Source organism: Homarus americanus, unplaced genomic scaffold (assembly GCF_018991925.1).
Source record: "Homarus americanus isolate GMGI-L3 unplaced genomic scaffold, GMGI_Hamer_2.0 scaffold22250, whole genome shotgun sequence".
NCBI lineage: Eukaryota > Metazoa > Arthropoda > Malacostraca > Decapoda > Nephropidae > Homarus > Homarus americanus.
In genome coordinates this window covers 1,982,479-2,126,657 of record NW_024741189.1, presented here as the reverse complement: position 1 = coordinate 2,126,657, position 144,179 = coordinate 1,982,479, and the positions used below count along the sequence as shown (strand labels likewise).

The following is a 144,179-nucleotide window of genomic DNA, read 5'->3' as shown; positions in this document are numbered from 1 at the left end:
GTATTGGCGGGCTAGCCGATCAGCTGATGCGCACAACAAAGCACTGTCTTGTAAGGCTGTCGTTAATAGAAGTTTAGTTCTTAATGGAACTGAAAATCCAGCAACATTCTACATACTGTACACGCCCCAAAATTGTAAAATATTATTTTCATTTATTATACAGTATACTGTACAGTACCATGGACTGCTAGAAACTTAAATTAAACAAATATTAAATGTAAACTGAATGTGAAAAAGCCATAATTTTGAGCAATATTACTGTATGGTACACAAAACGTACTCAATTGTACTACACTAGACTAAACTTTTTATCTCGTGCAATCTATAAGATGTTTATACTCAAATTAATCATTATCTTACAAGGATTCTAGCAATGTATTTTACATTCTGCTAAGTCTAGTCAGCTATATTTCATAAGATAAAAACTTAAAGCCTAAGACTACCTTCACCCTGGCTGGGAGGGAAGTTAAGTGCCCTCTCATAATTTTGTCCAGACTAAAGAAGGTGCTGGACCATCAGTTCTCGGAAAATCGGTGGTGTACCTGTACTTAATATTCCTAATAAAATACCGAAAAAGCCAAATTATCACAAACTTATGGCAAATTTGCCGAAGACATAAATAATGCCTCCTTCTCCAGCACACACAACCCACACCAGATACATGTCTTACATTACTGAATGACCTCTATTACCTTTAAGAAACATTTTTTTTATCTAAATGAAAAATGTCCCTAAAAAGATTACATTTTTTTTACAAAGTTCAGCCACCAGTCAGCCATTAGCAATGAGTCGATGATGCCAAAACAATAGCAATGGGGCTACACCCTGGTGGCATAATGCAGCAACACAAACCATCACAGCCAAAGAGAAGTTTCACATCCTGTCGGTAATTCTCTCGACCAAAATATAAACAAGCCACACAGCTGCTCTGATCAGAGGTAGAGTTGGGTTAGTATAATGTTACTATGTATGATTTCCTACTTGATTCCAGTATATATTATATGTACATGCACAAAATTTTGTTTTCCCCAACAAAACCAATTTAAAATCACTTTTAATAATTGTATGTTGAAACGTACTAAAAAAAAATTTCCCACAAAATATCCTTGTAAAATAAGGGCGTGTCTTATATGCCAGCATTTACTGTAAGTACCGGCGCCCGTAACAGGACTTCATAACCTTAATTGTCAGACTAAGTAGTACATTAATACTACTGTATAGTCCTATACTGTCGTAAATAGGCCTAACTATATACACAAGTCAATCCAAGTGCAGTTTTTCAGTTTTTTGAACATTAAGACGGGTTTCAGATTTATTTTACTGTGGCTAAGTAATGGACGTAATGTAACATGCAAGTACCGTACTGTACAACTTGTGTAACTTGGGATAACTGGTAACGGTAAATAAAACTCATTTTATGTTTCTTCTTGACCTTTTACGTGTATGCTTTTACACTTACACCTACCTGATGGCAGCCGTCAGCTCACTCACTTACCATACAACCTCATTCACCAGCCTTCACCTCATCCTCCACTCAAAACAATTACAGTAGTAGTGTATATACAAATTGGCTGCATTGAATAAAAAAACAGTTATTTCTGTGAATGATTACTATACTGTACATCCAGCATGATAAATGAATGGTAGTTGTTCAGCTATTAATTACAGTACAGTACAACCATGAGCCTGCCTCTAGCTGGTGCTCAGTACAGTACTGGCAATAAACAAACCATAATGTACTGAAATGCTTGTTGAATGAAAAGATGAAATAAAAGCCACTAACTTCAGACATACTATGCAAGTTGTGTTACTTTCCCTCCCAGTTACAACATAACACCAGAGATCACAAATACTGTACCACTTTACTTATGCCTACATTCATGTGTGGACTCAAGAAACAATTTCAATGCTCTCTCACTGGTGGTGTTTAAAAGCATTACATCACCTGTTTTGTTTCATGTAATATAATGAAGTCTTGTACAGTAATTCAAAATGTATAACTACATTATTTTCACTCTTACAGACAATACACTGGACATGTTAAAACAAAAAGTATGCAAATCCTTGTAATATAATACTGCCAGTTCTAAACCAGGATGAATAATAAATTAACACAATTCTCATCATTAATGATTTAAATGACAATAGTTCCTTGACATAATGGTGAAGAGCTAAACTCAACTCATCAGAATAATTATGATATTATACATTAATCATACAACAATTTGCAAGACCTTCATCACAAGTAACTCCTGAATCTCAACTTGATGTGTTTTTTCTAATCCTTTCATAAAAGCACAAACTAGTCTGTACACTCAGTAACCGCACGAGTCTTACAACTATCACACTAATATATCATTAACACTTCAAATTACAAGATTTTAAATATAATTTTTTGGGGGCTTAAACTTGTTTTTCTTCATTTATCTTCAAATGAATGAAATAACTATATTATAATGTACCTGTATTTGTTTTGAACAAAGGAAATTTCCATTTCAAGTTTTATTGGTCCAAATTTGCAGTCATTTTTATATAATCTAATAAAAGATTATGAGCTTATATAAAGTACTTTACAAATGGAAAGCTGAAATTTACCTGAATAAATCAAATTAATTTAAGTTATTTCAGTATGGTTCACACCAGGTCCCTGTGTGTCGTTCTGGCCTTCAAGTGTATGTTTCTCTCATTCAATCTTTTTCAAGTATTGTATTGTACACTGAGTACAGTCACTCACTAAGTACAGGAGTACAGTCACTCACTGAGTACAGGAGTACAATCACTCACTGAGTACAGGTGCACAGTCACTCACTGAGTACAGGAGCATGGTCACTCACCGAGTACAGGAGCATGGTCACTCATGTAGTACAGGAGCATGGTCACTCATGTGGTACAGGAGCATGGTCACTCATGTCGTACAGGAGCATGGTCACTCATGTAGTACAGGAGCATTGTCATTCATGTAGTACAGGAGCATGGTCACCCACACAGTACAGGAGCATGGTCACTCACTTATAAAGATGCAACATCAATACAATCAACACCATAACTAAGGTATAAAAAAAAACCTCATAAGAAGTCACAATTACCGAGAGCAGCGACAAAGGTAAACATAACTAAGTACAGTACACTTCCTGAAACATATGTAAGAAACCTATGATAAAAAAATGTGTGATGGAGGATGTATTCACTGGGTACATAAAAACTCAGAATACAAAAATATATCTAATTTAAGGGTCACTTTCAACGGTGACTTTACCCAAAGACAAAAGGAGATAAATTATCATTCAGCATTGCTTCTCTCCTTGAACGAATCAGATCTTGTCTGTTATTAAACACTTTTTTTATAAAAGGCTGGCAATAGAATCGGTTAACCTCCTCCAGTAAAGAACACGGCCAACAGTCGGACTACACGACACTGTGCCATGAAACGTACACTATGAAAATCTCGTCGATAACAAAACACAGTACATACAGTAATGCTGCATTATTCTTTTAACAAAATTGTCTGCAATGCTTAACTTCTATACACAAAGATGGGAAATTTCTGTATACAGGGCAGAAATCTACTTATAAAAATGAAGAAAAAAAATATGATTACTTCACTAGGCAGAAACCTACTTATAAAAAAATAAACATTTGGCAGCAAAACCTACAAATGGTCTCTCATGCCAGGTATAATAATCCTCGTCCCTGTCACCGATGGACAGTGGCGAGGGCACATACGGGTCGGGGAGGAACGCACTCACTCGCACTCACACAGACGCACCGTTGGTTGCCTTGGTTTCCGTCCCCATATTCTCACTTGTCCTTCTTTGCTGACTTTTTATCTTGTGTTGTCTCGCCCTCCTCCTTCTCATCTATACTAGGGTGATCCTCGTACCTGTGGAGTGAGTGGTGGTGATACTTGTCCCGGTGCAGTAGTACATGTTAAACAAATGCTACGCTAATAGTAGTGATACATACTACCCCTTGTATACATTTAACTCCTGTGGTGGTAATGATACATACCCTCCATTAAGAAACTCAGGTTCAAGATAATAATAATTAAAAGTTATGGACCCACTACAAGAAGCATCAGACTACCAAAAAGGTGTAAATCAAAAGGACTTACTGTAATAGTTCCTTAAAGTCACCCTTCATGAGTGCCAAAAGAACTGGTGCAGACAGACAAGCTGGCACTAAGTAGAGAAGGGCTGGCTGGGCGTGCTTGAACACATGCATAATGAAGATTGTCATCATGAGTCCAGCAAAGTAGGCAGCAAACGTAACCTTGAAGTAGGTGTTGGATCCTCGGTTTAAGCTGAAGAAAATATTATTTAAATTAATTAAAAATAAGATATACACACACACACACACATACACACACACACCCACACATTAGACACACATTATGAGCATTTAAAATTAAATTCTAGTATATCCTAGTATATCACCTCCAAGATTAAATATTTTTTTCTCCACAATATGGGTTTTTACTTAATTTATCAGTGACCAATACACTTTCGGAACACCATCGAGCTACTTACCATCAGGTCACCTCACAATGTAAACTCATGTTACATATATTTATTGCTATATTACATTACATTAAAAAAATATTTATATGTACACAGTAATTGTAAAAAGGAATATGTAGTGTTGCAGCCAGGGCAACTTATCGGAACCACTTGGTTATTTCGCATTCATTCTGAAATAAAAACGTTTAATTCAGCTTTTAAAAAACATTCAAATTAAGCCAAAATCCACATTAACGAGGGTACAGTGTATCTACCGTCCTAACTCACCATCTACCATCCTTAATACCTACCATCCTAACTCACCATCTACCATCCTTAATACCTACCATCCTCACTCACCATCTACCATCCTCACTTACCATCTACCTCCAGACACTGACCTATGATCAAAGCGGAGCAGAAGGGCAATAAAGATGCCTGGGATGACTATGTCGCCCAGCCCCAGCATGGCAAAGTTGTCGGCCTCCATTCCCTTCTCCAAGAGGTCCTGGGGGAACACCACTGTAGGGAGGAAGACACAGAGGAGGGCACTACAGTCATCACCCTCAAGCTGGAGTCAAACAACCAGCAAGACATAACTTGTACAATGTTGAGAGATAAAGGGAGAGAAGAGATAAAGGGAGAGAATAGAAGAGATAAAGGGAGAGAATAGAAGAGATAAAGGGAGAGGAGAGAAGAGATAAAGGGAGAGTAGAGAAGAGATAAAGGGAGAGTAGAGAAGAGATAAAGAGAGAGGAGAGGAGAGATAAAGGGAGAGTAGAGATAAAGGGAGAGAATAGAATAGGTAAAGGGAGAGCATAGAAGAGATAAAGGGAGAGCATAGAAGAGATAAAGGGAGAGAGAGAAGAAATAAAGGAGAGAATAGAAGAGATAAAGGAGAGGAGGGAGGAAGAAATAAAGGAGAGAATAGAAGAGAGGGTAGAAGAGATAAAGTGGAGAAGAGAAGAGATAAAGGGAGGAGAAGAGAAGAGATAAAAGGAGAGAAATAAATAAAGGGAGAGTAGAGAAGAAATAAAGGGAGAGAATAGAAGAGATAGAAGGAGAGGAAGAAGGAGATAGAAGGAGAGAATAGAAGGAGAAAAAAGGGAGAGGAATAGAAGAGATAAAGGAGAGTAGAGAAGAGATAAAGGGAGAGAATAGGAAGAGATAAAGGAGAGTAGAGAAGAAATAAAGGGAGAATAGGAAGAGATAAAGGGGAGAATAGAAGAGATAAAGGGAGAGTAGAGAAGAAATAAAGGGAGAGTAGAGAAGAAATAAAGGGAGAGAATAGAAGAGATAAAGGGAGAGAATAGAAGAGATAAAGGGAGAGAATAGAAGAGAAAAAGGGAGAGAATAGAAGAGATAAAGGGAGAGTAGAGAAGAGATAAAGGGAGAGAATAGAAGAGATAAAGGGAGAGTAGAGAAGAAATAAAGGGAGAGAATAGAAGAGATAAAGGGAGAGAATAGAAGAGATAAAGGGAGAGTAGAGAAGAAATAAAGGGAGAGTAGAGAAGAAATAAAGGGAGAGAATAGAAGAGATAAAGGGAGAGTAGAGAAATAAAGGGAGAGAATAGAAGAGATAAAGGGAGAGTAGAGAAGAAATAAAGGGAGAGTAGAGAAGAAATAAAGGGAGAGAATAGAAGAGATAAAGGGAGAGAATAGAAGAGATAAAGGAGAGTAGAGAACAAAAGGGAGAGAATAGGAAGATAAAGGGAGAGGAGAGAAGAAATAAAGGGAGAGTAGAGAAGAAAATAAAGGAGAGAATAGAACAGAGCAAAGGGAGAGTAGAGAAGAGATAAAGGAGGAATAGGAAGAGATAAAGGGAGAGAGAAATAAAGAGAGAATAGAAGAGATGGAAGGGAGAGTAGAGAAGAAATAAAGGGAGAGAGAAGAAATAAAGGGAGAGAATAGAAGAGATAAAGGGAGAGTAGAGAAGAAACAAAGGAGAGAATAGAAGAGATAAAGGAGAGTAGAGAAGAAATAAAGGAGAGAATAGAAGAGACAAGGAAGAGTAGAAGAAATAAAGGAGAGAAGAGGAGAAGGAGAAGAGAAGAGATAAAGGGAGAGGAATGGAGAAATAAAGGGAGAGAATAGAAGAGATAAAGGAGAGAAGAGATAAAGGGAGAGAAAAGAAGAGATAAAGTAGAGGAAATGGAGAAATAAAGGGAGAGAATAGAAGAGATAAAGGGAGAGTAGAGAAGAAATAAAGGGAGAGAATAGAAGAGATAAAGGGAGAGTAGAGAAGAAATAAAGGGAGAGAAGAGATAAAGGGAGAGAAGAGAAGAGATAAAGGGAGAGGAATGGAGAAATAAAGGGAGAGAATAGAAGAGATAAAGGGAGAGAAGAGATAAAGGGAGAGAAGAGAAGAGATAAAGGGAGAGGAATGGAGAAATAAAGGGAGAGAATAGAAGAGATAAAGGGAGAGTAGAGAAGAAATAAAGGGAGAGAATAGAAGAGATAAAGGGAGAGAAGAGATAAAGGGAGAGAAGAGAAGAGAAGAGACAAAGGGAGAGAAGAGGAGGAAGACAAAAGGGAGAGAAGAGAAGAGATAAAGGAGAGGAGAGGGAGAAATAAAGGGGAGAGAATAGGCAGATAAAGGAGAGTAGAGGCTAGGCCAAAGGGAGAGAATAGAAGAGATAGGGAGAGTAGAGAAGAAATAAAGGGAGAGAATAGAAGAGATAAGGAGAGAAGAGATAAAAGGGAGAGAAGAGAAGAGATAAAAGGGAGAAAGGAAGAGATAAAGGGAGAGGAGGAGAGAAATAAAAGGGAGAGAATAGAAGAGACAAAGGGAGAGTAGAGAAGAAATAAAGGGAGAGAATAGAAGAGATAAAGGAGAGAGAAGAGATAAAGAGAGAGGAGAGGAGAAAAATGAAGAGAAGAGATAAAAGGAGAGAAGAAAGAAGGAATCACCCAGCACAATTATTTCTGGTCACCCCCCCATACATCCATATTTCCAACCTTCAAAACATTATAATTCATCTACATGTGTGTGTGTGTGTGTGTGTGTGTGTGTGTGTGTGTGTGTGTGTGTGTGTGTAGTTGACGTGAATAAAGAGTAATATCCCTTACTATACAGGTACTTCACTTCTCTTGTTCCATAAATAAACAAACAAAAAAAATACATATTAACATTGTTGTTTTGACTGGTAAGGTATTGCTGTTAAGCCTATACACCACCACTCACGTTTGATGGGAGCTTCGAAGGACTTGGCGACGGTGACCATCACGTTGGTTCCAAACACCCAGAAGACGTCATACACGAAGAGACCAACGAGGAGTAATGCCCCCGTTTGGATGTTGTTCAGGTGTAGGAGCTCCACGCCGTTGATGGCAAAGGCAAGACCCAGAAGGTTGTTTGCTATCCAGTGCTGCAGGAGGGGAGTGGCCTTATTTAAGTCCATATATTAACAAGATAACAGTATAGTACAGCCACACATTACTGTATCAACAGGTAACATGACCTGAGTGAAGGGTCGGTGGTTTGGGTGAGTAATGGGTGGTTGGGTGAGTAATGGGTATGGAAAAGACAGAGGGATGTGTACGTGTGTCAAAAAATCAATCGTCAATCCCAAAGTGAATTCCATATCAATTATTAGTCAAGATCTTGTGTACTGTACATAATAAACCATCACTTAACTAAAAGCATAAAGAGCATACAGTACTGACCTTCTTCAACAAGTACCAGACCCCCAGCAGAGCACACACCCCCATGCACACCAGGTCGTATGACGAGAAGCCATAATTTATGATGTAGTCTTTTTTGTCCTTATCGCCTTTCATTAAGTGCAGGTGGTATGTCTCAAAGGGTACCGATGCTGGCACGAGGCCGGAGATAACTGGGCTGCAATGTGATGACAAAACATTATTGATATTGATTCATCTCTAAAATGGAAACAGTACTGGGCAATTTTTCCAGTCAAAACAAATACAATATGTAGGAAAAGATCAACTCCTGTTGGTTCTTATTACTCATATGGGTTAACAACTGAAAATAAGGACATGAACTGAAACAACGGATGGCAGGGAATTAACATGTTGGCGGGTAGTCTTTGATTACTTCAGGAAGTTGTGACCGTGCCTTGGCAGCTGCTCCTGCATAATGGCATCTAGGACACCAGAGCTGTACTCCTCCCCTGGTCTGGGCTGGCACACTGCCTGTACAGTACAGACGGTACCAGGTAAGCATTTCACAAGCTGGTGCTTCCGCTTGATAGTACAGGATCCTGAACTCCGGGGTAGTGCCCTGAGAAGCGCCATCATCAAGCAGATAATAATGTGGCCAGCTTTGGTGCCAAGTCTAATATGGATTTCCCTGAAGCTGGTCATAGTAGGTCACTGCAAGGTCATAGGACTTCTTTTGCTATGGTATTAGGGTCACAAGCACACCAGTACCTAGGTGTGCTGTGGTAAGCAGCGGCAGGAATGGATCACAGGCTGTTCTGTAGTGATTTCTGACTACTACACAATAACTGACACACCTGTAATGATTTCTGACTGCTAGACAAACACAATCTAGTACAGTACTGGAAAATGGAAAAAATAAATCCTGTGTGAGAACCTTTTAACATCATTTAAGTCATTCACACACACAACAGTGCAATACAGGTAAAGTGGATTCTTATACAGTACACCTCAACTAAATAAGGGAGATAGAGGGCTGATTTAATAAATTATATACAGTACTGTATTTAATTTATGACTTGTGTTACCCAGGGCACAAGAAACCCATTTACAAACATTTTAAATTTTTTTCAGCCTTTTACACCATTTACAACCTGGTACTGTGTATACAACCTAGAACTACTGTGTACAGCTTAGTACTATTATATACTGTAAACAACCAACTACTACTGTATACAGCTTAGTACTATTATATACAGTAAACAACTTAGTACTACTGTATACTGTATACAGCTTAGTACTATTATATACTGTAACCAACCTAGTACTACTGTATACTGTACACAGCTTAGTACTACTGTATTCTGTATATAACTTAGTACTACTGTATACTGTAGGTTTATATAACTCTGTACTACTGTACAGTATATGGAGTGCGGCGGTCAGGTGGATACAGCGCTCACCTCCTGTTCCAGGTTGATCCCCAGGCACTCCCAGTTTACAACTTGGGGGAGTGAATGTGTCTGTACTGTACGGCCTCCTTGTGTACCAAAGGTTAATATATTACAGTGTTCTGTATCCACACTGTTCCTAACAGGCAGTCCTTACACCCTATGGGACCCACTTAGATATTCACTACAGTATGTATACAACCTTCCCATAACAAACACTAAGAAGCATCCAACACATTTGACCTCAATAGCTGACCCACATTTCAAGTCAGTTTATTCAGTCTTCCTGCCATACAACTTACCCAAACACGTGAGACAGGGCGAGTACCCCCAAGACGAAGAAGTATGATGAAAGGAGCAGATTGATGTATTCCTTGGAGAAAACCTGCAAGACACAGAGACAAAAGTTAACTTATCTGGTAAAACTGAAAACACAGACACAAAAGTTAACTTATCTGGTAAAACTGACAACAGAGACAAAAGTTAACTTATCTGGTAAAACTGAAAACACAGACACAAAAGTTAACTTATCTGGTAAAACTGAAAACACAGACACAAAAGTTAACTTATCTGGTAAAACTGACAACACAGAGACAAACGTTAACAGTATCGTTTGTTAAAAAAAAAATCCCATGTAAAGAAACAGAGCAAGTGTGTTAGGATCCCTTCTTCTCTCACTGCTCCGTCTCATGAACTGTAGCAGTAGATGTGTGAGGTGGACAGAGACATACTGTGTGTCATGAGGGAGAAGAGTGATAAGTGAAAGATTTCCTCACTGTACAGAATAATGAAAATAAATAAAACTAAATTCTACGTATAAAAAGGTGCAGGAAACTCCCCGGAAGAGAATGACAAAAGCATTACTGTATACTAAAAATATATATATATATATATATAAAATATCAATGACTAAACACCACAATTTTGTTTCCCCCTAACAAAGGAATTCTTATCCATACTATACTGTATTAGGTTTTACTGCAGCTGTTTTACAAGAAAGAGGTAAATCTCGCGTAAGTAATCTGTCAAGACTGATCCAGGGGTCGACGCTGTAAGTTGGTTAAAAATATTACACGTTTACACAAGAATACCGTCACAAGCTTACCCTTCAATAACACCATAATCAACCGGTCTAATCAACAATACACGGATGATTCATACACAAGACATGAACTATATAGCCTTTAAATATACCTTCTGTTAGCCCTTTTACTAGAGAGTAAGGTTAGGTTATGTCAGTTTTACTTAGGTTAGTTTAGATTAGGTTAAATTATTGTATGTCAGTTTTGGTTAGGTGAGGAATAAAGTATTGGGTTAGACAAGGTCATCTAAAAAGTTATAGCCTACATAACTAAATAACTACACATTTTATTTTCTTAATCTGGCGGTGGTAAAGTTAAGTGGTACTACTACAGCCACGGTCAATAGTCTTTCTTGCTCCACGAACCCGGAGATCCAGACTCGTGAACCCAAAGCAACAATCTGTCCACGGTTGTTTCAGGTTCACAAGTCTGGCTCTCGGGTCTGTGGAGTAGCTCTTGAGACAACAGGAATTTTGACCATGACTGTAGTGCATTAAACCTTTGAGGATGATCATACTCAGTGGGTCAAGATATCATACTCCAGAGCCTAAGACAGTGTAATCAAGGGGTTAAGATATTGTACTCAAGAGGTTAAAACATCAGAGTATGAGAAGGGTGTTGGGATCACCTGAAGCTTTGACCTTCTTCCAGGTTATTTCACTTGATTAAATAGGCAAGTTAAATACACAGTAATTATAAAAGAGGTGTCTTGTGGTGAAAAAGTGATTGTAATCCATCCCAAAGATACTACTTATATTTACCAAGAAGCACATCTCATCGGTCTAATAAAAGCATTAAATAAGGATCCACAGTATTTGAAAAACAACTCTAATGAAATTTTTGTACTCTAAGTGACGTCAACCTAACCAAACCTAACCTGCAAGAACGGTAACTTTTTCTAATGAACCAACAGCTGTCATCCTTCCAAGAGATGAATCCTCACATTTTAAAACTCATTAATTTATAAAACAATAATTATTCTATACTGTACTGTAGTACATAAAACAGTAAACTGGGCAGTTGCTTTGTCTGCTGTGGCCACACTGGACAATTTTATCAAATACAAACAGGCTTTTTTTTTTAATGATAACAGCACTAACTCATAAGATTTATTTTTATCAGTTAAGGTTCCTGCCATTTTATAAGCTTTATTTAGACATTTTCTTTTAATAATGACTTCTACTGATTGATAGCCAAATTTAAAATTCCTTTGAAATGTGTTAGAGGTACAGTACAGGATTCTACAAACTGATTGAATGGCTTACATAACCATCTGATATGGATAAGGTTATAAATCACTTACAAAGTAACTTAGTAATGCCAAAGCCTCCATTGCTGTGTGTCTTAACCAAATCAACACTAACCAGTCTTGAACTACCTGTACATCTGATATAAACAGGAACACATCACAGTGCTGCTGTAAAATGAAAGAGAGAGAGTATGTACAGTAAGCCTTCCCAATACTGGAAGAATACATACAAGCAGGCCCCTTATTGAGAGCCCCCCCCCCACGTATATATAAATAATACAGTATGAGAGAAATTACACACATCATTCCCGACCACCAAAACACACAGCTCATATGTGAATGAGTACTGTACTTAATTAACTAATTGTCTGGTGGGTTAATACAGTATGTAGTCATTTATGAAATACTGTATACAGGTCATATTCATAACTCTTAAATTAAATGTGGTTAAAAGGAAATCTTACTTTTAACTTACGTAAACTGAGCACTTACAGTACTGTATAGTTGTACACCAGGATTATTATGTTGTTTGGCTTTGTCCTGTGAAGATCATCAACCACACTGAGTCTACTAAGTTCCAGCTGACCACGTGGTCACTAGTCTGCTAGTTACATCCAATATTGTACAGTTATTGAGGGGGATTACTGCAGTTGATAATATTAATGCTCCATGATCTATTCCTGCATAAATCAGGCTACCCTGAGAAGATGGCAAATATACAGTGTGGGATTACATGTGTGCCTCTAACTACCTCTCCAACAGTGTAGCTGGAGCAGCAAACTTTAGAGAAAGCCACAAGTGGACAGAGTAGAGAGGACCCTGAGCCATGAATACTTTAGTGAAAGACTCAAAGATTCTGCATGAAACACCAAGGTCTTGAATGAGACAAACTCCACTCATTGAAGCCACCACACTCCAGGCCATCCAGTTAAATGTTGCAGTGCCTCAACATAAGAGATCCAGAGGGGGAATAACTGCTGCACACTTGGCTCACATCTCTCACCTGAGGAGCTCAAGGAAATCTTTGATTTGTCATGTTCTGAGTTTAAAGTCATTACATGGTAACTCTTGTCACTGTACTGTGTACCTTACTTCCATTTCTTTTCTAGCAAAAATTCAGTACTGTACTAGGAGCCCCTCTGGTTTGGGTATTTTCATGCTGCTTCTCAACTTTGACAAAAGATGTTTACAAGTAAACCTGGAGATGTGATAACCCACGATGTGATATTCCGTTTTAGCGCTGGCTGTAAATTAAGGCCATCTTGCTATATACAGTGTGATCAAAACAACGATATCCATCAAATATCCATTGGTTGGAATTTTTTTTTATCTCCAGTACTGTGGGTTATACAGTATATAGTACTCAAATTAATCACTGTCTTACAAGGATACCAGCAATGCAAGCTATATTTTATTACGTCAAGTCGGTGACATTTTATAAGGAAACAATATTTTACACCTGTAAGCCTACCCACACGCCACCACACGGCCAACCCAAGCACTACGGCCCTGGGTTTGGTTCTCATCAATCGTAAACCAACCATCGCGTGGGTACACGGTTATTGGTCGGCATCATACATTGTACATATCTTTTTCTTATATAGTGAGAGGACACAGTGTCTGAGGTCATGCAGCGAGTCTAGAAAACAAGCAAAATTATCACCTAAGTCTGTACTGGGGCGTGGTAGGGCCAATGACATCAATATTCAGGGTGGCAGAGAAAATTATAATAAAGCAATTAGCCACACAGTTACAGGGAAAGGTAATAATGGCAAGTAAGGAGAATGTGTAGCACAGTAAATATTTGAGTATGAGACAGAAATTAGTAGATAATTCTCCTGCTGATTTGCTTAAGGAGAAAAGCATCACTATTAATAAACACACTACGTCATTGACTCGGACATTACCTTAACAATAGAGAGTAAGAACCGCGACAGAACTTACCGTGAAGACAATGTACAGGCCGAAGAGTGCACACGAGGCAATAATTGGGAACATGGCTGCATCTTTTGAAGTCATCGTGTCCACCTTCTCTCCAGATGCCTAGAAAAATTTGGTATAATTCAAGTAACAATATTTGGCATAAATTTTCATACAGAGAATACATACACAATGTCACACCCAAATAACTACTAGTGTTTGGTGCAAAAATGTACAGCATGCTTGAATCCATTTGATCGTGGCCAGACATATGCTGTTAAATTGATAACACGACACAAGTTCCCAGTAACTGACAATGTTGCTTTCAGAACCAATGCATCAATTGATCACCTGTGAGAAACAAGCAATTTCTTCATAAGTCTGAATAAATTAGCAGATGATGTGAATGGTTTAACAACATCTAACCTAATTAAGAGTTACCCTTCAGACGTGGAGAAGTGTCAGTACGACGAGGTGTTTCTACAGGTAGACAAGATAACCAGCAGTGCAGAAAAGTCATTAGGTACAGTTTTATATATGAAGGGTCTCTCTCAACAGAAATAAACAATAATGAACAACACTACAATGACTCACACCAAATTGCTTGTGCTTAATGACCTTTGAGTACTACAATATTTAACACAGCCTTGAGTTCACTGATACTTTAATAATTTTGCTGCTACAAAAATACAGAAGGTCTAGGGGGTCTGAACTTGACTGTACAGTAGTATTATATATATTCACTTTATATACAAGATCATCTTTATCAGTTATGTACTGTGTTAAATATACTGTACTGTGTAAAGTATACTGTACTGTGTTAAGAATACTGTACTACTGTGTTAAGAATACTGTACTGTGTAAAGTATACTGTACTGTGTTAACTATACTGTACTGTGTTAAGAATACTGTACTACTGTGTTAAGTATACTGTACTGTGTTAAGTATACTGTACTGTGTTAAGTATACTGTACTGTGTTAAGAATACTGTACTGTGTAAAGTATACTGTACTGTGTTAAGAATACTGTACTGTGTTAAGAATACTGTACTGTGTAAAGTAAACTGTACTGTGTAAAGTATACTGTACTGTGTTAAGAATACTGTACTGTGTTAAGTATACTGTACTGTGTTAAGTATACTGTACTGTGTTAAGAATACTGTACTGTGTTAAGAATACTGTACTGTGTTAAGTATACTATACTGTGTTAAGTATACTATACTGTGTTAAGCATACTGTACTGTGTTAAGTATACTGTACTGTGTTAAGTATACTATACTGTGTTAAGCATACTGTACTGTGTTAAGTATACTGTACTGTGTTTATACTATACTGTGTTAAGTATACTATACTGTGTTAAGCATACTGTACTGTGTTAAGTATACTGTACTGTGTTAAGCATACTGTACTGTGTTAAGTATACTGTACTGTGTTAAGAATACTGTACTACTGTGTTAAGAATACTGTACTGTGTTAAGTATACTGTAGTGTGTTAAGAATACTGTACTACTGTGTTAAGAATACTGTACTGTGTTAAGTATACTGTACTGTGTTAAGTATACTGTACTGTGTTAAGAATACTGTACTACTGTGTTAAGAATACTGTACTGTGTTAAGTATACTGTACTACTGTGTTAAGAATACTGTACTGTGTTAAGTATACTGTACTGTGTTAAGTATACTGTACTGTGTTAAGAACACTACTACTGTGTTAAGAATACTGTAATGTGTTAAGTATACTGTACTGTGTTAAGTATACTGTACTGTGTTAAGTATACTGTACTGTGTTAAGTATACTGTACTACTGTGTTAAGTATACTATACTGTGTTAAGCATACTGTACTGTGTTAAGTATACTGTACTGTGTTAAGTATACTATACTGTGTTAAGTATACTATACTGTGTTAAGCATACTGTACTGTGTTAAGTATACTGTACTGTGTTAAGCATACTGTACTGTTAATAATACTCTACTACTGTGTTAAGTATACTGTACTACTGTGTTAAGTATACTGTACTACTGTGTTAAGTATACTATACTGTGTTAAGCATACTGTACTGTGTTAAGTATACTGTACTGTGTTAAGTATACTATAACTATACTGTGTTAAGTACTGTGTTATACTATACTGTGTTAAGTACTGTGTTAAGTATACTGTACTGTGTTAAGCATACTGTACTACTGTGTTAGTACTGTACTACTGTGTTAAGTATACTGTACTACTGTGTTAAGTATACTGTACTGTGTTAAGTATACTGTACTGTGTTAAGTATACTGTACTGTGTTAAGTATACTGTACTGTGTTAAGTATGCTGTGCTGTGTTAAATGCTGTACTGTGTTAAGTATACTGTACTGTGTTAAAACATACTGTACTGTGTTAAGCATATAGTATACTGTACTGTGTTAAGTATACTATACTGTGTTAAGTATACTGTACTACTGTGTTAAGTATACTGTACTGTGTTAAGAATACTGTACTACTGTGTTAAGTATACTATACTGTGTTAAGCATACTGTACGGTGTTAAGAATACTGTACTACTGTGTTAAGTATACTGTACTGTGTTAAGTATACTGTACGGTGTTAAGAATACTGTACTACTGTGTTAAGTATACTGTACTACTGTGTTAAGTATTCTTTACTGTGTTAAGTATACTGTACTGTGTTAAGAATACTGTACTGTGTTAAGAATACTGTACTACTGTGTTAAGTATACTATACTGTGTTAAGTATACTGTACTGTGTTAAGAATACTGTACTACTGTGTTAAGTATACTATACTGTGTTAAACATACTATACTGTGTTAAGCATACTATACTGTGTTAAGCATACTGTACTGTGTTAAGAATACTGTACTACTGTGTTAAGAATACTGTACTGTGTTAAGAATACTGTACTGTGTTAAGAATACTGTACTGTGTTAAGTATACTGTACTACTGTGTTAAGCATACTGTACTGTGTTAAGTATACTGTACTGTTTTAAGTATACTGTACTGTGTTAAGAATACTGTACTACTGTGTTAAGTATACTGTACTGTGTTAAGAATACTGTACTGTGTTAAGTATACTGTACTGTGTTAAGTATACTGTACTGTGTCAAGTATACTGTACTGCATTAAGTATACTGTACTACTGTGTTAAGTATACTGTACTGTGTTAAGTATACTGTACTGTGTTAAGCATACTGTACTGTGCTAAGTATACTGTACTACTGTGTTAAGTATACTGTACTGTGTTAAGTATACTGTACTGTGTTAAGTATACTGTACTGTGTTAAGCATACTGTACTGTGTTAAGCATACTGTACTGTTTTAAGTATACTGTACTGTGTTAAGAATATACTGTACTGTGTTTTAAGTATACTGTACTGTGTTAAGAATACTGTACTGTTTTAAGTATACTGTACTGTGTTAAGAATACTGTACTACTGTGTTAAGTATACTGTACTGTGTTAAGAATACTGTACTGTGTTAAGTATACTGTACTGTGTTAAGAATACTGTACTGTGTTAAGTATACTGTACTGTGTTAAGTATACTGTACTGTGTTAAGTATACTGTACTGTGTTAAGAATACTGTACTGTGTTAAGCATACTGTACTGTGTTAAGTATACTGTACTGTGTTAAGAATACTACTGTGTTAAGTATACTATACTGTGTTAAGCATACTGTACTGTGTTAAGTATACTGTACTGTGTTAAGTATACTGTACTGTGTTAAGTATACTGTACTGTGTTAAGTATACTGTACTGTGTTAAGTATACTGTACTGTGTTAAGTATACTGTACTATGTTAAGAATACTGTACTACTGTGTTAAGTATACTATACTGTGTTAAGTATACTATACTGTGTTAAGTATACTGTACTGTGTTAAGTATACTGTACTGTGTTAAGTATACTGTACTGTGTTAAGTATACTGTACTGTGTTAAGAATACTGTACTACTGTGTTAAGTATACTGTACTGTGTTAAGAATACTGTACTGTGTTAAGCATACTGTACAGTGTTAAGTATACTGTACTGTGTTAAGTATACTGTACTGTGTTAAGTATACTGTACTGTGTTAAGAATACTGTACTGTGTTAAGCATACTGTACTGTGTTAAGTATACTGTACTGTGTTAAGTATACTGTACTGTGTTAAGAATACTGTACTACTGTGTTAAGTATACTATACTGGGTTAAGTATACTGTACTGTGTTAAGAATACTGTACTACTGTGTTAAGCATACTATACTGTGTTAAGTATACTGTACTGTGTTAAGAATACTGTACTACTGTGTTAAGTATACTGTACTACTGTGTTAAGTATACTATACTGTGTTAAGCATACTGTACTGTGTTAAGTATACTGTACTGTGTTAAGTATACTGTACTGTGTTAAGAATACTGTACTACTGTGTTAAGTATACTGTACTGTGTTAAGAATACTGCACTGTGTTAAGTATACTGTACTGTTTTAAGTATACTGTACTGTGTTAAGAATACTGTACTACTGTGTTAAGTATGCTGTACTGTGTTAAGAATACTGTACTGTGTTAAGTATACTGTACTGTGTTAAGTATACTGTACTGTGTTAAGTATACTATACTGTGTTAAGCATACTGTACTGTGTTAAGTACACTGTACTGTGTTAAATATACTGTACTGTGTAAAGTATACTGTACTGTGTTAAAAATACTGTACTACTGTGTTAAGAATACTGTACTGTGTTAAGTATACTATACTGTGTTAAGCATACTGTACTGTGTTAAGTATACTGTACTGTGTTAAGCATACTGTACTGTGTTAAGTATACTGTACTGTGTTAAGTATACTGTACTGTGCTAAGTATACTGTACTACTGTGTTAAGTATACTGTACTGTGTTAAGTATACTGTACTGTGTTAAGTATACTGTACTGTGTTAAGTATACTGTACTACTGTGTTAAGTATACTGTACTGTGTTAAGAATACTGTACTACTGTGTTAAGTATACTATACTGTGTTAAGCATACTGTACTGTGTTAAGTATACTGTACTGTGTTAAGTATACTGTACTGTGTTAAGAATACTGTACTACTGTGTTAAGTATACTATACTGTGTTAAGCATACTGTACTGTGTTAAGTATACTGTACTGTGTTAAGTATACTGTACTGTGTTAAGTATACTGAACTGTGTTAAGTATACTGTACTGTGTTAAGTATACTGTACTATGTTAAGAATACTGTACTACTGTGTTAAGTATACTATACTGTGTTAAGTATACTGTACTGTGTTAAGTATACTGTACTGTGTTAAGTATACTGAACTACTGTGTTAAGTATACTGTACTGTGTTAAGAATACTGTACTACTGTGTTAAGTATACTATACTGTGTTAAGCATACTGTACTGTGTTAAGTATACTGTACTGTGTTAAGTATACTGTACTGTGTTAAGAATGTTTATAGTAATTACTGTGTTAAGTATACTATAATGTGTTAAGTATACTGTACTGTGCTATATACTGTACTGGGTTAAGAATACTGTACTAATGTGTTAAGTATACTGTTCAGTTAGCAATACTGTACTACTGTGTTAAGTATACTGGTACTGATTGCGTTAAGTATACTGTACTGTGTTACATACTGTACCACTGTGCTGGGTTACGAATTGTACCGTGTTAAGCATACTGCACTGTGTTACATACCGTTCTGGTGCTGCTATTGCACTACTGTGTGTTAAGTATAGATTGTACTGTGTTACATATTGTACTGTGTTAGTACATTTGCATGTGTTATATATTGTACTGTGTTATATACTGTACTGTGTTAAGTATACTGTACTGTGTTAATTATACTGTACTGTGTTAAGTATACTATACTGTGTTAAGCATACTGTACTGTGTTAAGTATACTGTACTACTGTGTTAAGTATACTGTACTGTGTTAAGCATACTGTACTGTGCTAAGTATACTGTACTGTGCTAAGTATACTGTACTGTGCTAAGTATACTGTACTGTGTTAAGTATACTGTACTACTGTGTTAAGTATACTGTACTGTGTTAAGAATACTGTACTGTGTTAAGTATACTGTACTGTGTTAAGTATACTATACTGTGTTGTTACACCGTACCGTGTTACATACTGTACTACTGTGTTAAGCATAATTGCACCACTGGTGTTAAGCATACTGTACTGTGTTAAGAATACTGTACTACTGTGTTAAGTATACTGTGCTGTGTTAAGTATACTGTACTGTGTTAAGCATACTGTACTGTGCTAAGTATACTGTACTACTGTGTTAAGTATACTGTACTACTGTGTTAAGTATACTGTACTGTGTTAAGCATACTGTACTACTGTGTAAAGTATACTGTACTACTGTGTAAAGTATACTGTACTGTGTAAAGTATACTGTACTGTGTTAAGCATACTGTACTGTGTTAAGTATACTGTACTGTGTTTAGCATACTGTACTGTGTTAAGTATACTGTACTGTGCTAAGTATACTGTACTACTGTGTTAAGTATACTGTACTGTGTTAAGAATACTGCACTACTGTGTTAAGTATACTGTACTACTGTGTCAAGTATACTGTACTGTGTTAAGTATACTGTACTGTTAAGAATACTGTACTACTGTGTTAAGTATACTGTACTACTGTGTCAAGTATACTGTACTGTGTTAAGTATACTGTACTGTGTTAAGAATACTGTACTGTGTTAAGTATACTGTACTGTGTTACGAATACTGTACTACTGTGTTAAGTATACTGTACTACTGTGTTAAGTATACTGTACTGTGTTAAGAATACTGTACTACTGTGTTAAGTATACTGTACTACTGTGTTAAGTATACTGTACTGTGTTAAGTATACTGTACTACTGTGTTAAGTATACTGTACTGTGTTAAGTATACTGTACTGTGTTAAGAGTACTGTACTACTGTGTTAAGTATACTGTACTGTGTTAAGAATACTGTACTACTGTGTTAAGTATAACTGTACTACTGTAAAGTTAAGTATACCAAATTGTGTTACACACTGTGTTCGTGCTAAGTATAATTGTACCAATGTGGTTACATACCGTACTGCAGGTTAAGAATACTGTACTACTGTGTTAAGTATACTGTACTACTGTGTCAAGTATACTGTACTGTGTTAAGTATACTGTACTGTTAAGAATACTGTACTACTGTGTTAAGTATACTGTACTGTGTTAAGTATACTGTACTGTGTTAAGTATACTGTACTGTGTTAAGAATACTGTACTGTGTTAAGAGTACTGTACTACTGTGTTAAGTATACTGTACTGTGTTAAGTATACTGTACTGTGTTAAATATACTGTACTGTGTAAAGTATACTGTACTGTGTTAAGAATACTGTACTACTGTGTTAAGTATACTGTACTACTGTGTTAAGTATTCTTTACTGTGTTAAGTATACTGTACTACTGTGTTAAGTATACTGTACTGTGTTAAGTATACTGTACTACCGTATTAAGTATACTGTACTACCGTGTTAAGTATACTGTACTACCGTGTACTAAGTATACTGTACTACTGTATAAAGCATACTGTACTACTGTGCTGTGCTAAGTATACTGTACTACTGTGCTAAGTATACTGTACTACTGTGTGAAGTATACTGTACTACTGTGTGAAGTATACTGTACTACTGTGTTAAGTATACTGTACTACTGTGTTAAGTATACTGTACTACTGTGTTAAGAATATTGTACTACTGTGTTAAGAATATTGTACTACTGTGTTAGGTATATTGTACTGTGTTAAGTATACTGTACTACTGTGTTAAGTATACTGTACTGTGTTAATTATACTGTACTGTGTTAAATATACTGTACTGTGTTAATTATACTGTACTGTGTTAAATATACTGTACTGTGTTAAGTATACTGTACTGTGTTAAGTATACTGTACTGTGTTAAGTATACTGTACTACTGTGTTAAGTATACTGTACTACTGTGTTAAGTATACTGTACTACTGTGTTAAGTATACTGTACTACTGTGTTAAGTATACTGTACTACTGTGTTAGGTATATTGTACTGTGTTAAGTATATTGTAGTGTTAAATATACTGTACTGTGTTAAGTATACTGTACTGTGTTAAGTATATTGTACTGTGTTAAGTATACTGTACTACTGTGTTAAGTATACTGTACTACTGTGTTAAGTATACTGTACTGTGTTAATTATACTGTACTGTGTTAAATATACTGTACTGAGTTAATTATACTGTACTGTGTTAAATATACTGTACTGTGTTAAGTATACTGTACTGTGTTAAGTATACTGTACTGTGTTAAGTATACTGTACTACTGTGTTAAGTGTACTGTACTACTGAGTTAAGTATACTGTACTACTGAGTTAAGTATACTGTACTGTGTTAAATATACTGTACTGTGTTAAGTACATTGTACTGTGTTAAGTATACTGTACTACTGTGTTAAGTATACTGTACTACTGTGTTAAGTATACTGTACTGTGTTAATTATACTGTACTGTGTTAAATATACTGCACTGTGTTAAGTATACTGTACTGTGTTAAGTATACTGTACTGTGTTAAGTATACTGTACTACCGTGTTAAGTATACTGTACTGTGTTAAACATACTGTACTGTGTTAAGTACACTGTACTGTGTTAAGTATACTGTACTACTGTGTTAAGTATATTATACTACTGTGTTAAGTATACTGTACTACTGTGTTAAGTATACTGTACTGTTAAGTATACTGTACTTTGTTAAACATACTGTACTGTTTTAAGTACACTGTACTGTGTTAAGTACACTGTACTGTGTTAAGTATACTGTACTGTGTTAAGTATACTGTACTGTGTTAAGTATACTGTACTGCATTAAGTATACTGTACTACTGTGTTAAGTGTACTGTACTACTGAGTTAAGTATACTGTACTGTGTTAAGTATACTGTACTGTGTTAAGTATACTGTACTGCTGTGTTAAGTACACTGTACTACTGTGTTAAGTACACTGTACTACTGTGTTAAGTACACTGTACTACTGTGTTAAGTACACTGTACTGTGTTAAGTATACAGTGGGGTATGCTATAACGAATCTAATTGGTTCTAGTTCCTTGTTCGTTATAGCATTCGTTCGTTATAGGATTAATCCGTTCCAGGCCCCCAAATACAACAACTTAACACTGAATAATATAATATAAAATTGTAAAAAAGTGCATAAATATGCATCTAAACCCCTGAAATAAAGAATATCATTAATATTTGTAATAAAAAAAACAATAAATTAGAAAAAAAAAAATTTAAATAATGTTCGTTGTAGGAGTTCCGTTCGTTATAGCATTCTCAATTTTATAGGTAAAACCGTTCGTTATAGGAATATTCGTAGTAGGATCCATTCGTTATAGCATACCCCACTGTACTGTGTTAAGTATACTGTACTACTGTGTTCAGTATACTGTACTACTGTGTTAAGTATACTGTACTGCATTAACTATACTATACTGCGTTAAGTATACTGTACTGTGTTAAGTATACTGTACTACTGTGTTAAGTATACTGTACTGTGTTAAGTATAATGTAGTGTGTTAAGTATACTGTACTGTGCTAAGTATACTGTACTGTGCTAAGTATACTGTACTGTGTCAAGTATACTGTACTGTGTCAAGTATACTGTACTGTGTCAAGTATACTGTACTGTGTCAAGTATACTGTACTGCGTTAAGTATACTGTACTGTGTTAAGTATACTGTACTGTTAGGTATACTGTACTGTGTTAAGTAAACTGTACAGTGCAGTAAAGAGTACAATACAGTAAAGAGTACAGTACAGTAAACAGTACAGTACAGTGCAGTACAGTAAAGAGTATAGTACAGTAAACAGTCCAGTGCAGTGCAGTACAATATAGTCTGGATTTACGCGGTTTTGGTTAGCGCGTTTGGTCATTTACGTGGGAAGCGGCGCAGGCAGGGTGCGCACAAGGTCGCCCCATCATCAAAACATTACCGAGTTCTTCACCCGCCACCCACCACAGCTGGCCCAAGTCAGTGATAGTGAGGATATGGACTTTGAAGGGTTGGAACACAAAGGCCCTGCAAGCCTCTGTGGTGGATAGTGATACAAGTGATACAGGTGAGGGCCAATAATCTACCCTCTGCCTCGGAACCAACCCCCCATCCCGTTTGCCCAGCCATCTTTTCTACTGACCTAGGCGTTAAAAAACCTAATAATATTGATATTTCTCTTAATTATTAATTGGGTGTGCATACCATCATAAAATTAAGATGTTATTTTTACTACAACGTACGGATTGTGTCGGAAAAAGTGGAGTTTGGGGGTCGGCCCAGTCTCTATTTCAATTAATCCCATATGTTATGTTGTTTCATTAACGCGTTTCTCGTTTTACGCAGACCTCCACGGGTTCAATTGACCGCATAAATCCAGACTATACTGTACAGTACAGTGCAGTAAAGAGCACAGTACAATAAACAGTATAGTACAGTGCAGTACAGTAAAGAGTACAGTACAGTAAAGAATACAGTACAGTACAGTAAAGAGTAAGTACAGTACAGTGCAATTCAGTACAGTACAGTACAGTACAATACTGTACTGTGCAGTACAGTATTGTACAGTACAGTAGTTGTATATGCATGCATTATTTTCTATAGAAATAGCAATGATTTTCTGTATATATAACTTTTTTCATGGGTCAAAGGGAGGCTGGGGAAAGTAAATCCTGTATTTTATCTATTTCTTACAGGGAAAATTGATCCGCTTAACGTTGTTTCGCATAACGTCGCAATTTTAGGAACGTAACCCCAGCGTTAAGCGAGGACTTACTGTATTTAGACCTCTTAGGGGGTACTGTCCTGGTAATGAAGCCAGGCTGAAAACATTCTAAATCAACTGCTGCACCAACACAACTACTTGTATGTGTACACTTCCCCAGCTGCAGGCACTACATCACTCAGCTAGTGTTGAGTCAATGTTAAATACACTTCCTCTTACAGTACAGTACAGTACGTGTACTCCCATAATTCCTCTTAAGTTTACCACATGCACCACTTACCAAGGAGTCTAAATGCTCAACAGCTGTTTCTTATTCCAGTTAGTTCAAGTGAGAAAAAGAGAACAGATATTTTATTTGGACAAGAAAATTTAAATTTTAAATGACCTTGACTGTGAAGTACCTCAATTGTGGCATGAACAAGCTGGTTAATGAAAGCAAAGTAGAGTACAGTACAGTATCAGACTGAAGGCTGGCACAATTGGTACAACATTATACATAGACATCCAAGACCATCCAGCATTTGAGCTCATCACTGTACAGGAGCCAAACACGGAGGTTACTGTGAAGGGATACACTCCATTTTGTCACCACTAAAAGTCGCCGGTATTAGTGACAAATTGTAAGTTATTAATTTACAAGAATAGAAATTACACATGTATACAGACGACTTGAAGAGTATTGTGATGATATTATTACTATACATGAATATCAATCATTTAATAAAGAAAATTATTATACAATGGTAAATAAACAAATACAGAACAAATGAAGGTGATTTGGCACCAGCGCATAAACCAGCGAGCAGCAACGAACAATCTTGCTCTACCCCTTTCTTCACAGAGAAACCCTCAATGGTTGATTTGCAATTACAACTAGTTGCTGAGCACAAGCTAAAATCGAGCACAAGAAAAGCAAATCATGACAAGCAAGATCACCTCTGGAAGCTGTGGGATTAATATGAAGACTAATATAACCACTTCTAATTTCCTAAAAAAATTGTCATTGTCTTCTGCCAAGATTGCATGAGTAAATTTTAGTCTTTCACATTTTAAGTGAGATAATTACAGACGTATTAAAAAATAAATAATTTTGTTTTAGTCTTTAATAAATTGTTTAAGTAAGATGCTTTCATGAGTACCTAATAACGTTTTTATTTTCGTCTTTAATAATTGTCTCAGTGAGATGCTTGAATGATCCAATATATTATGCCGAAGCATAATTTCGTAATACAATTTTGTAAACTAGGCGCTTTGATTAACCATTGGTAAATATTACGGGGCCACATAGCCTGTCGTGTCTTTCACATGCTGTTTAAGTGAGATGATTGCAGGCATATTAACAATATTTTTATTTTAGTCTTTCACCACAATATTGTCTCTGGAAAGTTTCAAAAGGAGGCTAGATAGATTCATGGATGATAGAGAGTGGTAGTAACTCTCGACAGGAGCTGCCATGCACAGGCCAACCGGCCTATTGCAGACTCCTTATTTTCTTATGTTCTTATGTTCTTAAGCAACAGTTATTTTCCTGTGTATATTGATGGGAATGAACACTGTGACAAAACAGGTTGGTGACAAAATGGGCATACCCCCTTTGAAGATCTGGACAGTTAACATGCAGCAACACAGAGCTGCGCTAAATGATCTATATTCTGGCTGAGGCAATGAAAATTTAAGCTTGGTAAAGTACAGTACAGCAGCTTGAGATGACAAGCCTGCTAGTAAACCAAGGCTGGCTTCATTACTTCATCAAGCTATGCAGTGCAACTCACTGGGGAGGCTGCCACAGATGATGGTTGGTTGTGGTGTTAAAAGTGGTCAAATGATAGAGGAGGAAGCAAGAAACCCATAAATTAATTTGAGGTTTATTCAGGTGCCCAGGAAACACCATTATTATACAGCAGTTATGTTGACACAGGCAGACCTGCAACATCAGGAACTAGGTCAGTTGTACACACAGTACAGTGATCCCTCGGTTAACGAATTACCTTCCATAAGAATGTTCAATTCAGTTAACGAATTCCTTACGAATTTTTCCCAACATGTTTTCGCCTGCTTTCGTCTGCTGTAGTATTAGTCCGCCAATACAGTAATCGATTTTAGGGCTTAAATTCGTTACCATTTGAGTAAATATCAAAAAGGTTGTACTATTCAATAATTTTCCAATTCATATATTAAATTTTTTAGTCATTTTGACAATTATTTAACATAATTGAAGTACAGGGAACTAGTTTTTAGCGCGCCAAACAGCCACTTGACTCGCCCAGAATGGCGCCAGTTGTGTCTCTGCTCAGTGGAGGAAGCATCTTGCTTGAGGCTCTCTTGAACATAAACTAATTTTACAGTACAATTATTGGTCATTCTGAAATTTATTTTACATTTTGACAATATATAGTGCAGTGCAGTGTTGATTTAAAGAAAATAATCTTGAATTACACCAAGTGAACTTAAAATTTTATTGGTGAAATGACGGCATCAAGCATGGGGTGATTTCTCTTCCACCCCCACTTCCTTCTCTTCTCCCTTCTCCTCCACCCCCACTTCTAATTCTCATCATCATCAACCAGGAGCCTTCTACATGCACATCTCAAAGTAAGTGTACTTTACTGCATTTATTTTTAGTTTGTATGTAATTTTTGGTGAGCTGGAACCAATTACCCAAAATCCCATTGAAACAATGGTTTTGGTTAACAAATGACCTTCTGAAATGAATTGTGTTCGTTAACCGAGGACCACTGTACTGGATGACAACTGCACAACCTCAGAAAAAACAATTTCTGCCTCAAACATACACACGGCCGCCACAACACAACCAATGTTTAAATCCAGGACGGATTTTGTTTTCATTCAGAGAAAAATAGTGAAAATATTTGGAAAAACTTCTTCCTTCCCATCTTTGGGAGTTTTCATGAGGTAGAAAAGCATTTATCTTCCTATGAAAACTGTCCTTAAGTTGCTGGTTAATGTGGACAACCTTCATCCATCATTAAAGTTGAATTTGAGGGACGATGGGTCAGTGAGAGGCAGGTTTATGTATATACTACAGTATTGTGACTGTTTTTATCCCCATAGTAAACATTTTAAGCATTGTTAGGTGAATTTGGGGCTCTAACCCCTTAATTTTATCATCAAATTTCAGTACAATACAATACTACTAAATAGATATTCTTTAATTGGCAAATAATCTCGGCCTCTATCTCACTAAATAATCCGAGGCCACTCATGGAGGACTGCCATCATATAAACCTGACTATTAATACAGGCATCAGCTACAGTACCTTGTGTTATAATTACAGTAAGTGTTTGTATCAGTGGTAAAGGAGGTTAGGTTGGATTTGGTTAGATTACATTGGGTTAGGTTGGATTTTGGTTAGATTTCATTGGGTTAGGTTAGATTTTGGTTAGATGGGTTAGGTTAGGTTACATTGGGTTAGGTTGGATTATGGTTAGATGGGTTAGGTTAGGTTGGATTTGTTTAGGTTAATTTTATCTGTTTTAGTGATTCTCTTGCCGTGTTCTTATGAGGTTGGAATAAAATATTGACGATGCTCACCAACAGTTCATTGACTTATCTGGGTAAAGGTGCAGCAGATGGTTAACACCCGAATGCATCGATTTAGTTCGTTCATATTTTCCACAGTTGTTGTTTGGGTCATACCGAGTAATGTAATCAAAACAACAACATTGTAGTATTGTTTTTACCTTTAGTCTGTCCTTCTGATCATAAATTACCTGTTGGTGGGCACGAAAGAAGAGGGAAATAACAGGGTAAAAACAGTGAACACTGATCACATGGCAATAATTTCACGTCCGTACGTCCTTCGTAACCAAAGAAATTCAAATTATTTACCGTAATTATGACGGGTAATATTTAGAGGTTGCCACCAGCTAACTGAATATTGAGTCATATATGAAGAGAGAGAGAAGAGAATAAAAATAATTTATCCTCTAACATTTCCATTGGAAATTTATAGTTTTCGATTTATTTATATTTTATATTTGACCAATTACCGTGAGTGCTAATGTGACGTAATACCCATGCACTAATCAGCGTTCACAGCCAGTTGGACGATGATATCTGTGTGAGATGGATGTACAGTGGCTGGCTGCTGCATTATTCAGCACATTTTAGACAATGATAATAAGTAAGAAAATCTTAAAGCCAATGCTCAGGTTAGTGGGTTAGGTAAGGCTCTAATAGGTTCTGTGCATTATTGTTTCAATTTTCTTGTTCACTAACATATGAACATTCCCTGAAAATTTGGTGTAATTCCATAAAGTCCTTCTGGTGCTAACTGCCTGCTCCACCATCAGCTACTGTACACTGCCTTACAGAAGCACAAGATGATGGTGCCACCAACTCTTCTGCCTCCATCACCAGACTTCTTTGTTTGGGAATATTTCAAGGACAGGCTATTATGACCCCATACTGTACTCTGGATGACATCATTATAAATATCCCTCAAGTTACATAACAATTTGTAGAGGGAAACATACAGAGAACAGCAAGTGTGAGGGTCACTGTCACTACTTCACTCAAGGGTCTGATTTAAGTATAAAAATATTGGTAAAATTGCAGTAACAACTTTGTACATAAAGAAAAGATTTCATTAATAAAGACACTTAAGAGTCTGTTTTAAGGTGAAGCCGTTAATCACACCTGTGCCAACACACCTGTGCCAATTACCTCAATAAATAACAAGAAATAGTACAACAGACCTCCACGTCACTCACACATATATATATATATCCTGGGACAGCCGTACAGACGCTAACCTCCCTATATTAATACACCAACCACAGTAACTAGAGCTGTGGCAGGCCAGCACCTACAGGAGCAGCTGTTTACCTTCTGCTGCTGTTGATGCTTCACAGATCTGAAGGCGCCGCAGAAGATTGGGATGAGAGCCATGACCACCAGGCTGCCGTAGGCCAGGGCCATCCCCTCGGGTGTGGAGGGCACCTTGCCTGTGCCGTTGGTCGCCGCCTCCGTCACATTGTCCAGGATGGGTGCCTGGATAGCTTCCTCGACTCCACCGTCCGCCATCGTCGCCTCTCGTCTGTCACTCTCTCCTCCGTCTCAGGCACCACATCTTTACCATCACCCTCATCTTCAATATCCACCACTGTGTAAGAATTAACAATAATATTTAAATAACTTTGGTATCATATTATCATATTTTATTACAGATTATTGTACAATGAGGAGGGTTTAATAGGCGAAATATTTAATGACGACAGAAGTGTTAAAGGTGTTTCACCGACCGTGCAGACGACGACGTGTCACCCCGGGAACAATGGCCTCAGGGAACACAAGTTAAATTAGCAACTCTTATTGAATATTAATATGGCGAAATTAAATTATATGGGTAATAAAAGATGAATTCGAATATATATATATATATATATATATATATATATATATATATATATATATATATATATATATATATATATATATATATATATATATATATATATATATATATATATATATATATATATATATATATATATATATATATATATATATATATATATATATATATATATATATATATATATATATATATATATATATATATATATATATATATATATATTGTTACGACCGTGTCGTATTTTTCTATTTTTTTTATATAACATGCTCCCATGTTGCTCCATATTATTCCTGTAATGATGTGTTAAATTTACTATGATATAATCTAGTCACCTTACCCTGTGCTGTTAAGGTTTTAACTGTCATTATTTGTTCAAGCCCATCTTATTTCTTTATTTTGTATTGTAACCAGCATTATTTGTTCTCTAACGACCATCTGCATCGTTAAACGACCCACCGGCGGGTCGCGTGGCGGGAGCCGACCTTATATATAGGACCCACCAGTCAGTTCAGTCCTCTTGTCATACAGTTCACATCCTTTGAGTGACACTCGTCACCTGTTACTTATACTTAATTTATTTGTGTTGTTCCTGTCGCCACCAATGTGGTATATCTATGTGAGTACCTATTTATGTCTCTATTTGTGTCCATCAGTATTTGCTTCGTTACATTTAAGTAATTCAGTGTTGTTTCACGTTAGTTAATTTCAGTGTTAGTTTTGTATGTTTATGCAGTGTTAACGTAATCCAATGCTTTATTTTTATTCTTTTGATGTTTCGATGTTTAGTATCATTTGTGTCTTAAAAGTTTCGATGGTGAATCAATTTGTTGTGACAGCCTACGAGGCTCTTTATTGTGTTAATATTTAATTAATTAAATTCTTAAAGGTTTACTTTATTTATTTTTATTCCCTTTTAATTTACTTCACTTTTTTTTGTTTGGTTACGCCTAGAACCTGGATATTTAAGTAAATTAAGAGACGGCGTAACTATATATATATATATATATATATATATATATATATATATATATATATATATATATATATATATATATATATATATTAGTATGTATGTATGTACCCCACGCCAGCCTTCCCACTGCCCTGAACACCTTCATCCCGCACCTCCTCTGCCAGTCTGCCCACAATTGCCCCTTGCAGCACCACCTCGCCCACAACATTTCTGGGCACCCTCTTTTCTTCCTCAGGTACCCACTGCGCCTGTCTTGCACCATCCTGCTGTCATGGACGGATGATGGACCCTCCTCCCGACGTGGCCCCTGCTCCTGACGCGGACCCAGACACCCCACTGAGGACTGTGTACCCACTGCGAGAGAAGCACCACATTCCTCACCTGTAAAACCTTCTCTTATCCTCACACCTAGTCCTCCCTCTACTTCTCCCACAGGTCTCGTGTCTCGAGACAGTCGTCTCCCGTAGCGGCCGGCTCATCCACACCCCCGCCCGTTATGTCTCGCATGTGGGATACAACCCTGCCGACAACAAGTCTCCTGCACTGCCCGGAGGGAAGGGGGAGTATTGTAATGGATTCCTCTCCTACAAACGCCGTGTGTCGCTGACTAGCCGATCCCCCGTTAACTCACTACGGCACCTCAGCTACCCAGAGAGATTAGAACACCTGCAACTACAGACAGGAAAGGGATGACTTAATTGAAGTGTATAAACATCTCAGAGGGCACTACTCAGTCAAGTGTACGTACCTGAAACTGGCGGACGGGCGGGCGTCCGCCAAGGTTGAAAAAAAAAAAAAAAGTCCAGATAACTGTGAGGGCAAACTTTTTCGGAGAGAGAAATGTTAACTTTTGGAACAATCTGCTGGGGAGTGTTGTGACGGCACCGAGTGTGAGCTCTTTCAACACCAGACTTGACCAACACTGGAGCAGGTTCAAGTACATTCAGGAGCCGGTACATGCCCAGTACTTGCCAACAGTGTGTAACAGAGACTTGACCGATCGCCCAACCGGCTAACGAGCCAATCAGTGGCGAAGAGGATAAAAGTAAAAAACAAAAAATTGAATGGGATGACAAGTGCTTAGGGACATTCTTGCTGTTTATCCCAAATCTGCTAGCCCACACTGATTAGTCTTCAATTAGAATATGACTTCCAATGTATATGAACCACTGTCTTGCATGGCAGCGAACAGTGACATTGTAGTGGATTCCTCCCCTACAAACGCTGTTTGTCGCTGAGTAGCCGACCCCACCAATTCCCCAGTGTATGCCTCGTGGTCTAGGTCAACCAGCGCCGCCATACTTCACGGAGCGGGGGTCAACTATTATGCCACGCCTACCCCCGCTATATAAGACCTGACCTCGTGGTGACCACTCTCTCTTTCTACCTACACCAACCAGCAAGCAACACCTCCTCCTGCCTTGCGGCCCTCGCTCCCGCCGGCGAGCATGGCGACCCACAAGCTGGTCCTCCTCTGAGCACCCTCACCAACCAGCTCTCTCTACATCACGCTTGTAACCATGCTGCCTTCCCAGCACCAAGCTGCATTGTACATCCAATACAACATGTATACAGAGAGCACATTGTGAGTTTCCTTTCTCCATCCCATCCTGAGTGTGAACCAAACATCTCATACCCCACAACTTCACCCACATTGTAAGTGCGCGATTTCCTGACTTCATATTATTTCAGACTTAGTCCTTTTATTCTTCAATACTTTATATATATTCTTATTCTTATACATCCTTGCTTATATTCTAATATAAGTTACTCTAATATTTCTCTGCTTATATTTTCCAATGAAAAGAGACGTGACCGATCGCCCAAGCGGCTAACAAGCCGATCAGTGGCGAAGAGGATAAAAGTTTACATTCCTACTGGCAGACTCGACAATCACTTAACAAGTGTTACGAACAATAAAGGCAGTTAAAGCTTTCAACATCACTCACACAGGATCTTGTATGCTTTAACTGTAATCAGACACATTTACGTTGACTCAAAACAATGTTGTTCTCTCTCACCTTCAGATTTACTTTATAGAGAGGTTGGTTTCAGGAAGTCAGAGAAAATGGAAAAACAGAGGACTCAGGCGTCTTGAAGCGATGAGAAAACGGACGCCTCAGAGGGGAGACCCAATAAAGAAGGCATAGCTACATGTTTTGTGGGTTATTGAGCGTATTATGAATCGTCTGATTTTACGCTAAATAACATGTCCGACCGTGGTCGTTACAACATCACTCTGACCTATATATACTGTCAATGAATATGATGTATTTCTTTGTGTACGAATCTCTGTTATAAGGGACTGTGTGTCAGTAACAATTATTTTTACTCTAAAACTTATAATCATTGGTAATGGTAGCGTGACGAGAGGAGGCTCGTGGGTATATGTAATGATAGTATCAAGTAATAGGGAAGAAATAACGGTAGCTACTGTAGGTAAATAATAGACACAATATACAAATACAAAATTTATTTAAACATTAATATGGAGGTAGGAGACAGAATATATGTACCAACAGACGAAATCTGGTACTATGCCCTCAGGCTCAACATACTCACACCACTACTGGGTGGACATACTCAATAAGACATAACTCTTATAGTCACTTAGCACCATAAAGACCAGGGCAACTGCCACTACAACACTCAGTCGTCAGGAGTGATAATTAAGCAACCGCCATGGGGTCCTGCCACTATGGGGTACTTTCCGACGAACTCTGTTGATCCCTGTGGATTAATCCCACCACACAAATAGCCAGACGAGCCAGCTATGGGGGCCATAGGTAGTCTGAAGTGTCTGATGGTCGGGTCTCACGAAGGTAACTGGATCTCGGACATCTCCCCCAGACATAGTGGCTACACCATCCACGCTACAGACACGGCCTAGGCTGCGTTAGGGACCTGTATGGGTGAAGGGGCGAGCACTTACTAACAGTGACAACGACATCACATTTCAGGGGACGTTAAAGACGTAAATATGACTTCACTCAGAGCATATCAACTACGTTACTGTAACACTTGCACAATCAACTATCAATTGGGTCAAATCACTTAAAGAAGGGCGAATTACAACACAGAGTGGAATGGCCTACCTGTATGGGTGAAGGGGCGAGCACTTACTAACAGTTGAAATGCCCGCGGCACCCTCACTCAAAATAGGTCAGGGAGTCCACCTACTTCTATTTCGATGAATTAATGTACTGTACACTCTGACGTTGAAACTGAGACTATGAACTCCGTTTCATAAGAAAATAAGGAGTCTGCAATAGGCCGGTTGGCCTGTGCTTGGCAGCTCCTGTCGAGAGACACTACCACTCTCTATCATCCATGAATATGTCTAGCCTCCTTTTGAAACTTTCCAGAGTTCCAGCACTTACTACAAAGTTGCTAAGCTTGTTCCACTCGTCCACCACCCTATTTGTGAACCAGTTTCTTCCTATCTCAAACCTAAACTTATCCAACTTGAATCCGTTGCTCCGAGTCCTATCCTGCTCGGATATTATAAGAACTTTATCTATATCCCCTTTATTGATTCCTTTCACCCACTTAAATACTTCTATCATATCTCCCCGCACTCTTCGTCTTTCTAGCGAATGCAAGTTAAGTTTCTTTAACCATATCCTGATATGGAAGGTTTCTAAGTCCCGGAATCATTTTTGTCATTCTTCGCTGCACCGACTCTAGTGAATTTATGTCCATTCTCTGGCTGAGCTATCAAAAGCAAAATTAAATTGCTTACAAGGGGTTGGATGGCAACAGGTCCCAACATACACCGTCTTGCTACGAAATCCGCGTATTATATTCAAAGTTCCCTTTAGACAAAGACGGCCTATCGATGACGTCATCAAGGAAACAGAGAAAACGGGGGACGTTTCCACTGGGGGACTCGGAAGGTTTTGTGGACGTTTGAGCGTAATATGAATCCTTAAGGTTTTCAGGTTAGCCGTCATCACTATCATGACACTGTCCTGCATGGCAGTGAACAGTGACATCACCCACATGAATCTGATCTATGTATATATTTCATGTAAATCCACAATGAAAACGTGGATAAGATATATCTTGATAAAATCACACGGGAAAATGGAAACAACGGAGTACCTTAGCTTTCGTCTTTATTCAAGACATCTTCAGAGACCTCTGAAGATGTCTTGAATAAAGACGAAAGCTAAGGTACTCCGTTGTTTCCATTTTCCCGTGTGATTTTATCAAGCTATGTATATATGTGTAGGTATGTGTATGAGTAAATGTATACATACGTGTGTTTATGTGGATGTCATAATTATGACCTGACCTCATGTTTAATAAGGTCACCCTGTGTACTTAAGCCTCTCTCCGTCCATGTAATTCAGTTGCTTCTGAAGATGTTTTAAATAAAGACGAAAGCTAAGGTGCTCCTGTCAGAAGAGATGATTATGATTTACACGGTAAATGTCACCATATACACGGCAAGCGACAGGGCAAGGTGCTGGGGGCTGACGTCAGACTCGCGCTGGTGACGTCGCAGATTGTGAATGGGCCACGCATCCTTACCTCCCACGCACCCCCTCCGCCGCGCGCTGTAATTGGTCCAGTTATCCTTGCCACCCCCACCACTCACGCTCTCTACTGCTGGGTCAGTCTCACTGTCCCTGCGTATACTCACTCGTGCCCAGGAACCGGCTTTGTTTTTTCTTTCTACACAATGGCTTCCGCTGGACCCCCACCACCCACGAGACGCCCTGAACTACCTGGCCCAAGCCGCCCCAAGCCCAAGAAGGTGCGACGCGCCTTAAGCTGTGAGGTAAAGTACAAGATCGTCCATGAGTTAGAAAAAGGCACGAGACAGGTGGATCTGGCCAGACGATATGGAGTGAATGAATCGACGATCCGCACTATCAAGAAGTATGCCGGCAAAATCAATGATCACAAGAACATTACCAAGTCTGTAGGTGCCTCGCTGGTGAAATATTGCCAAAATAAGGTGCTGCTGAAGGCCGAGAGTTTGTTGGCAAGCTACATTATTCGTCAGTCAAGAAGGAACAAGGCGGTCGACACTCGGACACTGCGGGGCTACGCCCGGGAACTCTACACAGCAGTAGCAAGAAAAATGAGTGTTGCGGAGCCCAAGCCCTTCAGTGCTTCCGCTACGTGGCTGCAAGGTTTTAAACGACGCAACAAGATCACGAATATTGAGATAGTCGGAGTAGGAGCAAGTGCCGACCGGGCTGCCGCCAGGAATTTTCCCTCATTTTTACGGAAAATTATGGAGGGAGGCCAGTACACCGACGACCAAGTGTTCAATATGGATGAATCAGGGTTGTACTGGAAGAAATTTCCATCAAAGACCTTCGTAGTCAAGTCTGCTAGCAAGTGTCGGGGGCGCAAAATGCAGGAGCTCATCACCGTACTGTTCACCACCAATGCCTCCGGCACTGCTAAGCTGAAGTTGGCTGTCATCCACAAAGCCCGCAAGCCGTATGCATACAAAAATATGGACATGAGCAAGTTAAATGTCCACTGGCTAACCTCAAGGAAGGCGTGGATGTTCTCTGGTCTGTCCCTTTCCTGGTTTGACAACTGTTTCGTTCCTGATGTAAAGAAATTCTGCACGCAAAATAGTGTTCCATTCAACATTTTGTTGCTCCTCGATAACGCACCAGGACACTCGCCCCTATTGCTGGATCGTCACCCCAACGTAAAAGTGGTCTTCCTTCCCGCTAACACCAAGTCATTAATCCAGCCCATGGATCAGGAGTTGATTTGCAACGTGAAGGCTGCTTTCTCCGCCAAGAAGTTTCGGCTCCTGAACCAATTCACCAACACCGAGGATGAATTGCATAACTTGGAGAGTGGCACAGAGAGCGAGGACGAGGATCACGAACAAGATTTGGCTGACCATGAAGTGCGAGTCAAGAAGTTCTGGAAACTGTTTAACGTGAAGAAAGCTGTTGATTTCTTGGTGGAGGCATGGGGGCAGCTGTCTGTGGCAACGATTCGGCACGCGTGGCGGCATGTGTTGGAGGGTATTGTAGTGGAATTCTCCCCTACAAACGCTGTTTGTCGCTGCCTAGCCGACCCCACCAATTCCCCAGTGTATGCCTCGTGGTCTAGGTCAACCAGCGCCGCCATACACCACGGAGCGGGGGTCAACTGCTAAGCCACGCCTACCCCCGCTATTTAAGACCTGACCTCGTGGTGATCTCGCTCTCTTTCTACCTACACCAACCAGCCAGCAACACCTCAGCCTGCCTGGCGGTCCTCGCTCCTCCGCCTGCCTGGCGGTCCTCTCTCCCGCTGGCGAGCATGGCGACCCACAAGCTGTCCTTCTCTGAGCGTCCTCACCAACCAGCTCTCTCTACATCACGCTTGTAACCATGCTGCCTTCCCAGCACCAAGCTGCATTGTACATCCAATACAACATGTATATAGAGGCCACATTGTGAGTTTCCTTTCTCCATCCCATCCTGAGTGTGAACCAAACATCCCATACCCCACAGTATCCCAGGTGGGAGGCAGAGGCAAGCGGTGGCTGGCGAGGCTCAGTCTGTTGCTGTGGCTTTGGAGAATGCAAGAGAGGCTGCACAAGGTGTTAGAGCTGCTGGCTTCTCCGAGATCACCACCGACGACATCCTGGAGGTAATCAGGCAACCTGAGGTGAGTGTGGACGAGAGGTTGGAAGATGACGTCAGTGAGCAGCGAGGTGTTACAGAACAACAAGAGCAGAAACTAACACTTGCTTGTGTGAAGGAAGTCATCGAGTTAAATGAGAGAATGAAGCCCATCAATGCTAGCCGTCAACAACACATCACCGAGTTCTTCACCCGCCAACCACCACAGCCAGCCCAAGTCAGTGATAGTGAGGATGTGGACCTCGAGGGGTTTGACGAGGAGGCCCTGCTAGCCTCTGTGGTGGATAGAGAGACAGGTGAGGGCCAATAATCTGCCCTCTGCCTCGGAACCACCCCTCATCCCCGTGTGCCCAGCTATCTCTTCTACTAACGTAAGTGTTAAAAAACCTAATATTATTGATATTTCTCTTATATATTAATTGTGAGTCTGGCGGTTGGCCCGGTCTCTATTTCAATTGATCCCATAGGTATCACTTCTCACTGCCACTATCAATAAATTTGTTTAACTAAAAAAAGGGTCTCGTGGGTGGACAGTCATGTGTGAGGACACCTGGCAACACTGTACAGCACACACACACACACACAGTTCTGGCCACACTGTACAGCACACACACACACACACACAGTTCTGGCCACACTGTACAGCACACACACACACACACACAGTTCTGGCCACACTGTACAGCAGCACACACACACACACACAGTTCTGGCCACACTGTACAGCACACACACACACACACACACAGTTCTGGCCACACCTGTACAGCACACACACACACACACAGTTCCCCAGCCACACTGTACAGCACACACACACACACAGTTCTGGGCCACACTGTACAGCACACACACACACACACACACAAGTTCCTGGGCCATTAATTGCACAGCACACACACACACACACAGTTCTCAGCCACACTGTACAGCACACACACACACACACAAATTCCAGCCACACTGTACAGTTATTTCACACACACACATGCCTGGCCACACTGTACAGCACACACACACACACACAGTTTCACTGTACAGCACACACACACACACACACACAGCCTGCTTACACTGTACACACACACACACACATGTACAGTTCCCCACACACTGTACAGCACACACACACACACACAGTTCCCACACACTGTACAGCACACACACACACACACACAGTTCTGGCCACACTGTACAGCACACACACACACACAGTTCCCACACACCAGCACACACACACACAAAGCCCTTGGCCATCTGCACAGCACACACACACACACACAGTTCTGCACACACCTGTACAGCACACACACACACACAGTTCCCAGCCACACTGTACAGCACACACACACACACACACAGTTCTGGCCACACCGTACAGCACACACACACACACACAAAGCTCCTGGCCACACTGTACAGCACACACACACACACACAGTTCTGGCAACACTACTGCCCCTACATGTGCTAAGTTTCGTCTGCTACTGGTACTAGTCACCTGTTATAACACGTAAGTGCTTCTCCAATTGCTCCTAAATCAATACAGTAATAGTCTGAGAGATAATGTCACCACCAGTGAAGGAATAATGTAGTGTCTTATAAATAATGATACCGTTCACTCGGGTTAGTGTCACATTATTACAGTTTCAGGTTAATATTCGGTTAAGGTTATAATATACTGTATGTCGTTTCCAATCTATTTACTTCATATAGGACTACCCGCGGGCGAAATTGATTAAAAACAATTATAAAAACGCGGGATTTTCATTGTTATTATAATTGACTTGTAGTTTGTGGAAATATGTTAAAAAACGGATATTTTTAAAATAAATGCTACTTAACATTTGTTGTTATGAAGAACAGACCTAACCTAACCTAACCAAACCAAACCAAACCAAACCTACCCAGCCTTACCTAACTTCCCAGGTATATTAAACAGAAAGAACTTACTGTACTATGATGTGGTGAAGTTAAGGTTATGTTAGGTGACAAAGTAGTACTGTATATATTTTATAGCCCTGCCAAGTGGAGATTAAGTTATCAGAGTAACTAGATTAATACCAATGAGTTAATAGGGTAAATTTTTCTTGTAGCACCGTTCACTTGTAGCAAGTTAAAAATATATTTTTCAAGTGTATTTGTGTGTGCTGAGACCGAATATGACCTTCCTTTTTGGCAGAAATTAACCGGTTTTTTTTTGCGATTTTTTTTCGTTTGTCGTTTTCCGAGAAAAAAAAGTGGCTAAGCTACTAAAAAATACACAAAAAACACTAGAAAAACAATAACCTAACCTAACTTAACTGACTCACCATATGATGGAATCACCTATTTTTTACCTTATTGGCTGGGTCCGACTAATTACCCAAATGTAGCCGCAATGAAGTCAAATAATGGTCCTACATGAATAAATCGGACTGCCAATCACTTCTCGACTAGTATTTGGTGTCACAAAGTCACAAAAAATTGGAAAACTTAATTTAATCTGAGTTCATAGATCAAGTGCATGTACCTAACCTAACCTAACCTAACCTAACACAACACAACTCAGATTAAATTAAGTTTACCAATTTTTTGTGACTTTATGACACCAAATAATAATTGAGAAGTGATTCACAGCCCGATTTACGCTTGAACGACCATCATTTGACTTCATTGCGGCTACATTTGGGTAATTACTCGCTCCCTCGGTACATGCACGCGATCTATTAACTCAGATTAAATTAAGTTTTCCAATTTTTTGTGACTTTGTGACACCAAATACTAGTCGAGAAGTGATTGGCAGTCCGATTTATTCATGTAGGACCATTATTTGACTTCATTGTGGCTACATTTGGGTAATTAGTCGGACCGTATTGGCCTGGTTCTTGTTCGTCGTTGCATTCCAGGATTCTTACCCAACGCCACATATGCTGGTGCGATATTTACATTCCGTCTTGCTCTTAGTACACTTTACTGAGGTTGGAAGAACACCATGTGATCGAAAAAATGTTATAGTTTCTTCATTTTTTTTTTTCCAAAAACTCGCAATCAGCTCCATATACTTTAAGTGACACCCATCGCAGACTTCCATGATCAGAACTGAACTTGAATTTCAAAATATGAGAGACCAAAAAGAATACTCGAATCTGATTGGGCCAAAAATACTGCGAATTAAACCCAAAAATATTTTAAGTGGTTTAAAAATAAAAAAGGCTTTTGATTGGCCGCGTGACGTGTACAGCAACGCATGCGAAGGATGATTTATGAAGGGGACGCAGGAGACACGCAGTGTTGCAGGAGAGGCAGACGATAATGGCGGGATGTTAATGGAAGAAAATAGAAAATATTTTGGAAGACCTATCTCCGTTATTATACATTTCCGCCAGTAATGTAATAGATGAAAATTATCTTATAATTAGACGTCTTATTCGAATATGATAATGAGATCAGTGGTAGGAATGAACGGAACTACAAGAAAATAATACCGTTAATAGTTTTAATACCTTGTGCTTCTGCTTAACAGTTTAGGTTGATTTATAGTATCACACCGGTCTTTATTTTGATATTAAAAATAGGTTTTTCCGATGTACTTTAATAGAGTTTCGAACGAATTTGATATTAATTTCCACCGGAAATCACGTGTTTTGCGTATACACCCCCCCCCCCAACTATCTTAATGGAAAAGGTTTGATTTTTTTAGAATAAATAAATTATATTACCAACCAACCGAGAAAACCTAACCCCCCGTCGGAGGCCTGGAGCGATGCATGAGCAGGGGGTCAGACCACCTCCGCCATAAGTAAACAAATCATGGCAACACTTGTGACTAAGCGAAAGTAATAATCTTGAAAAATTAATATATCGGTTATCCTTAATTTCTGGTGGAAATATCATAGAAGAAAAATGTCTTATAATTGTGTAAGCATTACTAGATAAATATTTATATACGGAAATAAAGACCGGCGTGATAGCATAAATTCACCGCAGTTTATAGTAATTTTTTGTAATTTTGCTTTGCAGTTAATGGTATTATTTTAATTTCAGTCATACGGGGAATTTGTTAGGTTAGGCTAGGTAGGTTTCAGTATCTAGTTAACAATTTAACTGCTTGAACATTTGTTTAAGAATTCACTAAACTGATAAACGTTTCAGTAAAGGTAGTGGACTAACTTTCAACATAAAACTAACATGGGGATTATCAATGTCAGAGTTTGTAGTAATGTTAGATGGTAGACCGATGATATTTGAAGAAATATGGATAATATTCCAGACAACTGGCTCATGTTGAGGAGCAGCTCTAGGAAAATCTTTCGGTAAGATTGCAGATTACAGCAACAACCAAAGAATCTGATAAAAAAAGTGTTACCTAACCTAACCAGATGTAATACAGTATAACAAAATTATCATAGAAAAAATAGTTCTATCGATTAAGTGTAGTGAATTTCCGGGGTGCTCCCAGACTTACGATGGGGTTAGGGACCCAAATCCAGGTCGTAAGTCCGACATAGATAAAAAATAAATAGAAAAAAAATAATTTTTTTAAATAAAAAAATCTACAATGAAATACAGTACAGTAAAAGTAATAAATAATAAGGAATGGATACAGTGTGACTGAGCACTTACCTTTAATGTAGTCAGCTGAATGCACACGGGGCCCCCATAATTTTCTATTTACAGGATACATGGAGACTATATTAATTGGATGAAGCATGCTCTTCCACAATAATCCAGTCTCATCCACATTGAATATTTGCTCAGGCAAATAATTCCCTTCCACAATCACTTCATATAACTCCTCCTTAAAAGCTTCGGCAGCACCGACATCAGCACAAACTGCCTCTCCACTCATGTGAACATTGTGTAGACTAGCTTTTTTTAAATATATTAAACCACCCATGACTTGCTATAAAGGTTTGATCACATTCATCTCCTGCCTGCTCCTTCAGGCTTTGGAGCAGGCTTCTTGCTTTAGCCTGTATGGTTAGAAGGCTTAAAGGTACACGCTTCTGTATCTGGTCTTCTATCCATATCACCAATAATTTTTCCATATCGTGAATAGGACCTTGTCATCTCTTTGAAATTCTAGTTCCCTTTATTGGTGTTGTTCCATTTACTACATCACTACATCCTTCAGAAGAGTGGCTATGGTCAACTGTGAGAAACCTAGGTCACTTGAGATTGTTGCTACAGTTTTTCCATTCTTATGCTGAGTTATTATCTTCATTTTTATCTCAAAAGTAATTGCCTGTCTCCTTTTCTTCGGAGCACCACCAGCACTCTCACTTTTACGCTTCCAGTCATTATAAGGTCAATTAGATACGATAATAACGAAAGTTCACAGCGCAATCAGTATAGGATATGACAGCCAAACACCAACTAAGCGCTCCACTGAGTGAGTGTACCCACGCTCTTGCCCGGGACAGAAACGGTATAGAAAATGCGCGCGTCATTTGAAAATATTTTTGGTCACGACTGCCGCGGTCATAAGGTCAGAGCAGGTCGTAAGTACCGATGGACATAAGTCCAAGCAGTCGTAAGTCAGGAACTACCTGTATTCTGTGTTGTTCTTTATTGCAAATTACCAATCTTTCTTACCTCTAGACTACACTTGAAAATGGAAGGATTGCAGCTTTTGTTTTGTTTATCTATTTTTTCAGCTTAAACAAGAATCTGTCAACATGCTAATTTTAACATTTCCATAAACAATGACACCAATGTCACACCTTTTTTGTGTCAATTCTTCCTTATGTTAATGTACTAATGTAGAAAAGGTTACAAAATAATTTTACCCTGTAATCATCAGTTTTGAATTGGCAACATTTGAGCCTAACAGCCTATAGTACACACCTCTCCTGGTAACCGAGGATACAATCTAATAAGATGAACCAACATAACCTAACCAACCTAACTACCATACTTACCTAACGTAACATAAAGTAACCTAACCTAACCAAACCAACCTACAATAACAGAAAATGAAATCGTTCAAGCTACTTACAAAAACTACAGGAAAACAAAATTTAGAAAAGTTGCAATTCCTTCACATTATTATTGTTATAGTACCTGTAGAGGTAATAAAAATGATTTGTGAACTATACTGTGTAGAACTTTGTTTTATAAGTTGCCCCTTCTCACAAGTGGGTTGTCTAAAGTAGTACAGTACTGTATATATACGATACATATGGTCATGTTAAAAAGAATGTCTGATTTGTGTATAACTGATCCAATGAAAGGATGTTCTAGCAATGAATTGAGACATGTCACAAACGACTGTCTGGCAGTTTAGTGGACAAATTGTAGAGCACACCAGAGGGTTTTTTCACCATTGGCAAGTATACCTGGTGGCATTGTAATTTTATGAGTGGAAAATGGTCTTACATATACACTACACTACAGTACTGTACTCACTTCAGAAGGCGTGATGGCCACGATGGACATGTCATCAATGAGTGAGCAGATACAGGCAGAGGTTCAAGTCAAACAGTTTCGGGACTTCCTGGTACAATATAACAAGCTGAGTGAAAGCTGTTTTAATGACTGTGTGTGGGACTTCACATCTCGCAGTATTCGTAATAATGAGGAAAACTGTGTACAGAACTGCGTTGAAAAATATACAAAGGTTAGTTCATGTTAGTGATTTGTTTTGTTAGTTTAGTGTGGAACTAAATTGTTGTATACAGTGTACTGTACTGATATTCTTGTGGCTTTTGTTAGTGATGTTGTTTTTAAAATTTCACATGTTGACAGAAGCAAAATATTGTATGATGATAAAGTCTTGAGTATGTCCATCTTTTTGTTTGTTAATTTGGTTTCTCATAACTCGGTAACTCTGAGGAGTATCTGATATGTGCACAGTGTGAGAAATATTGTGTGACACTTGACAGCTTCTCCTCTACTCTCTCTTACCATACTGCTGCCCATTTTTACACATTATATTAATTTCATACAAGTATTAGTTATTGGGTCGTCGTTACACAAACACTAGAACACGCACAAGGTGTACTAGGGTAAGGTGTGTACCAGGCAGACATGTGGTGACTCAGGATAGATTAATCAGTTTCTTGACCGATTGGTAGAAGTTTATCTCTTTTGTTATATATTACCAGTATAAGGTATTAATGTTAGTATGGTGATGTAGCCAAAACTCTGATTTCTAGCAAGTTCCTATATAAGTGTACATTAATTACATAATTTATATTAGTCTCATGTGCTCCTATTTGCACTCCATTTTCCATATTATGGAACATATTAAAAATATAGAGACAGAAAACAATGAAGAGAACAAATTCTTAAATCTTCTATTTTTTCATAAACAACAAAAAGCTCTTTTACTTCCAAGCATTTTACTGACTTGGACCAAAAATATTTTGTTACTCCATTGATATCAAATGAAGAATCAATCATGATTAATCAACCAAAGTAACATAAAATTCAACTTTAAATTTATTTTATAGTATTCAACAATTTTTGTTGCACATCTAAATTTTGAAAATGAAACATAAAATTGCCTTTTATTACAATCAAGAAATGTGAAATATTTCAACTTTTATATTACAGCACATCAACAGTCAATCTTTAAGTCTACATAGCCCAAAAAATTTCAGATTATCCGGTGTTGGTGTCATGTTTTCTTGTAAGAGTTTTGTTCAGGCAAGCTCGGGATATGTTTTTGTGCTACTTAAAAACAACCAACATGTATGTATTTTTTATTAGAATTAAAATAAAAAGTGGTATTTAAAGTAAATACAAACTATAATTATATTGAGACACTGAGGTCCCAAACAGACTGTTACCGAGAAGTTAGGATAAGGCTCGAGTGGTCGGGTGCATTTTATTCACACTACTATTTATATTAGCATCGATAATGACCACAAAGCTCAAGAAAAATGGGAATGTCTAACAAATTACAATCAGGATGTACAAAACAAAATGTTACAAGTTACAACTGCACAAAACTAGACTTTATAATGGTGGGAAACTAAGTTAAAAATAACATAGTTGATGTCTTTAACTTTGTGGTACCATTAATTTCATGAAGATTAATCAGATTAAAAATTCTTAATAATCAGCCAAATTACTTATCAGCACAACCCTATTTAAGAATTTTTCATTCCTTCCCAAAGATGGGTTAGATCGGGTCCAGTTTATTCAGATTTTAATTGAATTATGTCTTATGAGGTTAATATACAGGTTGTACATCTCTAGTCCGGCAACCTCAGGACCTGACTGGTGCCGGACCATGGAAATTCACCCTTTTCCTGGATAGATAGTGACTTGTGGTTATGCTTGGAAGCACTAGCACCACTTTCTCTGCATCATGGTCTCTGAAGACATATTGAAGGGTTAAATGTCATATAGTAGCTTCTCAAATTTTGCGAGGTTTGAATTCAACGTATTTTATTGGAACACACACACAACAACAATAAATAAAAATTTTGACGGCGGAAACTTGAATTTCGCGAGGTTTGAACGGCCCGCCAACGTGCAGACAACGTGCATAATCGTGTAAACAGCGTCATTTCTCTTATGTACAAAAGATTCATTGTTGTTTATTACTGAATGTCTTTTTTTATTGAATTAAAGTTTGTGTGCAAAATGAGCAATACAATTCATTAATAATACGTAGAATATTAACACACGAGGAAATGACACAGCATTGTTTTCGTTGATTACAAAACCAGTGACTGACTGGTTCTACATATAAAACTGAAGAAAATAAGACCTTGGTTGTAGCTGTAGTAGAATTAATATGGTTGTTTTAAGTAATGTTATTTAATGTTAATAAATGTTACAATAGAAGTAGCTAACGATAATGGTAAAGAAAAGAGAGAGATCTTGTATGTAAGTGCGCACACGTGAAAATATTTCGTCATTACCTTACATAAGAATATGAAAGCAACACTTATTTACTGTTCATATATATTTTAATTAATGTTTCTGAATTTGTTTTTATTGAATTAATGTTTGTGTGTGCAAAATTAACAATACAATCTATTAATAATACGTGAAATATTAGAGACGAGACGGCTGCCGGCATTGTTTATGTTAAAGCTTACAAAACCAGTGACTGACTGGTTCTACATATAAAACTGAAGAAAATAAGACCTTGGTTGTAGCTGTAGTAAAATTAATGTAAAAAAATTAATATGGTTGTTTGAAGTACCTGTAACGTTATTTAATGTTAATAAATGGAACAATATAAGTAGCTAACCATTAATGGTAAAAAAAAGTGAGACTGCGTCTATGTAAGTGCGCACATGTGAAAACATATCGTCATTACTCTACATAAGAATATGAAAGCCACACTTATTTACTGCTCATATATATTGAAGGGTTAAATGTTGTACTCTGTATAGACAAGCAGAGAGAGAGAGAGCAGCCGAACTGCTGGATGTAAACAAACCTTAATTTCCCGCGGCTTTGTTGTTGTTTTTATGGGGATTAGCCCACCTGGGCATAGGTCACTGACCCACATTGGGATATATATATATATCTATATCTATATCTATATCTATATATATCTATATCTATCTATATCTATCTATATCTCAAATAAAATGGCACCATAGAGAATAATGTAATGTACTTTAAATAAATTATGAAGTTCAATGCAATATCCTGAATTTATTACCCGTACTGTACAACTTACCATCTTGACCCCAACAGGTAACGCAGCGCATCTCTGAAAGATTCCAGGAACTGCAGATGATGATGAATGAGAATGTACTAGCAGCAACACAAAAACTGGGCAAGTTACCGGGAGTATAGGACCAATAATTATATCCTAGTTAGTATTCAATTGATTTTTAGGGATTTTGTATAATTACAATCTTTTGTTATTGCTCTGTATAAAGTTAATCAAGTGGAAGGTGGGTTTTATTACACACAGTGAAAGTTATTACAAAAACTACAAGGTAATATTTAATCACTTTGGGTAATTAATTACAGTGATCCCTCGGTTAACGAATTACCTTCCATAAGAATGTTCAATTCGGTTAACGAATTCCTTACGAATTTTTCCCAACATGTTTTCGCCTGCTTTCGTCTGCTGTAGTATTAGTCCGCCAATACAGTAATCGGTTTTAGGGCTTAAATTCGTTACCAATTGAGTAAATATCAAGAAGGTTGTACTATTCAATAATTTTCCAAGTCTTATATTAAATTTTTTAGTAATTTTAACAATTATTTAACATAATTGAAGTACAGGGAACTAGTTTTTAGCGCGCCAAACAGCCACTTGACTCGCCCAGAATGGCGCCAGTTGTGTGTCTGCTCAGTGGAGGAAGCATCTTGCTTGAGACTCTTGAACAAACTATTTTTACAGTACAATTATTGGTCATTCTGAAATTTATTTTACATTTTGACAATATATAGTGCAGTGTTGATTTAAAGAAAATAATCTTGAATTACACCAAGTGACCTTTAAATTTTATGGATGAAATGACAGCATGAAGCATGGGGTGATTTCTCTTCCACCCCCACTTCCTTCTCTTCTCCCTTCTCCTCCACCCCCACTTCTAATTCTCATCATCATCAACCAGGAGCCTTCTACATACACACCTCAAAGTAAGTGTACTTTACTGCATTTATTTTTAGTTTGTATGTAATTTTTGGTGAGCTGGAACCAATTACCCAAAATCCCATTGAAACAATGGTTTCGGTTAACAAATGACCTTCTGGAATGAATTGTGTTCGTTAACTGAGGGACCACTGTATTAAATTTTTTTGACCAATTACTTATGGTAGTTAAATCTGTAGATAATGATATACGTACTATGTAAATAGGAGACGAGCTACAGTATAGCCTGAAATAATGTAAGTAAAGTAGTGGTTAAGTGGTAGATGGAAGACCCCAGTACAGTACAGTAGTGGTGGTTGTCATATAATTAACTACTGGATATTTCACATAACATGGACATAATAAATTTGTTAGAGAATTAAATTTAGTGGAAGATGGTGCTTGAGGGATACCGGGTAACCTTTATTTCATATCTTGCTGTGTGTGGATTGATAAGAGTAAGAGTCCTATTTACATGTCTGCAGGATTAGGTTTCATTTAATATGATTTGCCAAGTAATGAGATTTAAAAAGTAATAATTTTCTTTGTCATTGAATACCCACACTGTAATCACTATCTACACAAACCCGTTTATAGTTTTATTACACCACATTACTCACCCATTGTACAGGAGTGCTGACCCTGTGGTGTGTGAAAAAACATTTAAAAATGCATTTAGGCCACAGCAGCTTCAAAAACTTTATAAACCAGTTTTGCTTTGTGTTGTATTCAAATGGCAATTCTAATTATTTCCCAGGACTGTTTGTACAGTAATGGTTGTTACACACATGTCCTTCACACAAGTATCCTGTCTCCCTCCTCATCTACTTAGTTTATTACATATATTTCAGGGTAAGTCAGTACAGCTAACTCCACATGTATGAGTTTCCCTCGCAGATAAATAAATTACGTTGGCTAAATGAAATATGTACAGTATTAAGAGCGGTGTCCTCAACAGTGTAGGTGTTGAACACTTCCCTTAGCAAAGCATCATCAGTGTGAGCAACAAATACCGTACATTAAATTATGAAGAATAACAGTTTTTAGGTGTGATAGATTATGATTTATTAATTTTTTAAACAGGTGTTGAGGTACTGTATTTATTTGTATCATAACTTTTATCCTCTTCACCACTGATCGGCTCATTAGCCGCCCGAGCGATCGGTCACGTTTGTCACGCACTGTTGGCAAATACTGGGCATGCACCGGCTCCTGAATGTACCTGAACCCGCTCCAGTGTTGGTCAAGTCTGGTCTTGAAGCAGCTCACACTCGGTGCCGTCACAACACACTCTGGTAGATTGTTCCAAGAGTTCACAACCCTCACTCTGAAAAAGTTTGCCCTCACAGTTTTCTGGACTTGCAGGTTCTTCAATCTTGAGCTGTGACCCCTTGTGGGGCGAGCGTCCGCCAGCTCCAAGTAAGGACACTCAACTGAGTAGTGCCTCCTGAGATGCTTACACACCTCAATTAGGTCCCCCCTTGCCCATCTGTAGTATAAGCTAGGCAATTTCAGGCGCTCCAATCTCTCAGGGTAGCTGAGGTGCTGAAGTGCAGGCACCAGTCTGGTGGCCCTCCTTTGCACATTTTCAACCAACTGACAGTCCCTAGTATATCTCGGGGACCAGACGGGGTGACAGTATTCCAGATGGGGAAGCACTTCACTCCTGAAGATCGTTACGAGGGACGGACCGTCTAGATATCTGAACGACCTTCTTATAAGACCCAATAATTTATTTGCCTGATTTACCTTCTTCTCGCAATGGCCCGAGAACTTCAGCTCATTGTCAACATACACACCCAGGTCCTTCTCACATTCAGTCTGAACTAGTGCAGTTTCTTCATCCCGTTGGGACATATAATACGCCTCCTTACCGTTGGTACGCCCCAGGTGCATCCTCTTACACTTTGTGACACTGAATCTCAGTAGCCATTTCTTCGACCATTCCTGGAGCCCACAGAGGTCCTTCTGCAGCTCTTCACAGTCTGCTTGGTTCTTAATTTCCCGAAATAACTTGGCGTCATTGGCAAACATTTGTATGGAGTGTACAACGTCAGGCATGTCATTTACGAAACAAACAAACAAACAGCGGGCCCAATACACTGCCCTCTGGTACCCCACTTGTGACAGGTACAGATGACGATTTCGTGCCATTAATCACCACACACTGCTTGCGGGGTTTTATTTAAAAGTAAAATCATAGTAATTTAAGAAGTCTTTAGTTAAACAATAATAAATAAATCCAGTTTACTCCAGGATGTTTCTCCTGGAACATGTGTGTGGTTCAGCAGGTTGAGTGACTAAACTTAAACACTTCACTTTGGGGACACCACTTTTAACACTTTGGCTGACCAATGACGACTATTTTTCCAGTCAAAAAATTCCTGTTAGTGTTCCGATGATGATCAACTTCAAAAACTAGTAAAAAATCTATTTATGCTTGATATTTATGGTTCAAGTCTCAAAATGCCTGCCACTGTCTTCCCATTCTCACTGCATAACTGTGGAGGATGTGAGGTGTTGGGATAACTGCCCTGTGGGTCTGTGGTCTGGTAAGTAATGCTTTGAAATGAAAATGAAATACAAATATTTACACCCTGCCCACCGTGGTTGGTGGCAGCATGTGCCCCGTGGGGCCCTTAAAGTGTTAATATATTTTATTTAGCTAATGTTGAGTGATTTTATTCAGCTGAGAGGCAACCCCATACACAAGGGGTTAAATGAGTTAGAGGAGACAGTACTGAGGGGTAAGAATTGTGTGGAGATATTGTAATAGAAAAATTAATAAAATGTTGAAGGAATAAATACTTACACTTAAATTCACTGCCAGTATTGTTATAATTAGCCTTGGCTTGGGTTTTGCACTTATGTACTGTGTATAACACCAGTTGTGTACAGTACAGTATTATAAACTGATAGCTGAAGAACTTACACATGTTCCCATTTTTAATGTACTGTACTGGATATAACACCAGGTATATACTGTACTGGATATTAACATTTTATAGGAAGGGAATGATCTGTAGCTAATGAATATATTAAGAGTGAAGACCAACAACATCCATACATTCCTGCACAAAATGTAATGTTTTGTCTGTTTTGTTTTGTATACAGGATGAAATATACTGTACAGTACAGTATTATATAATGTCAGTTTTGGAGAGAGAATTAAAAAACATTTTATATGCTGATTTTATCCTCATCACCTTTATCCACAAGGCAATGTGGTGTGTCTTTGTAGAAAATAAGAACAATCTTTTTTAAACTTAGAACTTTATTCATCAAATTCAGTAAAAATTATCATCAATTTATAGATGCATCTGTCCTGTGCTAGTTCTTGTGTAGTCAAAATCCAAAGTTTACCCAACATCCCCAGCCAACATTATAATAACCTTCGTAACACATATATGGCAATATTTCCACCAATGGTTGATCTGCAGTCTAGTCACAAAAGCACAGCATCTCCACATGCTGACGGAAAGAGTGTCATCCATGCGTAATGAACAAAAACATAATGCTGGCTGGGGATTTTTTGGCAAACTTTTGATTTCGACTGTACTGTACTTACATACTGTTGTAATGATAAGGTGATATGTTTTAGAGGTGGGGAGGTCAGGGGAGTCGTCAGATTTTAAGGTGTGATGTCGTGTTGATCCAAGTAGTCTTGATAACCAATAATAGGAAATATAGAATAATATTGGAGCTAAAATTATGTGTACAGTATCAGTATTGAATCTTAGAGCCAAGATTCTATTTATCAGTGTTCATCCTTGGCTCCATTTTACCCTGTGGGTTAGTCGTGATTACCTGGTGGCGGCTCTCTTGCAGCCTCTGTACATGACAAAGTTGAACATTAAATAAAACCTTAAATGTAAAGTAGGAAAATAAACATTTGGTTAAACTTCACTGAGGTTGTATCTAGATGATTACCACCACTGCCTTCACTCTTAAGTTGACAATGGTGTGTGGTAGATGCTGGTTGAGGGGAGAGCTGCCAGGGACCTGACACTGGTTCTTGTGACTCTGGGTTAGATGACTTTTTAAAGAAAATATCAGGAATCATTTATCCTGGTTTTGTTAGCCTTTCTTGAAGCATCTCGCTATAGCAGGGCAACACACCTGTCTTGGTTGGGCTCACTGTAAGTTTCAATTACCTTGACAATCTTTGGAATGTTCCCAAGACAAAAAGAATTTTCTGCTGGCGATTCATCAGTACAGGTATCTGTAATGTTCATCCCACTGTGTGACTCCCTGTGAGAGTCAAGAAGTGTTCCTACATCATTAATGTCCATTTCATCAAAACCAATGTTCTCTGCCATCTGAGTAATGTTATTCTTCACAGCTGGCATGTCTGTTTTGTTTTAATCATTTCACTGATCAGCTCACTAGTCACTCGGGCGGTTTGTCCGTTCTTTTGTTAATTTGTTATTAACTTTATTGTCCAGTGTTAGTCCAGGAGTACCCAGAGGAAACCTGTGATGTTTGGTAGTGAGCGTCACACTGGCTGAAATCCTATAGTCATGGCAAACTCTGGCCTCAACTTACCCCCAGAAACCTTTAATTCATATGGATGTGGCTTCCTCAAGTTCATAATGTTGTAGTTTTACCCAAAATCTTTCAATTACTGTTTGTGTCCATCACTTACCTTGGTGAGCTATCTGAATATTTTATATATCCCAGATAATTGGCTTTAAATGTAGCAATGAGTCCTTGGTCCATGAGCTGGTGGATGGATATTTTGTTTGGAGGCAGAAAGACAATTTCAACTGGTATGTGTGGGCAGAGATCCAAGCTTTCTAAGAGGTCTGAGGTATTACCTACAATGAACAAGGCTCTGGACTCAGATCCACACTCACAATGCTCCACAGAAATGCTTGATAAACCATTCAAGGAAAATATCCAGTGTCGCGCTGGCCATCCAGAATACCGGCAAGTGAACTTTTGAGAATCCATTTTCTTCCAATTGGAGGATGGAAATTTAGCTCTTGTTTGAGGTCACCCAAAGAATTTCCACCAAATACAGTGATATCTCCGTTAGCCGGAACAATTGGTGCAGAGCACTTCCGGGAATGAGAGATTTCCGGGTAACAAGACGACTCTCAAACCCAGAAAAAATCCCTCATCCCCGAATTTTTCCGGGTAACGGAAAATTTTTCTCAGAAGTTCCAGAAATTGCCCATTACATCATCTCTTAAACCTGGAAAAGACTCCCCCATCTCCGGAATTTTCCGAAAATTCCGGCTTTGGGAACTTTTATCCGAGAAAATTTCAATTCCAGCTATCGGAGAGTTCCGGGTTTGGGGGAGATATTACTGTACTGTGACCTTGAAGCCGGAGTATTGCTTCATTGTTCAAAATAAATGTTCTGGAGGGAATTTCTTCCATGACAATCCTGTCTTCATAAAACACTAAACATGGAGGGTAGATCTCTTGTTAAATGATAACCTTCAGTGTGGTGGGAACATCACATGGAGCCTGTGCATCTGCACTGGCAACTTCACTGGTGATACAAACACTGTGGATTTTCATTTGCTTTTTAAACTTCTGAAACCACCCTCAGCTGGCAGCTACTACAGTATATCATCTCGATTATCCAGGAAGACTGAGGGTCTTACAACTAATAACCCTTCAGACGACAATACAGCAGGTCTCACTAAAACATTCAAAATCTATAAAGTGATGGAAAACGTGAACCCGGGACACACTTTGTGATGTCCCGCACCACCAACACGAGAGGACATAACTACAAGCTCACCAAGTTATCATGCAGAACGAACATAAGGAAATACTTCTTCACACAGAGGCTGGTAGACCTATGGCCCGGCCTACCAGCCCAAGCTGTGGAGCCAAGAACAGTTCTGGGCTTCACTATAGTCCTTGACAAAATAATCTACAACACTGGAGGGATCCTACACTGGCCACCTTCCCTCGGCATGGCCTCCTCTAATGGGTGGCTACTACTGTAGGTAAATTAATACCATATTTTATTGCAATTTCCTAATTTTTTTAAGTTTTGTTCCTTAGCTGTTCTCTTCATGTAAATTATGATAATGGTTTATCACCGTCAGATGGTGGAATATAACTTGTAAAACAGTTCAGTGTGTTCATTTCCAATTTCTCCCCCAAAAAAAAATTTTTGTTTTTTATTTTAATATTAAATAGTTTGCATCTTACCGTCTTGTACAAAATATACTCCTGATTTACACCACCAAAGTTGAGGGTCAGGAGGTGGGTGGGGGAGTAAAGAAGTAAACTCTGATCCCATGTAGGAGTCTCCTGGGTGGACACATCTGCCCCACCATCTCAAATTCTTCCAAGATTCACTGGCATCACTAGTCAGATCTTGAGGAAAGTTATCTTCTGTCATCCTTGTCTCCAGAATCAATGAAAAGTATCCACAAAGATGCTAAGCAAAAACAAAGCATGAAAATTTAAATTTGGTCCATGAAAAATATATCACTACAGTTGCTGGACAAGTCCTGGGATGCCAGGGCACTCTGTCTCACTCCTGCTGTGGGTTGTGTTCTCAGAAAGTTAAGATTTTATGCGTTTTCATGGACAGTATAGCATTTAATCAGATTCACCAAAGGTTGTCAAAAACAATAATCGAGGGACACTGTAGGCGTCGAAGTCAGACCAGTGAAAAGCCAGGGGCCCAAACAAGTCTCAAAAGTCCCCCAATAAAATGGTAGTTATGTAGTTGCAACTATCACCCACTCTCATGGCCCAGCCAAGACAATACAGGTGGGTGGTGGTCCTGGCATGAATACATCAATCTTCCCGTTAACCAGAATAATTAGTGCAGAGAAATTTCCGGACAATGGTGAATGTTTCAGTGTCTAAACTACAGTATGCACCTCACACAGACCGCCATTGCTACAGAGGCTTAACTGCAGGTGGACAGACACAACTGTACAGTATTTATGCAAATACATTACTGTACTGTACTACTGTACACATACAATATATTGAAAATAAACAAAATATACTACTGCACTGTATACAGTGCACTATACTTCACTCACCAGTAGATGATGTCTTGAGCTTGAGATGCAGGCAGGCCAAATGTTGATGTGATATTACAGGATGGCCTGTCTGTCCTGTACTGTGGTAACTGGTGTTGCTGTCACTCTCCTTTTCCTCCATGAATGAAGGCTTGCACACATACTGTATAATGTAGTCTCCCAAAAACATCCTGTCGCGAACCACGAAACCCGAGATTCAGACTCGTGAACCCGAAGCAGTATACACTGATACAGTATTCTGTCCATAAATGCTTCAGATTCAAGAGTGAATCTCGGGGTTCATGGTTCGCGACAGGACTTTTTTGGGTGACTGTACATACACCTACACTAGCCTACAGTAGGCAGACACTGTCCACTCTGCTCTGTACAGTACTATACATACTGTACTTTCACACTTACTGAATTTATAGTACAGTATACGTAACTAATCACTTTTTACGTCTTAACACTGTTTTAACGGTATTCTTGGCTGATTTCATCCGGGTACAGTGATGTACAGTACTGCACAACATAGATTGTATGTAAAAACTGCAGTGCACAAGCAAACAAATTTTTACAATGGCAGAAGACTATGGACTAAGAATGTCATGATGCAAGAATGAGGAGACAGATACACCAGCCAATCATAAGCATCCCTTACAGTAGTAACCAGTTGTAGTACGCTGAGCCTGCCTACCCACCCATTCACTCGGCACGTGTCGGCGCATGATGCAATCTCTCAATAATTCATTCAAATACCAGGAATGTTAAGATTTTCTCAGAATGTTCAATTTTTTTTCCTGGATAATGGAAAATTTGGGGGATAAAAATTTCTATCATGTCTGAGAAAGACAGTAATGGAGGCCTGAGGGGGAGAGTGGACACTGAGTAAATAAACTTCACATATGTAATAAAATTAACATTACCTAATATCTTCTCTTTATCCTTCTAAAGTAAACACAAGGAATATCCAAAATAATGACTTACATATTGACTATGTTTAATGTGAGTGTTGAGAAATGTCCCGCCTCTCTGGTAAGAATTGACTTTCCAAGGTGTAAAGTCAACTTACCTCCAATTATATGTACAGCTCCTCCCCGACTTATGACCTACTCGATTTACGACCACCAGCACTTACGACCTGCCTCATTCGTACCAAAATTTTGTCAAATTACGTATTTTCGAGTCCCAACATCAGTGATTGTGTTGTGTACTGACAAAATTTTTGTTTGTAATTCACTTTAAAATGGCTGGCAAGCTTAAAAGTGAGAGTTTTGTGGTACTGAGAAGAGAGACACCCATTTTAGATTTTCTATGTATTATTTAAGCATTTTCGACTACAACCTGGATTTGGGTCCCTAACCCCGTCATAAGTCGGGGAGGAGCTGTAGTTGCCTGCCGATTCCAGTTCTTTGGAATACAACTTACATCGGTCAAGTCGGTTAAATACGCTTCAACGTCAAAGCTGACATTACACTTCCTGGGCCACGAGAGTTCCAACTACACCGATTCCCCCATTAACATTATTTCAGTCAACGTTGTTTTAACATCATTAAAAAAAATAAAATATGTATGAAAATTATAAATGTGCGACAATTTAAAAAATTTGGTACAAAATTGCTCAGCGCCTGATTGTAATAACAGTTGGCTGTGTAAGCGACCAGTGTTGGCACCATATTTGTTTGTTATTGTTCGGTGGTTGGTTGATGCTCTTCCAACATTCACTCAAAATTCAATTATAGATTTATTTGAGCCCTAGAACAATGGGTGCTAAACATGCATTGTGCACCACTACTGGTTGTGGCCACAGAAAGAAGAGGAAAAGTGTTACATTATAAGTTAAATTAGATGTGGTAAAGAAATTTGAAGAAGGACAGTGAGCTGTGGACATAGTAAGTGCTCTCGGTGTTACTCCATTATCTGGTAGAAAGTATTAACTGGTGACAGAAGTGGTATGGAAAGAATGCTGAACATGTGGATCAAGGATCAACATTATTGAAACTCTTCCTGTTCATTGCTCTCCACACAGGCAAAAGCTCGAAGTTTAATTGAAACTTTAAAACAAGGTGATACTGATGAAAGTGAAACACTTGTGGCAAGTTGTGAGAAAATTTTGACCATAAATGTACCCAAGGAACATAACCCCTATTTATATCATTGTCTCTATGGTAAAATTGTAGTCACTTAACGTCCTGGTTTTCAGGAACCTAACAAGGATATTAATGGGGGAATTGGTGTACTTAACAAGCGAGTCATAGGGGGAGCAGGGATTGTTCGGGCGCCCTGATCCTCACTGTCCCTCCATTATTGTTTTGGACTGGACTGGACTTCTGAATATGCCAATATAGTTTCTGCAGTAAAAAAAATTGAGATTCTTGTGATAAATCTTGCCAATTGCTTTTGAAATACTATACAGTCAGTTCTGCTAAAACGCGATAGTTGTGTTCTTGTAAAACATCGTGTTATAGAAATTCGCGTAATAGAAATAACAGGACTTATGGAGAAAATAGGGTTAGGTGCAGATTACTACTTGAAATCGAAAAAAAATTTAGTAGGTAGCCTAACACAAAGGATAGCACAGTCTAAATAAATGTTACATTCATATCTAATTAATGAAATCATAATGTAAATGTAACACTTTACCTTGAAAAATATGATATAACTTGATGGGGGAGAAGGGTGATTTTGAAGTTGATAACATCGAGCTTCTCTTCGAGGGTTATAGCCTTTCTTTTACGATCATCACCGGGAATGCGATCACCAGAACGCTTCTTGGAGATATTCTTCTTTACCATATTCACCTGTTAATACCACAAAATTGGAGAAATAGTGAGCAAAAATCGCGTTACACCAAACAAGCGTTCGCGTTATACAAATATCGCTCCTCTATTCATAAATCGCGTTAGAGCAAATTCGCGTTGTCAAAACACGCGTTATAGCAGAACTCACTGTAATTAAATTTTGTTGTACACAGTAAAAATAATGTATCTATCCACAGTTTGTATGAAACACTAAGACACCATAGACAAAAGATTTTGACAACCATACCGAGCCAACACGGGTTGTACTGATCATTTAGAAATTCATGGGACTCATTTAGACAGTTATTCCTTTTACAATGTTTGTTAATCCTCATTTCTCAAGTTCTAGATACAATGTTTTCACCCTCAGATGATAGAAATAGTTCCTCTCCTCACTGCTGAACGACACCACTTGTAATACTTAATTCAGCACACAGACACATTTCACTCCTAAAGGGCGAAGCATAATAGTTTACAATCTTAAAACAAACATTTCTCAACCACTAACGAGCATTTATCCTCCAAACCCCACTAAAGATAGTTATGAACATGCCAATACAGTACAGTAATTTGTCTCCCTTATTGCTTATTTCCTGCAATTTTTTAATACGTATAGTACTGAAGTAGTTTCCTCCCTCTGGTATTAGAAGTGAACTATTAATGCAGTAAACAGTTCAACATGGTACTTTTCATGAAAGAGGTTTTGACCCTAAATACTGCACTGTACATGCTGTCATTATATATATTTATTTTATTTCAACAGTTTATTCCATATTAGTTTACTCCATAATAAAGGAAATGGGATCCTAGTTGTCATTATCACTGAAACAATACTTTGATACATCATCCTGAATGGTGATGTACTGTACTACTGACCCTCTACCCCACCTACTCCTGATAAGTGATGTACTACTGCCTGAATAAGGATTCTCAAACACTCACATCAGATCAAGTATTTTATGTGAAGCTCTATTAAGTGTTTTACAATCAAAGTCTTTTCAATCTATTCTTTCATTATATTTCCCAGTTGTGCAAATTGCGTATTATTTCAAAATACATGACTGTAGTAGAAAAACTAAAAAATTACTAATAATACAAACTTACAGAAATTGTGTCAACAAGTGTGAAGCCACTACATAAAAATTATGCAACTGTTTTACACTATTTTTAACATTCTCAGAAAATATCTTCTCTAGCAGTGAGTTAACTAAGTGATGGTTGTTGAAGGTGAACATTTGAACAACGAACACAGCAAGGAGGAATTTATCCTTGTGGATTTCGTGAACAATTCTGACTCTAAAACTAGGAGTGATTCCTTCTGTAGTTTGTCAAACATAAAAGGAAACAAGTAAAAAATTCTTAATTAATAAAGGGAACTCCCTGAAGGCAACACAGCGCTGTCATACTCTTTATTTCGTAGGGAATTTTAATGATCTGTCATATAATGAGTCAGTAACAACAATCATCATTTACGTGCTGTACTTCCCGCACCAACATTAAATTCATGTAGTATTCTGTAGAGAAGCAAACACAGCTACAGATACATTACATGATCCTGTCAGTTACAAGTAACATGAAAATAATATTATTGACTGACTTTAAACAGAAACCACATACCAACACGGGTATACTCTATATTGTACTGTTAGAATAACTACCTATATCAGCTGTGAACAAATGTCAAGTACAGCATGAGCAGAGTGTGTGGTCAATCCTTCAAATAAAGACTGTGGACATGAAAGAAAGACTCTATTGCTTACCGACATATTTAGACATACTGTACTAACAAAATGTTTGTCTATTGGTCATAGAGACATATCACCTTATGGAGATGGCAACCAACACACATTTTGTATTATCAAACATGTTTTTTCGTCTGTCAATATGATTCTGTATATTTAAATATATCAATATGCAATAAAATCTTTCTAACCAGTTGATCCGAGACATAAAATGACCCAGTGCGCCATCTATGGGCCCAACAAAGTGTCATGTTTCGGGTTCACAGGTTCACGAAAGGGACGGAGGACTGACGCCTTTTTTCCGCGACCGTACGCGATCTTTATTTACGGTGACGCCTACACCGTACCGTAAACAGGCCTTCACACTCGGTAAGGCAGCGTTGGTTGGTAAATCAGTGAGGTATAGCATCAGGTTCAGAGTTGTAATGACTCGTGTAATTACAAGGAACATCACACTAGAATTGTACCACAATCTTGATCAGAGTTGAACCAAAAGAAAACTGCAACCAAGATGAAGGACCAAGAGAGAAATGTACAGTACGTGATACACCATCATAGTTGGCATCAGGTGCATTATGGAGGAGTTTAGTGATGATCCTTGAACTTTCAATAGTTTCAGTGGAGGTATTAGCAGTAGGTTGTGGACAGGCCCGTCCTTTAGGGGGAACAGGGTCGACCGCCCACCAGCACTAAACCCAGTGACCTTGGACACTACCTGTTGACTGGTTAATCTGACCTGACAGCTTATGCCACCATCGCAACCATGACCTTACCATCCACAGCGACAGTCCCATGGGGGTTGGTGGGGGTGGGTTCCTCTGACCGCATAATCTGCACTCCACTCCACACAGCCAGTCCACCAGGGTCAGTAACCAGTGAGATCAGGTTGTGTCCTGTCCTGTGAGCTGTGACTCCTGCCTTTTGAGTTTTGTGGATATACTTTTTTGTGTGTAAGAAACATGGCAAGCAGAGACAGAGACATATATATTTTTTCTGGGGCCCCGCAGTGGCTGAGTTTCCCAGGGCCCCACACCTTCCTAGGGATGGCCCTGGTTGTGGGAGTATCAGTTGAGTGGTCTGGACCTAAGACAAACAAAGGAGGTCCTGAACTTTTACATATTATTTTAAGGAGGAAGAAGAGGTGGCTAAGAGAAGCAGCGACTGGTATCCTATAATCCAAGAGGACGAAGAGCCTGTTCTTAATAATATGATGTTCCTTGTAATTACATCACAGGGTTACAACTCTGAACCTTATACTGTACCACTCTCTCTTACCAACCAACACTGTCTTACTGGGTATGAGGACCTGCTTACAGTACAAAAGTATACCTAAGATTTGAAGAAACTCTGTCTGTGCAATTTTTATGTAATGTACCACTTACTGGTAATTTTAAACCAAGCATTGGAATTAGGCTGATTCAGTTTTATATGAAAGAAATTGTGGTGCTATACTGTATGTGGTAAGAAAATACTCATTTCTCCACAGTATTTACTGGGCAGGAACTGGATACAGTGCTCAAAGGTCAACACTATCACCACCTACAACAGGCACACCTCCTACAATGGTAGTCATTATAATACTCGATGGTCTAGATGAAATTTTTAATATACTGTATAAAAAATATATTAAAGAGTTCAAAAGATTCTCTCAAAACTGTGCAAAATTCTCCTCTTTTCTCTGGCTCAGACGCTCAGCCAATAGTACGTACACAGACCACTCGGCCAATAGTGACGTACACAGACTACCACTCGGCCAATAGTGAAGTACACAGACTACCACTCGGCCAATAGTGACGTACACAGCCTACCACTCGGCCAACCAGTGACCACCTCCACCAGTTTTGAAAGCTTCTCACAGATGTGTGTTTACTCTGGTACTAACTCTTTTTAACTTAATTTTGAACCCATAATGTCAGGAAAAAGTTGTGCAAGTAATATGGTCAGGCAGTCAAGGAAATGCCTCAAGATGGATGTAAAATATTAATAAGGGTGTTATAATGTGTGGAGACAGGTGAGGGGTGCGATCACTGGCATGTGAGCAAGGTGGCCCATCCCGATTTCCTTGTTCATGAAGTCTGCCACTTGTAAGGAGAAAGAGCCAGTCTGGCCCATCCTCCAGGCTTAACTCATTTACCACCACTAGCAGGCAGGAGCAAGATTGTGTTACAAAATAACACAAGACAGTGGCCAATCATATGTAAGTTTGACCTACTGCATTGGTGAGTATGTGACTTACTGTACTTTATTTCACTATGTTCATCATCATTAAAAAATATTTGTTTAATTTAAGAAATGTTTTAATACATATATGACACGTACAGTCACACTATTACTTGAGGCGACTGTCCGCTCTTAATTTTCGGCGAATATTTGAAAAATTACGAAATACTGTATTTAGAAAAAAATCCCCAGCTCTGTGTTGGCTTTAAAATTATTGTGGCTGAGTTTTAGCATTAAATTATCAGAAATAATCAAATTATGGCTCTTTTTCTTACCCCCTCCCCCCTCATGACATGTTGCAAGGCTCAAAATGTCGCACGCATATATCAGTAATAGTAGTAGATATATATTTATTTATTACTAAAAAACAAATCAAGAATTTGATCTCGTGCGGCGATCACTGGCATCCCAAGTAAATTATCGTACATCAGCAGGGGTATACACATGTACTGTATATAGCAATGGAATCAACTGGCCGGCAGCAGACACGCTGAGCTCTCTCCTGCCTCGCGCTCTCTGCGCTATTTCCATCCTTAGCTAAGCGATTTTTCTACCATACAGCATCATGGTGAACTCCCCTGCCTCCACCACAACCTGTCATGCCCTTCCTGCCTCCCTCACCACAACCCTCCATGTCTGCAACTGCCTTAGCAACACCACAACCATCAACAGCAGCATTGCCAGTAAAAACCACAACAAGCCACAAGAGACGTCAGGATTTACTCAAAGGGATGATTCCACAGTCTAATATATCTTATGAGAGAAAATACAGTGTTGGGCTCACAGTTACAGGCGATGGTGGCAACGCTGAAATGCCCAAAGAGAAACTGTAGGGGTAATGTTACTGCTACCCTAACTTTTGACATATGGAATACTACTGTGTATGTCACCTGTAACACTTGTAACACCAAGTTTTGCCACGCTCCTCCCGTCACCAAAAGCACTTCCCCATGGCAGAATTACACTGAATCGAACCTACTGCAGGTATACTTCAGTCTAGTGACCGGAGTGGGACGTGCTGGGCTTCAGGAGAGCACTGGCGTATCTGCAGGAGAGAGTTTCTTGGCTGCCAGATACTCACGACACTGCACTTACCTGTTCTAAGGAATGGGGAAACACTACACTTCTGTAATGCAGAGTGCAAGAGAAGCCATCTTCAACTATTACACCCAACAAGATCTTGCACAACCAGATGCAGATGGCATCCTGAACATCAAAGTGTCTTATGATGGCACCTGGATGACCAGGGGGGATTAGTAACACATTGGTGTGTTTTATTATTGAAGTCAACATGGAAATCGTGTTTGACATGGAAGTGATGTGCAACTACTGCCCAACTTTCACACAAGAACAAGAAAAACAAAAGAAGCCCAGAAAACTCACCTGTCACAAGAACTTCAACAGGAAATCAGGTGCAATGGAGACTGAGGGAGCAGTTCATCTTTGGTCTCACTCCACTGAACACCGCCTGCGTTATGTAACCTTCGTTGGTGATGGTGACTCAAGTTCTTACAAGTCTGTGTGTGAGCTGAATGGAGGGCGTGGCTCTTACAATGTCCCTGTCACCAAAGAAGAGTGTATAAAACATGTCAGCAAGAGGATGGGCACCAAACTTTGAAAGATCAAGAAGGAGACAAGTGAGATGATTACCGTAAGTTGCGGTGTATAAGTCGACCTCAAGATTTTTAGTTCAAAATTCAGGTTTAGTTCTATACTGGCCGTATAAGTCAACCCCCTCAAGGCCCAAACATAGGCCAAAGTATGTAATAAGACCACGCCACTTTCATCAAGACACTTACTGTAATACCTTTCAATATTTTATATATATATTATATAGTTCATACAAAAAGGGAAGTGGGCAACAGGATCTACGTAGGACAGCAAGCAACCGCTAAAAATCTTCAGTAAGTTATCTTCATAAGACCTCTGGTAAACACCAAGCCAAAATCAGCACCTCCAATAAAATATTAATTCTTTACACATCATATCAGTATAGCACCTCGATAGTACCGCTATATACGGTAGAACATTATGGTACACCTGGCTTACGATCAGCCATTTGCATCAGGTGGTGTATACAAACTGCCAATGGCACCACCACCCCATGCGGCCAGCTGCAAAAGAATGGGTCCGTTACACTGTCGGCACACAGCTTAGACTGTCATCCACTTATTGAACTCCCCATGCACCGAATAAGCCTACATGGCAATTTACTAAACCATATAGGTACAGTAATAATGTCATTGTGTGTATATTCATTAAACTGTCATTATTTCTGTAGTATATGTGAACTCAATCTATAGCGCTATCATAAAATTGGACAGATGGCACCATATTGTAGTAGCAGGTAGCTGTCTGGCTGGCCGCCTGGGCTTAGTGACGTTCTGATCCATTGTTTACTGTGCATCAGCTGTTGGAAATGGCGTGTGGTGTTGTGTTGGTTTAATTATACTGGAATTTGCTATTTTATTATAATCTTTATGTTAAATAAGTTTACCAAACATGAATTTCAGTAGGAAATATTAGCGGCAGGCCACGGGAGTTACGCTAAGTGATGCAGTGTTAGGCAGGCTGTTCCACTTGTTTACCACTCTGTGGTACAGCTTCACATTTTATACTTGGCGTATAAGTCGACCTCTGGTATTGGAGAGATTTTTCCAAGCTTAAAATGTCGACTTATAAGTCGCAACTTACAGTACAACCAAGACTGGCAAGACTATGAAGCACAGTGCTCTTGGTGATGCCCACTTGCTCACAGATGAAGTTATTAATCACCTTTCTTCATACTATGACAAGGCCATTCGTGATAATGTGAACACCAACGTCAAGAAGATGCGGGAAGCAATTTGGGCCACATACTTCCATTTGACTTCCACTGAAGACTCCTGCTCACCACTGATGCCCTAGAGGTCCAGATTTGTGGTGTTGGTATAACAGAGAAACAGCACTGAAGAAGAAACCTGCACATCATGATACAAAGAAACTGTACTTGGCTAAAATTCCTTATGAAATGCTGGAAATCATAAAGAGTGTGTACAGGGAATTGACAGCTCCAGACCACCTCAATAAATGCCTGAAGAGAAGAACGCAAAATGCGAACGAGGCTCTTCACTCCAAGTTATGGGCTGAATGCCCCTTGACGAAGTTTGCTGGACGTTTTTGAGTGACCTTTCTGGCCAGAGTCACTAGTGTAAACCACAGCTTCAGGTACAAGGCTATCGTGTTGACGAAAATATTCGGGACTCATCCAGACATCCTGAAAGCACTTCAGCCCCAGGAGGCAGAGTCAGCAACACCACAAAGAAGCTCAAGCAGTCATTCAGTGAAGGTTATTGGCCTGGTGGCTTCAAATTTCATCAAACCTGGCTACAGTGAGGGAGGTGGCACCTCCTGACACCCTCGCTGTCTAGCGACTTATACCTTTTAGAAGGGGGGACCAGATGCCAGATCTATGGTATAGACTCTGGAATGTAATATGAATGATCTAGAATGATGTCTGATAATTATCTGCAAATCCAGTAGAAATTGGACAGGTTTTAAGGAGTGTAAGAAATGAGGGCAACAAAAAACTTTGAAGACCTTATGTCGAGAACTAAGAAACTGAACTGTTTCTAGAGATAACTCCAAAACTACAGGCACAATTTTAATGAACTATATGTTATTTTAAAGAGAAGAAAATGCCTTTTTTCTTTTTTTTAATAATTACAAATATATTCCAGACAAGGAAGAACATTTGGTTATTTCTCTCCAGTAAATTATAAGGAAAATCAAAATTCCACCTTAATGGATGTCTCAAGAATAATGTCCGGAGTATCTGGTAATTTTTTCAGCTTAATCGGCCGAAGGATGTGGCCGTTATCTCGATTAGTTTTTGTTTTCTTCAAATTTCACCTTTTATTTGATAAAGAAAAAAACTTACACTGTTGAAGGACATGAAACTTGGATATAATTATCTAAGTATATGGATACATAACATACTGCATATATTAAAATCAAGAATATCAATAAAGAAATAAGAACCTTCCCACACAAACATTTCCCACCACAGTCTAGTACTAAAGCTCTCTAAAACAGGAGGCAGAACAATTCCTCACAACTGTACAAATACAGTATGAAGATTAATGAACATCTTCAAGAGAACATTGTAAGTAAGGCCAGATGGTGTCGTGCAGGTCGGGTCGTGTTGCGTCTCTGTAACAGACCGTGTTGGCACTCTGGCCTTCGTTGTTGAGCGGCAGAAATTGGACAGTGATTATATAAGGTCATCATGATCGTCTTAGTCATGTGAAAGTGTAAATCAATGTAGGATTTTTAACGTCATTCACGATTGTATACAGGTACTCCTCGACTTACGACCACCTGGACATACGACCTCCGCAGTCGTACCAAAATTTTTTCAAATGACGCGCATATTTTCTAGGACTGAAACGTTTCCGTCCCATACGAGAGCGTCGCGTGGGCTGGATCGCCTCGTGGCTACAGCGTCCACGCCATAGCGCGCTCAGTTGGTGTTTGGCCGTCGTCGTTGTCGGTAGTGATCGCGCTGTGTACTGACAATATTTTTGTTTCTAATTCCCTTTAGAATGACTGGCAAGTGTACAAGTGAGAGTTGTGGTGGTGCTCAGAAGAAAAAGAGACAGTCAATTACTTTTGAGATGACAATGAAAATAATAATGAAATATGAAAATGGAAAAACGGTCGCAACCATTTCACGCGACCTAGGCTTCTCTCACTCTATGGCGGTAACCAAGTCGTATTATTGACGCCACAAAGAATTTCTCTCTTTTGAGTGAGTGTGCTTTCTCAAGGACTGAAACTGTGCCTACAACCCACCATTCATAGAGAGATACAGTGTACACAGTGATAGCACAAAGAGATATACTGTATTCGTAGATGAGGACTGGAGAAGAGAATATAAGTAAATAAAAGTTAAAAAACAAACCAGGCCATCTAGAACGGCGTGTTATTGCAGCCCCAAAGAAAGTTTGAGTTGTCTTGTTTGTTTATTTTTTATTTATTTTTTATTCTCCTCGATGAGTTGTTGGTATCTACAGCATGTGCTATCTCTGTGTACACTCGGGAAAAAAAATATCGTTATACTTTTTGTGCAAAACAAAATGACACCACCAACGAAGGCTTTTGATAAAGGCCTGGTAGCCCTGCGTGTGGATTGTTCAATTCAAAATTCATCTGACCCGACCTGTACGGTAGTTTTTACCGAGTGTACACTGTACCTTACTGTGAATAAAGGATCATATGCCCACTCGGTCCTTAAAACGCGAGTAGGCGTATCAGACCCGAGGCTTGAAGATGGTAGTTACGCAGAGTCTGACCAGGACAAAGCTGAGGCATTGAACAGCTTCTTTTCCATAGTATTTTGAATAGATATCATAAAGCAAGAACTGAGCTGGATTGAAAGTTTCCGGTGTACTTTTGTGGCAGCTGATCAGAGGAGAGAAACTCTTAACATAACTCATAGGTGTAGTGAAGGTACACACTCGTACAATAATTGGTCATGAGAAGTATCCCCTCTAAAATGTACTGCTATTCCTTCCATTTGTTTGAAAAAAATATAATATAATTCTATTTTTAATATTTTTCAAATCATATTCAGTAGCGTCATTCTCCAGCACACCACTCAAACTACTCTCACTTGAGGAGTCACCAATGGGTCATGTGTAAAATACCCTACCTGAGCAATAAAGTTTAATGACAGGCGATGTTTGTAAATAAACACTGTACATACCTGCAGCACGTGGGGAAAGGAGTCTATTATCGGAATATTTGTGTTAAGTACGGCATGTGTCCTTAAGTGATCTATGGGGGTTGAATAAGGTTCATCTAAAAACTGAGATTCTGGGAATAATAAAAATTATCTTAAGACCCACAAATGAACTCCACTTTTTCTCCCCGAAGAAATTAAGATCAGTTTACGTGAATTCATTGTAGGCGAGGTTGATCGAAGCATTATCCCATGTACTGTATAAATCAGAGGCACGATCTTTGCTAAAAAATTACCGAATAAATTTGACGTCAAGAAATGAGATACGAAAGACAGGTTATTGAGTTGTTAAGACCAGACCAGACCAGATCAATAATATTACTTATTAATTACCACATAGATTGTCCCTGCAGTTAATAATACACAGCCGGCCATTATAAATTTCCCGTATTTTTGCCAGAAAGTTGGTTCTGCTTCGGTTTCTTGTTGCCGCCTGTTGCGACGTCTGTGCTTCCGTCCCTCCATCTTCCTTTCAAATTCTTCCAGTTCTCTCTTCTGCTTTGCCTTTTCTTCCTCTATTTTCTTTCTTTCTTCTTCTTCTTGTGCCTGAAAAATATATATATTTAGAATACTGTTACAGTTAATAACCCAATATTTTCATGATGACAGCTATAAATGACGGTGACTGAGATGAAAGCTTCCAACCTAACAACAGAGGATGTAAATTGGATTAACCTACCAGTCACAGAGAAGCAGAGTCACCTGCCTACAGTTTGGAGAAGTGAAAACCAACAAACCAATGCAGTGCCACATACAGTATAGTATATAATATGTCTACAATGACTCTGACTCTCTTCCCCCTCAGTCAAAATAAGCTTCCCTGACTCACACACCCAGGCATAACATCACAGAAGAGGACCTTCAATATTCGCATGAGTTACGACCAAGATCGCTGTCAACGGACAAACCATTATTACCGATACTAAGGGCGTATGGAGAAAAGGAAATAGGTTCCCACCGCACAAAAAATAACATTATTTCAAAGATTAATAAACATGTGATGATAAAGTTAATGATGCTCACACTAGAGGTGAATGGCCTCACACTCACTTTATTACACATCTGAACTTTTATTTTTGGATCAAGTGTCACAAACAACACTGTGGGGCACTCCAGCCATTATGTTTGTTCTTTTTTCTCAAACTAGTGCCCACTTGACCACCAGACGCTGTACTGTACACCAACTCCACCTTCTAACCTCAAGACCATCCCCTTCAACAACAGATTCCCTCACTGCATCATCCCTCTGTCCTTTTAGATGCCACAATAATATTACAGATAATAATAACCAATAATATTACCCACAGAAAAAATAACAAAACAAACTAGTAATGAAGAAAGGCTTGCGGGTGTTAACATGACACAAGTGAAGTCTTCACCGTGAAGAGGATGTTGTTGTAATACATGACAGAGAGAGAGAGAGAGCCATTATTATTATACACCACTGACAAATGTGTAACAATTTGACAATTTAACCAGAAGTTTTTAGATTTCTGGTTAACAGTTACAAAAAACAAAAGAAAATTACCAATATATTACAAGAATTTGTCAAGTTGTCATCTATATACCAACATGCTCTGGCTTAATGACACAACACACAAAATGCTCTCACTAACATGACCACACACACAAAATGCTCTCACTAACATGACCACACACACAAAATGCTCTCACTAACATGACCACACACACAAAATGCTCTCACTAACATGACCACACACACAAAATGCTCTCACTAACATGACCACACATACAAAATACTCTCACTTACATGAAACAGTAATTGAAATCCCTCATTATTAATAACATATAAAGTATTTTAACACAAAACCATGGAAGATGTTGTATATATATAAAACTTGACAAGTCCTTCTTTCCCCCAGCAGCTTAACAATATAATACTGTACCTTCTTCTTTTCCTTCATCCTGGTGATACACACATCATCACACTCAAGGCTGACCTTCCCAGCCACCATCAGGTTACAGAAGAAGTCTTTCCTCTGTCTCTTGCAGGGGCAGCGGACCGCTACACGCTTGTGGCAATTCTCTGGTAGACTGCAGGGCCCAGTGTGGCAGTCCTTCGTGCATCGGTGGTTGCAAGATATCTTGAAACAATGTGGAATATAAGGTAATGCTGAACTGATAAGGTGAAGAACAAATCATAAGAATTTTTTTATTATTAAAGAGTTTTAGATCTCAAAATTTGCCTGCATAACAAAAACAGTTAGTCATTTCTGCTACAACGCGTGTTTTGTCAACGCGAATTGGGTATAACACGATTGATGAATAGAAGAACGATATTTGTAAAACGTGAATGTGTGTTGGCTGTAACACGATTTCACTCGAATGTTTTAAGCATACTGTCGCTTGGCGTGGGGTTATGCAGTGTTTACAGTTCACGTTCGACATCAGATGTTCAATTGATTCATGTGCTTTGTTCGTGAAGTCTTATTTGATAGGGACTCAATAAATTTCATCCTTTTTTTGCAAATTTAGCTGTTCCCATAAATACTGCATGAAAAAAATAATAATAATAATGTTTGGCAGTGCGGACTAATAGCCTTTTACACCCGCGCTCTCTGTTTCCATCACACGATCAGTTGAAACACGTGGGTTGTTTTGAAGCGTCCTCAGTGATTTTTGTTTACTATTTCTCCAATTTTGTGGTATTAACTGTGAATATGGTAAAGAAGAATATCTCCAAGAGGCGTTCTGGTGATCACATTCCCGGTGGTGATCGTTAAAGAAAGGCTATAACCCTTGAAGAGAAGCTTTATGTTATCAACCTCAAAATCACCCTTCTCCCCCATCAAGTTATATTCATATTTTTCCAAGGTAAAGTGTTACATTTACTGTATGATTTCATTAGTAGATATGAATGTAATATTTATTTAGACTGCTATCCTTTGTGTTAAGCTAACTACTAAAAAAAAATTTGATTTCGAGTAATCTGCACCTAACCCTATTTTCTCCATAAGTCCTGTTATTTCTATTGAGCAAATTTCTACAAAGCGAGGTTTTACAAGAACACAACTATCGCGTTGCAGCAGAACTGACTGCATATTAGCAGTTACTACACATTTTCACAAACAGATGGCAATTTGTTAAACTGATTTCTATGGCAAACTTACCAATTTGTTACACTGGTTTTTACAACTCCGCATTTTTTCCTTCCCATCTGTGGCACTATTCCAGAGGTGACACTTTACATACAATTGACTAAGACCACAATGACATTTAATTTTCAGGTGTTTCTCACATTCTTTGCACTCTCCCGGATGACAAGGCTTCCCACACTCATGGTTGCAGCCTCCCAGTCGTGGCTAGAGAGAAACAACACCCATTAATAAAACAAACATCCACATATAAAATAAGACTAAAAACTTGCTGCCATTGAGTAACCAGGTGAGAACAGCACACACGATAAAGGATGATGATAGTGATGACCATAAGAGCTCCTACATATTCTCAATGACCCTTAATATGTAATCTTGATATAATCAGTTGTGCATATCCACGTTCTCCTCACTCTTCATCTGAGTGATATATACAAAATTACGAAAGAGTCTTGAGGCTCTTTCATCATTCCTCAGGAAAAAAGGTACGAACTACTGTACTACAATTTGCCAGTTTAATAACATATAATGGATCAAACCTTTGAGCAAATTTTTTCACAAGGTGCACAGTTGGAGCCAGCCCGTTTATCATCGGGCGCGCTCTCCACCATGTGACACTCCAGGTCGCAGGTGTGGTTGGTGCAGTCAAGTGAACGCCCACACTTGCGTCCACAGGAGTACGGTCTGAGGTCACCACAGGGCCAGTTTGGGTTCTCATGCTGGCCAAAACAAGTAGTTGGTACTGGCACCTGAAATAATATGTAATAAGTCACAGTATTTTTGTGGGTAAATAAATATAATTTACAAATATACAGTTGAACTTATGTCAAATATTGACCAAATAATTAAATTAACCAGAGCCATCAAATACTGATATGAGACTTGATTGGGTTCATCAACTGAGGGTGTGCATGAGGTTGAGTTACACCAGTCTCAAGAGAGCATTAGTTACTGTACTGAACACAGATGGTGAGACAGTACCTCCTCAACCTTGTCATCTAAGGCATAATAACAGATAATACAAGTTACATAATACACTACTAACTAAGAGGGAGAGAAAAGACATTTGACATTTCTATAAAGTACAAGTATTTGACCACCTAGGAGTTCCATTAACAAAGTTTGAAGATAATTGAAACAAAATGTTCTCAGCTGTTGTAGGTTGTACATTACAGGAAAAATACTCGTAGAGGTAAACCTCGATAAATGATGGGGTTAGGTTCTTTAAAACCCATCGCTATGTGAAATATTGTAGACAGGGATCATTATAACATGGGGTTCAATGGGATATGTTCCCAGCCAGGCCCCAAACACACGGTTCACCAACAAAACAATTCCTACACTCATAAAGTCAATAGGAAACAATTGAACACTCGTCACATCCTGAATATCAAGTCTGATCATCATCACATGTCCCCATTGAGGCTTAGGGGACTCTTGTAGGAGGAGTGGAGACGTCACCTACACAGATCACAGTTCATATGCTCATGAAAACAGAGGTGAAGCACTTTACAGTTATAGAAAAATCACTTCAGTCACCATAACACAGTTCAGTATAAATGTTAGTGCTGTCTTCTCACTATATAATAAACAAAGAACACCGACGATAAGTACACTGTACATACAGCCAACGATGATGAACAATAAGCGTGGAGCTACGTATTGACGGGCAGATGCGATCAACAAAGAACCAAACACGTGACTGTAGTGTGCGGGTTGACCGTGTGGCGGCATGCAGGTAGATATTACTGTGGCCGACACGTGCAGCCAGAGATGTGTTACCTATGGTGGTGCATGGGGTTAAATATTGTTTCCTTATACTGTAAAATGTCACTGACTTGACATAAAAAAATAGTTTGCACAAGAGATAACAAAAATTCAACCAATGGATATCGTTAAAGATATTTTTTTTTATACTATACAGCGAGATGGTCTTAGTTCATGACCATCGTTAAAGTTGAATATTGCGGAACGGGACACTGTTTATCGAAGTTTACCCGTACAGTACATCTTAGAAGAAAATTTCACAGACTAACTCCAGGATCCAGAGTATAAATGAATTATGTTAAGCACACACTTTGCAAGGAACACAGAAGGGCGTGTGACCTAGAGCAGAGCTATAATAGGTATACAGCGATATCCCCGTCAGCCGTAACAGTCGGTGCAGAGCACTTCCGGGAATGAGTGATTTCCGGGTAACGAGACGACCCTCTCAGAGCCGGAAAAAATCCCTCATCCCCGGAATTTTCCGGGTAACGGAAAATTTTTCTCGGAAGTTCCAGAAATTGTCCATTACATCATCTCTCAAACCTGGAAAAAGACTCCCCCATCCCTGGAATTTTCCGGTTATCGGGAAAATTTTCTCGGAATTTTCCGGAAAATCGTTCCCAAAGACGTCATTTTCCGGAAAATTTCAGCCTCGGGAATGATTTTTCGTAAAAATTTCAATTTCGGCTATCGGAGAGTTCCAGGTTTGAGGGATTCCGGCTAACAGAGATATTATGGTACAGTACTGTACTGTAAGAGCTGTGACTGGAAACATCCATAAAACATAAAAATCAATGATCCATTATGGGCAGAACTAGATGTTTTCTGGTAATTTATTAGGTAAGTTATTAATGCTAAGTCATGTGAGGACTTGTATCTGCACTGAGTCAACACAACACCACAACCTGCCCAGGGATAACAAGAGCATTTCCTCTGGTGGTGCACATGTAAGGCCTGGGTCTGAACACAAGCCTGAACCTGAGTGAAGCTGTTTTGTCCACTCTGTACAATACTTTGAATCTGACAAATTATCTCATCTGAGGTGAAGAAGACGTCGTGTGATAATAGCACGATGATGATGATGATGATGTTATTAAAATCTGCTATATTATCCACCATCACACCTCTTACTTAGTACTGTCAACACATAATATCTTACAGCTGAAATTAATAGCTCCACCAACTCCCGTAATCAGGACAAAGAGGTACGGGTACACACCTGACAAGGCGGACACGGTTTCTTTTGAATTTCAATGTGAGGAGCAGCAACAGGTTCCCATGGTCCAGCACGCTTCTTGGTATCCACAATCTTCCAAAAGAGAAGAAAAAGATAAAAGGCATAACTGGCATAAAAAATACTGCACAATGACTTTTCCTTTTTTATTAAAAGAAATCTTAATTCTTTTAACAATGTAAACTTTCCATTTGAATGAAAATTTAAGTAAATATGAGAACAATGTAAAAGCTCAGGTTTATAAGTAAATACAATACAATACAATACCTTAACAGGAACTGCATCATGACAAGGCACAGGGCAGATGTGTCCACACTTAAGCTTGAGACCACAAGATATCCGGCAGGTGGGACACGGCCCCTGGTGACACTTGTGCTTCTGCCGGTGAGGATGGTGACAGTTGGGCGGCAGTCTGTAACAACCAAGTCATCTTCCAGAGCACAGTACTACAAACACAACACCATCTACAGCCTCGTGGTGAAGCTCCACTCATGTGCTGGTCTTGTTATATGCAGGGTTTAAAACCACACACACACAAGCACTATTTGTATAATACCAAATTATTCACCAAGTTCTTCAACCATGACTCAGTAGTTGTTCACTAAGTTCTTCAACCATGACTCAGCAGTTGTTCACTAAGTTCTTCAACCACGACTCAGCAGTTGTTCACTAAGTTCTTTAACCATGACTCAGTAGTTGTTCATTAAGTTATTCAACCACGACTCAGCAGTTGTTCACTAAGTTCTTCAACCACGACTCAGCAGTTGTTCACTAAGTTCTTTAACCACGACATCAGTAGTTGTTCACTAAGTTATTCAACCATGACTCAGCAGTTGTTCACTAAGTTCTTCAACCATGACTCAGTAGTTGTTCACTAAGTTCTTCAACCACGACTCAGTAGTTGTTCACTAAGTTATTCAACCACGACTCAGCAGTTGTTCACTAAGTTCTTCAACCACGACTCAGCAGTTGTTCACTAAGTTCTTTAACCATGACTCAGTAGTTGTTCATTAAGTTATTCAACCACGACTCAGCAGTTGTTCACAAGTGACTCAGCAGTTGTTCACTAAGTTCTTCAACCACGACTCAGTAGTTGTTCACATTCAACCACGACTCAGCAGTTGTTCACTAAGTTGTTCACTAAGACCAGACTCAGTAGTTGTTCACTAAGTTCTTCAACCACAGTTGTTCACTAAGTTCTTCAACCAACTAATTCAGCAGTTGTTCACTAATTCACTCAGTAGTTGTTCACTAAGTCTTCAACCACGACTCAGCAGTTGTTCACTAAGTTCTTCAACCACGACTCAGCAGTTGTTCACTAAGTTCTTCAACCACGACTCAGTAGTTGTTCACTAAGTTCTTCAACCACGACTCAGCAGTTGTTCACTAAGTTATTCAACCACGACTCAGCAGTTGTTCACTAAGTTATTCAACCACGACTCAGCAGTTGTTCACTAAGTTCTTCAACCACGACTCAGCAGTTGTTCACTAAGTTCTTCAACCATGACTCAGTAGTTGTTCACTAAGTTCTTCAACCACGACTCAGCAGTTGTTCACTAAGTTCTTCAACCACGACTCAGCAGTTGTTCACTAAGTTCTTCAACCATGACTCAGCAGTTGTTCACTAAGTTCTTCAACCATGACTCAGTAGTTGTTCACTAAGTTCTTCAACCATGACTCAGTAGTTGTTCACTAAGTTCTTCAACCATGACTCGGTAGTTGTTCACTAAGTTCTTCAACCATGACTCAGTAGTTGTTCACTAAGTTCTTCAACCATGACTCAGTAGTTGTTCACGTCATACATGCTGAGATCTATAACTTCATCAGAGGTTGAGTCAGGTCAAGCTGATTTAGCAAATACCTCGCCCGCTCCTCCTTGACTCTGACGCTCTGAGTGAGAGGAGGGAGCGGGCAAACTCATCACCCAGTGAACACCTCACTTAAGTGTTCTCATATATAAGTGCACTCAAGACACTTCCCCTGGTAGAGAAGGAACAATATACTCTCAACTGAACTCAGTACCTGTGAACCTATATTTTTATACAATAAAGAAAAACCAACAAACTGTTTACTTCAGCCCTGCCACTTACTAGTTCCAGAACAAATATCTATCTATCACCTGAGGGGCAAAAATGTAATATTAATAATAATATTAATAATAAGTAGTTCATAGTATATAAAATTTATAATACAAAAATAAATAAGAAAAATTAAATGATAACAACAATAATAACAACAACACTGATGATAATAATAATAGCAATAGTACAGTGGTCCCTCGGTTAACGAACGCCTCGGTTAACGAAATTTCAGTTTACGAATTACCTTCCATAAGAATATTCAATTCAGTTAACGAATTCCTTACGAATTCCTCTCAACATGTTTTCGCTTGTTCTCCAGCTGAAATATTAGTCCGCCAGTACACTACAGCTCCTCCCCGACTTAAGACCTGCTCGACTTACGACCACCCGCACTTACGGCCTGCCTCAGTCGTACCAACATTTTGTCAAATTAAGTATTTTCGAGTCCCAACGTCAGTAAACAGAGAAAATATTTGTTTGTAATTCCCTTTAAAATGGCTGGCAAGCTTAAGAGTGAGAGTTTTGTGGTGCTGAGAAGAAAAAGAGACACCCATTTTAGATATTCTATGTATTATTTAAGCATATTCGACTTACGACCTGGATTTGGGTACCTAACCCCGTCGTAAGTTGGGGAGGAGCTGTAATCGGTTCTAGGGCTTAAATTCGTTCCCATTCAAGTAAATATCAAGAAGGTTGTACTATTCAATAATTTTCCAAGTTTTATATTAAAATTTTTAGTCTTTTTAACACTTATTTAACATAATTGCAGTACAGGAAACTAGTTTTTGGTGCGCCAATCAGCCACTTGACTCGCCCAGCAAGGCGTCAGTTTGCATCTCTGGTCAGTGGAGGTAACATCTTGCTTGAGACTCTCTTGAACATAAACTATTTTTACGTTTTTACAGTACAATTATTGGTCATTTTGAAATTTATTTAACATATTGACAATATATAGTGCAGTGCAGTGTTGATTTAAAGAAAATAATCTTGAATTACACCAAGTGAACTTAAAATTTTATGGGTGAAATGGCGGCATGAAGCATGGGGTGATTTCTCCTCCACCCCCACTTCCTTCTCTTCTCCCTTCTCCTCCACTCCCACTTCTAATTCCCATCATCATCATCAACCAGGAGCCTTCTACATACACACCTCAAAGTAAGTGTACTTTACTGCATTTTTTTTTTACTTTGTATGTAATTTTTGGTAAGCTGGAACCAATTACCCAAAATCCCATTTAAACAATGGTTTCAGTTAACGAACGACCTTCTGGAACGAATTGTGTTCGTTAACCGAGGGACCACTGTAATAGTAATAATAATACAAGTAATAATAATAAAGAACCATACAGAAACACAAAAATGAAAATAAGATCAAAAGTGAGAAACAATATATGTATGTTGTGTTGTCAATGTAAGAGAAACAATTGAGACCCTGCAATTGTGTGTAAATGAGGCAGAAAGTCAGATCATCAACCTGGGACTTGGTCACATATGGCAGCAGGGTCTACCATTACACAACACAGTATGCTTCTAATATCTTCCCAGGCGGTAGTACCTCCCTGTTTGGTAAAAAGGACCCACCCACCCACACACACACAGAAGAAAGAGACAGTGCTGAACTATTTAATATCTTGCCTCTTCAAATGTCTATCACTAACATCACCTGCTGGTTTATACATTAACACAACACTAAACACAAGAACATTAGTTTAACCAAGAACTAAACTCTCACCCTGTAATATTATTTAGAATGGAAGTTTATGTAAAGTCATAGTGAAAAAAGTCTTCATTTTTTTCAGTTACAATTATTTGTTTTTATTATTCACAAAATGGCTAACTTGTTCAACACAGTTAAAGTACAATACTGTAATGGTCTAATATTCAACAGCAATATTAAAATCACACGGGTAAATTATTCACAAGAAGCAGCGTGAACGGAGAAGAATCTTTTTATGCCGTCACTACCACCTTCAACTCTCACAGCCTCAACCAATCTAATCTCTAACAGCCAGAGCATTATGGCTGTATGGGACTGTCTAAGAGGGAAGTGGGGTAAAAGAAGGTGTTCCTTCACTCTTACTCTTTTAAATGGATTAAATATCAACATAAAATGAGGATAACATACTTGCATCGTTTGGAGCATTTAGGAGGTTTGGTCGTTTTCTCTCGTCCACACGGAACGGTGATGGTGCTGGCTCCACACCGGCAGGATATGGTATGGGTGACTGCACAGGGATAACAAGGACCTTGGTGGCACCTGCTCTCACACTTGTGGTTGCGGCAGACTAAGGTTCGACCACACGGCTGCTCACATCTGGGGCAATCCCCCACACAACACTGGTGATACACATTCAGGTAAGTGATTATTTCTCTGCCTATACAAAATGTAATTATTAATGCACTAATACTGCAGTTACAGATTCAAATATATGTAAAAGAAGAGTGAACAGGTGGTAAAACAGCTTATAATAACCTGTTATACACTGTCTCCCAATATTTTACAAAAAAATTAACAGATATAGTAACTGTTAAATTAACTAGGGTGATCAAGCTACAGTTTTCAAATCACTGAACCTTTCTAACATACTCCTGTAGTTAGATCAATGTTAAGGTCTCAAGACATACACAGATGGTTTTGCCTCATAAGAATTTTCAAACACCTAAAACTACTTCACTTGGAAAACTGCAATCCTACCTGGTCTTCAAGATATACCAAACGTTGCCAATGACTCGATAATGGGCACAAAAAGGCTACCAAACAGGTGCCAGTATTGTACTCGCCTGACATTTACCAAGAGTGACTGTACTGCCCAGTTTATACTACAGGAACTATAAGCTATTAACTATAGCATTACAATGTCAAATGTACTACATATCTTGAATTAACAGAAGGTAGTTCCACTAGAGGTCACAGCCTCAAGTTAAAGAAGCTAACAGTATGGTAAACTGTTTGAGCTAATTTCTTTGGAGGAAGAGATGTAAAGTCATATATTGCACGTATTTAACCCTCTGGTACTCCTGGCCCCCTAGCAGTGTTGAGTCAATAGTGGGAATGGTTTCTCCATTTTAATAAACATTGGGTAGAGCAATCCAGACCCAAATTGCAAACTTCTAGATGCATCTGCCAGCCCACGAGGCCACCGGGAGGAACTTTGGTGGTTGATAGAGCCGGTCAACTGTTGCCACATTTTTGCTTACAGGAGGGGTGCTCTCAGTGTGAGATACAGATGAGTGGGATGGGTTGCACCAGCACAGGTGCATTCAGCAACACAATTTGCATCGAAAGACCACGAGAGAGTTAACCTGCCAGTCAATCTTGTGGCAGTTGTAAATGTGAGTTCCTTTAAGTTCTGATTTGATGAACACTGGAGCATGTTGTGATACATTCAAGATCAAGTACTTGCCAAAAGTGTGTTACAGTCACCTGACAGATGGTAGAGAGAGTAAGAAAACTATATTTATGAACACTTTACACAAACCACCTACACATTCTGGACACCTCCCATAATACTTTGTACTGTACTGTGCTGTATTGTACTGTACTGTGCTGCTACTGTATTGTATTGTACTGTATTGTATTATACTATGCTGTGCTGTACTGTGCTGCACTGTACTGTGCTGTATTGTACTGTACTGTGCTGCACTGTACTGTGCTGCACTATACTGCACTGTGCTGCACTGTACTGTCCTGCACTGTACTGTACTGTACTGTGCTGCACTGTACTGTGCTGTCCTGTACTGTGCTGCACTGTACTGCACTGTACTGTGCTTCACTGTACTGTACTGTGCTGCACTGTACTGTGCTGCACTGTACTGTACTGTACTGCACTGTGCTGCAATGTACTGTATGGTACTGTACTGTGCTGTACTGTACTGTCCTGTCCTGTGCTGCACTGTACTGTGCTGCACTGTACTACACTGAACTGCACTGTGCTGCACTGTACTACACTGTACTGCACTGTACTGTGCTGCACTGTACTGTGCTGTACTGCACTGCACTGTACAGCACTGTACTGCACTGTACTGCAGTGCACTGTACTGCACTGTAATGTACTGTACTGCACTGAACTCACTGCACTGTACTGTACTGTACAGTACTGTACTATAATGTACTGTACTGTACAGTACTGCACTGTAATGTACTGTACTGTACAGTACCATACTGCACTGTACTGTATTCTACTGTACTGTGCTACACTGTAGTGCACTGTGTTGCACTGTACAGTTGTACCCCACTTAACGCGGTCAATTGAACCCAGAGGGTCCCGCGTTAAGTGAAAACCGCGTTAAGTGAATAACAGAACATATGGGATTAATTCCAATAGAACCCAGCCCGAACCCCAAACTCCACTTTTTGACGACAAATAACTATGTTGTAGTAAAAATTCTATCTTAACTTTATGGTGGCATGAAAAACAAGTAATATAGAAGAGGTTAGGTTAGGAAAGATAAAGGTTAACATAGGAAAAATAAAGAATAGGTTAAAAAACGAAAATTTTTGAGGAACACTCACGGTAGTAGAAGAGATGGGTCGGCATACGGGGATGGAGGCTGGTTCCGAGGCAGAGGGCAGATTACTGCCCCTCAGGTGAATCACCATTACTAGGTGAATCAATATCACTGTCACTTACAGTTGTTATGGCTTCCCTGACAAATCCCTCAAAATCAACTTCACTATCACTATCACTGGCTTGGGCTGGCTGTGGTGGGTTGCGGGCGAAGAACTCGGTTATGCTTTGCTGACGGCTGGCTTTGATGTTGTCATGATACACCGTGATGTACGGCTCCATAGCCTGCACCAGTCGGGTATGGAAGACGTCATGGCGTTCATCGTCAGTGTCGCGGGAAACGATGGACTTAATTTTTTCTGTTAACTCTATGACACACTTAATATCACTATGACTTAAACTAGGTTCTTCGGAGAATGACGCACCTTCTTCCTCCTCTTCACTGGCGGGTTCTTCTTCCAACATCTCGTCGGCAGTCACTTCAGGATCTCTGATCACCTCCATGATGTCTTCGTTGGTGGTCTCGGAGAAGCCTTCAGCTGTAATACTGAGCGCAGCTTCTCTGGCAAGGTCCACTGCTAACTGCAACAGTCTGAACCTGACCAGTCACAGGTTCACTCCTCCTCTCACCTGGTATGCCATGCAACACATGTCTCCATGCGTGACGAATCGTAGCAATAGACAGCAGATTCCATGCCTCCACCAAGAAGTCTACAGCTTGTTTGACGTTAAACTTCTTCCAAAATTGTTTGACGAGAAGTTCTTGAGTCGCCGCCTCTTGTTCCTTGTCCTCGTCGCTTTTACTCTCGCTGTCGGTGTCACCCAGCTTACGCAACTCATCCTTGGTGTTGGTAGAGTCGTTCAGGAGCTTGAATTTCTTTGCCGAGTATGCAGCTTTAACATTGCAGATTAACTCCTGGTCCATGGGCTGGATTAATGACGTAGTGTTGGGAGGAAGGAAGACCACTTTTACGTTGGGGTGACGATCCATAAGTAGGGGCGAGTGTCCAGGTGCGTTGTCAAGGAGCAACAAAATATTGAAAGGAACATTCTGTTGCTCGCAGAATTTCTGCACGTCAGGAACAAAACAGTTGTCAAACCAGAAGAGGGACAGAGAAGAGGACATCCACGCCTTACGTGCGGTTAGCCAGTGGACATTAAGCTTGTTCATGTCCATATTCTTGTAGGCGTGCGGCTTGCGGGCTTTGTGAATCACCGATAACTTTGGTTTACAGGTACCGGAGGCATTGGTGGTAAACAGGACGGTGATGCGTTCCTTCTGCATCTTCCGGCCCCTTACCTTGCTCGCAGACTGGACAACGAAGGTCTTGGAAGGTAACTTTTTCCAGAAAAGACCAGATTCGTCCATGTTAAACACCTGGTCGTCACTGTACTGTCCTTCCTCCATAATCTCACGTAAAAACGGAGGAAAATCTCTAGCCGCCGCACGGTCAGCACTCGCTTCCTCACCAACAATGCTGATGTTGGTGACCTTGTTCCTCCTCTTAAACCTATGCAGCCAACCATGGGAAGCATTGAAGGGTTTGGGCTCTGCAATTCCCAGTTTACGTGTCACTGCTGCGTATAGCTCACGTGCGTACTCCTGCACTGAGCGCGTGTCCACCGCCATGTTGCGTCGCGCCTGACGCACCAAATAACTCACCAGCAAAGTTTCCACTTTTGCCAGCACCCTGTTCTGGCAATACCTGATAGATGAAGCACCTGCAGACTTTGTGATCTTCATGTGCTCCTTTATCTTGGCTGCATCCTTCTTTATTGTACGAATCGTAGATTCGTTGACGCCATGCTGGCGCGCGAGATCAACTTGGCGTCTTCCTTTCTCCAAATCTTGAACAATTTGGTACTTCAGCTCGTAGCTTAATGAACGTCGTGTCTTCTTTGGTTTAGTGCCGCTGGGTCCAGGTAAGGAAAGGTTTCTCTCTGGGGGTGGTGGTCCGGCGGAAGCCATTTTACGGAACAATGGATGCGCGTTAACCCGGCGTGGCCTTGAGGGATGAAACTGCCGCGGCTAGGTCAAGCGTCGTCTCTCCTCCCTCCCTCCCTCCCCGGGGTAGTCACGTCATAATACTTTAAGCCAATTACAGCTAGCAGCAGAGGGGGGTAGGGCTGCATGGCCAATCACAGTCCGAGACGTCATATGACGTCAGTGATAACGCAACAAAGACACACACTGCGCAACCTTACCGCGCCGCTTACCCAAGCGGAGGGAGGAGGAGGGAGAGGCAGGCAGGCAGGAGGGCGGGTGGGTGGGGTGGCGCGTGGCGCGTGGTCAAAATCTAAAAATAGCATCCGAGCCGGACACTCACCGCGTAGCTGTGGAAAAACCCGCGTTAAGTGAAAGTTCAGCTTTGGCAAGGCACCGCGTATATGATAAAACGCGTTAAGTGAAAGCGCGTTAAGCGGGGTAAAACTGTACTGTATTCTACTGTAGTGTAGTGTACTGTACTGGACTCTACTGTAGTGTAGTATACTGTACTGCACTGCACTGCACAGAAATGTTCTGCACTGTACTGTACTGCACTGTACTGTGCTGCACTGTACTGTGCTGCACTGTAATGTATTGCGCTGCACTGTACTGTACTGTGTTGCACAATACTGTACTGTGCTGTAATGTAGTGTACTGTAGTGTACTGTACTGCACTGTAGTGTGCTGCACTGTACTGTACTGCACTGTAGTGTACTGCACTGTACTGTACAGCACTGTAGTGTAGTGTGCTCCACTGTACAGTACTGTACTGTACTTTACTGTAGTGTACTGTACTATACTGTACTGTATTGTACTATACTGTACTGTATTGTACTTTACTGTACTGTACTGTACTAGAGTACAGTACTGTAGTGTAGTGTACTGTTCTGCACTGTACTGTAGTGTGCTCCACTGCACAGTACTGTACTCTACTTTACTGTAGTGTACTGTACTATACTGTACTGTATTGTACTTTACTGTACTGTACTGTACTTTAGTATACTGTATTGTGCTGTGCTACACTGTACTGCACTGTAGTGTACTGTACTGCACTTTAGTGTACTGTACTGTGCTACACTGTACTGTACTGTACTGTACTATACTATACTTTAGTGTACTGATCTGTACTGTACTGCACTGTACTGCACTTTAGTGTACTGTACTGTGCTGTACTACACTGTACTGTACTGTTCTGTACTGCACTGTACTGCACTGTACTGCAATGTGCTGTACTGCACTGTACTGTACTGTACTGCACTGTACTGCACTGTACTCTACTGTATTTTACAATATTAAACAACTCTGTGCACTGCCTCACCTTTTTATTACATGTGTGTCGTCTGCAGTCTCTCATATTCTTACATTTGACCTCACACGTGAGCTCCTTGCTGCATGCTATTTCCTTTTGCTTGGTCCCACATCGACACCATTTCACACGGAACTGGAGGCACTGCCAAGTTTTACAATAAGAGTAAACAATTAAGATGATATACAACACTGGGTATTGTGATATATTTATTTTCTACGTACTGTACCTGACTCAACAAAGACCCTGATCAAAAGTTATACCCTCACTGCATAAAAAAAACTGTGTATGATACTTAAAATAAATGTTTCTACCACCAAACGTCAAACAATTCAAAGTAAAGCAACACAATCAAATAAATCGGGTCTTACCGTAGGACACGGCCCTTTGTGGCAGCGCTCGGCACAATAGTGAACACCACAAGCCAGTTCCTTTCCACAGGTATCGCCACACGTTGGAATTTCTTTTGTGCACGGCAGAGTATGTGAAGTTTTGCCACAAGGACAGGTACGGACTCCACTTGCTGGACACTCACCACAACTTCCACTGTGACAAACATTCTGGCACAGGTGATGGCCACAACTGTGTTGATTATTACACACCTGAAATTATTAATTAAAAAAGGTAAATAATTCTATTACCTTTATAAATCAAACACACATTAAATATTGTTAACCTCATTGTAAAATATTTGCAGTACAATATAGTACAGTATACTGTACTATACTGTACAGTACAGTATACTGTACTGTACTGTATACTGTACTGTATACCATACAATACGGTATACATTACTGTATACTGTACAGTATACTGTACTGTATACTGTACTGTATACTGTACTGTATACAGTATAGTATACAGTACTGTATACTGTACTGTATATTGTACTGTATACAGTGCTGTATACTGTACAGTATACAGTACTGTATATCATCCAGTACAGTACTGTACAGTATACAGTACAGTATACACTACTGTATACAGTACAATATACAGTACAGTATACAGTACTGTATACAGTACAGTATACAGTACTGTATACTATACTGTATACAGTACAGTATACAGTACTGTATATCATCCAGTACAGTATACAGTACAGTACTGTACAGTATACAGTACACTTTACAGTACTGTATGCAGTATACAGTACTGTATACAGTACTGTACAGTATACAGTACTGTACAGTATACAGTACAGTATACAGTACAGTATACAGTACTGTATACTGTACTGTATATTGTACTGTATACAGTACTGTATACAGTACTATATATCATCAATACAACATACTGCTCATATACCAATACTTTCATGCTATATACGTATACAGTACTGTATACAATCTGTACAGTATACAGTACAGTATACAATGCAGTATACAGTATATATACTGTACTGTATATTGTACTGTATACAGTACATATATCATCAATACAGTATACAGTACTGTATACTGTACCACTATACACTATACTGTAGGGAGAGGAGTGACAAGTTTTGCAAAAGTTTTCAAATCAAGTAAGCTTGGGTTGGATTGTTGTCTATAAACCCACGCTTCAGTTCAAAGAATATTTGAGTTTTTACATCATTCCATTAGAAGGTTTGTGGATACTTTTTGGGTTTGGCACCCAAGCCTTTGAAAAACTGTAAATAATAAAAAGGGACTGGCAGTATGGCACAACCTGTTAAATCAAGTTGATGAATTGGATTATTACGACTACTGTGTACACTAGTTTCATGTATGCTATTGTTTTACAACTCAATGCGCTACAAATTATGCGATATTTTTGCTGCAAGTCACCACACTCGTATATTTCAAAAAACCCGGGCCCTATATTACCAGCGGCGTGGATAGATTCCGTGGAATGAATTTAGGACATTCCGCTCATGGGGCATTGCAAACTCGTATATGTGCCATGTGAGCCAATGGCAATATTTTGATTTGTTGAAATCCCTGGTGGTGCTGAACTATTCAGGAACATCATCCGCCGTTAATATCAAATCTGAGACTGATCAAATTCAGCCCAAGTAGCTTAAGATTGGACAGTTAGAGGACAAATCTCAGTCCGTACTTTTGAATAAATATTCTTCAATAGGTGGTGATATTGAAGTGCTGAAAGTTGTTTTCTGTGTTGTTTGCAGTTAGTTCAAGGGCCGCCACCAAGATGGGTGCGTCCTAAGATTAGCAACACTCAGCTCGCCAGGAGTAGCGATAAGGTGTTGAGTTCGGATGCCTCTGCCATCTAACAGATTGCCTCCTGAGACACGAGAAGTTGGAAGTGCCTGGCTTATGAAGCAGAAAGCGAGAGGTTAAGAAGAACAATGCTTTTGATTATATGGATGCCACCAACAAAGGTGACTGAAAAGGTACTGGATGTGTATAGGAAGGCCACTGTCACTATCTCTGAAATCAGGGTGAAAATGAAGTCCACGACCTGTGGAGGATCTTGGAGGGAGGCGATGATGATGAAGGGAAATGGACAGAAACAGAAAAGGAAGAAAACGAAAGGAAGGAGGAAGCTGAAGATGAGGTTAGGGATATAGCTGAAGTTGTTTGATGTGGCAGGCGACAGCGAAGTGCCGCGAGCAGAGAAAAGCTTCCTGGCAGCCCAGAGGAAACCGGAAGGGGCTGCATTGATAGATTGACGAGTGTGACTATAGCTGAAGAGAGGAAAGGAAGCAAAGGGCAAGGGCTGAGGAGAGGCAGGAAAGATGAGGTCAAGAAATGGGGAGGAGATGGAAGGGATGTCGTGTAAAGTGTATAGGCAGTGGATGACAGTGCTCCAGGAAGAAGATAGTGATTATAAAGGATGTCAATGACAATGAGGTTCAGGCTATATGATGGAAGCGGAAGCAAGATCAGAGTGTTGCGCTAATCTTGATGACCCATCTTGGTGGCCGACCCTTGAACTGCTGCAAAAACAACACAGAAAAAACAACTTTTCAGCATGGCCTGCCACCTGTTGAACAATATTTTATTCAAAGAAATGCGGACTGATTTTTTGTCGCCAACTGTCAATTCAAGCTACTTGGGCTGAATTAGATTTGATCAGTCTGGGAATGAATATTACCAGCAGGCGTGAATAATTCCGTGGAATAAATTCCCAGGGCATTCACGTCCGAGGCCTCAACAAACTCTGTAAATATTGCCCATTGGCCTGCCATTTAGCACATATCACCGAGTTTGGTAATGTTCATATTGGAATGTCGCAAATTATTCCGCAGACTGTCCGCCCGTTAGTAACGACCCTGTTTTAAAATACTCTTGGTGACTTGCAGCAAAATATATTATAATTGTAGCATATTGAGTTGTAAAAACAATAGCATGAAACTAGTGTACACAGTAATTGAATAATCAATTCAATAACTTGATTTTAACAGGTTGTGCCACATTGCCAGTCCCTTTATTGTTACAGTTTTTTTGTTTTTACTTAGGCCCAAAAAGTATCCACAAACCTTCTAATGCAATGATGTAAAAAACTCAAACATATTAAGACCAGCGTGGCCGATGAACAAATAATCCAACTTAAGCCATGATTTTGGCTTTGCCAAACTGTCACTCCCTACTGTACTGTATACATGCAGTATGCAATACATACAGTATATATACTATTATGCAATATAATACTCTAATACAATGGCAGGTGCTGTATATCATCCAGTGCAATGCTCTGTACTGTATGCAGTACAATTATGCTGTGCTGTATACAGTATAGTATACATGCTCTGATACTGTATACCATGCAGTACAATATCTGGTGGTATACAGTATACAGTACTGTATACTGTACTATTACTGCACTGTATACTGTACTGTATACTGTACTGTTGCTCTGATACTGTATGTACAGTACTATGCATATGCTGTACTGTATACTGTACTGTATACAGTACTGTATACTATACTGCATAATTATATAGTACTGTATACTGTACTGTTATATATACTATACTGCAATGCAGTATACAGTACCATACAGTACAGTATACAGTACTATACTATACTGTATACAGCATAATATGCAATACAATATACAGTACAGTATACAGTACTGTATATATACTGTATACAGTACAATATATCATCAGTACAGTATACAAAGTACAGTACTGTACAGTATACAGTACAGTATACAGTACTGGCTATACAGTATACAGTACTGTATACAGTACAGTATACAGTACTGTATATCATCCAGTACAGTACTGTACAGTATACAGTACAGTATACAGTACTGTATACTGCTTGTATACTGTACTGTATACTGTACTGTATATTGTACTGTATACAGTATAGTATACAGTACAGTATACAGTACTGTATATCATCCAGTACAGTATACAGTACTGTATACTGTACTGTATACTGTACTGTATACTGTACAGTACTGTATACAGTACTGTATACTGCATACAGTACTGTAAAGTGTACTGTATACTGTACAGTACTGTACTGTATACTGTACAGTACAGTATACCTTACTACACGCTTATCCATAATTTCTATTATCACACTGCCAGACTGGGTCAGCACACTCCCTCAGTTGGGTGCTGCTGCCACAACAACACGACTGGCCGACTCTGTCTGGGGCAAGGCTTACAGTCTCCAGGATGGCAAGCATCTTGGCAGGTGTGCTGACCACAGCTGAGGAGTTGTCCACATGTCTGGCCACAAGACCAGGTTTTGGACGAGCAGCGTCCCGGTCTCTGGAGGCTGCTTCCTACAGTGGCACGTGCTGGCTACAGTCTTGGGACATGGTGGACACGGGCCTGAGGATCAAAAATATACAGGAAAACCTTCTCACACACATCACCTTACACCACCAAGTATTGCTATCACCATACTGTACATCACCTTACACCACCAAGTATTGCTATCACCATACTGTACATCACCTTACACCACCAGGTATTGCTATCACCATACTGTACATTAATCTCTACAAATCAGGTTTACTTGAGTAACCATCACACAACAGTACAACCCTCAAAGGTAATTACAGTAAATCCTTTTAATAAGGGACTTCTCAGAGAGAGACTATCCTTATAAGGGAAACTTTGGTGTAGTATAATCAGTGGACTCGGCTGGTGAGCTCCAGTAATGAAGTATTGTCCACCACAGTATCTCCTCTACTTTCAAACATTCACACACAGATAAACCTGTCCGTATGTTCAAATTCTGTTCGATTGCAAAAGCGTAAAAGACGTTAGTTATACCTATGCCCAATAGATGGCGTTAGTGCGCTATTCCCAGCCAAGCAGCAGCCATTTTAGTAGTTATTGTCTCTGTTTGAAGCGTTACAGCGGTAAAACTGCCCAGAAGGATCCAAAGAAATAGCAGTAGTTATGAGACGTTGCTTGGGTTACCACTACAGTACGACGCACACCCCACTACAAGCAATTATTTTCTTATATGAAGTTATATGGCATTATATAGGAAGTTAATCTATAATATAACACAAATTCAAAGTAAAATAAACATCTGATGACTTTGCTGGCTCTCCTTGTACAAACTGTCTTACTGTTCACTATTGTTATATACCTGTACTGTCTAGGTACACTGTATACATTTGTGTAATCTTTCACTCACCAAACCCTTCATTTAGTTTGAGAAGTTTATGTATGAGCCACAAATATAATATGGGACAGATGGATACATTCCCCCTGATCCTGGGAGCAAACATATGCTGAACAGAACAGGACTTAACATCACTTACTGCACAAGAAAGACAGCAACAGGAAAGTCACAAACACTGTCACTAATCCGCTGACACCAGGACATAACGAACCCATCGGTGGAAGCAATAACATCTATATCAACACCAACACCGAAGTTAACGATCTATGTACCTACCTGGATGGCAGAGGAGGAGGCAGGTATGACCACACTCTGGCTGTAGCTTCTTCTTACAAGTTGCTCCATACGTGTGAGGGATGAGCCATGGGTCAAACTGGGGGTCCATTTTCTTTCCACAAAAACACAAGTATTTGGTTAGGGATGACGGACTGTGTATACTCACTCCGACACTTGGGGCTGCGAAGGGAGGAAAATTATAGTACTGTATAATGATGATTATATTTATTTATTATTATTATCTTTTGAATTATTTACATACTATATTAATTACCTTGTACAGTACAGTTGTCCTCAGACCTTTGTATCACCTCCACCTTGAAGGAATAATGGGAAGTCAAATTTTCCTACTGGTAGTTCATTTAGGATAACCAGAGGATTGACCCACCTAGCTGATATCACTAAGATTAACCACCCTAATGGTTAACTAACCTAACTTAAACTAACCTAACCTTACCCTAAATATCCTCGTAAACTTCTGCAACGAGTAACACAAAATGAAGTAGTCAAGTGACAGGAAGGAAGAGACGGCACATCAGACACACTTACCAGCACCACATAAGGCCGGACTTGTCGAATTTCTGGTTAGTGTCGTACTGGCTTGGCCAGCTGGTAGATGCTGTCCTTCGCCCACTTCTGCACGCAGCTAACGTGGAAACTGGAGTAACATTTAGCACAGCTCCATATCTGTACCACGCCAAAATCACCGTCATTTATCAGGTACCTTTTTCATTTACTATAGTTCATTATCATTTATAATGTACATACGATTTTATTTTTATATGTATAATTTTCATCCCTTAGAGTTTTGTATTTATTAGTAGTTGAGGCAGTCGGTCGGCGAGTCAGGCGGCATCTTCTCAGTTACGACCTTTAGTATGTTGATTTATAAACAAAGTGTATGTATTGTCAATTGCAGGATACTCTAAGATGTATGCTATCTTAAATTATGCAATACTGTATCTCAAATTCAAAAGGACTTTACGCTCCCACACAAGAACCTATTAAAGAATGCCACTGATGAATCTCTGGAATACTGAGATTGTCTCCTAGTGTGAGGCCATAAATATCACCTCACAGACACATGTATAAGTATTGGGGAAATGTAGAGCTCTTACTTCCCACCAATATGTATACAGAATAATTTCATCAATTCTCATTTCATTTTCTTCTCCAGTCTCTTATTTTACCTTCTGTGGAAGTTACCCTTCCTCACCATTCTTTGTTAATCTTACTTTAGAGATGTAGAAGTATTTGGCTTACTTTAATACCCATTATTTTTAGCGGCTAGTCAAAAAGTATCTCTCCGAATTTATGTTGAGGCAATATGACACAGTGGACAAAGACTTTTGACAACCCTATCGAGACAACAGGAGTCGTGGCGTCCATTTTGAAATTCATTGATCACCTCTCCATAAAGATACTTTTTGGCAGTGAGCGGAGAAACAGACTAATTGATCTAAAGATGTAAATTCATTATATATAATTCCACTTTCTTTCCTCATCTCTACCTCCACAATTTCAAGGTGAAATACACCTTTTCACATATACGTTGAGACAGTTGTATACCTATTTGACAAATTTCATAACTGAATGACAGCCGGAAGGACTATAGCTAATCTTCAAGTAACACCAAGTTGTTGTTTTTTTAGACATACCCGAATGACTTCTGAACATTTTCAATAGCTTCTCTTTCATCAAAATTTGCAAGACCATGAAGTCACTATCACACACACCCTTAAGGCCCGGGAGTTGAACATCTCTTATTTAACACACACACACACACACCTCTTATTCCAACACTAAGAAAGGCAGCACCCGGTCGTTACGTTTGATGTTTTCGATGCAGATAAGACACACAAGAGCACCAGTTTTGAAGGCCTCCTGAAGGTACTGCTGCGTACGGCTCTGGTCCTTCTCTCCTCCATAGTCCCCGAACACGCGCTCTGTAAAGCAAGACGGTAGACTGAAGTACATTTCTTACAGGGAATGAAATATTAACACTATATAATGAGGAATAAATACTGTACACCTTTTTCATACAATTTTCTTAATGTCTAATCAAAATAAAATATATACTGTATATACAGTAAAACCTCGATTAACCGACCACATATGGGGGGAAGGGGCCGACGGATAATCCAAAAGGTCGGTTAATAGTACATAAAGTCTACGGAAATAAAACCTACATTTCAAAGTACCTTTCCCTAACCTGCCTCATTTAAGTCCCTCTATTTATTTTTGTTCATTTGTCATTCATGTTTCAATAGAATGGCTTTAAAACATTAACCACTTTAGTAAATAAATATGAACCAGCACAGAAACCGTGAATTAAAAATGGTTAAGTCAAAGAACATATGGCATCACGAAAATTGAGACCAAGTCCCAGGTTGCTAATCTGACTTTCTGCCTCATTTACACACAATTGCAGGGTCTCAATTGTTTCTCTTACTATTGACAACACAACATATATACAGGTACAGTGTTTCTCAGTCTTGATTTTTTTTTTGCATTTCTTTATGGTTCTTTATTACTATTATTATTATTATTATTAATCCGAAAGTCGGTTAATCGAGGTTTTACTGTATATGTACCTGTATACATAGATAGAATACTCTATATAGAAGGTACTTTTAACTGACTGTACATGTGTGTCTTAACTACACTGTATATATTTGCTGAATGAAACGAGTACCTGAACGATTTTGTGAGAGACAACACGACACAACGGATGAAGGATTTTAACAACTCTCCCGAAACAACGGGAGTCAAGGTGTTCATTTTGAAATTCATCGACCCCCTCCGTAAAGATACCATTTGGAGTGAGTGTACTATAATCTCATTTCACTCAACTAATAATAATCTTCATGTGGACTCTCTTCAATCACTGTTGTCTACTGCACTAGTTAAAGAAGAATTAACTCAGGGTCTTGATCTGTTTTAAATATCATGTTACGTACACAAGATTTTGAGGGAGTGTTTATAGGTTCAATCTGGCAACTGTTCAGGCTAGTCCAGTTACTGTAGTGTTCGGTGCATTCCTGAACAGCATACAAAACCTGACCCGGTCTTATAGGGGCGATCATTTTGGGGTAGCGGTAGGAACAGTCTCGTCCCTGACCCTAATGTGACCGGCCGGTAAGTTCACACTTTATGAACGGACTGATTAAGGGACGCCTGTGAGTTACTAATGCACACTTTCACTTCACTCTTCTTCTGCTGGAAACTTGTCTATGGTAGCCAACATTTGGATCAATTCAACAAACACAAATGCATTTTTTGCCTAACTACCAAATTCGTTGTGCTTTTCTAATATTTCCCTTTGGATAACTATGAAGAGATACCAGTGATTCAAGTTGACAAACCAAGATAATGCAGCAATCTTATCCCAAGATCTTAACTAAAAAATATCCAACCAAGTTCTATCAACATTAATTTAATACAGAGAACCCATTTTACTTACAGTGTTGCGCACGCACGCACGCACACACACACGCACACACACACACACACACATTACCGAGGCGTGGCAAATTGTTCCTGAGATCTGTGCCATAGAAATCTATGAGTTATTTCACCACCTCAGAAAGGACAGGAGAGGTGGTGGTGTAGTGCTGTACTGTCGCAGTGACCTCAAACCATCACTCCTAGGTGTTAATGTACCTGATGATGTAGAAGCCTCATGGGTTCAGGTCACTCCCACCTCCCACCCCCGCCAGCTTGCCTCTGTCATTGTTTGTGTTTGTTATCACCCCCCCCCTCCACGCACCAACAGCCATTGTACTGGTTACTCATATAATAGACACTGCTGACTCCCTGAGATCCAGATTTCCATGTGCTAAACTAGTGATATGCGGTGACTTTAATGAGTTAGACATCAGTGACATCACCCAACACCTCCACCTTACACAAATAGTAGACTTTCCCACACATGGCAATGTCACCCTGGACCTCATCATGACTGATCTCGGCAACCACTACCTTCCCCCCCAGCCGCTGCCTCCCATGGGGCGGAGCACCCACCTGTCTCTACTGTGGTCACTTACACCTACCATCTCACGACCACCCAGCCACCAGGACTTACCGACCTACCCCTGACTCTGCCATGCGGCGTTTCGGACAATGGGTGACCCGGTATCCCTGGACTGAAGTGATCACGGCATACAATGTTCAGAACAAGTGGGATAATTACCTGGACACTATCACCAAAGCCTACCACCACTTCTTTCCAGCCAAGACACTGAGGATCCATCCCGATGTTGTCCCGTGGATTACACCCCGTAACAAAAGACTAATTGAGCAGCGTAACAAGGCATACTACACCAACAACCGCCTGTACAAAAGTCTACATAACCAAGTCATCAGGGAAATCAAGTCAGCCAAGACGTCTTATTATCCCAGGAAAGTGCACAGCCAAAGAGGTCGGCATCAGTCAGTCAGTGGTACTCTAAGGTAAAAGATCTCTGTGGTCTTAACCGTCAGTCTCCCACACTTCCTTTCATCTCTCATTTACCTAGTGAGGAGGCAGCTGAGATAATTAATAACCACTTTGATACCACATGTGATACCCTACCCAGTCTTGACCTCACTCTCCTCCCGGCTTACTTACCTTCCCCCTCCCAGTGTTTAACCATTTGAAATTGCCAACAAACTCCTGAAATTTAAATCCAAATGCTCCACGACCCCAATTGACATCACTGGCCGTTGCCCTTGTTGACTTCAAGAAGGCTTTTGACCTTGATGATCACTGCACTGTTATCAACAAGCCCATTGCACTAGGGCTGCCCACCAACCTGGTCTCATGGCTCACTGATATCCTGAGTGAGCGTCGTCAGGCAGTGAGGTACCAGGGTTCTGTCTCCACATTCCAACACCTCACCTGCGGTGTTCCCCAGGGGACCAAGATGGGACCACTGTGCTTCCTAATCCTGATCAACGACTCTCTATCGGACACTACTCACAGGTGGAAGTACGTGGATGACTGCACTGTGGGGGTTACAGTGGACAACACCTCACCGGACTACTCATCGCTACAAGGCACCTTGGACAGGCTACAGGCATGGACTACGGAGAACAAGGTCACCATCAACCACACCAAACCGTAGTCATGCACGTCAATACCGCCACCACTCCAGTGCAAGCTCCAGTAGTCACAGTGGGTGCCCATCCTCTCCAGCTGGTGCAGTCTGCCAAACTCCTGGGTGTTACCATAGACCACAAACTGGACAGAAAGGCCCGTGTAAACAACACAATCAAGGCTGCCTCGTACCGACTCTACATGCTACGACGACTCAGGTCACTTGGGGCACCCACGCCAGAGCTGAGGACTATCTACACCGCCTTTATTCTCCCCAAATTAACGCATGCATCACCAACCTGGTCGTCTTCTAACACACACAATAGCCACACCTAACCCACACCACTCTGTCTCACTGACAGTTCCTATACCTTCAAGACTTGCTCTATACTAACCAAGAATGCCATGTTCCTCCAAGTCTTCTTCATCCTCCTCCTCATCATCATCTTCTGAGTCCTCAAACTGGTGAGTAGCTATGTAGCGCTGTACGGAGTCCTGGATCTCCTTACAGGCAGCGGCAAACTTCCTCTCCCCAGCCCTGTACGTTGAGAGGTGGAGAGTAGTTTAAAGTGAATAATTATATAATATGTCACACATTATTCATGAAATCATTCGGTAATTCTTGTAAAGTTTGCAATAAAATATACTGGTAACAACCATTTATGGCAATTGTTTTTTTTTTAACAAATATTTTTTGATAACATGTAAGGGTGTAAAAAGACATATTCTACTGTATTTTTCAACATTACTCACGAATACCATAGAAATGAATAGGTTTTTATATCCATTACCCAACAAAGACCAAATGGGGCATCAATTTCAAGTGCTAACAAGTGCGTCATGTGAGGCAAGCTGTCCAGAGCCGTGCTAAACATTGGCAAAATGATTTAATCTGTTAAGAACTTGAAAAATATGCCCAGGCAAAGTACAGATGTACTGCGTACATTAGTACTGGTCTCTATAATCTCTTTTGATTCATATTACAGTTGCATAACATTCAAACTCACCGAGCTACTGAAGTGTCACAGAACAAGGTAAACTTTTCAAAGGGGTAATTCGTATGCTGTATGTTGATTTATATCAATGTCAATGCATATGATCTTAAGTGTGTGTACCGATAGTATTAAGGGAGAACTCAAGGTATCCATATGACGATTGGGAAGGCCCGATTGATATGGATTAGTGTACTATAGTGAATAAGTGTGACCGTGTCAGAAGGTTATGGTATTTACCTCTGCGTACGATTAGTAAACATAGTTACCTCAGACGCCAGATGAAAATATATGAAAACAATGATCTAGAAAGAGGATAAATGCATCAGACACAAGTCAAATGTTGGAACCGACCCATGGAAAAAAATCTTATGTCCCTCGGTGTGAGCTTAATACACAGCGTTACCTCATGTGACAAATAGCCACGAACAGTGTAATGATTCAAAAATCCTATGAACGTGTTAAACAAGTCCAAAGTGTGAGGAAATGAACCAAACATACAGATTAAAGTGAAGGAGATATACCCAAGCCAAGAATCAAGGCCTTTGAACGTTTGGCTACAGTTTTGAGGTAATGAGAGAGCCAAAGTAATTTACCCAGAACCTAACAAACGAGACACTTACTGAAGTAGGTTAAGGCATGTAACTGTAAGGCATAAAGTCACAATATATAAGAAAGTGAAGGTGTGGGAGCCAGAATAAAAATATGGTGAAAATTTAGCATTGGCAGCCTTAGGACTATTGTGTGAGGCACGAGGCTCAGTAGGGCTCATACACAGTGCACTACAGCTGGAGCTACACTTAAGAGGGTTATCTAGTATTTTATATACATCTTTAAGCCTTGCCTAGTGTGGTTAGTATAAAAAGCTAATTAATAAATTTTGTAACGTTGCTTGGTAATACAAAAGCCCATTAGGCCAGTAAACATTAATTACACTCAGTTGGGCTCCACATCTCATCCACACAGGTGTACACTCCTGCAAGCAGAGGAAGACCAGTGAGGTCGGAGGGAATGCTTGACACAGCAACCAGTGCTCTACTTTGAGGAACCCACCTGGTGTTGTGGGTAATGCTTAGGGTGACTATGCAACCTCCCCTATGAACCTCTGAACATCCCATACATCAGGATAGGAGAAAATGATGGTGCTATTTGAGGTGCTCACAGATGCCACTTTAAGCGACCTAATGATGCCAGACGCAGAACTAGTCCTGGGAAGGATCTCATTTACCACACAGGAGTTATGTGTAAAACGGGTACCTGTCATATGTACCTTGGTGTTAAGAACGGGCTTCAGTACCTGTATGTATTTTGTTATGATTTATGTAGGATAGCAAATACACCAGGGTTTAGATCCATGGCGAGAGCAATTACCTTAGACTGTAACACAAACCCACTAGACACAGTGGTGGTAATGGAGAGGTCAGCCGGCGTGACAAAATTTGCTACATACATATCTGATCTGAACCCTTTTATGATAGCACTGTACATGAGGTATAGTACTAATGTCGTTATGTGCAGGTATATACCTTTATGTAATACACACACGGTAGAATCTCGGGTAGATTTAATTAACCGACACAGAAATGAATAATAATAACAATAAAAATTCCTCCAAAATTGGCAAGAATAGTAAGTTTGAATACCACGCTCAATGGTGATGAGCTGCCACATTAAAATTGCTACATAGTACAGGTATATAATAAAATACAATAGCACATATTTTATGTACCAAAAATGGCTCTTTCCACACTCAAACCATCCTCTGGCCAGTGAAACACAGTTCAGCTGACTCAAACACGTGTGGCTCACGCTGGACCAGCTATGTGTATGCCGTGTTGTCATATCTATATGGATTGCAGCAATGCAGTTACAGCCATAATCCACTGCCTCAACACACTCACTTCCCACATACACGTAGAGTATTTTAAGGATTTTTCCAGTTTCATTACAAGTAACAACATACAGTAGGCCCTTCAAATTTGCGGGGGTTAGGTTCTCAAAATGGCCACAAATAGCCAAATCTGTGAATAACATTTGCTGACTGGGGCAGGGTGGGACGGGGGGGTGGGACGGGGGCATTTTTACTTGTGTGCAAAAAAATGTATAGGTATTCCCTTTATGTGTTTGATCTTTGGACAATTATTTCTTTTACCAATATTATATACAGTACATGTGTGTGTGTGTGTGTGTGTGTGTGTGTGTGTGTGTGTGTGTGTGTAGAAAAACACTTTTTGAAGCTCATACAAATAATAATGGGAAAATCCTCTCACAAATAATCATAAACAAATGTATTAAAAATGTGTGAGTCTCTCCTCAAGTCAACTCCGTCCCATACAGTACACCATACAGGTACAGTATAGTAAAAGAAGTTAGTGTCTCTAGAACGAATGGCTCCCTGTCCTGGCCGCGAAAATGCAAGCAACTTATGTGGTGTGGTACAGGTGTTATGTGGTGTGGTACAGGTGTTATGTGGTGTGGTACAGGTGTTATGTGGTGTGGTACAGGTGTTATGTGGTGTGGTACATGTGTTATGTGGTGTGTTACAGGTGTTATGTGGTGTTACAGGTGTTATGTGGTGTGATACAGGTGTTATGTAGTGTGGTACAGATGTTGTGTGGTGTGGTACAGATGTTACGTGGGGCATAACAATCAATAATTTAACTCCCAGAATCTCAGGTCCTTACAATACTGTACTGAGCTGTGTACCTAAGAGTGAGTCCGGGTATCAAGAGTGTGCACCTGTTAAAACACTCTTGTTGGAGATCAGTCTTATGGCAGAAATTATGACTCATATATTTACTGTAACTACCCAGGCTGGCTTATACAGTACCAAGGTTATTACCACACATCAAAGAAAATCCTTAAGTTCTTATTAAAAATTCATTCATACCAACTAAAGAATGAGTATAGATTCCCTAACACATCCCCAACTCTGCAAAAAATGGAATACAAGGAACATAAAACATACATTAACAGCGATGGAAATTGCCATACGCCCACTCGCCCGAGGCAACAAAAATAACTTTACGTTGGCATGATTTCACTTACTGGCCATTCAGTTGTTGCCCGGCACGTGTACTGACCAGCAGTAAAGGATCAATACACACAGTATTGAGTTTAGTAAAGCTGGACTTGATCTATAAGATTAGTCAGCTATGTTAAAATTTGTTAGGTTAGGTTTTATAAGTTAGTTTTATTAAAGTAACCAGTGGCCAAGTGTCTGGAGTGGCAAATTGTACAAAGACCAAGTGGCAGACAAAACTTAATTGACAAACACTCTTAGTTGCCGCGTTGGTTACTGTCAGACACTCCACACTTGTTAAATAATAAACACTGAACATGTTGCTTTTAGTGAACTATTCCTGAAGTGGTTGGTAAATATAAGACTATGCTGTACACTGATAATATTGCTAAGTAGATGTTAATGCCTGAACCTGAGATATACAGGGTACACTGACACTGCTGAAAGAAACCTTGCTCTCTGGGGCTCTTCACACACTTTGTACAAGCCAATAATGGAACAACACACTGGACATGTTCACTACTCAGAACAAATCATTGTGTCACAGATCTGGGAGTTTAGAACCTACTGGTCTGCACCCCAGATGTTAGCCACCAGAAACACATGTCACTCATAATAACAAGTGTCACTACAGATGCCAGAAATTAAAGAGTACGGTATTTCATTGATATCATATTGGCCACTTATCAGCTTACTAGCCGTTTGGTTGGTCTATCCAGTGTTAGTACAGGAGGAAACCTGTGGTGTTTAGTAGTGAGGGTCACAACACCTTTCTCACATGTGTCCGGGCCGAGGCTCAAACCCTTGACATATTGGCGAGAGTTAAGTGAGTTACTGTACAATATAGTACAGTACAATACAGTACAGTACAATACAGTACAGTACTGTACAAGAAACAACCGGACTTAATTGCCAAGTTCCATTTTGTAGAAGCTTGAAGAGCTGAATACTGTGTTGTGTTTGATGACAGCTGAGGACAACCATACAAAGATGGTTCAAACATGAGAGGGAAAACTAAGGTGTTGAACCAAAACTACTGCAGCTGTGCTTGTTCCTTGTGGACCTCACACACACACACACCGAGTCTGGTGGCAGCTGATGCAGCAAAACTTTCACTTGATGCCATTGGTTACTGTGGTTATGTTCAGTAACTCTACTTTTTCCTCAGCAGCAACACAATCGCTCAATGAACTGAGATGGGAAAGCACAGAGGCTATCAGATTTCAGTTTAATGAAATAAGAGAAACACTGTTAGAAGTGAGACAGAAATACTGTACACTAACAATAGTAGAAGTTCAAGCTTTGGTTGGAGCCTTGCACTTCCTTATGTGCTCAGTGGTTTGGTATGACATCCTGACAAACATCAGTCATGTGAGTAAGCTTCTGCAATTTTCCTCAGAGCAGCTGGATGTACCAATTAACCTGATAAAATGATGAAAAAACTGTGAACAAATGAATGTAGAGCCGCATCCTGGGATCAATCCCCAGCCCAGGACAGATGTGAGAAGTGTGTTATCTACTGTGACCCTCACTAACAAATGCAGTATAGCAATTTTCCTCCTGTACTACCATTAGACAACAAAGGTCACAACAAAGAAGGGAACAACTCTCGAAAAGGTTCGTAAGCTGATAAGTGCCACAATAATTATCAATAAATATCGACAAAAGAGACAGTTTGCCCATGAACCACTGAATATGTTAGCAATACTGTAGTATATTTAATGTAGTCGCAGATTGTGTCACGGTGTCTCTACTGTTGAGGTGAACAAGTCATCTGTTGAGATAAAACATTTAGTGAAGCAAGTGTGCAACAGCAACATAGGTAACTGGTATAAACACAAGTTTTTTTTAACTAAAACAATTGTGTTACAGCAAGGATCTGAAGGAATGTTGCCTTCTAGATGTAGTCAATACAAGAATGTTTCTAGTCATGCGAATAACCTCCTCAAAATTACAAACTTAAAACCATTCTGTACCGGACAAACTTTGTGTACAGATTACAGTGCAGTTACATGATTCAGTTACACTCAACAAAAATTTATGGACCAACTTCGTCTCCTCCTCTGTGTGAACTGGTTTTTGCGAGGACTGAATGTTGCCTTTCTTGCCACCAGGCTTGTTGGGGGCTGGTGGACGGTGGTGAGTGGAGGGACTGTGTGCCCAAAACCCCTCACTGGGGGCTGAGGAGCTCGTGTCATTCTTGGAGCTTCCCCACACTCCACCTCCTCCAGGACCCTTCCTGCCCCGACCTCTGCCTCGGTCCCCCATCTGTAGAGAATACCATGTGTGTCAGTCAGTGAGAAAATCTTAATAACATTACAGATGACAAAGAAACGAATTGTGAGTCAACAGTCACCCATAATGACAGTATACATACAGTCACCCACAATGACAGTATACATACAGTCACCCACAATGACAGTATACATACAGTCACCCACAATGACAGTATACATACAGTCACCCATAATGACAGTATACATACAGTCACCCACAATGACAGTATACATACAGTCACCCACAATGACAGTATACATACAGTCACCCACAATGACAGTATACATACAGTCACCCACAATGACAGTATACATACAGTCACCCACAATGACAGTACACATACAGTCACCCACAATGACAGTACACATACAGTCACCCACAATGACAGTACACATACAGTCACCCACAATGACGGTATACATAGTCACCCACAATGACGGTATGCATACAGTCACCCACAATGACAGTATACATACAGTCACCCACAATGACAGTACACATACAGTCACCCATAATGTGACCCAGTATACATACAGTCACCCACAATGACAGTATACACAGTCACCCACAATGACAGTATACATACAGTCACCCACAATGACAGTACACATACAGTCACCCACAATGACAGTATACATACAGTCACCCACAATGACGAGTATACATACAGTCACCCACAATGACAGTACACATACAGTCACCCACAATGACAGTATACATACAGTCACCCACAATGACAGTATACATACAGTCACCCACAATGACAGTATACATACAGTCACCCACAATGACAGTACACATACAGTCACCCACAATGACAGTACACATACAGTCACCCACAATGACAGTACACATACAGTCACCCACAATGACAGTATACATAGTCACCCACAATGACAGTACACATACAGTCACCCACAATGACAGTACACATACAGTCACCCACAATGACAGTACACATACAGTCACCCACAATGACAGTACACATACAGTCACCCACAATGACAGTACACATACAGTCACCCACAATGACAGTACACATACAGTCACCCACATCTCTCCTCCTGAACCATTAACTCCAAGACACAGAACCATTTATGGACAGAATAATGCATCAATATTTACTGCTTCGGTGTGACTCTTGGTATTGATGGAGCGGCAACAGCACTTTTGTGGGTGACTACATTTGTTGCAGTATGGTTAACGAGTGATAAAGGACATCATATGCTCTTGGGATAGCGTCCATAAGGAGAATCCTTACTAAAATGAATTTCAGATTCCATATTTCTTACCCATAACCTATATTATAAAAAATATGTTCTCCAACCAAAAGATTTTTAACTCTATAAATCTTAAACTTAAACAGTGATGTGGCAGTACACACCAGGGTTACCCTATTGGTGGAGGGAGGACCAGTCACACACACATCATAAGTGACCAAGACCTGGATGGAAGGAACGGTAAAAAAATGTGTCCTGTATTATTTTACATCAAATTATTTATAACAAAAGAAAATTTTAAATAAAACTAATTACAGATGTACTTAAAAAAAATAAAAAATTCAGGGAGAGATGCTGAGGTCTGTACCACAGCTCACTGCAGTCCACCAATATATAGAAAGGTGCACAGTACAGTTGTCACCACAGCTATATAGTATGGTGCACAGTACAGTAGTCACCACAGCTATAGTATGGTGCACAGTACAGTAATCACCACAGCTATATAGTATGGTGCACAGTACAGTAGTCACCACAGCTATATAGTATGGTGCACAGTACAGTAGTCACCACAGCTATAGTATGGTGCACAGTACAGTGTCACCACAGCTATATAGTACGGTGCACAGTACAGTGGTCACCACAGCTATAGTATGGTGCACAGTACAGTAGTCACCACAGCTATAGTATGGTGCACAGTACAGTAGTCACCACAGCTATAGTATGGTGCACAGTACAGTAATCTACAGCTACATAGTATGGTGCACAGTACAGTAGTCACCACAGCTATGATGTAGTTGCGCACAGTGCAGTAGTCACCACAACTATAGTATGAATTGCACAGTACAGTAGTCACCACAGCTATATATTATGGTGCACAGTACAGTGGTCACCACAGCTATAGTATGGTGCACATGCAGTAGTCACCACAGCTATAGTATGATTGCACAGTACAGTAGTCACCACAGCTATATAGTATGGTGCACAGTACAGTAGTCACCACAGCTATGGTATGATTGCTGGTACAGTAGTCACCACAGCTATATAGTATGGTGCACAGTACAGTAGTCACCACAGCTATAGTATGGTGCACAGTACAGTAGTCACCACAGCTATATAGTACGGTGCACAGTACAGTGGTCACCACAGCTATATAGTATGGTGCACAGTACAGTAGTCACCACAGCTATAGTATGGTGCACAGTACAGTAGTCACCACAGCTATAGTATGGTGCACAGTACAGTAGTCACCACAGCTATATAGTATGGTGCACAGTACAGTAGTCACCACAGCTATAGTATGGTGCACAGTACAGTAGTCACCACAGCTATATAGTATGGTGCACAGTACCCAGTAGTCACCACAGCTATATAGTATGAATTGCACAGTACCAGTAGTCACCACAGCTATATAGTATGGTGCACCAGTACAGTGGTCACCACAGCTATATAGTATGGTGCACAGTACCAGTAGTCACCACAGCTATAGTATGGTGCGCAGTACAGTAGTCACCACAGCTATGAGTATGGTGCACAGTGCAGTAGTCACCACAGCTATATAGTATGGTGCAGTAGTAGTCACCCACAGCTATACTCTAGTATGATTGCCTGTGCAGTGAGGTCACCACAGCTATATGGTAGATTGCACAGTACAGTAGTCACCACAGCTATATAGTATGGTGCACACCAATACAGTAGTCACCACAGCTATATAGTATGGTGCACAGTACAGTAGTCACCACAGCTATAGTATGGTGCACAGTACAGTAGTCACCACAGCTATATAGTATGGTGCACAGTACAGTAGTCACCACAGCTATATAGTATGGTGCACAGTACAGTAGTCACCACAGCTATATAGAATGGTGCACAGTACAGTGGTCACCACAGCTATATAGTATGGTGCACAGTACAGTAGTCACCACAGCTATAGACTCCCACTGGCTGTGGTCACCTTTTTATTGGTGAAGTAGATAACAATTGTACGAGTGTACCAGAAGGTTCCAGCTCCCTCACTGATACAATAAACATAATCTTTCTCTTGTCACAATCACACCAGATAAAACATTGACTAAATCTAAACAATAACCCCCCCTCCCCCTTTTACTTTTTTTTTTACGGGTACTAGCCCACCCGGACACAGGTCACCGACCCACATCAGAGCCCGGGAGGCGAAAACGTAATAACAATAACAATAATAATAATAATATAATAATAATAATAATAATAATAATAATAATAATAATAGTAATAGTAATAATAATAATAATTCAGATAAGTAAAATTTATTATAAAAAATACAAAAATAAAAATAAAATAATTATGATAATAATAATAATACTGAAAATACTGCAATAATAATAATAATAATAATAACAATAATAATAATAATAATAATCAGGAACCATAACGAAATTAAAAAAAAAGATTAGTGAGAAACGATATATGTACGTTGTGTTGTCAATAGCAAGAGAAACAATTGAGACCCTGCAATTGTGTGTAAACGAGGCAGAAAGTCAGATCATCAACCTGGGACTTGGTCACACATGGCAGCAGGGTCTACCATTAGACAACACATTATGCTTCCAATATCTTCCCAGGCGGTAGTACAGTAAAGGCGAGTCAGGAGGATGGCTGGGGCGTGGGAAGCAGCGAGAGACGTGTACGTCAGGGCTCAATGACCTCTTCTGGCCACAAGCACTAACACTGTAAGGTTGTATCACAGGTCAGCCTATCAGGTCATATTATACTGTACAGTATATATATGTACAGCTGCTCCCCGACTTACGACGGGGTTAGGGACCGACATCCAGGTCGTAAGTTGAAATGGTCGTAAGTCGGAAATGCTTGAACAATATAGTACTGTACTGTATATGAAACTGAAAAAATCTGAGTTTCCATTGAAAATTTATTTGTTTTTATTATTTCAACAGACAAATTACCCAGAATATGTAGGTGTTGAAAAATTATAAATATTACCGGTAACCCTCATAAATAAAGATACAGTATTGAAAAATTCACAAATTTAACTAACACAATATTAATGCCTTTACTATTTTCACTTACAGTTGGAGATACAGCTGACTATTCACCTTTCACCAATACTGAAAAAATAATTCTTGGTGTCATGGATGATGTGAAATTTTTCCAGTCAATGGGAAGATTCTGGAAATTGCTACCTAACCTAACCTTGGAATTGGTTCCCAGACTCGGAACAGAAAAACTTGGAGACTTCCCGTAAAATCACGAATAATTATTTTATCCTCGGATTTTGCTCAGACCAGTGAAAATGCAGTTTCTGGAATTTTCAGAAAATACGCCTCGAAGAAATCCGAGCCAATTTCAATCCTGGGCCTTGGAGAGTTCCGGCTAACAGAGATGGACTTTAAGTGTCCAAGATCACTGACTCCAACAAACTTAAATTGCTTTGTACATATGGTCTTAGCTAAGGCAGATGACTTTAGTGCACTAGCAGAAGGTGAACAGCACCAGCAGGGACTTAAGATATGTAAACAGATTCTTGAAGTGTGTTCATTGACAGCCAAGTTCTGTTTTTCTCTTGAGCTCATTGACAGACCTGTAACATTGAGCTTATTTTTACATTGTTTTTTCTATTTTATAGATTTTGTAAATAACTTCCTCATTCATTTCTACTTAGTGAGTTATCATCATGTTTTGTTATTTTGTTTTATAAAATTTAATTTTATATATAACCAAATTGGCAATCTGTTTTGTTCCCATCAGTTTAGAATAAATATATAGATTTACAAAGAAATAATCATTTAACCAAATCCTGTTTCATATTCATAAGGTTCATTATAAATTATAGCTCATCTTACAAAAATAATTTGACTACAGTATACAATATAGAAATATAATTTGACTACAAAACAAGGATACAAGGATAATTAGATTCATGTCTGGTTTGGTGAAGATGTCAAAATAGCATTTATAGATCTTAGGTAATGTAGTAAAGGCCTAACATAACTTACAGAAAATTATGTAATTCTCAGCAGCATTGAAATGAGCTCCCCACACTCTTATGAGTGGTTGGTTTGTTCTCGTAATGTAAGGCAGGCAATGTTAAGCTGTGGGTGATGAATCACTGCTCATAACTCCTTTCACCTAATCTAAACAAAATATAAGGATTGTTTCCTTAATGCGTCTTCAGAATTCATACGCCATTTACATTAGTGGCAAAAAGGGTGTTTTTCATACAAGTTTATGTGACTACCTACAATATGGTATTTTCCACTGACAATGAGTTAATCCTAATCCTGGCAGAAACAAAGTACTGTACTGTACTGTACTCTCGTAACATATGCCTTAATTAATATTTTTTTTAATTTAAAACTTTACATATGTACGGTACGCTTAATTTTTATTCTTACTCGGCCAATCAGCACAAGTCTTGATGTCACACGAATTTGAATTAGTGGCAAGATGGCGTCTCCCTGTGAAGATTGCTCGTGGGGAGACTGGCGCGTTATTCAGTGTATTTGAGAACGAAGCAGCAACTGTTGACATCTTCAGGGCTCACTCTTCTCCTTGGTTCAGTAAAGGTGTGACTGTCTGTTTCATCGCCACACTTGGTACTTCAGCAACAGACATTTCCCAAGAAAATGAGATCTCACATTTGTGGGTTTATGGTTGGACAAATTACACCTATCAGCATGGGAAACTTGTCGCTCTGTACAGTGTAAACGCTACTGAACGAACTACAGTACATAAAGATGAAAGACCGTTAAGTCGAGGGTCCGGTAGATGTGAAACCTCCATCTAATGAACTAAATGAAGATGAAAGTCCATTATATCGAGGGTCTGTTTGATGTGGATTGTAAAAGCTTTTGTTAAGGTAAGTTTTGGTTAGGTAAAGTTATGGTAATTATTTATGCCTTCACAGCCGCTATTTTTTCATAGAAACCGAATTTAAAAACACAACAATTTCACTGTGTTTTATAGTGGACAAAAACCTAACCTAACCTAACCTAACTGACTCTCACCATATGATGGAATCGCCTATTTCTTACCTTATTGGGCTGGTTCTTGTTCGTCGTTGGATTCTCAGATTCTTACCCAACGCCACATATGTTGGTCTGCGATATTTACATTGTCTTGCTCTTAGTACACTTTACTGAGGTTGGAAGAACACCATGCGATCGAAAAAATGCTATAGTTTCTTCATTTTTTTCCCACAACTCGCAATCAGCTCCATATAATTGAAGTGACACCCATCACAGACTTCCATGGTGGGAAATGAATTTGAATTTGAAATATGAGACCCAAAATAAAATCGATTTTGATTGGGCCAAAAATACAGCGAATTAAACCACATCATTTTAATTGGTTGCAAAAAAAAAAAAGCTTTTGATTGGTCGCGTGACGTGTACGGGAACACATGCGCGTGATGATTTATGAAGGAGACGCAGGAGACACGCAGTGTGGGAGGTGAGGCAGGCGATAATGGCGGAAGATTAATGGAAGAAAGTAGAGAAACTTTTGGATATGCTATCTCCGTTATTATACATTTGCGACGGTAATGAAATAGATGAAAATGATCTTATAGTTTGACGTCATATTAGAATATGATAATAGATTAGTGGTAGGAATGTGTAAACGCAAAAATACCCATATCAGGGGGATAGGATAGGATAGGATAGGATAGGATAGGATAGGATAGGATAGGTTAGGTTAGGTTAAGTGGTTTTTGCATGTTTTTACCTCACGGTGTTGGCAGTGGCAGGAGGGAGGGGGGAGGTCATACCTTCAAAAACATTTTTTATTCTAATATCTGTGAATGGTCTCTTAAGGAATATTTACCCATTTATAAAGCTTTAAAATATATAAACTGGTCCATATACTCTTAGTGATCAAATATACAAACATACGTGGTCAGGTATACATAAAACGAGTCACCACTTAACTAACAATCTCCAGCTGTGGTGATCCTTGACTGCCACTGACACACTGCCAGTCACTAACAGAGGACTGACTGGACTGGAGGGATGGCATGACAACATACCACAAGGTGTACAGTACTGCCAAGTGTCTTTTATCTCTCCATATTTTATACTTATTACTCTCTATGACTTATTTCACAACTATGTGATATTATTCCTGTAATGAGAAGTAATTAAATGTTATATAAAAGAGAGTGTGTCTGACCTGTGGGAGGCTCAGCTGACACACCGCCGTCAGCTGTGAGACGCGTCACTCACAACACAGCTGACTGGACAACTGGTTACTCACAGGACTCCACCAGCCTAAACTTTTTTACCTTCATTAACATAAATTATCTTACTCACAGATATATATCTATTATTTAATTATTTTATTTTAATTTCGTCAGTCATATATACAATTTACTTTGTTCCTCAATTATATATGCTCAGGAATCAGGACAAAGGAGTGCAAATTATGCTAATAAAGTTCAAATAAAAAATGCATATATATATATATATATATATATATATATATATATATATATATATATATATATATATATATATATATATATATATATATATATATATATATATATATATATATATATATATATATATATATATATATATATATATATATATATATATATATATGGTAGACCCTGCTGCCATGTGGCATTGCAGTGGATTCCTCCCCTACAACCGCCGTTGTCGCTGACTAGCTGACCCTCGAATTCCCCAGCTTGCGCCTCGTGGTCAAGGTCGGCAACCAGCGCCGCCTATCAAGCCAGGCCTACCTCCGCTATATAAGACCGCACGTGGCCGTGACCCCTCTCTTTCTGCCTACAGCCACCAGTAAGCAACACCTCCTTCGCTCCTGCCTGGTGGCCCTCGCTCCCGCCGGCGACTATGCCGCCCTACAAGCTGCTGGTCCTCCTCTGAGCACCCTCACCAACCAGCTCTCTCTACATCACGCTTGGACTCACGCTGCCTCCTCCCAGCACCAGCCACCAAGCTGCATTGTACATCCAATATAATATGTATACAGAGAGCACATTGTGAGTTTCCTTTCTCCATCCCATCCTGAGTGTGAACCAATATCTCGTATCCCACAGCATCACGAAAATTGTGACCAAGTCCCAGGTTTATGATGTGACTTTCTGCCACATTTATACTCAATTGCAGTCTCAATTGTTTCTCTTACTATTGACAACACAACATACTGTACATATATTGTTCCTCACTTTTTATTCTTTTTTATTTCTTTATGGTTCTTTATTATTTTAACATTTTCGCCCCCCACGCCCCGATGTGGGTCAGTGACCTGTGCCTGTTTGGGCTAATCCCCGTAAAAAAAAATTCTCTTCACCACTGATCGGCTCGTTAGCCGCTTGGGTGGTCGGTCACGTCTCTGTCACGCACTGTTGGCAAGTACTGGGCATGCACCGGCTCCTGGATGTACCTGAACCTGCTCCAGTGTTGGTCAAGTCTGGTCTTGAAACAGCTCACACTCGGTGCTGTCACAACACTCTCTGGTAGATTGTTCCAAGAATTCACAACTCTCACTCCGAAAACGTTTGCCCTCACGGTTTTCTGGACTTGCGGCTTCTTCAATCTTGAGCTGTGACCCCTTGTGGGGCGAGCGTCCGCCAGCTCCAAGTAAGGACACTCGACTGAGTAGTGCCCCTTGAGATGCTTATACACCTCAACTAGGTCACCCCTTGCCCGTCTGTAGTATAAGCTAGGCAAGTTCAGGCGCTCCAATCTCTCAGGGTAGCTGAGTACAGCACTGCATTAAAGAAAAGGAATTGGAATTTTCTGGTGAAAAGAGGGGTCAGGATCCCCTGGATGACGCTGTGACCGGTGATGACAACCGCCACTACAAAGAGTATCAATCTCTGACTCGATCCCAACAGATTGTATACATGAGACTGCGCCTAGGGCACTTATCAAAGACTATATATATAGTCTTAGGTTACTTATGGGAGTACATTGTCAACCCTGAGCCTGGCCACACTGTTCATAAATTTTTTGGTCAACCCGACTCTCCTCCACCTCACGTCTCCCTGACCAGATATCCCTCCTCCTAGAGACAGGCCTGGCACTAGGGACTTGCCACGCATTACCATAAACCTAAGGTCTGACTAGGAGCTCGGGGAAGTTTTCGAACTGGCATGAGTAAACGTGTATACAAATATTAGAGTAAAATAAACACTGTAAAATTATTTGAAAAGGAGGAAGGAGACAACATTGATATTGAAACAGTTTATTTAGCCAGAAAAACATAGATACAGAGTCAATAATAATAACAATATTAACATGGCTAAGCCAGTTGGTTACTATCATGTCTAGTCGGCAAATATATTTATTGCAATGGTAATTTCTATCTATCTACATGACAACATCTACCCAGAGTTCAGGGGAAATAATCCCAATATTCTATGAACGATCGTAATTCCTTTCTCCGAGGCGATGAGTCCCTTGAACTGACTCAACCAATGGTGGTGTAGTGATCTGCTCTCCCTACAACTCCTCTCCCGTCGTCGCCCAGTCAATCAGCGGCGCCGCTCACCTCACACCTCTGAACCTGATCCGGCAGAATCGTCTATATACCCCCCTGCCTCACCATGAAGGCGATCTCGGGTGTGTCTTGAAAGGTGGTGTATAGGTGTAGGCCATCTTCATTTGTGGGGCTTACCGAGCTTAGGAAGGGATGATGTGCATTTTAATCCCCTCCTACGAGTGTGGCGTGGTCAGCGGCTGAAGCGAATAATTGAGTCACCTCCAGTGAGCCCCTTGGGTTCTTGTAGATGTTGTGAACAGTTATTTCCCGTTCTTGGAGGGTTACTTTGATGGCCTGTGTCTCAATGTTTTCCCCACATGGCAAATGCTGCATGATCTCGGAGGAGGGTATGCTTGACTTGACCAAGATCATACATCCTCTTGTCGACGTCTGCGTGAAATGCCTCCTGTATGTCTTGTAGCCATTCAATTTGAAACAGTGGTGTTCTTGTAGGAGTGTTTCTTGTAGCAGTATAATGTCAAGCTTGTCCTTGGCTGCTGCTTCTTGCAGGTGTTTCTTGTTTTTGATGCCCTGAGCACACCATGAAAGGATGTTGAGGGTGCTGGTGTTTTCCACCACTGTTTCATCGGGGACTTCTGGTGGTCCTCGATGGATATGTTCAGGTCTGGTTCCGACTGGATCATGTTCATATCTTCTTGTTCTGTGGTGGTTTTTGCCTTCTGGGCCGTGATTCGGTTCAGGGGAGTTGAAACGTCCAGTTTCTTTCTTGGAGCTGACGGTATCTTTGGTTCCCTGGTGGCCTTTTTCGGTGTAAAGTGTACCTCGGCTGTCACTCGTATGGGGCCGGCATGGTGTCGTCCACTGAGGGTGGCGGAGGTGGCGACTGCCGAGACGCTCCCCATGATATTTGGAGGCTGTGGGCTGGATCTTTTGGCCCAGTAGTCCGGCTAGGCCATCCACGAAGGTTGTCAGTACCTTAGCTAGGTCTGATACGTGTATCATTCCTTCTGGTGCCTTGGTGTCCGTTTTATATTTTTCGTTGTTGTCGTTGTCTGCTGCTTGGGGGCTGAGGTGTGGCCGTAGAGGCCAGGAAACTGACGCCTTTGGGTGCTAACGGTTCATAGGTTGGTTTTATTTTTGTTGGAGTGAGGCGGTCTTGTTGCTGGAGGTGGTGCTGGTGGTTTACTTGGACCCTCGCCTGGGCATCCAGGGTCCAGGCGTGGTGTTTGCTCCCCAGTTGGTACACTTGGGGCAATTTTTCCCCATTCTTCAACTAGGTGAGGCAGAAGTGTGTGCCATGCTTCGCGAATGCGCAGATTTCCTGTCGCACCTCATCTGATGGTGCCCGTATTTCTGGCATCTGAAGCACGGGTTCTGGACAGACCCCTTACGCGCCTACAGTTTGAGTCTATGGTGCTGGGGATGGACGTGGTGCGTTATGACACTTGTTTTGTGGTGGCCATCTTGTCGGTGGGGAGAGCATCTCTCGGCTTTAGGATCTTCGGGTGGTTCTCCAGGGGTTCGAGGGGTAGCTCCTTTGGGTACCGGAGGACTACCGACTTCATCAGTTTCTGGGCGGGGTCCAGTTTGGTTGATGCTTGGCGGTGGTATTTTTCAGATATGTGTCGAGGGTGGTAGCGGAGTCCTTGTCTTTGGGGTGAATAATCATCTCCCCCTTTAGGTCTGGCCGCACTGAGAACTTAGCAAGTGGGTTTTGTTTCTCCATCTCTGCGATGGCGGCATACATCGTTTTCGTGTTCATTTTCGAGATCCTGAATTTTGGCAGTGCCGTTGGGGACAAGCTGGTGGTGGTGATGGGTGCCTTTTGGGCTGTTTGACGGATTTAGTTTCCCAAAAAAGCACGTCAGCGTTTTTTGTTTTCAACCTTCGTCCAGTTGTCGTCCTCGGTGGCGGTGGCAGTGGTGGTGTTGTTGGGGCGGCGGAGGTGTTGTGGATGGCGTTTTTCTTGGTTTTCAGGGCTTCGTGGAAGGCCTGCAGCTGGTATCGCTTTCTGTGTGCGGACATTAGGGGAGGAAGGCTAAATCTAACCTTCGTCTCCAGTGGACTACAAGCCTCCTAGCAGCTACACCCCACGCTGACCAGCGACCACTTTACTACCCTAACAACACTGAAGGTGAACAAACTCCCCATGCCAACCCCACCGATATGAAATACAATCCCCAAAAGGTGGAATGGGAACTCTATAGAAACACCTGGCTAAGTGGCGCACAAATTACAGCTGGCTGGTGCAGCACCTCGGGCAGAAACAACCCTCCAACAGTTGGTCAAAGGCGTTTCACCAAAAGGGCAGAAGAGGCTATTCAAAAACAAAGCCTACATCAAGACAGTATAAGGATTACTGTGCACACTGTCCCAGGGTGAAAGAACTCAACCACAGAAAACATGGCCCAAAAACTACAGAAGACATCCCAGGACACAAACAGACATCTCCTGCAAGACATAGTCAAGGATACCAGGGAAGAGAAGGAAGAAATCATAAGTGCAAGCTGGCTCAAGGTACTACGAACTGAACAGGCACACACTCCCTCGGCAAAATGTGGGCCCAGATCCGAAGGGCATCTGGGAAGACCTCACCACCACCAACCCACCATCAGCCCAGAAGAGGAGAAGCGAGACTTGCAAAACTGTTTCTCTGACCAGAGCAGCAACGAAAAACCTCCGAGACATGCGGAGGAGACACAACGGCGTCTGTGACAGATCAGATTCAGATGATCGAAGAGGCCTGCAATGGTGAAGATGACACCGACAGTCCCTTCAACCAGCAAGAACTCCAGAAGTCGATAAAACGAAGCAAGGACACAGCACCAGGAGCACAGGATAACCTACTCCATGCTTTCCCATGCGGGCAGACACGAGCTTTGCTACAAGTCATCAATGCCTCGTGGGTACCCGAAGACTGCCACGAATGGAAGAAGGCAGATATACAGCCCATTCCGAAGCCCAGAGAACCAGACAAACCAAGACCCATCTCCCTCCTCAGCTGCCGAATATGGGAGAGAGAATGGCTCTCAACCGACTCAAGTGGAAAGTAGGCAGACCACACCCTCATTTTGCTTACACGAGAACCCGGCACAAGCAACAACATTGCCGAGATACTCAGCACAGTGGACAACAAACCAGCTTTGGTGGTCTTCCTCGACCTGGAAGGCCTTGAACTAGCAAATCCACTGGCCATTATAACGGCATTCGCCCGACAAAGGTGTCAAAGGAAGGTTGCTGGGGTGGATCCAGAACTACCTCACACAGAAAGAAGCAAGAGTATGCTTTTAGGGGGCAACGTCAAGCTACAGGGTCCACGAAAACGGAACCCCACTAGGAGGCATCCTCAGTCCAACGCTGTTCAGTGTCCTCATGGAAAATCTAGTCAGACTACCTTCAGAAAAACAGCCAAGCTCCTCTGCTATGCAGACGACTTACAGCTCATAGTAAGAGGAGCAAACAGACTAGTCAACAAGTAACACGCACTCTAACTTATAGAAAAGGAGTGCAACAGACTTGGACTCGAGATAAATCCAGCCAAGTCGAAAGCGATGGCCATCTGCACAGACACGCCAGACATGATGCTCTCCATACAAAACACGCCGGTAGTCTGGACCAACACCCACCAGTGTCTTGGAATCTTGTTCGACCAGAAACTCACTTTCAAGCCGCAACTCGAGTATCTCAGGCACAGAACGAAGAGCAGACACAATATAATGAGGTCGCTCACCAGCACAACCGCAGGAGCCAACATACACGTGCTCAAAGCCTACTACACGGCCGCCATCAGATCACTGGTAGATTACAGTGCTCCAGCGCTCATTGGACTGAGAGAAGACCAGATATCTAAGCTAGAAGTCATCCAAAATAATGCTGTCATGGTCACGTTGACTGCTAGTCTATTTAACTAACGATTCTTATTAAACTCCAAGACCGCAAGACATGAGTGGGTTAGCGACCCCTGAGAAGAAGACGTGCTTTTCCCCATAGACGCTACACTTGTGTTCCCTCCCACAGTCCCGCTTTTGTGAAGACAGTTATCAATGTGTTGTTTATTCCACTTTCTCCTGGGAAGCTCAATCTTGAATTAGTCTGTGTAAATCAACTCAAGAAATTTGCCAGACCTTTGTCAACTGAGGGTCATCCTTGAATGAGTAACAGTTAGTTTGTTTGTAATTATTGTCATTGCGTGAGTAGCAATCACTGGCAACTCAGGGATATATATACCCAGGGATAAGGCAGGGCGAGCGTCCCCTGACGCTCTCCAACGTTTCTCCAGGTATGTTTATGTGTAGCCATTCAGTTTGATTCAGTCAATTGTAGTGAATATCAGTGTTCATGCTTCAACAGTTGAATTGTCATTAACCCAGTGTAAGAAGTAATATAACGTAAATACGTCTGTCGTTTCTAGACCGAGATTTGTTGTGTTTGTGTTGTCATGCTTCCGTCCCCTGACGCCGCTCTCCAACATGTTTCCCCAGATCCCCTTGTGATTCTTGCATCACTCAACAACTGCCCTGGATGTAGTAAAAACCTAGCAGGGAGCATATATGAAACGATGGCACTGATGCGGCCTGATTAATATGCTCCACTGCCTCTTGGTGCCAGACCCCAGACTCACCTTGTGTCTTTTTTTTTTCTATGGGGATTAGCCCACCCGGACACAGGTCACTGACACACATCGGGGCCCGAAAATGTAATAATAACAATAATAATAATAATAATAATAAAAATAATAAAAATAAATAATAGTCATAATAATTCATAATAAATAAATTTTATGATAAAACAAACAAAAATAAAATAATAAAATAATGATGATAATGATACAGTAACTGTAATAATATTATTAATAACGAACTATAAATACAAAAATGCAAAAAAAGATCAAAAGTGAGAAACGATATACTGTATGTATGTTGTGTTGTCAATGGTAAGAGAAACAATTGAGACCCTGCAATTGTGTGTAAATGAAGCAGAAAGTCAGATCATCAACCTGGGACTTGGTCACATATGGCAGCAGGGTTCACCATTAGGCAACACATTATGCTTCCAATATCTTCCCAGGCAGTAGTACCTCCCAGTTTGGTAGCTACCTACTACCACAATAAAGACATGTTATTACCGTCAGTAAGTGTAGAAAATGGAATACAGAACAGTTAATGTGAACATCTGATGACAATGTTATACAGCACATGTGGCTCACCACTTTAAGAACACCGACCCCTCACTACAGGCTGGAGAGGACGTCAGAAATACACATTTTTGTTTAGCGCATATTTATTCCTATTACAAAAATATATATAAATAGCAAGGCACAATTTGTAACAGCTTTTTATAACATGTTGGAAGAACAGCCTTAGAGTTTCATCAGCAACAGTACATGATTAATATACAGTAATGCAGTACTACATGCTCAGTGCCCATATATGCTTATAACATTTATTAATCCTCTGACATTTAACAAATATGGAATAATTCTATATATTATAAGATACTGTACAGCCAAACAGCACAAGAAGGAAGAACTGTCCAAATAAAACGACTTTCTTTACACCATTTCCCAAACCTAAACAACTGTCCAAGTTACAGACTGACTTTGTACCACTCACAGGAGAGACTGTACGAAGGTGTGGGTAATAGTTGAACATTGAGGCTCTCTTGCCGGCCAACCCTCAGAGTAAACTTCTTGACAGTGAGGCATTATAGAAAATAACATTACACATAACATACTCATAGACTTGGGTTCAAATGCAGAACTATCATTATCTGCATATGTTTTTTATATTGAAAATTTCAAATCTGCTCCTACTATTAAAATTAATATTGTAGTAGACTGACCTGTAGGACCTGCTCCTTTAACATCAGCTGCGACTGAGAGCATCACCCAAGCTGTCACCTCATCCCTTGTACTGCGCACATCATTGTCATTCCTAAAAACCCCCTTTAATTCATATTACGCTACATAACATTCAAATCCACCACGCTGGTAGAATCTCAGAGAATGGGAAACATTGATAAAGGATAACTCACCTACTCAATGTTACTGAATCATGTGTTGTATTGTACCCAGGTACGGTTATATCATATTAATTGTATGTATTCATAGAATTAAGGAGAACTCAAGGTATCCATAAGATGATTGGGGAAGTCCAGTTGAGCCGGACTAGTGTACTGTAGGACTAAGTGTGATTGTGGTTTGAAGGTCATACTATTTACGTCTGTGAACGTGTAGCGAACATAACTTCCCCAGATATCATATGAAAATACATGAGAACAATGATCTGGAAAAAGGTTAAATGTATCAGAACTATGTGAGGTGTTGGAAGTGACCCAGAAACTATACTTGAAAGGAAATATCTTGTATGTATCGGTGTGAACCTAATACACCTTGTATCCTCGGGTGGCGTATACCCACGACAGGTACAGTGATCAGAGAATCTTATGTCTGTGTTCAAGTAGTGCAATGTGTGAGAGGAGGATCCCTCATTACAGTTTTTAAGTGAAGTGGATACCCACGCTCTGAACATACGGCTTTTGTTTCAGGGCAGCGTCCCTTGTACCCGGCCTACAGGTGTGAGTTGTTGATATAGCCCACTTAATTTTCTCAAGAACTGTCAAGCCCGAACCGTATTCTAGTATGTAAGTTAGGATTAAAATGTGGATATATAAGACACCAGGTCACAATAAACGAGAAAATGGAGATGTGAGAACCATAAGAAATCAAAGTAAAAATTAAAGATTGGAAACTGTAGGCTTAGCAGTGAGGAGCGGCGGGCACTGTCCTCAGTGTCCTTCGTTCTACCATCAACTCAGGTCAGTGTCCTCCATCGGGCTACATCCCGCCATAAAAAAGACTTATATAGCAGTTATTTCAGCTTAAGACTTTGCCTGAGGTATAAAGTGAAGTAATGTGTTACAGGGGGTAATAACCGCCCATCAGGCATTATTTCTGAGTGTCCTTCGTTCTCCCATCAACTCGGGTCCCACGCGGTCGGAGTGCCTTGCTGGGCGGCGCCCATTATCCCTGTGAGCGTCCCACCATGTGAGGACTACTCCCAGCTATGCTAATCCACTGTGAACCTGTGGACTCCCAGCATACCACCCCAAATGAGTAGGAATACATAAGGAAACGCTTGAGAAACTCTGCGGTCGTCACTTGGAGCAACATAATACCAGGCGTAGAAACAGTACTGGTATTCCCTGGCGAGTCTCTTGTCTCTACCCCCGAGGACGGGTGAACGAGGTGCCTGATATGTATACCCAGAAATTACAAGGAGTCCCATACTTGCAGGTGTGGAGTGTAACAGGTGTGTTGAGATGGTGCTACAGGGAGGTGAGATGGTGTTACTATGATGACACCTAAGGTGCTATATTCCATACAGGTGGAGCAGTCTGACGTGTTGAGTGTTATTGTAAGAAGGGTAACCAAAATCATCGTTGCTCTTCTGAGAAGGCCAACTTGCAGTAGCCCTGCAGGTGCTGCCGAGGAAGCTGGAGAAGGAAGAAGAAAGAGGCAGGATGGTATGGATCAAGGAGGAAGGGCAGTTGCAAGCCCTGCCCACAGGCCAAAGGTCGTGGTAGTTGGTGACAGCCAGGTGAGGTTTATGGATGGGGCTTTAATGCGAGATAGGAAGCGTGGGACTAGGGTATGTTTTCCTGGGGCTGGGGATAGGGCATGTAGCCGAGAGGTTAGACAGAGTTTTTGTCAGGGGAGGGTACCAATCAGTAGTGTGTCTTAGTGTGGGGAGAAACGACATAGGTAAGGTTAGGGTGAGGAACTTTCAAGAGGTATAGGGAGGCTAGGGAAGATTAGAATGGGGGAGGGATCCCGATAGTATGTAGTGTCTTACTAGAAAGAGGGGTTGGTCGTGAATGGCTGTCCAGGGCAATTGCTATTAATTGCCGACTGGAAAGAAATCATTATTACGAAACAATGGTTGCGGGCATTCGTGATGACTGGCAAACGATTTTATAGCAGCGACCTGTACTGTCATGACAGTACACTTGTCTCGTGAGAGGTAAAGGCGTTGTCTGCATCTGGGCGATGAGTATCACTCTGAAGGGGGTTTACGCCAGTAGAGAAGTCGAGGGAAAATGGGGAGTCAAAAACAAGCAGGTCTAAGGAAGTAGTGAAACAGGAAGTAGATAATGCTGAAAATATAGTTAGTCATAATAACAAACATCAAAGTAATAAATGTAAAACAGATGAAAGCGGAAGAAATATATTGAGTGTTTATTATACTAATAGTAGAAGCCTGTGTAACAAATGGACCAGCTCAGGGCCATTGTTGTTAGTAAGAAAGAGCATAAGATATAATGCAATAGCGGAAACATGGATAAATTCAAACAGCAAACATTTTTTAGCAGAATTTCATATTCGGGATATAACCTATTTAGAATTTGACAGAGTAGGAAGGAGAGGTGGCGGTGTAGCAGTGTATATCAGATTGTCATTAAAAAAGCTGCAATAAATCAAACATTAAAACAAACCACCATGACAATGAAAGTATTTGGGTGGTAGAAGATTGGTGAGGGCAGTGAATCCGTAGTCATTGGTGTTATATATAGACCACCTAATTTGGTAGGAGCTGATGGTAAATTGCTATGGGAGAAGCAAGAAGGCATCTGATAGAAACCAATGTATGTATTCTGAAGCGATTTCAACTTTTCAGGCTTAGATTGGAAAAATCAACAGCAATAATGAATCACAGAAGATTTTTCTAGGGAAAATAGTACAAAGATGATTTTTATATCCAATTCATAAGCTAAGCCACTAGAGAAATATATCCTCGATTTAGTTCTCAGTAATAATGAAATCTAGTAAAAGATATTTGATTGGAGGCGAACTAGAAACAGTGATCATAAAGCCATATATTTTAACATAATATGGAATGGCAGGAAAGAAGGAAAATTCGGCCTTGATCGGATTTTAGGAAAGGCTAATTACGGTAGCAAGGAAGACCTAAAGGATGACCCTATGGTCAAAAAGATTAATCCCCCCACCTCAGGAAACTGTCAACAGGGCCAGAGGGCAATTTAATTTAGCAGCTACTTATGAACAATTTATTGCGACAATCCATAATGCTCAAAATAAACACATCCTAAAAAGAAAATTCAGATCGTCACGAAACCAACCAAAATGGATGAATAATAGACTCTTAGATCTTCTAGGGAAAAAAGAAATTATATAGAAAGTTAAGAAAAGTAAAAATCCTTGCTTGGTTACTATCCAGAACCTAACAAGACAGGTAAAAACAGAAATTAGGAAAGCAAAGAGAAATTAGCATGAAATCAAGGTAGCAAATGAATCGAAAAATAACCCCAAAGCTTTTTATCAACTGTATAAATCAAAGGTTAGAGATACAATAGGTCCCCTTAAAACTACGACAGGAGAAATGACTGATGATGAGTTAGAAATGTGTAGTACGTTAAATAGCCATTTTCGCTCCGTATTCACAAATGAAAACCTAGCACAGTTTCCAGAAGTTCATAAGGTATATAACGACAGTATAGAAAATATGTTGATGAATATCAATATTACTAGTAACGATGTGCTTAAAGTAATTAACAAACTGAAGCCTCATAAATCGCCTGGTCCAGACGAGGTATATGCTAGAATATTAAAAGAATGTAGAGATGAGTTGAGTAATCCATTAGCAGTTTTATTTAATAAGTCATTAGAATTGGGCCTAGTGCCAGAAGCTTGGAAACTTGCAAATGTAGTTCCAATTTTAAAAAAAGGTGATAAATCAATTGCATCAAATTACCGTCCCATTAGTCTCACGTCAATCATGGGCAAGTTGCTAGGGTCAATTATTGCTACAAATATCAGAAGCCACCTTGAAACATTCAACTTAATTCATTCTTCTCAGCACGGGTTCACCCAGGGACGTTCTTGTCTCACAAATTTGCTTAGCTTTTTCTCAGAAGTATATGAAGCGGTAGATAATGATAAGTCATATGATATAATTTATTTAGATTTCAGTAAAGCATTCGATAGAGTCCCTCATGAGAGATTGATAAGGAAGGTAGAAGCACATGGAATAGGTGGATCATTATTAAAATGGATTAGGTCATGGTTAACTGGTAGGAAACAAAGAGTCAGCATAAATGGATTTAAGTCAGACTGGGGTGCGGTCAAAAGCGGAGTTCCCCAGGGATCTGTATTAGGCCCTCTCCTGTTTGTTATATTCATTAATGATCTTGATTTAGGTATAACTAGTAGGATTAGTAAATTTGCAGATGATACCAAAATGGGGAAGTGATAAATTCAGACAGTGACTTTGAACACCTTCAAAGAGATCTAGATACCTTACATGAGTGGTCAGTAGACTGGCAAATGAATTTTAATACTGATAAATGCAAGGTACTACAGATAGGGAAGACGAATACAAACGTTAAGTATAAACTAGGTAACACGGAAATAGAAAACTCAGATTGTGAAAAAGATCTAGGTGTATTTGTTAGCAACGACTTGAAACCTAGAAAACAATGTATTAACGTTCGCAACAAGGCAAACAGGATTCTTGGGTTCATATCTAGGAGTGTGAGTAACAGAACTGCTGACGTTATCTTGAAACTTTACCTAGCATGGATTATGCGGTTCAATTCTGGTGTCCTTATTATAGAATGGACATACAGTAGATTCTTTGGAGAGAGTACAAAGAAGAATGACAAAAATGATCCATAATATTAGAAACCTTCCATATGAAGAAAACTGAAAAGCTTAGGCTTGCATTCATTAGAGAGGCGTAGAGTTAGGGGAGATATGATAGAGGTGTTCAAGTGGGTAAGTGGGATTAACAAGGGTAAAATGGAAGATGTTCTGAAGCTCAGTAATAACGAAATAACTAGAACAAATGGCCTTAAATTAGATAAATTCCGATTCAGAAAGGATATAGGCAAGCACTGGTTTGGTAATAGAGTTGTGGATATGTGGAATAGGCTACCGAGTGCTATAGTAGGATCGGGGACGCTAGGGAGGTTCAAGACGAAGTTGGATAGGCACATGGAAGTGCTGGGATGGGTGTGAAAGGGATCTGCCCTGTATGGGCCAGTCGGCCTCCTGCAGTATCCCACTTTCTTATGTTCTTATGTTCATTTGTGTTTTACCGGAATGCAGTATGTTGTATAAGGAATAAATTAGTTAAGACATGTTATGGTTTCACCCTTCTTTCCCCTTATCGATCTGGTCAATGAAAAACCTAACCCAATGCCTAGTCCACTCTGCATACCTAACGAGCTACATACTGCCCAGAGGGGGTCTGGTGGCAGCAACCCTTAAAATTAAGACTATAGTTAAGTTATTCCCCTTAGAATTAGTGACCCCAGAGTCTGGCAGTATACCCTGACCAGGGGAATAGCCCAAAGGGGAAACAGGATGCCGGGCTGTTTGATACCACTTGAAGTGACGTTTGATTAATTCATAAGAATTGCATTTACATCCAAATACTAAAGCCTGAACTTGTATATAATGTAAGCCTCACACTGCTAAAAACAAGCAATACAGTACTAAAGTAGTGATGAAAGTCAGATACATTACACTATATACTGTATTACAGATTATTGATTCAAACAATACTGTACTATATTACAGTATAAGGAAATGATAAAAGAAAATTAAGTTGAACTCCTTATGGATGGAATCACAACTTGTGGTTATTTTGACTGAGTCTGTTGTTGGTTGAGGGTTAGTAAGTGTGTACAGTACAGGGTATGTCTCCATACACTCCTTCCACATTTAAAAGAGGTAGCTACAGGGTATAACTGGACAAATATACACAGGACAGACAAGTAAACTAACAGCAAGGTGACCACAAATACATATAAAAATAAGATTTGTAATATTTCAATGAGATTTACTCAATACAAATACTACTGTAAAGGTCAATATATAAATAAATAACAAGTGACAAATCTTTTCAATATGTCAACACAGTAAAACAGTGGTAAGATTAATGATGGTGACCAGACGTTTGGACCAATCCTAGGTTGGGTTCTAACACCCTGGCCCAAACATCTGTGGTCCAAACATTTAGGGTTCAAACATCTGTGGTCCAAACATGTGGTCTTAACATCTGTAGCCCAAACATGTGGTCCAAACATCTGTAGCCCAACCATGTGGTCTTAACATGTAGCCCAAACATGTGGTCCAAACATCTATGGCCCAAACATGTGGTTCAAACATCTATGGCCCAAACATGTGGTCCAAACAAGTGGCCCAAACATGTGCTTCAAACATCTATGGACCAAACATGTGGTTCAAACATCTATGGCCCAAACATGTGGTCCAAACATCTATGGCCCAAACATGTGGTTCAAACATCTATGACCCAAACATGTGGTCCAAACATCTATGGCCCAAACATGTGGTTCAAACATCTATGGACCAAACATGTGGTTCAAACATCTATGGCCCAAACATGTGGCCCAAACATCTATAGCCCCAAACATGTGGTCCAAACATCTATAGCCCAAACCGTGGTCCAAGTATCTAGAGGGCCCAAACATGGTTCAAACATCTATGGCCCAAACATGTGGTCCCAAACATCTATGGCCCAAACATGGCCCCAAACATCTATAAGCCCAAACATGTGGTTTAAACATCTATGACCCAGCCATGTAGCCCCAACATGGTCCCAAACATGTGGTCAACATCTATGACCCAAACATGTGGTTCCAAACATCTATGACCAACCATGTGGCCCCCAAACATGTGGTCCAAACATAAGCCCAAACATGTGGTCCCAACATTAGCCCCAAACATGGTCAAGTATCTATGGCCCCGTATGTGGTTCCAAGCATCTATGAACCAACCATGTGGTCCCAAACATAGCCCAAACATCCTATGGCTGAGACATGTGGTCCAAGCATGGTCCAAACATCTATGGCCCAAACATGTGGCCCAAGCATCTGTGGCCCCAAACATGCTGGTCCAAACATCTATGGCCCAAACATGTGGTTCAAACATCTATGGCCCAAACATGTGGTCCAAACATCTATGGCCCAAACATGTGGCCCAAACATCTATGGCCCAAACATGTGGTCCAAACATCTATGGCCCAAACATGTGGTTCAAACATCTATGGCCCAAACATGTGGTTCAAACATCTATGGCCCAAACATGTGGTTCAAACATCTATGACCCAAACATGTGGTCCAAACATCTATGGTCCAAACATGTGGTTCAAACATCTATGGCCCAAACATGTGGTTCAAACATCTATGGCCCACACATCTATGACCCAACCATGTGGTCCAAACATGTGGCCCAAACATCTATGGCCCAAACATGTGGTCCAAACATGTGGTCCAAACATCTATGGACCAAACATGTGGTTCAAACATCTATGACCCAACCATGTGGTCCAAACATGTGGCCCAAACATGTGGTCCAACATCGGAGGTTCAAACATGTGGGTCCAAAACATGTGGTTCAAACATCTATAGCCCAAACATGGTCCAAACATTCATGGCCCAAACATGTCCAAACATTTAGGGTTCAAACATCTGTGGTCCAAACATGTGGTCTTAACATCTGTAGCCCAAACATGTGGTCCAAACATCTGTAGCCCAACCATGTGGTCTTAACATGTAGCCCAAACATGTGGTCCAAACATCTATGGCCCAAACATGTGGTTCAAACATCTATGGCCCAAACATGTGGTCCAAACAAGTGGCCCAAACATGTGCTTCAAACATCTATGGACCAAACATGTGGTTCAAACATCTATGGCCCAAACATGTGGTCCAAACATCTATGGCCCAAACATGTGGTTCAAACATCTATGACCCAAACATGTGGTCCAAACATCTATGGCCCAAACATGTGGTTCAAACATCTATGGACCAAACATGTGGTTCAAACATCTATGGCCCAAACATGTGGCCCAAACATGGCCCAAACATGTGACCCAAAACATGTGTGGTTCAAACATCTCTGGTCCAAACATCTATGACCCAAACATGTGGTTCAAACATCTATGACCCAAACATGTGGTTCAAACATCTATGACCCAAACATGTGGTCCAAACATCTATGGCCCAAGGGGTCATGGTCCAAACATCTATGTGGTTCAAACATCCATGACCCAAAACATGTGGTTCAAACATCTATGACCCAAACATGTGGTTCAAACATCTATATTCAAACATGACCCAAACATGGTCCAAACATCTATACCAAACATGTGGTCCAAACATGTGGTTCAAACATCTATGACCCAAAAACATGTGGTCTAAACATGTGGTCCAAACATCTATGGCCCAAACATGTGGTCCAAACAAACTATGGCCCAAACATCTATGGCCCAAACATGTGGTCCAAAACATCTATGACCCAAACATGTGGTCCAAACATCTATGGCCCAAACATGGTCCAAAACATGGTTCAAACATCTATGACCCAAACATGTGGTTCAAAACATCCCCAAAAAACATCTATGTGTGGTCCAAACATCTATGGCCCAAACAAACATGGGTCCAAACATCTATGACCCAAACATGGTCCAAACATCTATGGCCCAAACAGAAACATCTTGGCCTAAACATGTGGTCCAAACATCTATGACCCAAACATGTGTCCAAACATCTATGGCCCAAACATGTGGTCCAAACATGTGTTCAAAAAATCTATATCCAAACATGTGGTTCAAACATCTATGTGGTCTAAACATGTGGTCCAAACATCTATGAAACATGTGTGGTCCAAAACATCATGTTGTGGTTCAAACATGACCCAACCATGGCCCAAACATGTGGTCCAAACATCTATGGCATGTGGTCCAAACATCTATGCCCAAAACATGTGGTCCAAACATCTATGCACCAAACATGTGGTCCAAACATCTATAGCTCCAAATATCTGGGTCTGAAACATCTGGCCCAAACATGTGAAACATCCATGGCATGGCCCAAAACATCCAAACATCCCAACCATATGGCTCAAACATCTAAACATGTGGTCCAAACATCTATAGCCCAAATATCTGGTCCAACATCTATGGCCCAACCATGTGGCCCAAAACATATGGCTCAAATATCTGGTCTAACTGCGGCCCAACATCTATGGCCCAAACATGTGGTCCAAACATCATGGCCCAAATGGTCCAAACATCTATGGCCCAAATGTGGCTCAAACATCTATGGCCCAAACATCTGTCCAACATATGGCCCAAACTCAAACATCTATGTGGTCCAAACATCTATGGCCCAAATATCATGGCCCAAATATCTGGTCTAAACATCTATGGCCCAACCATGTGGCCTGGGAAACACCTAAACATGTGGGTCTGAACATGTGTGTCCATGTGGGCAAACGTGTGGTCTGATCATATGGCCCAAACATGGTGGCTCCAAAAAACACGTGTCCAATGGCCCAACCATGTGGCCCAAACATCTATGGCCCAAATATCTGGTAAAAACATTCATGTGGTCCAAACATCTATGGCCCACTAAACATGTGGTCCAAAACATCTATGGCCGAACCATGTGGCCCAAACACCTATGTGTGGTCCAAACGCCTATCTATGGCCCCAAATATCTGGTCCAAACATCTATGGCCCAAACATCTATGGTCCAAATGGCTCCAACATGTATGCCCAAACATGTGGTCCAAACATCTATGGCCCAAACATCTATGGCTCCAAACACGTGGTCCAAACATCTGGCCTGGCCCAACATGTGGTCCCAAACATGTGTCCAAAACATCTATCCAAAATGTGTGGTCCAAACATCTATGGCCCAAACATGTGGTCCAAACATCTATGGCCCAAACAAGTATCTATTGGTCCAAACATCTATGGCCCAAACATGTGGTCCAAACATCTATGGCCCAAACATCTATGGTCCAAACGTGTGGTCCAAACATCTATGGCCCAAACATGTGGTCCAAACATCTATGGCCCAAACATCTATGGTCCAAACGTGTGGTCCAAACATCTATGGCCCAAACATGTGGTCCAAACATCTATGGCCCAAATATCTGGTCCATACATCCTACATTCGTTACAAACTTGTAACATCTGATTTGAAGTAAAAACAATTGCTGGAATAGAAGTTTGTGTTGTAACAGTAAGAACTCAATGTGTCCACTATAGAACGAGGCAAATACTACCTTCTGGGGATGACAGTTCTTATGTACACACACTTCAGGGAATTTCTTGAAAGGAGTCTACAATACAATACTGTACAGTAATGATATTTTACAAAAGTTATGCAGTGAATGAGATGCAGGAAATTGTATTGTATGTTGACACTAATGACACAACAGTTGATTATGTTGACACTAATGGCACAACAACAGTTGATTATGTTGACAGTGATGGCACAACAACAGTTGATTATGTTGACAGTGATGACACAACTACAGTTGATTATGTTGACAGTGGTGACACAACAACAGTTGATTATGTTGACAGTGGTGACACAACAACAGTTGATTATGTTGACAGTGATGACACAACAACAGTTGATTATGTTGACAGTGGTGACACAATAACAGTTGATTATGTTGACAGTGGTGACACAACAACAGTTGAGTATGTTGACAGTGGTGACACAACAACAGTTGATTATGTTGACAGTGGTGACACAACAACAGTTGATAATGTTGACAGTGGTGACACAACAACAGTTGATTATGTTGACAGTGATGACACAACAACAGTTGATTATGTTGACAGTGATGACACATTAACAGTTGCTTATGTTGACAGTGGTGACACAACAACAGTTGATTATGTTGACAGTGGTGGCACAACAACAGTTGATTATGTTGACAGTGGTGACACAACAACAGTTGATTATGTTGGCAGTGGTGACACAACAACAGTTGATTATGTTGACAGTGATGACACAACAACAGTTGATTATGTTGACAGTGGTGACACAACAACAGTTGATTATGTTGACAGTGATGACACAACAACAGTTGATTATGTTGACAGTGATGACACAACAACAGTTGATTATGTTGACAGTGGTTGACATGTTGACAGTGATGACAACAACAGTTGATTATGTTGACAGTGGTGACACAACAACAGTTGATTATGTTGACAGTGATGACACAACAACAGTTGATTATGTTGACAGTGATGACACAACAACAGTTGATTATGTTGACAGTGATGACACAACAACAGTTGATTATGTTGACAGTGGTGACACAACAACAGTTGATTATGTTGACAGTGGTGACACAACAACAGTTGATTATGTTGACAGTGGTGACACAACAACAGTTGATTATGTTGACAGTGATGACACAACAACAGTTGATTATGTTGACAGTGATGACACAACAACAGTTGATTATGTTGACAGTGATGACGCAACAACAGTTGATTATGTTGACAGTGGTGACACAACAACAGTTGATTATGTTGACAGTGATGACACAACAACAGTTGATTATGTTGACAGTGGTTGACACAACAGTTGATTATGTTGACAGTGATGACACAACAACAGTTGATTATGTTGACAGTGATGACACAACAACAGTTGATTATGTTGACAGTGGTGACACAACAACAGTTGATTATGTTGACAGTGGTGACACAACAACAGTTGATTATGTTGACAGAGATGACACAACAACAGTTGATTATGTTGACAGTGGTGACACAACAACAGTTGATTATGTTGACAGTGGTGACACAACAACAGTTGATTATGTTGACAGTGGTGACACAACAACAGTTGATTATGTTGACAGTGGTGACACAACAACAGTTGATTATGTTGACAGTGGTGACACAACAACAGTTGATTGTGTTGACAGTGGTGACACAACAACAGTTGATTATGTTGATAGTGGTGACACAACAACAGTTGATTATGTTGACAGTGATGACACAACAGTTGATTATGTTGACAGTGATGACACAACAACAGTTGATTATGTTGACAGTGATGACACAACAACAGTTGATTATGTTGACAGTGATGACACAACAACAGTTGATTATGTTGACAGTGATGACACAACAACAGTTGATTATGTTGACAGTGGTGACACAACAACAGTTGATTATGTTGACAGTGATGACACAACAACAGTTGATTATGTTGACAGTGATGACACAACAACAGTTGATTATGTTGACAGTGATGACACAACAACAGTTGATTATGTTGACAGTGATGACACAACACAACAACAGTTGATTATGTTGACAGTGGTGACACAACAACAGTTGATTATGTTGACAGTGGTGACACAACAACAGTTGATTATGTTGACAGTGATGACACAACAACAGTTGATTATGTTGACAGTGATGACACAACAACAGTTGATTATGTTGACAGTGATGACACAACAACAGTTGATTATGTTGACAAGGTAAAACAATAGTGCTGATGATAATGAAACAAATAAACAAGTAACTCATTATTTTCACTCATTTTCTGTGAACTGACACACCTTCCTCAAGTCTGTGTCAAGCCGGGACTTGGAGCAACAAAACTATTAAACACATTTGGAATTATTGTTTCTCTTTTTAAAAGAGTTCACGAACTATGTTACTTTTAAAATAAGATTAAATTTCCCCGAAGGCATCGGATTTCCACATGTTAAATTCAGTGAGTCACTACTTTACTCTCACATGAACTAAAGGTACAATACAGTAGTATAAACAACATGTGGGACACCTTGAACATCTTAATCCCAAATCAATAGTCTTCTCTGTACTGTACTTGTTAATGCACCTCCACAGTAAAGGCCAGTCAAGCTTTGATGTAGACAGGATAAGTTACTGTGCAGGAAACTACAGTATGATATAAAAAAAACACAGAGTGACAGCAAGAATATACCCCACAATATACTAAGCTTGGGGATGCACTCAACCACCTTCTCATCTTTAGCTATAAAGTAAGGTAACCATTCAAACTGAGGTGGACTGAGTACACACCTGTAAATACCTAAGAGAGACGGCCATATACAGGTGTTCCTTTACTTAAGAACATTCGACTTACAAACTTTCAGAGATACAGTGTACAAACATCAGTGCGGGGGTTACCTTCCAGAACAGGTGTTTAATGTGGTCTTACGGCTGCATTGTAGGGTATAGCTGTACTAAACATCCATTATCTTCTCATTTTTTACAATATGTTTGGTATCTACAAGAGTAATGTTGGATTTACATACAATTGGACTTACAAATAAGCCTCAGGAACGTAACTTGTGCATGAGTAAAGGACCGTCTGTACTGTAGGAAAAAGAACAAGTTTTCAATATGAGAATAGAATATGTGATTGACTCTACATGAAGCAAGAAGACCTCATAATGGTAAGATATAATACAGAGAGCCACCAACACTTTACATTATAATCACCAATACTGTACAGTACAATTCTAAGCTCACTTTTATGCAACTTGTACAATGAACACACACACACACACACACAAATTATATTATCCACCTACTATGAATACAATTAACAGACAGTTTACAATAAAAACCTCTCTGATGACACATTAGCCCCTTCACTACGGGGACGCCACGCCACTTTAACATTTGATTTGACTAATGCACGACAAGGGGTTAAGAATAAATAATTCAGTAAACACATATTTATGAATGTACAGTATAACAACAGACAGGTATTTCATGCATAATAATAACCAACTAGTCTCACGATGTTCCCCCAATATAAATATTCCATACTGATGTGAGCTCTAGCAGTACACGGATCACCTGAAGATTAGCCTTCCCCCAGCTTTATTTCACCTGATGACTAAGCACCCTAATGCTACCTAGGGGGGAGGAGGGAGGGGGGAGGGGGGAGGGGTTAGGATTGGGTGGTTATCTGTCAGGTGAAATAAGCTGGGAGAGGTGAATTTTTAAGTGCTCCTAGTACAGTACATACAGGAATAAACACGTCCCTATCAGCTTACCATAAAACAAAACCTAAAAGGCTCCCAGATTCTGTAGTGTATAGAACACAACTCTCCTCTGTGTGTGTGTGTGTGTGTGTGTGTGTGTGTCATGTTCAGATGGCTGGTACAGTACTGTGGGTTCACCTATAAATATTCACTACGTAAATGGGGTTGCCGGTACATTCAATTAAAAAAAAAATACATATTAGCATATGATGAACCATAACTGTCCAGCAGAACCAGAGTCTTAATGAGATATAGTTGATGACTGAGCTCCTGTACACTCATCCCTCTCACTGCCTCATGTACAGTCACCAACAAAAGTCCTGTCTTCTCTCCTGCTGCTCCATGAACCTCAAGCAGTAGAGACTAATGTATTATTCTGTCCATAAATGGTTTAGAATAATGAGTCTGTATCTCAGGTGTGTGGAGCAGCAGATGAGGTGACAGGACTGTACTGTATTCTCCCCTTAACTCACAGAGAAATGACACACTAAGAGACTTGTAATATATGCCATCACCTCTGTGTAAACATCCTGTAAAAGTTCACTGGGGACATCTTCAGTACACAATGTATAATATGGACACGAAGTAGTACCTTAAGCTGTGTATACTTATATTACCCTATTAATTATGTATAGTAAAGTATTACAGAACATGTATTAATCCTATGTAATATTTCCATTTATTATGCACCATGTTATGTATATGAATTATCATATTTACATTTTATGTATTCAGCTTGTGAATGCTGGCATCTGTACACGCCAGCGCGCAGTGATACATAGAGTGGAGACCACCAGTCCTTATGGTGTGGAAGCGAGCTTCTTGGTCCATCTGTATATATCTCCCGTACGATAATAAGAACCTATTTTTAAGATAACAAGTGTTTGTGTATACCCTCAGTAGTGTAGAACATTTTGGGGGTACCAAAGACGAACATAGACACAACATAAGTCTTACACAGACACTAGTACTGTATATGAAGTAGCCATCTCTGACACCTCAACTAAGCTTCACACAAGTAAAGCTCCATTTCCCTAGAGTGACAAACCAAGTATACTAATGATTTTCACTTGTTTCTCTTAAATACGAAAATATCCTTAATTGGGCTTTTACAAACTTACATACAGTAATGTTCTTTGTTGCCATGGGAAAAGGCTCATGAAAATAATTTTGGTAACTTCCAGTTGAATGGTTTATCATCTACAACATCAACAGGGTCACATGGTCTTAGAATACCATGATAAACTAAGCTTTGTGTGTGCTCTAAGTGTTGACTTAAACTTCAACAACTGATATACTTTGTCTGCAACTGCTGTCCTCGGTGATGACGCCTAGACGTGCAGAGTCTCCACGAGGTACTCACCTCTTCACTACAGGGACGCCACTTTTAATATTTTTATTTGGCTAACATCATGATTTGATTCCACAGAGAGAGGACCCCATACACAAAGCATTAAATAATTTCATAACGACATAAATAAAAAGCCAAATCACCAATCTCATCTGTATCATGTCTATTACCACTCTTATCTGAGCTATAGAGGACACCAACATCCCTGACAATTATTCATAAAATCTGTACAGAAAACCTCTTTACAATCGGTTGTATTAATGCAGGTCTCAAATTTGTACACATTAAGTCTATATACATAACTTGTACTGGAGTTAAAAAATAGTAATTTCCATATCACTGACTTGAATGACTAGATTATTTTTGTTGCGTTGCATCTTAGGTGGATTTGTTTACAGCTCAGCCAGCACGTCATAACTACAACTCTACTTATAAAACATCGCTAAAACTCTTGGTGCACAGTCTAGCCCACAAGACCATCTCCTGTTGAACGCCACACTTCTGGAGACTGAGACACTGAAGAATAATACAGTACTGTTGAATCTCTGTTTGTGATAAGTAAAGACGAACTAAATACTGTAATTGATTTGTACAGTACAGTACATTCATCTACACAACAGTCACCCACAACATACCATCAAGAATATAAGCATTTATAATTATTATACATTATAATGTGACCACAATGACCTACAATAATAATCCTATAAGACAATACTTTACACTCTGTTTAGGAATGACCTATAGAGTACACGTCATTTATGAAGCAACTGAATGACCTATAGAGTAGACGTCCTTTATGAAGCAATAGAATGACCTATAGAGTAGACGTCCTTTATGAAGCAATTGAATGACCTATAGAGTAGACGTCATTTATGAAGCAACTGAATGACCTATAGAGTAGACGTCCTTTATGAAGCAATTGAATGACCTATAGAGTAGACGTCCTTTATGAAGCAATTGAATGACCTATAGAGTAGACGTCCTTTATGAAGCAATTGAATGACCTATAGAGTAGACGTCCTTTATGAAGCAATTGAATGACCTATAGAGTAGACGTCATTTATGAAGCAATTGAATGACCTATAGAGTAGACGTCCTTTATGAAGCAATTGAATGACCTATAGAGTAGACGTCCTTTATGAAGCAATTGAATGACCTATAGAGTAGACGTCCTTTATGAAGCAATTGAATGACCTATAGAGTAGACGTCCTTTATGAAGCAATTGAATGACCTATAGAGTAGACGTCCTTTATGAAGCAATTGAATGACCTATAGAGTAGACGTCCTTTATGAAGCAATTGAATGACCTATAGAGTAGACGTCCTTTATGAAGCAATTGAATGACCTATAGAGTAGACGTCCTTTATGAAGCAATTGAATGACCTATAGAGTAGACGTCCTTTATGAAGCAACTGAATGACCTATAGAGTAGACGTCTTTATGAAGCAATTGAATGACCTATAGAGTAGACGTCCTTTATGAAGCAATTGAATGACCTATAGAGTAGACGTCCTTTATGAAGCAATTGAATGACCTATAGAGTAGACGTCCTTTATGAAGCAATTGAATGACCTATAGAGTAGACGTCCTTTATGAAGCAATTGAATGACCTATAGAGTAGACGTCCTTTATGAAGCAACTGAATGACCTATAGAGTAGACGTCCTTTATGAAGCAATTGAATGACCTATAGAGTAGACGTCCTTTATGAAGCAATTGAATGACCTATAGAGTAGACGTCCTTTATGAAGCAATTGAATGACCTATAGAGTAGACGTCCTTTATGAAGCAATTGAATGACCTCTAGAGTAGACGTCCTTTATGAAGCAATTGAATGACCTATAGAGTAGACGTCCTTTATGAAGCAATTGAATGACCTATAGAGTAGACGTCCTTTATGAAGCAATTGAATGACCTATAGAGTAGACGTCCTTTATGAAGCAATTGAATGACCTATAGAGTAGACGTCCTTTATGAAGCAATTGAATGACCTATAGAGTAGACGTCCTTTATGAAGCAATTGAATGACCTATAGAGTAGACGTCCTTTATGAAGCAATTGAATGACCTATAGAGTAGACGTCCTTTATGAAGCAATTGAATGACCTATAGAGTAGACGTCCTTTATGAAGCAATTGAATGACCTATAGAGTAGACGTCCTTTATGAAGCAATTGAATGACCTATAGAGTAGACGTTCTTTATGAAGCAATTGAATGACCTATAGAGTAGACATCCTTTATGAAGCAACTGAATGACCTATAGAGTAGACATCCTTTATGAAGCAATTGAATGACCTATAGAGTAGACGTCCTTTATGAAGCAATTGAATGACCTATAGAGTAGACGTTCTTTATGAAGCAATTGAATGACCTATAGAGTAGACATCCTTTATGAAGCAACTGAATGACCTATAGAGTAGACATCCTTTATGAAGCAATTGAATGACCTATAGAGTAGACGTCCTTTATGAAGCAATTGAATGACCTATAGAGTAGACGTCCTTTATGAAGCAATTGAATGACCTATAGAGTAGACGTCCTTTATGAAGCAATTGAATGACCTATAGAGTAGACGTCCTTTGTAAACAATTGAATGACCTATAGAGTAGACGTCCTTTATGAAGCAATTGAATGACCTATAGAGTAGACGTCCTTTATGAAGCAATTGAATGACCTATAGAGTAGACATCCTTTATGAAGCAACTGAATGACCTATAGAGTAGACATCCTTTATGAAGCAATTGAATGACCTATAGAGTAGACGTCCTTTATGAAGCAATTGAATGACCTATAGAGTAGACGTCCTTTATGAAGCAATTGAATGACCTATAGAGTAGACGTCCTTTATGAAGCAATTGAATGACCTATAGAGTAGACATCCTTTATGAAGCAATTGAATGACCTATAGAGTAGACGTTCTTTATGAAGCAATTGAATGACCTATAGAGTAGACGTCCTTTATGAAGCAATTGAATGACCTATAGAGTAGACATCCTTTATGAAGCAATTGAATGACCTATAGAGTAGACATCCTTTATGAAGCAATTGAATGACCTATAGAGTAGACGTCCTTTATGAAGCAATTAACTCAATTATGTTTCAGTGTGTTTAATGTGTATCTGCTCAATGGTGTCAATCTGTTTGGTCAACTTAGAGTCAAAACTGTTGAGTGAGAAAGCTTTTAGGGGTGACTGTCACCGGCTGTTAACATAGATTCTGATTAAAAAACTAAAAGTTGATCCTGGCTTCACTTTCTTGTAAGACAGCTGATGTGATGCCTTACAGCAGTTGTCATCTGGCACCTGCTGGTTATTATTCATGCCTGCCACAACAACCTATGTGTGACACTCCCTCTTCTTAAAGTTACCATCACAGTACAGTAGGACAAACATCTCCAGTGAACAATATGGATACAAGTGTAGTGTTTAGTGTGCCAACACCACCTCCTCACGACACCTCTTTTTGTTTTCTCACTCGGTCACATGTATACCGAACACCTGGGAATGACAGTGATTATATTCTGTGCTAAATTATCTTAAAATAATGCCAGTACTGTACTGTATATAAATAAGGTAACACAGCACTGTACAGGTACTCAATTACCCCATGCCCGGTGCCATTCACAAAAGGACGGCCATAACTCTCGGGCTTCTTTCTTAGATAACTTTGGGTCGGGTGTTGTCAATGAGGCCCAACACAGCTGAACATGAGTGTGGCACATAACTCATCCTTCTGCACCACAAGAGATACTTACAGTACTAACCCAAAGGAAATAAGTTACAGCAGATGTCAATACTGGAAACACACTCTTTAACTTGATGGAACCAGCAACAGGTTCTGGCCAGCTACAGTATGGTGTTGCTGACTAGTCATACTCAGATCCAATAGTGATGGAAAGTTCTCCTTCATGGATGTAGGTCGTGTGGTACCATTGGTTAGTATCAACAAAAACTGCAAGAGAGGATCAGTGTTAGTCATATATCACAGGAGGAATATAATAACAGTGGTCCTCTCTCAGTACAGGAAATTTAATAAATAATAATTCACAAAAAGTAAAATATCAACATACTGTAATATGTCAGCAAGACAACAAAGATTAACAACTGAAGAATGTTGTTTCAGAGTTCAGTTTTGTCATCAATTTGAGCAGTTGTAAATCTATATCATTTCTTTTTCTACTGTGACCTGCAGACTACAGTACATACAGTACTTACTTATATCTCCCTTGTTGACAGTGACACTGAAGGGTTGGCACACCTGTTGACACTCTGGCACTGGTCTGAAGTGCCAGGTCTTGGTACCACTCACCTGAGCCTGCCAGGAGGGCCTCTGTACATAGTCCAGCTGTGAACACAACAATATTTTGGCTAACATCTTCGATATCTGTACTGTACTCTACCTAGACTGCACAGTATATCTGCACTGTACTCTACCTAGACTGCACAGTATATCTGTACTGTACTCTACCTAGACTGCACAGTATATCTGTACTGTACTCTACCTAGACTGCACAGTATATCTGTACTGTACTCTACCTAGACTGAATAGCATTTTGAAAACTGTCATTCTCACTACAGTATCTCCACACTAACCTGGTCCGTATGCCACGCCCCTCTTCTATACTAATAGCTGATTGGTTCATAAAAAATTTAAACTAAATGTGTTCACAGTTGGTAAGCAGACCTGTTATTATCTAAAATAATGTTAAGTAACTGAACTATCAAAATGCAAATGATTTCAAGGCATTAGCACTTCAGAGAGGAAGTTAGAAAATTTAAATATTTATCATAAAAGGTCGATTTAAATACTCGCTTGTGCACGAGCAGTCCGGGGGAGGGGGGAGGTAAAACACTCAGGGGAACCAATCAGCTATTTGTAGCTATAGACGAGGGGCGGAGCTTAGGGTCAGCTTAGTGTGGACAGGGTATAGTGACATCATCCACATGACCTACTCAATAGTTGACAAGACTGCTGACAGTGGCATGTAATACACCCACCTTATGGATCTGTTCCCGCAAAATGGCATCACCATGACCAAATGGAATAATATTTTTAACCCACAAAACAAGAGGAGCCTTCCCCTAGGACCCCAGTAACACCATGATCTTCAGTGCACGGAAGTTCATATTTTCATTTCAAACAAAAGCTCTTATTACCTATACATTACTAACAAAATAATAATAATAAAAATAATAATAATAATAATGAACATTTGTTTGTGTGACCCCAACACAAAATAAATCCTCTTGCTCTCTCTCCCTCCCCCAGGGCAGGGTGCTGTACTGTGTAACATCTTGGTCACCAGTAGAGAGAAAATCAGGTCCAGAAACCCATATTCTAGTTCAAGTACAGTCAATCCTCGACTTACGACGGGGTTAGGGACCGACGACCAGGTCGTAAGTCGAAAATGCGAAAATAATACATAGAAAATCTAAAATTGGTGTCTCTTTTTCTTTTCAGCACCACGAGAACTCTCACTTTTAAGCTTGCCAGCCATTTTAAAGGGAATTACAAACGAAAATTTTGTCACCACACAGCGCGATCACTAACGTAGGGACTTGAAAATACGTAATTTGAAAAATATTTTATACGACTGCGGAGGTCGTATGTCCGGGTGGTCATTCTGTAAGTTGAGTAGGTCATAAGTTGAGGAGTACATGTATACTGTACTGTACTGTGCTGTACAGTACTGTACTATACTATTCTGTACTGTATACTGTACTGTGCTGTGCTGTACTATACTATACTATTCTGTACTGTATACTGTACTGTACTGTACTGTACTATGCTATTCTGTACTATACTATACTACAATTGAACCTCGATTTACGCGGTTCTCGTTTATGAGTTTGGTCATTTACGCGGTACCTTGCCAGAACCGGGATGCCCAATTTACGCGATGAATTTACTCATTTACGCGGGTGAAGTATAATTTGTTTATTTACTGAAGATATTTGTTTAGCTCATAAAATTCATACAAATTACCCGGTCAGAATATAATTTACATTGCTGGAATTCTTATAAGATTTGATTATTTTAAATATAAACATCATGGAATTTGCATTAGACATACAAATTTTAGATCTAATTTAAGAATTTTGATTACAAAGCCAAAATTTTTTCTTTTGTGCAAAATATATGACGTGTATATTCAAAATATTCCTGACCTTGCAAGGAATCCAGCAATGTCAATTATATTATCCTAACTTTAGTCTGAGGTATTATTTATTACTATACCTTAAAATCTAGTGTTTTCACTCAAACATTTCTCAGAGAGGGAAGAGCCAGCGAGTGTGAGAAGAGGGGAGTTGAGTCCATTATTGAATGGACATTAACCTGGCGACTGTATTTCTCTTAAATGTTAATTATGTGAGCATACCATCATAAATTAAGATGTTATTTTTTACTACAACATAGGTATTGTGTCGGAAAAAGTGGAGTTTGGGGGTCGGCCCAGTCTCTATTTCAATTAATCCCATATGTTCTGTTATTCCATTTACGCGTTTCTCGTCTTACGAGCTACTCTGCGGGTTCAATTGACTGCGTAAATCGGGGTATTACTGTATACTATTCTGTACTGTATATTGTTCTGTACTGTATATTGTACTGTACTGTACTGTACTATACTGTACTGTACTATACTATTCCGTACTATACTGTACTGTATTGTACTGTGCTATACTGTACTGTACTATACTGTACTGTACTATTCTGTACTTTACTGTACTGTACTTTACTGTACTGTACTTTACTGTACTGTACTATACTGTACTGTACTTTACTGTACTATACTATACTATTCTGTACTATACTGTACTGTACTGTACTGTACTGTACTGTACTGTAGTGTACTGTACTATACTGTACTGTACAATACTGTACTGTACTATACTATACTGTACTGTACTATACTGTACTGTAGTGTACTGTACTATACTATACTATACTGTACTGTACTGCACTATACTATACTGTACTGTACTGTACTGTACTATACTGTACTATACTGTACTATACTGTACTATACTGTACTTTACTGTACTGTACTGTACTGTACTGTACTGTACTATACTGTAGTGTAGTGTAGTGTACTGTACTGTACTATACTATACTATACTATACTGTACTGTACTGTACTGTACTATACTGTACTGTACTGTACTGTACTGTACTATACTGTACTGTACTATACTGTACTATACTGTACTGTACTATACTGTACTTTACTGTACTGTACTGTACTGTACTGTACTATACTGTACTGTACTGTACTGTACTGTAGTATCAATGTTGAGAGAGCAAGACTTTTGACCCAGTGAGTTTAACATCAAGAAGATCTTTCTCTCCCTAGATGGAAGGAAGGAACCAAAACAATATCATGTTCACTGATACACACAAGTTACTGTTAGCCACTCTAACATTCCGGCACTGACCATCACCTGTGACCTAGTGAACACAGACCTTCCTCTCCCTACAGGTAAGGTGTGTTGCTACAGGGTGTTGATGAAACGTCCCCAAACATCAGTATGTACAGTCGGGATCAAAAGACCGCTCCCTCCCACAATGAAACAACATCGACCCCAAATGACATAAAACGACTGTCAGCTCGAAGATTCATTCCCGTGACTCAGTTTCACCAGGGGGAGCGAACTCTTCTCCACGACTGTACAGCACTGTTCTTTTTACCATCATTTGGTGCATATACATATATTCTTGATCACGTTCACTGATCATTGTGATGTGTGAGTTACGATTGTACACAGAAGTAAACATAGTGAGGAATATGGTCAAGTGTGGAGGCTGAGCAAGAGCGGTACAGTACAGTCCACCACAATATGTGGAGAGAGAGACTCACATGCCAGGGGCTCCAGGTCCCTCACTGCCCATGAAGATCCAGTCAAGGGCAGAGGACTCAGAGTGGCGGGGGAGGAAGACTGGTCTGGGTGCCAGCTGCCGCAGGATGACGCTCACCCCCGGGGAACAGTTGCTCCTGCAGGGTAAAGTTCATATCATTAACACACACACTGTAAGGGCTGTAACAAGCGGGATGGTTGTCCGCCGCTCGTTCGCAGCCCCACAAGGGGGAGGGGGGAGGGGGGGGAGACAGAGGTGAGAAGGTCACTGCTGCCTCGTCACACGCCAGACACAATCCAAGCCATCACCATTACTTCTCCCCGCTGTTCGATTCTAACTCTGGTTGTGTACTCATCTGAGGTTCCTCGGGCTCATGGGCTGATTCCCAAGTCCTTCACTATTCGGCTGTCAACTCTGGTCACCTACTCCAGCTACTGCCGCGGCTGCCACATAATCGCCACTTCCTCCACGCCCTATCCACCGTTCGTGCCCTGGCTTCTCTCCTGTGTGGCAAGACATCGCCCACCAACGCCGGCGCCAAGTGAGGAAGCTGCCCTGGACCTTCCCCCTGAGAATGGATCACCGCGTTACCAGAACATTCCACCGGGCTGGTTAGGAGGAAGAGTCATCTGCAGCCGTAGGAAATACCTGTACTTGTTGTATTGATTGTTTTGTTTCAAGTAATTGTTTGACTCCAGTGCTGTTTATTTAATATTTGTGTGAGTGGTGTCAGAGTTAAATTATTGTGATTATTTTCGTAGTAAAGAGATGTCAATCTCTAACAGTTGTTTATTACCTCTTGGAAACCCATGGTTCTTGACTTTCCTTTTTATAAGATCCAGATAAGGCTGGCAAGGAATTTATATCCTACAGGTGAGGCCTTCTCACACACACACACACACACACTACTACTACTTTGCTGTCACTCGGAATCGAGTATGACGATCATCCAGCTATGATACAATGATATGAGTTATTAGGTATGTCACCTTTGTTGGTGAGCTCTGAGGTGACTAAAGAGGCCGATACGGGACCAGCAGGGTCGTCCATTGATGCTGCACACGTGGAGGACTAAATCTAGTGCGGGAAGGGCGGCAGCAGCGTCTTTCTAGCGTTGGCGCTTGTCTGCCTTAGTGTGACAGTCGGGCTAATTCTAAAGTATTAACACTTTGTGTGGTGCTCCTATTTACTATTCGTTAGGTGACTGTAAAGTAGCTGCTTTGGCAGTCTACTGTCGTCCATGTGGGTAACATGGCCAGTCCAGCATAGTTGTTCATGGATAATGGTAGCCTCGATGCTCCTACAGTTGGTGTCAGCAAGAATACTGGCATTTGTTCTCTTGTGTTCCCAGCAAACTCAGAGGATGGAACGTAGACTATGTTGGTGAAAGTTTTCAAGTGCTTTGAGGTGCCTCCTGTATGTGACCCATGTCTCGCTGCCATATAGCAGGGTGGGGAGGACCACTGCTCGATATACATACAACTTTATAGATAACTAGCAGAAACACCGCCCATTCGCTAGGCCACGGTAGGGCGCCACCCTCCGGGAGGCTTCACATTGTCTCACTGTTCAGTCCCCAAAACTTCTTCTTCCATCAATAGTTCATTAACGGTGTATGTAAGTTCCACCATGTTTTTCACTACAACGGTACAGCAAAGTATATATTTTTAGCATTAAACTTATTATTTTATTGTCTAATCATCACTACATATAACACCATCCATCATCACTACATATAACACCATCCATCATCACTACATATAACACCATCCATCATCACTACATATAACACCACCTATCATCACTACATATAACACCATCCATCATCACTACATATAGCACCATCCATCATCACTACATATAACACCATCCATCATCACTACATATAACACCATCCATCATCACTACATATAACACCACCTATCATCACTACATATAACACCATCCATCATCACTACATATAACACCACCTATCATCACTACATATAACACCACCCATCATCACTACATATAACACCATCCATCATCACTACATATAACACCACCCATCATCACTACATATAACACCATCCATCATCACTACATATAACACCACCCATCATCACTCCATATAACACCATCCATCATCACTACATATAACACCATCCATCATCACTACATATAACATCATCCATCATCACTACATATAACACCATCCATCATCACTACATATAACACCATCCATCATCACTACATATACCACCACCTATCATCACTACATATAACACCACCCATCATCACTACATATAACACCATCCATCATCACTGCATATAACACCATCCATCATCACTACATATAACACCATCCATCATCACTACATATAACACCACCCATCATCACTGCATATAACATCATCCATCATCACCACACATAACACCATCCATCATCACTACATATAACACCATCCATCATCACTACATATAACACCATCCATCATCACTACATATAACACCACCCATCATCACTGCATATAACATCATCCATCATCACTACATATAACATTATCATCCATCATCACTGCATATAACACCATCCATCATCACTACATATAACACCATCCATCATCACTACATATAACACCATCCATCATCACTACATATAACACCATCCATCATCACTACATATAACACCAATCACACACATCCATCATCACTACATATAACACCATCCATCATCACTACATATAACACCATCCATCATCACTACATAACACCATCCATCATCACTACATATAACACCATCCATCATCACTACATATAACACATCCATCATCACTAAATATAACACCATCCATCATCACTACATATAACACCATCCATCATCACTACATATAACACCATCCATCATCACTACATATAACACCATCCATCATCACTACATATACAACACCATCCATCATCACTACATATAACACCATCCATCATCACTACATATAACACCACCATCATCACTCAATAACACCATCCATCATCACTACATATAACATCCATCATCACTACATATAACACCATCCATCATCACTACATATCACAACACCATCCTATCATCACTACATATATCATCCATCATCACTACATATAACATCATCCACATCACTACTATAACACCATCCATCATCACTACATATTACCATCATCACTGCATATAACACCATCCATCATCACTACATGTAAAACATCCATCATCACTACATATAACACTATACATCATCATTACATAAACACATCCATCATCACTACATATATACCATCATCACTACATATAACATCATATCATCACTACATATAACACCATACCATCACTACATATAACACCATCATCATCACTACATATAACACACCATCATCACTACATATAACAACATCCATCATCACTACATATAACACCATCCATCATCACTACATATAACACCATCCATCACCACTACATATAACACCATCCATCATCACTACATATAACACCATCCATCATCACTACATATAACATCCATCATCACTACATATAACACCATCCATCATCACTACAGATCAGTAAAGTAGTTTCCGAGATTCTCGTGCGGACAAACAAACAAACAAACAAACAGACAGACAGACTTCTTTGTTTTATATAGATTTCAGCTCCCTACAACTGAAGACACAGTTATGGGGTCTGCCAAACGCCTGAGATGCACATCTGAACCAATGTTGAATGTCTTCATCGATATCCGGGGTGGTGGACAGGTGTGAGCCGAGATACTGAAAGTGGGTAACATTAGAGACGGTAGTACAGTTAAGCTGGAGGTGTGTCTGAACCAGGGGCAGGTTGAAAGAGAGTCTGAGTCTTACGTACATTCACCTCAAGGCCGAAGTGTGCATACACATCTGCGTATGTGTTCAGGATCTCCTGTAGGTGGTGTTCAGTGTGAGCAACAAGGGTGAGGTCGTCTGCATACTGAAGTTCAGTAATGGAAGCTGCCGACACCTTTGTTCTTGCCTGGAGTCGTCTTATACTTCACCCGGTACTCGATGTCAACCCCGCCGGCTAAATTAGCACTGGTATGAATAAGGAAGGCAGCCAAGATAATGGAAAAGAGAGTTGGTGCCAGTACACACCCTTGTTTAACCCCCGTTTGGATGGGGAAGAACTCGGACTGGGTGCTGTTGTGCAGGACACTGCCGTTCATGCCATCATGGAGTTGCCTCACACTGGCGATGAATTTTGGTGGGCAGCCAAAACGGCTGAGGGTCCACCAGAGGGCTTCCCTGTTGACCGAGTCGAAGGCCTTGGTTAGGTCAATAAAGGCCATGTACAGGTCACGATGCTGTTCTCTGCACTTTTCCTGTATCTGGCGGGCAGCAAAGATCATGTCAGTGGTGCCACGTGATGGTCTAAAACCACATTGAGATTCTGGGAGGAAGTTTTCCGATTCAGGAAGAAGTCTGTTTAGGAGGACTTGGGCTATAATCTTGCCAGCTACGGACAGAAGCGAGATCCCGCGGTAGTTGCCACAG

General features: G+C 39.8%; 5 protein-coding genes across 6 annotated transcripts; 2 read left to right on the top strand and 3 right to left on the bottom strand.

Annotated features, from left to right (window-relative positions):
• Window positions 1–1,413: 1,413 nt before the first annotated feature.
• LOC121875607 (minor histocompatibility antigen H13-like) lies at window positions 1,414–29,832 on the bottom strand. The gene is made up of 8 exons (XM_042380189.1): window positions 29,427–29,832; window positions 13,844–13,942; window positions 9,871–9,953; window positions 8,163–8,337; window positions 7,681–7,864; window positions 4,898–5,018; window positions 4,112–4,300; window positions 1,414–3,880 (listed from the first exon to the last, which is right to left on the bottom strand). Exons 1-8 carry the CDS (start codon window positions 29,622–29,624, stop codon window positions 3,799–3,801), a joined length of 1,131 nt encoding a protein of 376 aa, XP_042236123.1. The 5' UTR covers window positions 29,625–29,832; the 3' UTR covers window positions 1,414–3,798.
• Window positions 29,833–38,936: 9,104 nt separating this feature from the next.
• LOC121875740 (mitochondrial import inner membrane translocase subunit Tim9-like) lies at window positions 38,937–47,395 on the top strand. 2 transcript variants are annotated; one of them, XM_042380402.1, is made up of 3 exons: window positions 38,937–39,058; window positions 43,941–44,146; window positions 47,194–47,395. In XM_042380402.1, the coding sequence occupies exons 2-3, from the start codon at window positions 43,949–43,951 to the stop codon at window positions 47,293–47,295; spliced, it is 300 nt and encodes a 99-aa protein (XP_042236336.1). In that variant the 5' UTR covers window positions 38,937–39,058; window positions 43,941–43,948; the 3' UTR covers window positions 47,296–47,395. The 2 variants fall into 2 exon arrangements, with proteins under 2 accessions (XP_042236336.1, XP_042236337.1); XM_042380403.1 differs by having other exon boundaries at window positions 38,940–39,058; window positions 43,944–44,146.
• Window positions 47,396–58,833: 11,438 nt separating this feature from the next.
• LOC121875656 (NF-X1-type zinc finger protein NFXL1-like) lies at window positions 58,834–108,323 on the bottom strand. The gene is given in 19 exon segments (XM_042380278.1): window positions 58,834–68,180; window positions 69,542–69,739; window positions 70,766–70,957; window positions 71,290–71,499; window positions 73,737–73,826; window positions 74,019–74,163; window positions 77,957–78,168; window positions 83,645–83,776; window positions 84,004–84,235; window positions 88,146–88,274; window positions 88,277–88,409; window positions 89,494–89,632; window positions 89,634–89,673; window positions 89,794–89,810; window positions 90,043–90,180; window positions 91,312–91,439; window positions 94,966–95,108; window positions 100,635–100,852; window positions 108,244–108,323. Coding segments are annotated over 18 exon segments (2,724 nt in total). The 5' UTR covers window positions 108,244–108,323; the 3' UTR covers window positions 58,834–67,952.
• An 18,454-nt stretch (window positions 108,324–126,777) lies between these two features.
• Window positions 126,778–128,903, top strand: LOC121875655 (dentin sialophosphoprotein-like). Its single transcript, XM_042380277.1, has 2 exons — window positions 126,778–127,531; window positions 128,140–128,903. The coding sequence occupies exons 1-2, from the start codon at window positions 126,778–126,780 to the stop codon at window positions 128,901–128,903; spliced, it is 1,518 nt and encodes a 505-aa protein (XP_042236211.1).
• A 3,870-nt stretch (window positions 128,904–132,773) lies between these two features.
• LOC121875654 lies at window positions 132,774–139,796 on the bottom strand (the record flags this gene model as incomplete). The annotated part of the gene is made up of 5 exons (XM_042380276.1): window positions 132,774–134,356; window positions 134,736–135,746; window positions 136,010–136,139; window positions 137,079–137,088; window positions 139,651–139,796. Coding segments are annotated over 4 exons (372 nt in total), but the record flags the coding sequence as incomplete, so codon positions are not given.
• Window positions 139,797–144,179: the final 4,383 nt, after the last annotated feature.

Coding starts and splice junctions, on each gene's coding strand:
- LOC121875607 (XM_042380189.1), bottom strand. CDS start 29,624: ATGGCGGACGGTGGAGTCGAGGAAGCTATCCAGGCACCCATCCTGGAC. Junction 4,301..4,897: donor CTGCTCCGCTTTGATCATAG/GTCAGTGTCTGG, acceptor TATTTTCTTCAG/CTTAAACCGAGGATCCAACA. Junction 3,881..4,111: donor GACTTTAAGGAACTATTACA/GTAAGTCCTTTT, acceptor CTCACTCCACAG/GTACGAGGATCACCCTAGTA.
- LOC121875740 (XM_042380402.1), top strand. CDS start 43,949: ATGGCCACGATGGACATGTCATCAATGAGTGAGCAGATACAGGCAGAG. Junction 44,147..47,193: donor GCGTTGAAAAATATACAAAG/GTTAGTTCATGT, acceptor TGACCCCAACAG/GTAACGCAGCGCATCTCTGA.
- LOC121875655 (XM_042380277.1), top strand. CDS start 126,778: ATGCAGGAAATTGTATTGTATGTTGACACTAATGACACAACAGTTGAT. Junction 127,532..128,139: donor AGTTGATTATGTTGACAGTG/GTTGACATGTTG, acceptor ATGTTGACAGAG/ATGACACAACAACAGTTGAT.